The sequence below is a fragment of the Phyllobates terribilis genome, unplaced genomic scaffold (genome assembly GCF_046119375.1).
Source record: "Phyllobates terribilis strain yellow unplaced genomic scaffold, ASM4611937v1 Scaffold_12__6_contigs__length_324123572, whole genome shotgun sequence".
NCBI lineage: Eukaryota > Metazoa > Chordata > Amphibia > Anura > Dendrobatidae > Phyllobates > Phyllobates terribilis.
Genome location: NW_027362772.1, coordinates 228,771,785 through 228,915,963, shown reverse-complemented (window position 1 = coordinate 228,915,963; position 144,179 = coordinate 228,771,785). Strand labels below are relative to the sequence as shown.

Here is a 144,179-nt window from a genome sequence, read left to right as displayed (position 1 = left end):
CTGTACGGCATGCATTACTCTAAGGGACTAAGAAATCTAAATGTTCCTGGGAGTGCTGTTGTCAGCACAAAATGACTGTTCCCACCAATCACAGGCGCCGGGTGCACCCTTATAGTGGCAGGTCAGTTTAGTGCAGCCACTCACCTACTTCTTTTCCATCAGTCTCCGTGCTCCTCTGACTCCTCTAAAGCCAGAGCTGTCAATCATGGAAAAGAGGGGCGGAAATAAGAGCAAAACTATTCTGAAAAGGCGGACCCCAGTGAAAAATTATTTTGATGGGGGATGGGCTAAGGATGATACCATTGTATCAGCATCACAATACTGATGACAACTTATGTGTAATAATTTATTTTATTGTCTGCAAAATATCTCAAAATATATGACAACTAAATATTGTCTACTAATAAGAGTATACAAAGTATACAGACACGGGCAGTCAGTGTATAATATAGACAAGTAATATCACTGATGTAATACCTGCAAATATTGCTCAGTACAGTGCATATTATACATAACTTTCTAACATTTGATGCAAATATTGCATAACATATAGGAAAAGGATGGAAAATAGTAATCCATAATACATATCACATAATGCACAATTCATAGAATTTAGAATATTCTGATAATTTATCAGATGAACATAATACAGTATAATATATAGAACATTTACCACTAATAATAGTGAACCACAGGGGGGCGCAATAGGGGGACAATTACTGCAAATATTGCATACTATTGCAAATTATATCACCTCACCCTGCATAATACATATCAGCATTACATAATAATCATGCACAACCATAGAAAATATGTCTCCTAGTTATTTATTGAATATTCAATATACAGAACATTTACCACTAATAATAGTGAACTATAGGGGGCGCTGTACACAGTACATCTATATACTGAATCTAATATACATATTACTATACAGACGTCTGTAGTAGTTACAGAACTGAATGATATATAATATCTACTGTATATATCAGGCCGGAGGTCTCACCTCCATTATTCTGCAATGCTTCGCACTGGAGCTCTGATCTGTACATACAATACTCTCTATAGAGCCAGTACACACTATACATAATCCGATACATTGTATCACTGGGGATATTATTGCAATGTGTCCATATAAGACCAGGACTGTTCTTCATAGAAGAATATAGAAACGAGTCCACACAGGAGATCTGCAGCCGACAGCAGATTATACCATGGACGAGAAAATCACAGAGAAATTACATCAAGTTCAGAAAGAACGTCATCTCCCATCACATGATGAGACATTAGGGACAGAAGACATCACATCTCCAGCTCTCAGGTATACTGGGGGTACACAGCTCCCCGCTCTCAGGTATACTGGGGGTACACAGCTCTCAGGTATACTGGGGGTACACAGCTCTCAGCTCTCAAGTATACTGGGGGTACACAGCTCCCAGCTCTCAGGTACACTGGGGGTACACAGCTCCCAGCTCTCAGGTATACTGCGGGTAGACAGCTCCCCACTCTTGGCCCACATGCCACATAATGGATACAGTCACTACCAGGGTCTCCACAAGTCTTTGCTGCTGTCTGGGGGGCAGTGTTTGCTGGGGGTCTGGTAGACGGAAGATACAGGAGGAGATATGGCCCTGTATACCGCAGTGTGAGCCTCAGGGAGGTTCTGCAGCAACTGGATCTGGAGCTCGCTCTGTTTGTGCTGGGACAGGAAGGTGATGGAGTCCTGGAGGCAGGTGGAGAAGCCTTCTCTCTGGACCCAGCTGGAGGCTGTGACATCTAGAAGAGGAAAGACAAACATGTCAGTGACCGCGTCCATCACCGGCTGCAATCTGCTCTCACTAAGGTCACGTTCACATGAACATATTTTCAGTCTGAGTGCTGTCCATGGAAAAAACTGACCTCACACGGACAACACACGGACCAATGTTATTGAATAGGGCTGATGAGACGACAAATTGCCGCATACATCAGTCTCTTCCATATTTCAGGTGAGAATCGTCTGTTCAAGTCTATGAGTGCAAAAAAAGATCGAATACCATACGGATCATCTGATTTTTATAGATACATTGCAATTATTAACCTAACAATGAACTTATGGAAGGAAGCCATGAGGGGTGTGAGGAGTGGACACCACACTGACCTCTCTCCGCCATGTGCCGCTGCAGGAAGGTGACCGTCATCTCCAGGATATCGGCTTTCTCCGGTTTGGAGGGGAGCTGATGTCTCTGAAACTCCTTCTCCAGTAAGACGCGGAGCTGCTCGATGCTGCTGTTTATCCGATCTCTCCTCATCTTCTCAATCGCCGGCTTCCTCAGCTGCAGGAAAGAAGAACCTCTCATTATTACTCTGCGCCAGTGTCCATGTCTATGGATGAGAACTAAAACCTCTGACTCCTGTGCCTATAAGTTTCTGTATGTAGAGATATGGGGGTGACGCTGTCACTAGTCGGGGGCTCTTACCTTTCTGAGGCCGCTGTCAGCCTGATGGTCCGGGGTCCTCATATTACATGGGGCCATGGTGCAGGTTCGGCCGTCTGTAGACTTGTGCTGTGTGGGGCAGGAGCTGTCTGACTACTAGTGAGCGGCCGTCCCTCTATATACCCCTCTCCCTGCATAATGATGTGTGGAGAGCGGACTTACAAGAGGTTCCCACACTCATCCTCCAATCCCACCGCAGCGGGGACAATTGACGTGTGTCCATCTGCTCCAATACAGGAGATAATAGAGGATGCTGGGGGGAGATGTGAGCTGGAGTGTGGGAAACACCGGCCACAAAATGAGACCTGCACTAATCACATATTGCTCAGGACACGGATGGGATTCAATTGTGCATCTAAGTGACCATCCTCCTGACCGGTCACTGACATGTGCACCCACTGGTGTAGCGTTGGTTGTAAGTGTCTGGGGAAAGGCAAGTCATTTATTCCCCTTAACCCATGAACCATTAGCTTTCCCCGAGTTCCTTCCACCAGTCCAATACTGAATCCCTTATCCTCCAAACACATTTATTGTAATTTGAAGAAAATACTGATATAATACTATATTTTGTGTTTTTACCTCCTAATTTTTTGTTAAAATTTTAAAAATAAGAAGTTACATGTTTATTTTTAAAATATTTTTTATTACATTTTTATATGTGTATTTTATGTATTTCTTTATGCTGTTTTATTGTCTCCTGTTGTCTTAAGTTGATTGATTGCTAATGAATTAAATCTGTGTAGATCTAAGCAGATACATCCCTATATATTGAGACATAGTCAAGGGGCAGCATGTATACGGAGGCATTTATGCATACTTTTTCGAAGTGCCATAGTTTATCAAAGTGCCTCGGCAGTTATACTGTATATGGTAGCTGGACAGGGCAGGAGACAGGTAAGACATGCAAGACAATTAAACAAATTTGCTTCCAGGTCATCTGTTTTGCAAACAGTATTCATAATTTGTATTTGCGCCATTTACGTTCTGGCTGCTACAATCATCCACATTCACCGTTCTCCCACAAATTCTGCACATTTCATCCATATTAACCCCTCACTCCTCTCTTCTCCTATGTACAGCTGTCATGCTCTCTTCACAATGTTATACCACCCAGATCCATTCATTCCCACCATACAACACAGGAAACGCTCTTGACGCGCCCCCTGGGCCGTGGGGTACTCGGTGCCGGGCCTGTCATTGCTAGGGGAGATGTCACAGTGGCAGTGACCCGGTCCGTGACCTAGGGCGGTCAATAAAAGGGGGGATATTTACAGGGGAATTAAAGTTTTTATATACAGTTCGTGACGCCACTTGTGGTATGCGGCTAAAGGCAGCCACCGCTGTGGAGCAGGTCCTCTGGAGCTGGTGTGAATGCAGCAGATTTGGTTCAGCTTCCCACAGGCAGAGCTTAGCTCCAGGGCAGTGTAGATGTTAAAGATGTTGCTGTGTAGTGCAGGGGGTGATGGCGCAGCAATAATTTCACAGAGACAGTGGGGTGCAGTCCTCAGGGTTTACTCACAGTTCTCTCTTTGCTCCTGGTTACAACTGCAAATTATAACTTCCCACGTCGTGCTGTGTTCACCAGGCAGGGGTTCAGCAAACTCCCAGGTGTTTCAAGAGTGCCTGACAGGACCCCGTTCTATATGCCCTTCTCAGCTGTCTTCCTGCGCTGGCCCTCCTTCTTGCCCTGCGCCTCGCCAAACAATGTCCCAAGCCGGTATCCTCGGATCTTTCTGGGCAACCTGGAGTTCCCTGGATCCTATATGGTTACCTTTTGGGCGACTTGAGTGCGGATGTGGTAACTGCACCCTGAAAGTACAGAAGCCTCCGGTTTCCAGTTGAACTTTGTAATTCTCACTGATTAGGGGTCGGTCCCCTCTGCGGCTCGATCCCTTCACCGCCTGGCAGATTCGGGCATACGGGTGGCCTCCAGCACTGCCCGTACCCCTGGGATCCCTTCTTCGTTCCTGGAGCCTTCCTCCTGCTCATCTCTCCTTCCGCCTCTCCTTCTCAGTCTTGGGCCTCTCTGCTAGGCCCTCCTCCCGAGCAGAGCTCCTGCTCCCATTGCTTCTCCTTTCAGACCTCCTTGTCTGACTGACCTGTCTTTTCAAGATGGTTCCCTCTTTTTTATCACTTCTAACAAGTGCTCCCCTGATCTACATCCTCCACCCACACCCACTACATGGTTCCCCCTACTTTGGTCCCCCCCCCACTCCAACCAGGGTCAGGGCTCAGCAGGAAGCGCGACACATCTTGCCCCTCCAGCTGGTCTGGAGGAGTGTAGTGTTGGATGCAGGTGTTAGGGTCCCGGGCAGCACTTTATCCTTACCTGAGAATGAGATACCACATGACTTTACTAACTCTCCCCTTCCACTCTCTGACCATAAGCTTCTTTCATTCTCTGTCAAGAACTGTGACTCTACTTAAGAAACCCCCACTTTCCACACTTATAGAAATATACGCGCCATTAACACCCAGAAATTTATGAAGAAGTTGCAATCATCATTGGCCCCAATCTCCTCCCTCTCATTTCCCGACTCTGCATTGAAGCATTATAACGAAAAATTGCTATGAACCCTGGATGAAGCCGCACCTCCTACACAAAGAACAATTCGGCATAGACGGCGACAACCCTGGCACACACCCCAAACACGTTTTCTCTAGTGGTGCTCCAGGTGCGCTGAACGGCTGTGGAGAAAATCTAATCTGCCCGAAGATTTCCTCCATTATAAATTTATGCTGAAAACATATAACTCTGCCCTTCACCTTTGAAAACAAATCTACTTTAACAGCCTCATCATCTCACTTTCCAATAATCCTAAAAGCCTCATTAACACGTTTCACTCTCTCCTCAATCAAACAGCACAGGCCCCGACCACCGACCTCAGCGCTGACGATCTGGCCAATTATTTCAAGCAAAAAATTGACCATATCCGACAGGAAATTTTCTCCCAATCCCCAAATGTTATGCATGCCCCCCCCCACATTGTATCTTGCTCACTTTCTGACTTCGAACCAGTCACGGAAGATGAAGTGATCAGGCTCCTTGCATCTTCTCGTCCTACCACCTGCACCAGTGACCCTATTCCCTCACATCTCCTTCAGTCCCTTTCTCCAGCTGTCACCACTCAACTAAAATTTTCAACCTCTCCCTCTCATCTGGTATCTTTCCCTCTTCTTTTAAACATGCCAGCATACATCCATTACTTAAAAAACCATCCCTTGACCAGAACTGCATGGCCAACTACAGACCTGTTTCCAATCTTCCCTTTATCTCTAAACTCCTGGAACACCTGGTCTAATCTGCTATCTCTCAGATAACTCTGTTCTTGACCCTTTACAATCTGGTTTCTTCTCTTTACATTCTACTGAAACTGCCCTCACTAAAGTCTCTAATGATCTACTAACAGCTAAATCTAATGGTCACTACTCCCTACTGATTCTCCTGGATCTCTCTGCAGCATTCAACACTGTGGATCATCAGCTCCTCCTCACTATGCTCCGCTCTATTGGTCTCAAGGACACTGTTCTCTCTTGGTTCTCCTCCTACCTCTCTGACCGCTCCTTCTCTATGTCCTTTGCCGGCTCCTCCTCCTCTCTCCTTCCCCTTACCATCGGGGTTCCTCAAGGATCAGTCCTAGGCCCCCTTCTTTTCTCCTTATACACCGCTCCTATTGGACAAATAATCAGCAGATTCGGTTTTTAGTACCATCTCTAAGCTGATGACACCCAATTATACACCTCTGCTCCGGACATCACCCCTGCATTACTACAAAAGACCAGTGATTGTCTTTCTGCTGTGTCTAACATTATGTCCTCCCTCTATCTAAAACTGAATCTGTCAAAAACTTAACTACTCGTATTTCCTCCCTCCACTAACCTACCTGTGCCCGATATTGCCATTTCCGTTTGTGGCTCAACCATTACTCCCCAGCAACAAGCCCGCTGTCTTGGGGTGATTTTTAATTCAGATCTTTCCTTCACTCCTCACATCAAATCACTCACTCGCTCATGCCATCTACACCTCAAAAATATCTCAAGAATCAGGACTTTTCTTACCTTTGACTCGGCAAAAACTCTTACTGTAGCTCTTATTCATTCTCGTCTGGACTACTGCAATGCTCTACTTATCGGTCTCCCTCTTACTAAACTCTCCCCTCTCCAGTCCGTCCTTAACGCAGCAGCCAGGATCAAATTCCTCGCCAAAAGCTACACCGATGCCTCTTCCCTGTGCCAGTCATTGCATTGGTTACCCATCCAATATAGAGCTCAATTTAAACTTATCACGCTTACCCACAAAGCACTCCATGCTTCAGCACCACCCTACATCTCCTCCCTTGTCTCAGTCTACCACTCTACACGTGCCCTCCGTTCTGGCAGTGACTTAAAACTAAAATCCTCCATAATGCGAACTTCCCACTCCCGTCTTCAAGATTTCTCGCGTGCTGCACCAATTCTTTGGAATGCACTACGCAGGACAGTTCGATTAATTCCCAATACCCACAGTTTCAAGCGGACCCTAAAAACCTATTTCTTTAGACTGATGTATCGCCTCAACACACTAACTGTCCCAGTTTTGGCCCATATTAAAATCTTCTTCTATCTCAGGTTCATACCATTTATGCACTTAATAGCCTCGGTCTGGATTGTAATATACTGGCCGGCGACCAGTCCATGTATTATTATTTATCCTATTTAGTATATCAAGGCTGCCTTATACAATATATGTACACTTTACCTTTTGTGTCTCCCCCATTTCCGCATAGCTTGCGAGCAGGGCCCTCACTCCTTTTGATATAAGATATGCTTATTCTGTATTGTCTGTATAAGTCCCTACTAAAATTGTAAAGTGCTGCGGCATATGTTGGCGCTATAAAAATAAAAATGATTATTATTATTAGCAATTTTATCCTTGTTGGCCTATCCCTAAGCCTAACCCAATTCCTAGCCCTAAGACTAACACTAGCCTTAACCCTAAAACAATCCCTAACCCTAGTTATGGTTATAAAAGGTGTAAAAAATATAAAACAACTCATAGTAATGAATGAAGATGGTATTGTGCGGTGCACTTCATACAATGCTGTCTTCATTCATTACATGCTAATCGTGCCAATTCTGTTGCTGCTTATGCGGAGTGCAGCAGTGGAGAGCAGTGTGCTACTTTGTTTTTTATTTGTATTGGAGTTAGCTGCTCCTAGTAAGCACCTGTTCACACCTATTTCTTGTTTTGGATTTTGGATGTCCCGGTCAGTTTTTTCTGTTTCTATGTATAAGCTTTGACTGAGCACTCCTCGTCTAGGCCACAAGTGGTTCTTGCCTTCCCATACACAAGCAGGCTTATGTCTCTTAGAGAGGAGTTCAGACAGGCAAGTTCATGGTATTTTGAGAAAAGCCTTGACGTGGCTACCAGGTACACATGAATTGGTCAATTTATTTATTTCTCATTTATTTCTATTTTCTAGAGCAGTAATGCTATTTAAATTTCATATATTTAATGTTCGCATACTTAGCGTTGCAGTGTGCTACTTTGTTTTTTATTTGTATATGGAGGCAGCTGCTCCTAGTAAGCACCTGTACACACCGATTTCTTGTTTTGGATGTGCCGATCAGTTTTTTCTGTTGGGACAAAAAAAGGACTGAAAATCAAATGCAATGTCTTGCAGGTACGATTGCAGCGGGAACTTGACCTGCGTATATGTTTAGACTTGACCCTTAGATGTAGGTCAGGTGGACATGGCATTGGAGAACCAAGGGAAAGGCAGAAGGAATGTGTGTGTCAGAAGAGAGTGAAAATGGGAACAAGACAAAGATGGGAGCAGGAGAAAGAGAGTGTGATTGTAACAGAAGCAAAAATGGAAACAGATAGATTGTGACAAGGATAAAGGCTATTGGAAAGATCGTAGTAAAGACCACAAACGACCAAGGTACATCTATGTATATTATACTTACTGCTGAGTGTGAAGACCAAGGGTCTTCCTTGGGCGTAACGCTACTCAGACAACACAGGGTGAGGGTAAAACAGCGTGGCAATACTTTATTGAACCGCAAAGAGGGCAATAAACACACAACAGTCCCAGCAAATACCCAATATGGTGCAAAATTACACAGTCTAACCCTTCCTTCTCCACCTGCCTGGGATAGAACAGCTGCGTCTTTGGAGACTTCCAGGGCCGACTACCTTAACCAGTGGCCCCCCATTTCTGGTGGGCCCCCACAGAGAGGAGGTAGTGGCAAGCTTAGGAACCTAACAGTCCATAGAGGTAAAAGGCCAGGAGACCCGATAGTCCCACCTTGGCCTCTCTGAAAGTTTCCATGGGTTGCAGACGACCAGTGGGTCCCTCCTGGCAACCCCAAACAACATATCCATGGGTCCAGGTGACTTCCTCGTCCCACTCTGGTCTACCCAAAATGTATCCCTGCCTCTCTGATGGTCAATAGAGCAGATCCGTATCTTTCCAGTCAGGGCTGTACCCTTAGGCTAGAATCATGTAGAATACAAATCTGTCTCTTTGGGTAATGCCATGCAATCCATCTACTGTCCTGAAGGATGTCTCTAATTCTCCTTGTAAAGTCTTTCTCTAATCTCTGTTTCATGTCTGACTGCTACAGAAGCACATGTTCTTTTTAAGAACAGGTCAAAGGTCATTAGTCACAGGTAAGAGGTAAAGGTGCTGGGCTCAGCTATCATTGTTTGAGCTAATCTATTTACATAGTTGGTATCACAGGGGCTATTGTCAATAAACTTTCAACTGACTTAGTACAATTTGTCATTAGTATAGTAAACATGATTGTTTCTAAACAGATAGAACTCAGCATTCAGGGTTATACAATTAATATGACCTTTTTGATCAGCAAGAGAAATACAAATACATTTATAAGTCAACACAACACAATAGTGTATTTCTCTTGACTTAACAAATCCAATTGTCTGGCTAATTAAGATTATAGACTGTATAGTCACACTGAGTAACAGGAACAGTATGATTTTTAAACTTTATAAGAAGCAGTAAATTGTCTGTAGTTGATTAGCTCATACTGAATATGTTACAATAAGCCTTACAGTCGCATGTAAAAGTTTGGGGTTAAATTGTCGTGCACTCTGTCTTGAGGCGAGGTGCAGATGCAATGGGCTTGTTTGCCCAAACTACACGGTAAAGTTAATTCATCGTACTCTCAAAATTCTGATGATTGAACTAAAATGCAAAGGACATGTTCACAATAAAAGTAATTTTGAACAGGGGTACCCAAACTTTTACATGCTCAAAATTCTGATGATACAAAGTGTAATTTATTTATACAACACAAACCAAGGAAATGTATCAATCCAGAGGTGAGTGGGTGAGTGGTGACAATAGATTGAGACGTTTCAGCCTGAAACTGGCCTTAGTTAATTCAGTCGCTATTCCTGCTGGTTAGTGTGTAGCCTAGAGGTTTAGGTTGTGTTTTCAAGCAATAAGGACCACTGCGGTGGTAGAGGAGGCCTCCCAGAAGAAAGGCGCTGTTAGTGCCGCTATACACAAGTGTCGCCCTAATGTCCACAGCGCACCACAACCAGCTGTAAACTGGCATCTACTTATAAGGCTTACTCAAAGCCAGCGTCACCTGGATTATAAAAAGTCTACCACCGCAGTGGTCCTTATTGCTTGAAACTCAACTTTTGATCAGGCTCATTTGGATGTTTTTGGTTGTCATTAAGATTTAAAAAGAGAAAACACAGTAGTTTGACAATAAATGGCTTCACCCAACCAATAACCATGAGTGGAGAAAAAGTTTTTTTGTTTTCATTCATATTCTCTGAAGCAAGGCCAAGAAAGGAACAATTCTGCCGGGGTATGTAAACTTTTGAGCACATATATATATATATATAAATATATATATATGTAGCACCCTGAGGATTCGGCTGCTACAGGGGTATTACACCTCAAGCCAGAGGTGTGGTATTCCACTCCCGGGTAAGGATGGAGTATGGAACTGAGCTAGTAGGCTGCATGCACTACATACATCAAAATTTCCGGGGGACAGAACAACGGTACTCCCACCAGTATATGTGCAGGTACGACAGCGTCTGTCCCTGGCTGGAGTGGGAGGGGGGTGGAACATCCCAGTAGTGTAGGGGCAGATAGGGGGAGTAGTCTGGGTAAATGTAGGAGCTCATTGGGTGCTGGTCACCTGAGCTCACACATAGAGGGAGTATATAAGGTGGGCACCAGCTTAGGACAGGGTCAGTCAGTCAGTCTGTGAGTCAGCAGTAACTCCAGGAGAGGAGAAGGAAGAGGGACCCAGAGGCGCAGGACGAGAGGGGACCCCAAGAGCCCGTATGAGAACTGATAAGGGTGAAGGGTCGGCAAAAGGGTACCGGATCCCAAGCTGGCGGAGGCAAAAGCAAACCTTAGCCAGGAACCGGAGGTCGTGGGCAAGATTTGCCACGACCCTCACCAAATCCACCAGAATGGCACACCGAGCATAGGGTCAGGGAAGCCAGAGAAGGTTCAACCACCAAGAGACCCGAGGGAGCCGGACACAGGTGGATCCCTGGTGGGAACGGCCAGAGAGAGAGAGAAGAAGGGAGCTCAGGACCATACTCAGGAATTGCCCGGGAGTTGACCGAGTCCCGCACCTGGTGGACGCAGCACGGCTTGGGTGGTCACTGCTGTACAGAGTGACCAGAGCAACACCAGTGAGTAAAAACCCTGAACTGCATTTCATGCCTCTGAGTCTCCTTGCTGCACCTTCACAACCACCATCCTCTACGTCTGACCCCCTGAGGCTATACCCCTCCCGTTGGGGGTTATACTACCACAGCTGCACACACACCACCAGCCTCAGCGGACCATCCTGCAGCGGCGGCCTTTTGACCGCAAATCAACGGGTGGCGTAGTCGACACTAAGAACATCTGCAAGGACTGCCGCACACTGAGTTTGACACCCTGGGCACGGACCGGGTCACAGCCACTCGGAGACTACAACCCCCATCTGATCCGGCTCCGGGTATCCCTAACAACATGGCCCAGGGGGCGCATCAACTTTGGCGTAGTCGGCAGGATCACGTGCCCACAACCAACGGGTACTGGGTGCCTGAAGAAAAGTTCGCATTTACCTCAAAAAGAAGTCTCCCGCCGGTTCCAGAGGGTCCCCGCCATCGGACGCCATCTCGGATCGGTTCCCGCCATTTGCCCGTCATCTGCAGCCTTTTCCCGCCATCTGCAGTGTTTCCCGCCACTGGGAAGCGATTCCCGCCATCAGAAAAGATTTCCCGCCTTGGCAGAGCTGACGCCATTATGGGCGTGCCAAAGGATGGCAAGAGGACACCTCCCATCGTGGGCCAGGACCGAAAATGGCGCCAAAAGTGGAAACCGCCCCCACCAGCAGAGACTGTGATGATTGATATGTCCATCAGCGTGAGGGAACTGCCCCTGGAACTGGCAATCACAAAGTGGCCCCAGGACGACCCCCAATGTGGGCGGTTAAAGAACAAAAGAGTGAAGATGGGAGCAGCTTGGAAGAGTCTAGAGAGAACACACCCGGAGATGGAGGGAGAGTCAGGCAGCACCGACCCAGTGGTCAGGAGCCTGTTGCAGGCCGCCACTCCAGAAGGCCTGCTGGAGATCCTGGCGCAGCTCCCCGGAGATCGGGAGCGTGCACAGACCGCGCTGGAGGGCCTAGCACGAAGGATGGCCCGGGTGCAGCAGGAAACACTGGCGGAGTGGACCCGAGAGATGGCCCGGCAGGCCGGAGCCCGCCAGCGAAGCATGCCACCCGCAGCGAGGAGCAAGTCCACCTCTGAGGACGGCGAAGGATGGACGACGGCCGGAGACGACGCCGCGGAGGGAGCCGAAGAGATGAAGGCAGGTAATGGGGACGACAACATCCCGTGCCCAGAAGCCGTAAACCTGCCCCAGCTCCCCGTCGCAGAGCTCGAAGCCCCACTCACCGTTCCCGTAGCCGCTGCGTCATCGCTCCAAGCTAGGCCTCAAGCGGCCGGAGCCGCGGCCACGCCCCCTGTAACGTCACGCGCCTCAACCCTGAGCGCGGCCAAGCAGGAGGCGCCACCGGCCTGGTCGCAGGGCCGAGTACCCCCGGGCGCCGCCGTCTTCACTGCGCCCTCTACCACCATCATGCCACCGGCCTGGTCGCTGGGCCAAGTAACCCCGGGCGCCGCCGTCTTCACGGTACCCTTCACCTTCAGGGTGCCCCAGGCCTGGTCGAAAGGCCTGGTGAACCCGGGCGCCGTTACCACCACCGCGCCCTCAACGTCCACAGCGCCACACCTGGGTGAAGACACCTGCCCGGATGGGCAGCCCCCTGTGTGGCCACCGGAGTACCACCATCCCCGACTCCGGAAAGAAAGACCCCTGGATGAGCCCCCGATCCCGGCTCCGGTGCCCGCCAAGATCACCCCACTCTCGTTGGAGGAAGCCCAGTTCGAGTGGGACTTTACCGGTGAGGACCTAATGGGATTCACCGAGGAGACCCGGGCGGCCGCAGCTGAGCGTGCGGAGTGCTGCCGGCAGCAGTTAGAGGTCTTCGACAGAGAGAGGAAAGAGAGGCGGGTCCGCGAGGAGCGGCTGCAAGTAAAGAGTGCAGAACAAAAGAGCCGGACCCGAAGGAACCCCCGTGCAGCCCACGGTCCCCGTGCCACCGGGACTGTAATTAAATTCCAGTTGCAGCACGGTTGGGGCTTCATCAGAGACCATCACACCCCCGGCGACGTCTTCGTGACCAGAAGAGATGTCGAGTCCCACCTACCGGAGGGACACAGAGGTCGTGACCTATACCTGAGTGATGAGGTCACCTTCACCCGGCATCAGTGCGCCAAGGGCCCGTATGCCCTGCATGTGCATAGACTGACTGAGGAGGAGCTACGGGGTGAGGAGGATCAAGAGGACCCGGACGGGCCCAAAGATTACCCTCAGCCAAGAGCACACCGCCACTGATGAACTGTAAATAGAATATGTAAATAGTTACCCGTGTGGGTACAAAAACTGCTGCTACCAAAGTGTAGTCCCCGTCGGGACCAGCAAGTGAATACCCGTGTGTCCCTATCCCCTAACAGGCTGAGGACTGTGAACAGCCAGTCCTTTTCCCCACTGGCCGAGGACTGAGAGCGGCCATATTCCCCTTTTGTACATAGTTGCACTTTCTAAGGCGCCCCCTACTGGTTTTGTAAGGAACTGTGTTTTTCCAGAAGAGACTGTGGCACTTACCTGGTCACAATTTGCATCGTGGCCGGAGGAACAAGAAGGTTTATATGAAAAGTTTATGCTGCTGATAATGTTTATATGTTTTATATGTTTATGTTAAAAAAAAAAATTGTATGTTTTTGGATGTTTTTATTCTTTTACAGCCCGAGGACGTGCTGTGATTTACCAGGGGGGAATGTAGCACCCTGAGGATTCGGCTGCTACAGGGGTATTACACCTCAAGCCAGAGGTGTGGTATTCCACTCCCGGGTAAGAATGGAGTATGGAACTGAGCTAGTAGGCTGCATGCACTACATACATCCCATTTCCGGGGGACAGAACAACGGTACTCCCACCAGTATATGTGCAGGTACGACAGCGTCTGTCCCTGGCTGGAGTGGGAGGGGGGTGGAACATCCCAGTAGTGTAGGGGCAGATAGGGGGAGTAGTCTGGGTAAATGTAGGAGCTCATTGGGTGCTGGTCACCTGAGCTCACACATAGAGGGAGTATATAAGGTGGGCACCATCTTAGGACAGGGTCAGTCAGTCAGTCTGTGAGTCAGCAGTAACTCCAGGAGAGGAGAAGGAAGAGGGACCCAGAGGCGCAGGACGAGAGGGGACCCCAAGAGCCCGTATGAGAACTGATAAGGGTGAAGGGTCGGCAAAAGGGTACCGGATCCCAAGCTGGCGGAGGCAAAAGCAAACCTTAGCCAGGAACCGGAGGTCGTGGGCAAGATTTGCCACGACCCTCACCAAATCCACCAGAATGGCACACCGAGCATAGGGTCAGGGAAGCCAGAGAAGGTTCAACCACCAAGAGACCCGAGGGAGCCGGACACAGGTGGATCCCTGGTGGGAACGGCCAGAGAGAGAGAGAAGAAGGGAGCTCAGGACCATACTCAGGAATTGCCCGGGAGTTGACCGAGTCCCGCACCTGGTGGACGCAGCACGGCTTGGGTGGTCACTGCTGTACAGAGTGACCCGAGCAACACCAGTGAGTAAAAACCCTGAACTGCATTTCATGCCTCTGAGTCTCCTTGTTGCACCTTCACAACCACCATCCTCTACGTCTGACCCCCTGAGGCTATACCCCTCCCGTTGGGGGTTATACTACCACAGCTGCACACACACCACCAGCCTCAGCGGACCATCCTGCAGCGGCGGCCTTTTGACCGCAAATCAACGGGTGGCGTAGTCGACACTAAGAACATCTGCAAGGACTGCCGCACACTGAGTTTGACACCCTGGGCACGGACCGGGTCACAGCCACTCGGAGACTACAACCCCCATCTGATCCGGCTCCGGGTATCCCTAACAACATGGCCCAGGGGGCGCGTCATATATATACTGTATATAATTGATTAAAATACAAAGGAATGTGCAGCGCCGGACTGGGGTGTCTGGGGCCCACCAGGGACATTGACTCCAGGGGCCCACCCAGGCCCACCCACCCTTCAGCTATTTGCAAATACCTGTTAGCCGTTATACCCATTATATTGGTGGCTCCTGCACATCACTGTGCGCTCACCAGAAATGCGATGTACAATTACTGTAGTTTGCATTAAAGGGTTTTTATTGGTGAAAACAAGTTATCAGCGATGCACATGTTGGGAAAGTGATCACTTATTTATTGGTGGAATCTGCACTGTCAGAAGATTGTGGCACTTTGAGTATTTGGTGAGATTTTTACCTCTGTATTTATAAGACGAAACCAGGAGTGGAGCAATCAGAAGTAATGTTTTATGCATTTCTCACCCACTCCTGGTTTTGTCTTATAAATACAGAGGTGAAAATCTCACCAAATGCCAACTTGCTTTCTCTGGTGAACCTCTGTAACTGCATCTCTGCTGCTGTGTGATAGTCACAGGGCAGGGAGGGGTTAAACATTCAAATATTTAATATCTATTGGAAATAAAGAGGTTTCCCCTTATTGATATCAGATAAAACAAATGACCAACCACAATCCACTCTACCAAGACCAATATTACTAGATAGAAGGTAGAAATACCACCACACCGTGACCAGATCACATATTACCACCACATAGTGCCCAAATAATGCCACATACAAGGCACAAATACCGCCACACCATGACCAAAGCACATAATATCACCACATAGTGATCAAATGCTACCAGATACAAGGTATAAATACTGACACACCATGAGACCACATATTACCACCACATAGTGACTGAATAATACCACATACAAGGGACAAATATCATCATGTCATGACCAAAGCACATAATGCCACCACATAGAGACAAATAATGCTAAAATAATAAAAATGTAAAAAAGCTCTGTATGTTGGGTCAGTGTACAGGTTATACAATGATCACCAGTGAAATTATACACAGGAGCTCTGCATATAGTGTACAGGTTATACAGTCATCACCAGTGACATTATACACAGAAGCTCTGTATACAGTGTACAGGTTATACAGTGATCACCAGTGACATTATACACAGGAGCTCTGTATATAGTGTACAGGTTATACAGTCATCACCAGTTACATTATACACAGAAGCTCTGTATATAGTGTCAGTGTACAGGTAATGCAATGATCATCATTGATATTATACACAGGAGCTCTGTATATAGTGTCAGTGTGTGTGTATAGGTAATACACATACTCACCAGTGATGTCTCTAGGTGAAGTTCTTTATCTGCAGGCCGATATATCACATCTTCTATGCAGGACTTATCTGTGCAGAAAATAACATAGTTAGCTATAACTGATCACTTCCAGAGCACAATCCACACTTTTCCCAAGATTTCTACACTGCATGAAATGACAAAAAAGCAACATAGTGCCGCACTACACAGTAACAGTGCTCCAATGTCATTCTGTGCCTGCTCATCTGTCAGCAGACATATTTGTCTGATGGCAAAGATGTAGCAGAGCTGAAGACAGAAGACCCATGGATTATGTCGGAGCGAGGATTTTTTTAAATTAAAGATAGAGTCCCTTAGGCTACGTTCCCACGCGGCGTAATAGCCGCATATTCATGCTTTTATGCGGCGCTTTAGAGCGCTCGCGTAAAAGCAGTGCCAAAGAAAGCTGGAAACGCCTTCCAGCAAAAGCTATGGCTTTTGCTGAAAAGCGTTCAGACGCAGCGTTTTGCCACGTATTTTTACGCAGGCGCTTTCACTGCAAAAGCGGCCCCGCAAAAAGAATTGACATGCCAATTCTTGGCATTTTTTTCCGCGCCCTTTCCCGATAGGCTACATGTTAACATGGCCTCGGGAAAAGCACGCTGAGAAAAGCGCAACGTCGGCATGCAGTAGCGATTTTTTGCGCCGCGTATGAACGTAGCCTAAATGTGTTTTGTGTTTTATTTTTAATTAAAAAAAAAATTCTGTTTTTTTTTTCTGTTTACTAGAAATTTATGGTGGCCATGTCTAATTTGGCGTGACACCATGAATTTTGGGCTTAGTACCAGCTGATAATACAAAGCTGGCCTGGTACTAACCCTATTATTACCCATGGTGCCACTCACCACCAGGGCCGCTGGAAGAGCCAGGTAAAGCGCCTGGAAATTTTCAAGGGTGGCTGTGGGCTGCGATTTTCAGCATGGGGGGCCAAGAACACTTGGGCCTTACCATGCTGAGAATCCCAGCCCCCAGCTGCCTTGTTTTATCTGGCTGGCGATCAACATATGGCAGGAGCACACACCTTTTTCTAAAAAAAAATATTTTAAATAAGTTTAAAACAAATATTCGGCTTCTCTGTCTTTTGATCGCCAGCCAAGGTAAAGCCAGGCAGCTGGGGGTGGCAGGCCGTAGCTGTCCGCTTTATCTGCGGTAAGAATCAAAAATTCTGCAGAGCGTACCGTCATGTTTTTAAAAATGATTTCTTTTCACACTTCTATATGTCACAGACCCAACAGCCAATCGCAGATGCTGTCAAAGAGGATGGGCGTCTGTGATTGGCTGTTCGAGTAATCTACAATCAGCCCATACATTCTAGTATGGTACTATGTATGGGCTGCTTTCAGGTTACTCAAGCAGCCAATCACAGACGCCCATTCTCTGTGTCAGCGTCTGTGATTAGCTGTTGGGACTGTCACACATATAGAAGTGTGAAAATAAATAAATAATAAAAAAAAATGACATAGAGCTCCGCAAAATTTTTGATTCTCAGTGCAGATAAAGTGGACAGCTACGGGCGGCCACCTCTAGCTGCCTGGCTTTACCTTGGCTGGCGATCAAAAGTCAGGAAAGCCCAATGTTTTCTTTTTAATTATTTAAAAAAATAATAAAAAATAAAAAAATGCGTGGGCTCCCGCCATATTTTGATTGCCAGCCAGGAAAAACCAGGCAGCTGGGGGCTGGGATTCTCAGCATGGTAAGGCCCAAGCATTCTGGGCCCCCCATGCTGAAAACGGCAGCCCGCAGCCACCCCTGGAATTGGCGCATTCATCGTAGCGCCATTTCCAGGCGCTTTATCCGGCTCTTCCAGCGGCCCTGGTGGGGGTGGCACGCTGGGTAACAATGGGGTTAGTACCAGCTTTGTATTATCAGCTGGTACTAAGCCTGAAATTCATGGCGTCACGCCAAACTAGACATGGACACCATGAATTTCTAGTAAACAGAAAAAAAAACACAACACAGAGAAAAATTTTTTTTTAAGAAAAATAAAACACAAAATACATTTAGGGACTCCATCTTTAATAAAAAAAAAAAAATCTTGAGAGATCAGAGATCATGGGGCCCAGTCAGGGATTGTAAATAGAAATCATGGGGCCCAGTCAGGGGCGGACATAAAGATCATGGGGCCTATCAGGTCAGGGGTGTGCATAGAGATCATGGGGCCCAGTCAGCAGAGTACATAGAGATCATGGGGCCCAGTCAGCGGAGTACATAGAGATCATCGGGCCCAGTCAGCGGAGTACATAAAGATCATGGGGCCCCATCAGCGGCGTACATAGAGATCATGGGGCCCAGTCAGCGGAGTACATAGAGATCATGGGGCCCAGTCAGCAGAGCACATAGAGATCATGGGGCCCCATCAGCGGCGTACATAGAGATCATGGGGCCCAGTCAGCGGAGTACATAGAGATCATGGGGCCCCGTCAGCGGCATACATAGAGATCATGGGGCCCAGTCAGCGGCGTACATAGAGATCATGGGGCCCCATCAGCGGCGTACATAGAGATCATGGGGCCCAGTCAGCGGCGTACATAGAGATCATGGGGCCCAGTCACCCGCGTACATAGAGATCATGGAGCCCCGTCAGAGGCGTACATAGAGATCATGGGGCCCAGTCAGAGGCGTACATAGAGATCATGGGACCCCGTCAGAGGCGTACATAGAGATCATGGGGCCCAGTCAGAGGCGTACATAGAAATCATGTGGCCCAGTCAGGGGCGTATATAGAAATCATGGGGCCCAGTCAGGGGCAGACATAAAGATCATGGGGCCAATCAGGTCAGGGGTGTACATAGAGATCATGGGGCCCAGTCAGGGATTGTACATAGAGATCATGGGGCCCAGTCAGCGGCGTACATAGAGATCATGGGGCCCAGTCAGCGGTGTACATAGAGATCATGGGGCCCAGTCAGCGGCGTACATAGAGATCATGGGGCCCAGTCAGCGGCGTACATAGAGATCATGGGGCCCAGTCACCCACGTACATAGAGATCATAGGGCCCAGTCACCCGCGTACATAGAGATCATGGGGCCCCGTCAGCGGCATACATAGAGATCATGGGGCCCAGTCGGGGATCGTACATAGAGATCATGGGGCCCCATGAGGTGAGGCTCTCACCTCCCCAGTATGGTGCCCTCAGGGAGCTCCCACAGGGCATCACAGGCCTTAGTATGAAGCAATACTAGAAGACTTGAGGTATTGCTTCATACTAAGGCCTGTGATGCCCTGTGGGAGCTCCTGAGAGCACCATACTGGGGAGGTGGGATCCTCACTTGGCAGTAGTAGAAGCAGCATCTCCATAGTGTGGCATTCACATCACACTACATGCTGCACTGTACAGGACTCCTAGCCAGCAGCAGGACAGATGAGGAGGTAACTGCCTGGGACCCTTGGCCCCAGGCTGGTGACTGAGGAGCCCATCTCTTCTGGCAGAAGAGATGGGCTCCTCAGTCACCAGCCCCCCGCTCACCCCTCCTGGGCCCCCACCTTCCATACTCACGTTGAGCTGCTGCAGGCCTGGGGCAGCGCGATGAGCGCCGGCACCCACACAGGAAGGAAGCAGTCCCAGTGACTGTCTGATCTCCTGCGCACGCACCGGCAGTGTCGCGCTGCGCAGAGGACTGAGCGGCACTGTGGCAGCAGGCAAAGCAGGGAGATCGCTCTCCCTGCTTTGCCGCTGCAAAGAGGACCCATCACTAATCATATCGGCAGTGCTGCCGATATGATTAGCGATATTCCAGGACGGGGGGCCCTCTCCTCTCTGTACAGGGCCCAGGGGGGTAGGGGGGCGGGGCTTGAGGGGCATGGCCCTCAAGACCTGGGGCCAACCGGGGGTTCTCCCGATCCTCCGGTGGGCCAGTCCGCCCCTGGGAATGTGTCATCTTTAACTTTAGGCCTTTTAGAGATCATTTCATCTTCAACTTGCTTACAGGGTTTGTCCACTACTATTGAAAATAGCACAATGTATTTTTATGATGAATAGAAGCTTCTTTGTAATTACCTCCTGGTGCTGTTTCTGCCTGTGAGTGGCGCTATCCTTGGTCGCTCACAGGCATCACGAGACCCCCCTCACGTGACAAGTGAGGCATGACTCAGCGCTGGGGTCCCGGCGGTGGCTGCTGGGTTGTGGGCGGCGTTACCCCCTGCGTCACACCCAGCATCCACCACGTGCTTTCCCAATGAATGGGTAGAGGGAGAGCACGTGGTGGATGCTGGGTGTGACGCGCGGGGTAACCCCGCCCACAATCCAGCAGCCACCGGTGGAACGTGGAAGAGGGACCCCCGGCTGCAGCCTGGACTTGTGGTGACGTCAGCGTGTGACGTCCTGCGGCTGCAGGCTGTCGCAGAACTCCTGGGTGTTACACAGACGGATTCTCCCCAGTGGCCTCAATACATGCAGACACCTCCACCCAAGTCCACTAGATGGAGCCCTGTCAGGTATATATATACTGGGGGGTGGAGTTCAGGAAGTCAGTCAGTGGGAAGCAGTGAGTGTGACACGATGCTGCAGCACCAGACAAGCTGAAGTCTGTGTGGCTGAAAGCCAGGGTAGGCCCAAGCTGCAGGCTAGTCTGGCCAGTGAGAACCTAGAGTGGGCTAGAAGGCAAGGAGAAGAGAAGAGCCATGAGGGACAGAGGAACCACAGAGGGTTCGTCCCCTGATGCAAGCCGGGCACCGGGCCCGAGCCTATTGGGATCTCTATGCCCAGCAGGGAATCCGGCATACTGAGGAGGATTTCATATCCCTCAGTCCACCCGTGAATACTGCACATTCAGAGGACTAGGTACCACGAAGGCCCCAGCGTCCAGGGATCGTGGTAACCAGTGGGAAAGCCCTCGCCGCCAAGCAAGACGGGTGAGAGAAACATCAAGGGAGCTAGACCCTGTTCCAGGCAGGTCAGAAGCTCCAGGGAGAGAGACAGGAAGATACAGAAAGGAGGCCTTACATCCGCTCACTGGGGAGCAAGACCAGAAGTGCACACCACCTACAAGTACCCCGGACCGTACCTGACTACCATCTGCAGTAAAGGTACTGAAACTAGCCCCGGTGTGTGTATCTGTTCTTCCTCTGACCCAGCTGGGTCCCCTCTCTCCTGTATCCCTTCACACCATCCCTGCCCCGGGGGCCCGCTCCACCTGTGGGGAGCAGAAACACCTCAGCTGCCATCCCAACACCCCCGGAGGTCTGCAGCAGCGCTGGTAATCATTACCAGGTACCACAGGTGGCGTCACAAACTGTTTATTTATTTTATCCAAGTTCCAATCCCCTTTTCAAGAGTGACCCCGACCACCGCGACATCCCCAAACCAGGTAAAGGCCCGGGTACCGAGTTTCCCCCATATATCCCCCTGGGCGAGTCAAGCGGATGTCAGAGCCAGCCGCAGCCGAGGGGTCACGTGATGCCTGTGAGCAGCCAGTGATAGCTAGCGCCACTCACAGGCAGAAACATCACCAGGAGGTAATTACAAAGAAGCTTCTATTCATCATAGAAATACATTGGGCTATTTGAAATAGTAGTAGACAACCCCTTTAACTGTTCACAATAACAGTAATTTTGACCAGGAGTGTCCAAACTTTTACATGCCACTGTATATGAAAGATACTGGGTCGGTACCCTGAAGCTTGCACCCGTTTGCTATATCAGTTTTGTACAGTGCTGCTTTCTATTGAGGATAGATAGATAGATAGATAGATAGATAGATACAAAAAAATACAAGTATCTCTGAACAGAATAAAGCAAGTGTTAACAGGTACAAGCTGCTATGACTGCATAATATACAAACAAGAGAACATAGCCGCACACTAAGAGCTGATGACGCGCCCCTTGGGCCGTGGGGTACTCGGTAGCCGGGCCTGTCGGTGCTGGGGGGATGTCACAGTGGCGGTGACCCAGTCCGTGACCCAGGGCGGTAAATAAAAGGGGATTATTGAAAGGGGATTATAGTTTTTATATAATGTTCGTGACGCCACCTGTGGTATGTGGCTATATGGAGCCGCCGCTGCGGTGCAGAACCTCTGGAGCTGATGATGACGCAGCAGAGTTGGTTCAGCTCTCCACAGGCAGAGCTTAGCTCCGGGGCAGGAAATGGTGATGTTATAGATGTTGCTGTGCAGTGTAGTGCAGAGGATGGCGCAGATAATGACCAGTCCACAACTTAATGGCGGTTTCCTCTTATCTTTACTTGCGGTGGTTAGGCAGACCGGGGCACGGGTACTAGCTGGTAGTAGAGGACCGGGCGGCCTGGAAGCAAGTTGGGGATCCACCTCACCAGGTGGAGTTGTAGGCCTGCCCTTTGCGCTAATCTCTTTGGCTTTGCTGCTTGTAGCTGTGCTGCGGCCCTCGTCCCTGAGTAAAACGTCTATTCCTCACCCGTATGGCAGGCAGCTCGGGCCTTGCTGATGCGTCGCTCCCACGTGGCGGTGCTGGGCCCTATCGTGCTTCTGAGCCTCCGGGCGTCTGATGGGGCCAGGAGACCTGCCGTCTCCTGCCCTCCGGTTTCTGCTGCTGGGCCTTCAGTGCCCCACAACCTCAGACTCCGGTGTCCAGTTCTTCAGCGCTCCTCTCTGGGGTGAGCTGCCTTACAGCTCCACTGCCCAGGTCTTTCCTCATCGCTGTTCGGTATTCAACTCCTCTCACTAAGTCTAACTAACCCCGCCTCCAGATCCCAGTTGCTAAGGGGAGGAGCTCCCCTTGCTGGTCTGGAGCCAGGAAAGTGTTGCATGCTAGTATATCTGATTAGGGGACCCCTGCTTGCTTCCAGGCATGGCATCACCTCTTGTGAGGGAGGCAATGCCACTGTGGCAACCGGACCCCTGGGGTGCCAAACTAAGATGTATGAAAACATTGACTATATGATGCCATTACTGTTATATAGAATATATTTATAAAATGAAGCTACATCTCACATAAATTGTCCAATTCTCGAGAATCCACCAACTACGACAAGGTGACCTTTCTTTAATGGGACCCTAAACGTAATATTTGTCAATCATGCCTCTCCTGGGCTGAAAACATACAAACTTAAAGTGAATGTAGGATCCAGCAGTAATTAAAACAGCCTATGGCTGATGGGAGCAGTGCGCAGCCCAAGGCTATTTTAAATTAATGCTGGATCCTACTTGCCCTTTCAAATTTGTAGGCTTTTAGCTCGGGAGAGGCATGATTGATAAATATTAGGCCAGGATCCTATCAGAGAAAGGTCGGATTGTCGCAGCTGGTGGCCTCTCATGAATTGGCCAATTTATGTGCCAAATACCTTCATTTTTATTAGCATATTTATATAGCAGTAATGTCGTCCAAATCTCATATATTCAATGTTTGCTTATATCTTAGCTCTTACAGAGGCTGCTGTAGCCTTCGTTTTGTAGATAGATAGATATATAGATTAATAGATAGATGACAGATAGATATGAGACTGATAGATGATAGATATATGGATAGATGATAGATAGATAGATGATAGATAGATGATAGATAGATGATAGATAGATAGATAGATAGATTGATAGATGCAGATAGATAGATAGATAGATAGATAGATGATAGATGCAGATAGATAGATGAAGATAGATAGATAGATGATAGATGCAGATAGATAGATGATAGATGGAGATAGATAGATGGAGATAGATAGATAGATAATAGATAGATAGATGATAGATAATAGATAGATAGATAGATAGATAGATAGATAGATAGATAGATAGATAGATAGATAGATAGATAGATAGATGTACAGCCAAACTCCCATCCGCTCAAGGCGAAATATTGCTCAAGATTTTCACAAAGAAGAATGTCATGGAGACACAGGTAATAATTACAAGAATATGTTCAAAATTCAGTTTTAAAAATAAGAAAGGAATTTAACTATTTCTTTCTCACTAACATAATATCTTTCGGAAATAATTAATCAGGAAACAGAACAGCTAAATGCAAAGTTATTTTATTACTTTTCATAATGAATAATATATTCATACATTTGGTTGCACTCAAGAATGTACAAATTCAGCATTTAATCCAACGCTGATACCACCAACAAAGCCCCATTACAAAGGCTGACATAATAATATGACATAATATAATTATTCACTTATTTCCAGATACTGGAATCCACATACAGTAACAGCATATATATAATATATGACATAACACACACAAGCACATTGCCTTGTGTTTCCCGTCCTCTACGAGGCTCATTATAAGGGATGGCTCTCCTGTTACACACATCCTTCAGGTCATCATTATAGGGGTCTTACACCACTGCACCAGTTATAGCTCAGATCCTAGAACAGTATATATTGTATCCTTTACCAACCAGCATTTTACATTATCTCTAGGTATTGGTGACACAATGATAAAGCAGTGTTCATTATATGAGGATAGCTTTGCAATAAAGGATGTAATACATGAAGATATTGGCACCACATATGAAATTACAGTCATACATGGGTACAAGTCAGACCTCACACTCTTCTCTGGGCACCTTATTACTATGATGTGCGATTTCCAGACTGAATATAGTTGTAATGGGTAACAATACTACTTCAAGTTCATTGATACTTACGGAAATTAGACATCTGGGTCTACTATCTTAAAAGCAGAGACACATCTCTCCCCAGAAGTGAAGGGGTTAATCAACAAAATTATAAATATATCACAGAGAAACAAATATATAGCAATAATCGCTTCCTTTCTCTAGGATTCCCAAATTAAACAGCGGCTTCTTCATGGAAGACTTATGAGAACATCAGGTCAGACCCGGCCCCTGATGAACAATATAACATAGTTATAAGTCATACACTCAGTACTATACAATAGTGACCTATAGCACGTCCACCATGCTGCACAGTGCAATAAGCTCATCTCTACGTCCAATGGACTCTAAAGTGTCCAACAGTCTTGTATGATCCGGAGTCCAAGTTACCAGGGTCTCCACAAGTCTTTGCTGCTGTCTGGGGGGCTGTGTTTGCTGGGGGTCTGGTAGACGGGAGATACAGGAGGAGATACATCTCTGTATACCGCAGTGTGAGCCCCAGGGAGGTTCTGCAGCAGCCGGATCTGGAGCTCGCCCTGTTTGTGCTGGGACAGGAAGGTGATGGAGTCCTGGAGGCAGGTGGAGAAGCCTTCTCTCTGGACCCGGCTGGAAGCTGTGACATCTAGAAGAGGAAAGACAAACATGTCAGTGACCGCGTCCATCACCGGCTGCAATCTGCTCTCACTAAGGTCACGTTCATATGAACATATTTTCGGTCTGAGTGCTGTCCATGGAAAAAGCTGACCTCACACGGACAGCACACGGACGATGTTATGGAATAGAGCAGATCAGACGACAAATTGCCGCATACATCAGTCTCTTCCATATTTCAGGTGAGAATCGTCTGTTCAAGTCTATGAGTGCAAAAAAGATCGAATCCCATACGGACCATCCATACAGCATAATACTTTTATAGATACATTGCAATTATTAAGCTAACAATGAGCTTAGTGTAAGGAAGCCATGAGGGGTGTGAGGAGCGGACACCACACTGACCTCTCTCCGCCATGTGCCGCTGCAGGAAGGTGACCGTCATCTCCAGGATATCGGCTTTCTCCGGTTTGGAGGGGAGCTGATGTCTCTGAAACTCCTTCTCCAGTAAGACGCGGAGCTGCTCGATGCTGCTGTTTATCCGATCTCTCCTCATCTTCTCAATCGCCGGCTTCCTCAGCTGCAGAAAAGAACAACCTCTCATTATTACTCTGCGCCAGTGTCCATGTCGATGGATGAGAACTAAAACCTCTCGTAAAATATCAGTCTCCTGTGCCTATAAGTTTCTGTATGTAGAGATATGGGGGTGACGCTGTCACTAGTCGGGGGCTCTTACCTTTCTGAGGCCGCTGTCAGCCTGATGGTCCGGGGTCCTCATATTACATGGGGCCATGGTGCAGGTTCGGCCGTCTGTAGACTTGTGCTGTGTGGGGCAGGAGCTGTCTGACTACTAGTGAGCGGCCGCCCCTCTATATACCCCTCTCCCTGCATAATGATGTGTGGAGAGCGGACTTACAAGAGGTTCCCACACTCATCCTCCAATCCCACCGCAGCGGGGACAATGGACGTGTGTCCATCTGCTCCAATACAGGAGATAATAGAGGATGCTGGGGGGAGATGTGAGCTGGAGTGTGGGAAACACCGGCCACAAGATGAGACCTGCACTAATCACATATTGCTCAGGACACGGATGAGATTAATTGTGCATCTAAGTGATGATCCTCCAGACCGGTCACTGACATGTCAGCCCCATCAATAGCCATGAAGAAGTATATGTAAATAATGAGAGATTTCCGATAAGTCAGGAAATATTTATAATATTTATACCTAATTCTGTCATAACAAATATTTCAATATACATGAAACAATTCACACAGTGAAATGTTTTCCAAAAGACATGTGGGAGACTACTCAAATGTATGGAGGAAGGTGCTGTGGTCAGATTAGACAAAAATTTAGCTTTTTGGCCACCAAGGTTAACGCTACGCCTGGCGCCAAATCAACACAGCTCATCACCCCAAGAACACCATCCCCACAGTGAATCATGGTGGTGACAGCATCATTCTGTGGGGATGTTTTTTGGCAGCAGGAACAGGAAAAATGGTCCAAGTCAAGGGGAAGATGCATTGTGAGTAGTGTTGAGCGAGCAGTGCTCGGGTGCTCGAAGCTCGGGCTGAGCTCACCGTGATACTCGGGTGCTCGACCCGAGAAACTAGCCCAATGTTAGTCTATGGGAGACCCGAGCATTTTGCGGCGGCACCCCCGGCAGTCTGTAGAAAGCCTAAAAAGTGCCCAAAACGATAGTGACAGTGTTCAAATGACATGGGGACAGCATGGGGATCGCCCCAGGAAGCATTTCTGACCCCCAGGTCACTGCTGTCAACAACGTGGTCAGAGGTATTAAGCCACTTTTACGGACTCACTATAAAACGTTCAAAAGCAAAACTGAAACGGTTTTCCTGTGAAATATGTTAAGGAACTTCCTTTCCAGGGTAAAGACTTGTGTATAAGGTAAAATAAATAACCAAAAGCAAAAATACTCCTCCACACCTTGGGCTATGTTCACAAGTAGCATTTTTTTTGCTTTCAAGCGTGACAAATGCATTCACCGGGAAATGTCATTTTAACATTTTACAACCTTATCTGGCCATGTGCTGTGTGACACATGCATACAGTGCTGAAAAGACATGGGAAAAGCAATAGGTGGAAGACCCCTGGAAGTGTGGCGCCTCTGAGGGTTCAGTCGCCACAGAGGTACTGCACCTCACCCAGAGATGTGGTGTCTCTCTTCTCTCGGGTAAGGAGGGAGTGCTGCACGGAACTCCAAACACCTGCATCCAACACTACACTGCTCCAGGCCGGCTGGAGGGGCAACATGCAGAGCGCAGCTGCTGAGCCCTGACCCTGACTGGAGTGGGGGGAACCCAAAGGTAGGGGGAACCAGTAGTGGGTGTGGGTGGAGGAAGTAGTTAGAGGGAGCACTTTGGTAGGAGTATAAAATAGGGAAGCAATCTTAGGGTGGCAGTCTAGGGAGTGGGAGCAGTTCAGAAGAACAGCTGGGGACAGTTCAGAAGAACAGTCAGGGAGCACAGTCTCATTAGGAGATCTGCTCCACAAGTAGGGCCAAGTCAGGAGGCCCAGGAGGGGAGCAGGGAGTAGGCTCCGTTCTAAGAGGGGATCCCAGGGGGTACGGCGCGTGCAGGACGGCACCCGTACGCCCCGCATCTATCAGAAGACAGAGGGATCGTAGCCGCAATTCTAATCCCTTGAGGGTCAAGCAAGTCTGTGTAACTCCGATGGACGGGAGGGACTTCAGAGTACCCGAACAGGATTGAGAGTGGGCAGCGCAGAGCAGGAGGGAGAAAGACCAGTGTGAAGACGGTCAAAATAGGAACACGAGAAAGTGGGGTTCTGCCAGGTACTCCTAAGTTGCCTGAGGAAGGATTGAACCCCTGCCCGGTGAACGCAGTGCGACGTGGGAGGCCTGCACCTGTACAGTGCACTTGTGGACTGTCTGAAGAATTGTGAGTAAAATCTCGGATGACTGCACTGTACTGCCTCCGTCCATTCTTTCATCAGCGCCATTGTTCCCCCTGCACTACAATGCCCAGCGCAACCACCACTCTCGCACTTCACTGCCCTGAGGCCTGCTCCATCTGTGGGGAGCCGTCCCATCACAAGCTGCCCTAACATCTGCCTCAGAGGACTGTTGCAGCGCTGGTGATCCTCACCAGACACCACAGGTGGCGTCACAAACTCTCTAAAAATATTTCCCTTTTGCACTGACCGCCCTGGGTCATGGACCGGGCCAGCCACCATGATAATCCCCGCCTACCGGCATCCAGAGGCCCGGCTGCCGAGTACCCCAATGCCCTGGGGGCGCGTCAGAAGCATCAGAAGTGATCCTTGCCGCATCAGAAGATGCAGACTTGCAACTATCTCCGTGCAAGTCCTTGTCCCAGGGCAGTGTTCAATTGTACCTCCCCCATTTCTTGCAATGCAAGCGCAAGTATGCAGCCTGCCACCCAGCTACCCCCAGGCTGCAATACCATACTGCTTGCTTGCACTTGAAATTGGGCCTTTTAGGCATGTGGGGGCAGAATCTGGCCACCACGTCATGGCTACGTCGGCGGCCTGGTATCCATACTCAGTCCCCAGCCGCCAGGTGGCTGGGTGTCCACGCTCGGTCCCCAGCCGCCAGGGGGCGGCCGGGTGTCCATAATCGGTCCCCAGTCGCCCCGCGACCGGGTGCCCACACACGGTCCCCAGCCGCCGCTATTTGTCCGGTAACCTTCCCCACACTTTTCTTAGCCTGGCCTGCTTTAGGGTAGCATTGGACAAGCCAACCAGACAACCAGACTCCTCCAGTGGGCTCTGGCTTCTCCATCAGGGGAGTTGAGAGTGCCAAGGTGACGAGCATGATGATGATGATAGAAGTTAGCATCTGCTTTGTTTTCTTGGAATGCAAGCGTAAGTGTGCAGCCTGCCACCCACCCACCTCCTGACTGCAATACAATACTGCTAGCTTGCTTGCACTTGAAATGAGGCTTTTTAGGCTTGTAGAGGCAGACGCCGGCCACCATGTCATGGCTGCGTCGGCGGCCTGGTATCCATACTCAGTCCCCAGCCTCCCGCGGTCGGGTGCCCACACACGGTCCCCAGACGCCTGGGGGCGGCAGGGTGTCCATAAACGGTCCCCAGCCGCCCCTATTTGTCCCGGTGCGCCTTATACACAAGCGCGCATACCAAAACATTACCTGTGCCCTCCCCAGTGCATTTAGTGGGAAGGACAGCCTAACCACAAACACGTGGACAAGTGAATGTGGCCAGGGATGGTCCATCTCACTGACTCCTTCACACTGGGTTAATATTGTAGAAGCCGGGACACAGTTGGACACTGGGATGCAACACGTCCTCCAGACATAGAGGATTGCGGGTCCTGGGTCAATCAGGCTTCAACACAAAGTTCAGAAGGTAGACAGCAGCAGTGGTCGGCCTCCTACACAATGAGTAAATTATTCATGATCCTTCATGAGGCCATCCATCTCCTTAGCTTTCTGTTCCTTAGAATGCAATCGCATGTATGTAGTTGCAGCTAGGCATGAGGTGGTCAGCGTTTTGGCGCATATCCTACCTCCTCCGAGGATTGCTGGATGTTTTCCTGCTACTATCCCAGTTCTATGACTCCCGTTAAAACAAAGCTTCAGGTGATGAATGATGGATGAGGTGGTGGCAAAGGAGAAAGAGCAGGAGGAACAGGGACCATTCACATCAATATCAGGCCAGTCACCCACACATGTCTTGTAGGATATGTTTCTGTACCAAAAGGAGAGGTTCGGCTACACAGTTAAAGGGCATACAGTGAGTGCAATGCCTACCAAAAATTTTGAGGCACTCCAATGCCCCTTGGAAGTGACATGGAGGTCAGAGGGCCTTAACTAAACCGTTTTTTCCATTTATAGCTACTGGGTCTCCTGTACACTGTTGGCATAAGCAGTGAATGGAAGGCTTTCCAAAAATTATGAGGAACTGCAATGCCTCTTGAAACAGACGTGGATTAAAGCATACTAAAAACCTTCTACCCATTATTGGGGAGTGGGTCTCCCTTAGTTTTCGCCTATGCATTGAAAAGCAAAAGCTGACTAAAATTAGGAGGAAATGCAATGTCAGTTGGAAGAGTCATGGAGGTTAGAGGTAATTAAAAACAACATTTCAATGCCACTTGGAAGAGCTGTGGAGTTCAGAGTGGTTTAACAAGACCGTTTTAATGCCCCTTAGAAGAGTGGTGGAGGTCACAGTAGAATAAAAAGACTATATCAATGCCCCTTGGAAGAGTGGTGGAGGTCACAGTAGCTTAACAAGACGGTTTTAATGCCCCTTGGAAGAGCTGTGGAGTTCAGAGTGGCTTAACAAGACGGTTTTAATGCCCCTTGGAAGAGACGTGGAGGTCACAGTAACTTAATAAGACAGTTTTAATGCCCCTTGGAAGAGCTGTGGAGTTCAGACTGGTTTAACAAGACGGTTTTAATGCCCCTTGGAAGGGTGGTGGAGGTCGCAGTGGAATAAAAAGACAATATCAATGCCCCTTGGAAGAGTGGTGGAGGTCGCAGTCGAATTAAAAGACAATATAAATGCCCCTTGGAAGAGTGGTGGAGGTCACAGTAGCTTAACAAGACGGTTTTAATGCCCCTTGGAAGAGCTGTGGAGTTCAGAGTGGTTTACAAGACTGTTTTCATGCCCCTTACAAGAGCCATGCAGTACAGCATATTAAAAACATTATTCCCATTATTGGGGAGTGGGTCTCCCATAGTCTTTGCCTATGCCTTCCAAGCAAAAGCTGCCAAAAATTAGGACGGAGGAACTTCCAATGCCCCTAACAAGAACCATGCAGTACAGCATATTAAAAACATTATTCCCATTATTGGGGAGTGGGTCTCCCATAGTCTTTGCCTATGCCTTCCAAGCAAAAGCTGCCAAAAATTAGGACAGAGGAACTTGCAATGCCCCTAACAAGAGCCATGCAGTACAGCATATTAAAAACATTATTCCCATTATTGGGGAGTGGGTCTCCCATAGTCTTTGCTTATGCCTTCCAAGCAAAAGCTGCCAAAAAGTAGGACGGAGGAACTTGCAATGCCCCTCACAAGAGCCATGCAGTACAGCATATTAAAAACATTATTCCCATTATTGGGGAGTGGGTCTCCCATAGTCTTTGCGTATGCCTTCCAAGCAAAAGCTGCCAAAAATTAGGACAGAGGAACTTGCAATGCTGGCAACACGGACCACGGTCACCCTGGTGGTATAGTGGTGGTGGAGGCTGAGGATAAGGTAAGAACAAAAAACAGTCGAAATGAGGAAGCGTATACCCATGTGTGGGTGTGAAGCGGTGCATGGGAATACACCTCCCAAAATAACACAGTGGATTTGACTTTATGTTACTCTGCTGTCATTTGGTGGTGATGAGAAGTCTGGCCCAATCCAGCCCTTGTTCATTTTGATAAGGGTCAGCTTGTCAGCATTGTCAGTTGACAGGCGAGTGCGCTTATCAGTTATAATTCCCCCAGCGGCACTAAAAACAGGCTCCAATAACACGCTAGCGCCAGGGCAGGCTACGACCTCCAAGGCGTACAGAGCGAGTTCATTCCAAGTGTCCAGCTTGGATACCTAATAATTAAAAGGCACAGAGGAATCACGGAGGACGCTGGTACGGTCGGCAAGGTACTCCCTCACCATCTTTTGAAACTTTCCACTCCTTGTGAGAGTACCCCGCGCCTGAGTGTCCCAGAACATTGACAGTGTTCCCCTGCCTCTGCTGGATTGGAGTTGCGTCTCTCTCGTCTGTACGCCTTGGTTGGGCAACGAACTGTGAACTCTGCCGCTAGCGTGTTCAGATGGGAATTTTTTTAACAGTTCTGCAGCAAGGGCCTTCTGGTACTGCCCTATTTTTGTGGACCTCTCCACCTCAGGAATAAGAGAGTGAAAGTTTTCCTTGCAGCGGGGGTCTAAAAGTGTCACCAACCAGTAATGACTGTCACCCAACATTTTGACAACCCGAGGGTCACAGTTAAGGCAGTGTAACATAAAGTCAGCCATGCGTGCCAGACTGGTAACGGGCAAGACTTCCATGTCCTCACCAAGATGACGACTGACCATGCTCTCCTCCTCCTCCTCCTCCTCCCCCATGTCCTCAGGCCACGCTGAACCGACAGTATGACAGTTGTACACATACTACCGTCTACAGTGCATGATACCAGCTCCTGTTCTTCCTCCTCCTCTCCCTCATTGTCCCCCAATGCACGTTGGGATGAGATGAGGCTGGGCTGTGTGTAATCGCCTGTTACGGCTTCTTGATCCATCTCATCATACTCTGGCTGCAATGCCTCCTCTTTAATTCTCTGCAGAGAGCGTAGCAAAAGACAGACAAGTGGGATGCTGACGCTAATGATGGCGTCATCGCCACTCACCATCTTGGTGGACTCCTCAAAGTTTGTCAGGATGGTACATATGTCAGACATCCAGGTCCACTCCTGAAGTCTTATGTGTGGAGTCTGACCTGAATATCGACGGCCTTGTTGCAGCTGGTACTCCACAACTGCTCTCTTCTGCTCACAAATCCTTTGCAACATGTGGAGGGTAGAGTTCCAACGTGTGGGGACATCACAAACCAGTCGGTGTGCCCGAAGCTGCAAATGCTGCTGCAACACAGCAAGGGCGACGGAAGCTGTAGCCGACTTCCGAAAATGAGCTGACAGGCGGCGTTCTTTGACGAGCCGATCTGGAAACTCGGGGTACGATTTAAGAAGTCGCTGAACCATGAGGTTAAGCACATGAGCCAGGCATGGTACGTGTGTGATCTCGCCTCGCCTCAGAGCCGCCACCAGGTTACGGCCATTGTCACACACGACAATGCCTGGATGTAGGTTCAGCAGTCTCAGCCACAGATCTGCCTGCTCTTTCACAGCTGTCCACAACTCGCAAGCAGTGTGAGGTTTATCACCTAAGCTTATGAGTTTCAGCACAGCCTGTTGCCACTTGGCTGAGGCAGTACTGCAGTGCTTCCAGCTTGTAACTGATGTGGTGATATCTGAGATGGAGGCTGAACATGAGAAGGAGGAGGAGGATGATGCGCAGGAGCTGTACACTGTGGGGGCAACTCTGACTGACATAGGGCCCGCAATCCTCGGTGTGGGGAGGATGTGTTCCGTTCCAAGGTCCGACTGGGTCCCGGCTTCCACTATGTTTACCCAGTGTGCCGTCAGGGAGATGTACCATCCCTGGCCACAAACACTTGTCCATGTGTCCATTGTCAGGTGGACTCTCCCAGTAACTGCGTTGTTGAGGGCACGGCAGATGTTTTGGGACATGTGCTTGTGTAGTCTGGAAGACCTACCGGTTGTACTGGCAATGTCCCTCGTGTTGGTGTTACGGGGAACGGTTGCCCGCCTTCTGTGTGCAGCCACCACACTGCTTCTTCCTGCCTGTTGGGGTACTCTGCCTCCCTCCCTCTGTGTGCTGCTGGCCTCGCTCTGCGTGTCCTCCTGTCACTTTTTGCCAGTTACTAGATCATCCACCACCTCCTCCTCTTCCACTTGCGCACCACGATCCTCCTCCTCACTTCGTGGCAATTGTGTCTCGTCATCGTCCACCTCTTGTGACAAATTGCCAGCGTCGCCTTCCTGTGGCCGTGGCTGTTCAAATATTTGGGCATCGCTACATGGGACCTCCTCTTCCACCACTTCAAGCGGAGCAGGCGAGGGGCACAAATATGGAATTAGCCAGTGAACAGCTCTTCAGAGTGTCCAACTGTGGGATCAGTTGCTGTCTGAAGACACTCGGCATGGTGGGAGGAAGGAGCATCAGGGTGAGGAGGAGTATGCGGTCGAGACTCACGGCTACTAAAACTTGACCATCTATGACATCTAGAAGGGCCCGCAATCTAAGTGACTTTATTGTAAAGAGCCACTATGTCCCCCCCAATAATACTTTTCTGTCCTCTTTTAAACCTGTTTTGGGGTGTTACCCTTGTGGCCACTGCCTTGCTTGCATGAATGTCCTTCGCTGTAAGACCTTTGACTCTGCTGGAGGTGACCGACAGTTTAAGATCTTACATTGGATCACATGTAGCAGTAGCAATGTCATCTACTATGCTACATGTGGTTGTCCCCTTATTTATGTGGGACTCACCTCCAGAGAGCTCAGAGTCAGGGTCCGTGAACATGTTAGGGACATCTGTGCAGCAAGACATGTGACGGACACTTCAGATCTTAAAACGATCCCTCGCCACTTTAAAGATCATCATAATTGTGACCCTCGATCTCTTAAGATTAGAGGTATAGATTTGGTACATTTGGGGACGAGAGGCGGCAATATCAAAAAACTCCTTGCACAATGCGAAGCACGATGGATTGTTGTACTTGACACCATGGCCCCTAATGGTCTTAATGAATCCCTCAGTTTTGCGCCGTTCCTGTAGATATACAGTACAGACCAAAAGTTTGAACACACCTTCTCATTTAAAGATTTTTCTGTATTTTTATGACTATGAAAATTGTACATTCACACTGAAGGCATCAAAACTATAAATTAACACATGTGGAATTTTATACTTAACAAAAAAGTGTGAAACAACTGAAAATATGTCTTATATTCTAGGTTCTTCAAAGTAGCCACCTTTTGCTTTGATGACTGCTTTGCACACTCTTGGCATTCTCTTGATGAGCTTCAAGATGTAGTCACCGGAAATGGTCTTCCAACTATCTTGAAGGAGTTCCCAGAGATGCTTAGCACTTGTTGGCCCTTTTGCCTTCACTCTGCGGTCCAGCTCACCCCAAACATCTCGATTGGGTTCAGTTCTGATGACTGTGGAGGCCAGGTCATCTGGTGTAGCACCCCATCACTCTCCTTCTTGGTCAAATAGCCCTTACACAGCCTGGAGATGTGTTTGGGGTCATTGTCCTGTTGAAAAATAAATGATGGTCCAACTAAACGCAAATCGGATGGAATAGCATGCCGCTGCAAGATGCTGTGGTAGCCATGCTGGTTCAGTATGCCTTCAATTTTGAATAAATCCCCAACAGTGTCACCAGAAAAGCACCCCACACCATCACACCTCCTCCTCCATGCTTCACAGTGGGAACCAGGCATGTAAAGGCCATCCGTTCACCTTTTCTGCGTCGCACAAAGACACAGTGGTTGGAACCAAAGATCTCAAATTTGGACTCATCAGACCAAAGCACAGATTTCCACAGGTCTAATGTCCATTCCTTGTGTTCTTTAGCCCAAACAAGTCTCTTCTGCTTGTTGCCTGTCCTTAGCAGTGGTTTCCTAGCAGCTATTTTACCATGAAGGCCTGCTGCACAAATTCTCCTCTTAACAGTTGTTGAAGAGATGTGTCTGCAGCTAGAACTCTGTGTGGCATTGACCTGGTTTCTAATCTGAGCTGCTGTTAACCTGCGATTTCTGAGGCTGGTGACTCGGATAAACTTATCCTCAGAAGCAGAGGTGACTCTTGGTCTTCCTTTCCTGGGGCGGTCCTCATGTGAGCCAGTTTCTTTGTAGCGCTTGATGGTTTTTGCAACTGCACTTGGGGACACTTTCAAAGTTTGCCCAATTTTTTGCACTGACTGACCTTCATTTCTTAAAGTAATGATGGCCACTCGTTTTTCTTTACTTAGCTGTTTTTTCTTGCCATAATACAAATTCTAACAGTCTATTCAGTAGGACTATCAGCTGTGTATCCACCTGACTTCTGCACAACACAACTGATGGTCCAAACCCCATTTATAAGGCAAGAAATCCCACTTATTAAACCTGACAGGGCACACCTGTGAAGTGAAAACCATTTCGGGTGACTACCTCTTGAAGCCCATCAAGAGAATGCCAAGAGAGTGCAAAGCAGTCATCAAAGCAAAAGGTGGCTACTTTGAAGAACCTAGAATATAAGACATATTTTCAATTGTTTCACACTTTTTTGTTAAGTATATAATTCCAAATGTGTTAATTCATAGTTTTGATGCCTTCAGTGTGAATGTACAATTTTCATAGTCATGAAAATACAGAAAAATCTTTAAATGAGAAGGTGTGTCCAAACTTTTGGTCTGTACTGTACCTCTGTGTTGTCCCCAATCCTTCCTTCTCCCCCCTCTCCCTTCTTCCCCTTATTGGTATTGTATTGTACTGACCATGCATCCTGTTGTTTACAAATTTAAGGGGAAATTATCTTCTCCTCATTACTTGGTGTTATTTACTTATATCCAGTGCTGTCCCCTCTCTTTTTTTTTTTTTCCCCCCATGGTTATGGTTTTCCTTTTCTTTTAATGTTCACTCTTTATTATTCTGTGTGGTTATACATTTTTTATTTTTATTTTTATTTGATGTTTTTGGTGCTTAGTTTTCTATTTGTTTTTGTTGTCCCTCTTGATTTATGTTTTTTATGATTGTCTATATTAATTAATTTATATTTCATCTAGGACTCTTCCCGTTTCCAGTTTCTGGCTTCCAAAAGCAATCTAACATTTACCAATAATGCCTCTTGCAATACGGACCATTCGCTTTGAGGAGATTTATCAATTACTCTACATTATGTCTGTTTCAATTGTGTCTCTCCCCCTTGTCTCTAGCTGTGGTGAAAACATTATTAATTGTTGTTTTGTTTTATTCTTCTGTATTGAATATTTAATGGTATCCATATTATCCCACTATTTGTACCAAGGGTTTTCTGACTATCTAGTCCTTTGCATTATTGGTGAATATGCTCACCATTGGTGGCGCTGTGGAGTGCATGCACCTCCCAGGGTCGCGTCCCCCCACCGCCTCCCGGTGTCTCTATGCCTGTGCACGCACTGCACCAGTCGGCACAGCTGATTGTCTGTGGTGTGTGCAACATACGGGCTTGACTGCCGGGAGTGCGTCTGGGGGGCGTGGCCTGCGTGACGCATATGCCCCGCCTCCAGCTACACCATTGGTCAGTCGTGGGTCATGTGTTCTGTCACGTGACCGGTTGCCGGGGATACATAAAGGTCCTGGAAGGACACTAATACACCTTCCCTTGAGAAAGCAACGCACTGTCAAACCGAAACGCGCGTTGGGAAGTTGTTTTAGCACCCTTTCATCCCACTGGGGGGTCTCCTATCCTTGGGTAAGTGTCCACTACTGGTTTCACTCTTTTCCAGTTCAGCACAATTTTTCAGGAGGGCTATCATTTAGTGTTCCCTCTGATTGGCTTTTGATTAGCTATGGGGTGTTTTAGCAGCATTGTCTGCTCCCCTTCATCTAATGTTACCTCCTAATAGTCTTTCTACTAGGTGGTTAATGTGCTGATAGGTGGCTTTTGTATACTTGTCAACTTTATTACCTTCCACTTTACTCCTTGGAGTGGTTATCCGTTTGGGGTGTCTGCTTCTGTCCTGTACACATTGTAGATGTTTTATTGACTCTGTGAAAATTTTTACAATTTATATATTTATTTAATAAAGAATTTTCGTACTTGCATTTGAAAGCTCTTGTTGTCTCCTGTTATTATATGTATCTTGGAGCTATGCTGCTGTCCCGGCACGTTCTTACCTATTGGTATTGACGTGCCTTCAGCAACCATGAATTTGGGTTTTGTGTTTCTAAAACTTGACCGTGTGGAAGACAGACCGGAGGTGGTGGTGCCCAGGTAACTGGAAGTATTATCTGCTATCCAATTAATAACCTGTTCACACTGATCAGTTCGCAATACTGGTGTTGTAGTGTGCTTCCCTAGTAATTCGGTCAAGAAGTGGGAGCGAGAAGATGTGGCTGTTGGTTGTGGCACATTTTCACCTTGGCCACGGCCCCGTCCTCTGCACGCACCATCACCAGAACGTCCAGTTCCACGTCCCTTGCCACGCGCCTTGCCCATTGTAAATGAAGTAAAATAGCTTACATGCGCACTATCAATGGAAAAAGGGTAATAAAAAAGAGATTAGAACCGTGGAAGAGGAAAACCACAGTTCTATTTCTCTGGCCTACACCAGAATCTTTTAAACAGATATATTTGTATCTGAACAGTCAGCGAGACTCTATTACGGTTTTTTTTTTTACGGAAAAAAGGCCAAAGCAGGATAATACAGAGATTTGAACCGTGGAACTGCAAAACCACAGTTATAGTTATGTGGCCTACACCAGAATCTTTTAAACAGATATATTGGTGTCCGAACAGTCACAGACACACTCAATTTTTTTTTGGGGGGGGGGAATACCAAAAGGTTAATAAGACGCGTATTTGTACAGTCTGACTGAGGAAAAAAAAAATGCAGGATTTAGATGAAAAAAAAAAGGATTTTTCCTGGCCCCTGAGACCTGGGGATAAGTCTAGCAATTTGACCAGCAGAAGAACACAGGACTGTAATGCAGCGTTTGTTGGTATAACCACTGCGTCTCCTATACAGCCTGCCTGCCTGATACCTGGGATGGATATTAGTCCTGAGAAAGACTATTTGTTTGATTTGGCAGGCTTTAGAGGCCCTACACTAACTATTTCGCACTATATATCTCTCCCTAACTCAGCAGCACTGACCCTACACTGTCTGATCCGAAGCGACTGTGTCCAAGATGGCGGCGCCCGGTTTTAAATACTCGAGGTGACGCTGTGCGGCCAGCCAATCACTGTAATGCTCACAAACAACATGGCTTCGGCATTACAGTGACTGGCTGGCAATCCCTGCATGTTCATTGGCTCTGTAAAGAGCGCCAAACATGCAGGGCGGAGACCTGAGCTCCCGCCCGAGTAACCCGGAAATGCTCGGTGCTCGCCTAACATCCCGAGTAGCGAGATGCTCGGGCGAGTACCGAGCAGTGTCGATCATGCTCGCTCAACACTAATGGTGTGAAATACAGGGATATTCTTCAGCAAGACCTTTTCAGTCTGTCAGTGATTTGAGACTGGGCTGGAGGTTCACCTTCCAACAAGACAATGACCCAAAGCATACTGGTAAAGCAACACTTGAGTGGTTTAAGGGGAAACGAGTAAATGTTCTTGAATGGCCTAGTCAAAGCCCAGACCTTAGTCCAAGTGAGAATCTGTGGTCAGACTTGAAGATCGCTGTTCACCAGAGGAAACCATCTAACTTGAAGGAACTGGAGCAGTTTTGTCTTGAGGAATTGGCAAAAATCCCAGTGGCAAGATGTGGAAATCTCAGAGAGACTTCTCCAAAGCAACTTGCAGATGTAATTACTGCAAAAAGAGGCTGTACAAAGTACGGCCTTTCCAAAATTGTCTGAAAATCGTCTGTATGGTAGGTCTTAGTGGAATACAAAATTCTATGTCACCACCTTAAACTCCACTAGTATCAGTACATAAGTGCATGTGGTTCTATTTTATACAGGAAAGGTCTCACCCAATTCTTTAAAATGTTGTCCGGCAGACAATATTCATAGTAGAGGAAGGGCACGGTAACACCGTCTATTAACCATCCTTATTGAGACCACATCATTTCATCCAAAACGTTTCCTCCTTTACTTGGATTCGTCAGGGGTGTAATGACTGTGTACTAATCAGTTCTTCAGAGATCCATCTTACAAAAACTTTGGGCAGTACTAAAATTGGACAGTGATATCGGGATCTTAAACACTCCTAATCCCCAGATTATTGACAAAAAAGGATGTCTCTGAAAGATCAGTTAGTACACAGACATTACAACACATGGCTGTCTACATGGTTGTCAGAAGGTGTAACAGGATGGTATAGATGCAGTGGCCAAAACCTTCCAAAGTACACCAACATGGAAACAGCAGAGAATTAGATCATTCATCAATTGTTGGAGAGAGGGTGTGATTTATAAGGCCATGTGCAAATGTGGTCTTGAGTATGTGGGCAAGACGAGGAGAGAGTTCAGGAGAAGGATAGGAGAACATCTTGGCGATATCAGTAAGAAAAGGGATACCCCATTAGTTAGACATGTCAACCAGGAACATTCAGGACAAATATCAACTATAAAATTTATGGGGATTGGAAGAGTTGGAAAACCCCCAAGGGCGGTGGCTGGGATAGAACCATTTTGCAATGCGAAGCAAGGTGGATCTATCTCCTTAAAACAGTATCACCATTGGGTTTTAATGAACAATTGACATAGCAGCTTTACATAATTAGGGTTTAACAGGGTTAATTACTGAGGGTGAGGCGGCGATGAGTGGGGTGCCGTTTGCGCAGATTATTAGGGCGTCAACCCCAGCAGAAAGGTAGGGCTAGTATATTAGTTATGAATGTTTTCAGTGCATCTTAGGTGTCACCAATTCCCCCTTTATATACTCCTGTTATGGACCTTTTCTGATAATTGTGATGTGCAATTGATTGCATCAATCTTCCAAGAACTAACAGATCAACCATATTCATTTCCATTTGACCACAACTCATATTTTAATCGTTTTTTGTTTATCAATTTTTTTCTATTTCTCCTTTTTTCAAAATATACTTGTATAAAACTCATTTTGTGTTGTATCATTAGATACATTTATCTAGGGGGGTGAATCTTTTTATGTTCACCAACGATATGGGGGGATAATCGGAATGCTATAATATAAATATAGTGAAGAGAGACAATCCCTTAAAGACACAAGTCCAATGTCACAATTAGTTCAACATACTTACCCGTGAATAGGCTGCTGATGAGGGAGTGGAACTGTGGATGAGCCTGCGTTCCACGGGATGTGAAGGATGCTCAGGAAGTGATGTATGCGGGTCACCGCGACTAGTATGAGCGGTCCAAGCGTCACATATGACGCGCCAGGGTACCCACGCTTATTTCAATAAACCGGTGGTAAAGAGAAGTGAGAGGCAGGAGGCTCTATGTAACCGCGATAAGCGGCGGAGCTTGTGAATCCAAGTAAAGGAGGAAATGCATAGAGAGATTATGTGGTCTTAATAAGGATGGTTAATAGACGGTGTTACCGTGTATTCCACTAAGGCCTATCATACAGACAATTTTTAGACAATTTTAGAAAGGCCGTCCCAGTGAGCGAGCCTCCAATACATGCAATTAGTGGCAGGAATATCCCATAATTATTTGTGTGTTTAGTCAGTTTGCTCCAAGTGTCTTCAATGTTGTAAGGTCTTTTATATGTTCAACATTTATAACATAAGATTAAATGTTAAGTTTTAGGTCCCATTTTTTGCTATACCCTTGTACTCATTTTTTGGGGATATCTTTTTCCTTTCTTTTGAAAGAACCAAGTTGTGCTAATTTTCTGTTTTATGGAAAACGCTAAAAAAATGTCTATCTATCTGTCTATATCTATCTATTATCTATCTATCATCTATTTATTTATCCATCTATCATCTATCTCATATTTATCTATCTATCATCTATCTATCATCTATCTCATATTTATCTATCATCTATCTATCTCATATGTATCTATCAACTATCTATCAACTATCTATCATCTATCTAATATTTATCTATCTATCATCTATCTTTTATCTATCTATCTGTCTTCTATCTGTCATCTATCTATCATCTATCTCATATTTATCTATCATCTATCTATCTCATATGTATCTATCAACTATCTATCAACTATCTATCATCTATCTAATATTTATCTATCTATCATCTATCTTTTATCTATCTATCTGTCTTCTATCTGTCATCTTTCTATCATCTATCTCATATTTATCTATCATCTATTTATCTCATATTTATCTATCTATTATCTATCTTTCATCTATCTGTCATCTATCTCATATTTATCTATCTATCTCATATTTATCTATCTATCATCTATCTTTTATCCATCTATCTGTCATCTATCTGTCATCTATCTCATATTTATCTATCATCTATCTATCTCATATTTATCTATCATCTATCTTTTATCTACCTATTATCTATCTATCTGTCAGCTATCTGTCATCTATCTATTATCTATCTGTCATCTATCTCATATTTATCTATCTATCTCATATTTATCTATCATCTATCTATCTCATATTTATCTATCATCTATCTATCTATCTTTTATCTACCTATTATCTATCTATCTGTCAGCTATCTGTCATCTATCTATTATCTATCTGTCATCTATCTCATATTTATCTATCTATCTCATATTTATCTATCATCTATCTATATATCATCTATCTTTTATCTATCTATTATCTATCTATCTGTCATCTATCTATCATCTATCTCATATTTATCTATCATCTATCTTTTATCTACGAGGGTCAGTCAATAAGTAATACCTCCTATTTTTTTTCTCCTTTTAATTGGCAAGAAATTCAAATGCAATTACATAGGTTGAAAACCACAACATTAACGATTAATTTGTCACTTTTCAATATACAGTACAGACCAAAAGTTTGGACACACCTTCTCATTTAAAGATTTTTCTGTATTTTCATAACTATGAAAATTGTACATTCACACTGAAGGCATCAAAACTATGAATTAACACATGTGGAATTATATACTTACCAAAAAAGTGTGAAACAACTGAAAATATGTCTTATATTCTAGGTTCTTCAAAGTAGCCACCTTTTGCTTTGATGACTGCTTTGCACACTCTTGGCATTCTCTTGATGATCTTCAAGAGGTAGTCACCGGAAATGGCTTTCACTTCACAGGTGTGCCCTGTCAGGTTTAATAAGTGAGATTTCTTGCCTTATAAATGGGGTTGGGACCATCAGTTGTGTTGTGTAGAAGTCTGGTGGATTCACAGCTGATAGTTCTACTGAATAGACTGTTAGAATTTGTATTATGGCAAGAAAAAAGCAGCTAAGTAAAGAAAAACGAGTGGCCATCATTACTTTAAGAAATGAAGGTCAGTCAGTACTAAAAATTGGGAAAACTTTGAAAATGTCCCCAAGTGTAGTTGCAAAAACCATCAAGCGCTACAAAGAAACTGGCTCACATGAGGACCGCCCCAGGAAAGGAAGACCAAGAGTCACCTCTGCTTCTGAGGATAAGTTTATCCGAGTCACCAGCCTCAGAAATCGCAGGTTAACAGCAGCTCAGATTAGAGACCAGGTCAATGCCACCCAAAGTTCTAGCAGCAGACACATCTCTTCAACAACTGTTAAGAGGAGACTTTGTGCAGCAGGCCTTCATGGTAAAATAGATGCTAGGAAACCACTGCTAAGGACAGGCAACAAGCAGAAGGGACTTGTTTGGGCTAAAGAACACAAGGAATGGACATTAGACCAGTGGAAATCCGTGCTTTGGTCTGATGAGTCCAAGTTTGAGATCTTTGGTTCCAACCACCATGTCTTTGTGCGAAGCAGAAAAGGTGAACGGATGGACTCTACATGCCTGGTTCCCACCGTGAAGCATGGAGGAGGAGGAGTGATGGTGTGGGGGTGCTTTGCTGGTGACACTGTTGGGGATTTATTCAAAATTGAAGGCATACTGAACCAGCATGGCTACCACAGCATCTTGCATCGGCATGCTATTCCATCCGGTTTGCGTTTAGTTGGACCATCATTTATTTTTCAACCGGACAATGACCCCAAACACACCTCTAGGCTGTGTAAAGGCTATTTGACCAAAAACGAGAGTGATGGGGTGCTACGCCAGATGACCTGGCCTCCACAGTCACCAGACCTGAACCCAATCGAGATGGTTTGGGGTGAGCTGGACCGCAGAGTGAAGGCAAAAGGGCCAACAAGTGCTAAGCATCTCTGGGAACTCCTTCAAGATTGTTGGAAGACCATTTCCGGTGACTAACTCTTGAAGATCATCAAGAGAATGCCAAGAGCGTGCAAAGCAGTCATAAAAGCAAATAGTGGCTACTTTGAAGAACCTAGAATATAAGACATATTTTCAGTTGTTTCACACTTTTTTGTTAAGTATATAATTCCACATGTGTTAATTCATAGTTTTGATGCCTCAGTGTGAATGTACAATTTTCATAGTCATGAAAATACAGAAAAATCTTTAAATGAGAAGGTGTGTCCAAACTTTTGGTCTGTACTGTAATCTCCATCCATTTCCACAGTCTTGGTCCACCGTTTAACAAGGGCATGTATTCCAGCATGGTAAAAAGCATTCTTGGGACCCACAGTGCACAAACTTTTCTGTATCCCAGTTGTCCAATAATTTTCATCACACTGCCTTTACTGAGGCAGATAATGCCACACAATTCATCTGCAGTCACCCGGCGGTCACCACGAATGATGTCATCGACTCGCTGAATGTTACTTGTAGTCACTGCGGTTACTGGCCTGCCACTCCGCATTTTGTCAGCCAACGGTGATGGCCCTTCAGCTATGTTACAGCGACGAACCCATCGTCTAACAGTACTGACATCCACTGTTGCATCACCGTACACATTTTTCAGTCTCTCATGAATTCGAATGGGCGTTTAACCTTCTGCATGCAAGAATTCAATCACAGAACGTTGTCTAATACGCACATCGATGTCAGCCATTTTGAAAACGGATACAGTCCTGCCACCTGTTGGTGCAGGAAGTTGCAATTGCTGTGGATTGTAGAAGAAGGTTTGAGGAATTGTGCCAAATTCGAATATTTAACATAACTACCTTATTTAAGGAGAGAAAAATAGGAGGCATTACTTATTGACTGACCCTCGTATCTATCATCTATCTATCATCTATTTCATATTTATCTATCTATCATCTATCTATCTCATATTTATCTATCAACTATCATCTATCTTTTATCTATCTATCTGTCATCTATCTGTCATCTATCATCTATCTCATATTTATCTATCATCTATCTCATATTTATCTATCACCTATCTATCTATCTATCTATCTGTCATCTATCATCTATCTGTCATCTATCTCATATTTACCTATCTATCTCATATTTATCTATCTATCATCTATCTATCATCTATCTTTTATCTATCATCTATCTATCTGTCATCTATCTCATATTTATCTATCTATCTCATATTTATCTATCATCTATCTATCATCTATCTTTTATCTATCTATCATTTATCTATCTATCATCTATCTATCTGTCTGTCATCTATCTCATATTTATCTACCTATCATCTATCTTTTATCTATCTATTATCTATCTATCAGTCATCTATCAGTCATCTATCTGTCATCTATCTGTCATATATCTCATATTTATCTATCTATCATCTATCTTTTATCTATCTATCTATCATTTATCTATCATCTATCTATCATCTATCTATCTGTCATCTATCTGTCATCTATCTCATATTTATCTACCTATCATCTTTCTATCTATCTTTTATCTATCTATCAGTCATCTATCTGTCATATATCTCATATTTATCTATCTATCATCTATCTTTTATCTATCTATCTGTCATCTATCTATCATTTATCTGTCATCTATCTCATATTTATCTATCATCTATCTATCTATCATCTATATGTCATCTATCTCATATGTCTATCATCTATCTATAATCTATCTTTTATCTATCTATTATCTATCTGTCATCTATCTATCATCTATCTGTCATCTATCTCATATTTATCTATCTATCTATCCATCATCTATCTGTCATCTATCTATCTATCATCTATATATGTCATCTATCTATCTATCTATCTATCTATCATCTACAGTGGGTACGGAAAGTACTCAGACCTCTTTAAATTTTTCACTCTTTGTTTAATTGCAGCCATTTGGTAAATTCTAAAAAGTTCATTTTTTTCTCATTAAAGTACACTCTGCACCCCATCTTTACTGATAAAAAAAACAGAAATGTAGACATTTTTGCAAATTTATTAAAAAAGAAAAACTGAAATATCACATGGTCATAAGTATTCAGACCCTTTGCTCAGACACTCATATTTAAGTTACATGCTGTTTGTTTCCTTGTGATTCTCCTTGAGCTGGTTCTACTCTTTCATTGGAGTCCAGCTGTGTTTAATTAAACTGATAGGTCTTGATTTGGAAAGGCACAAACCTGTCTATATAAGACCTCACAGATCACAGTGCATGTCAGACCAAATGAGAATCATGAGCTCAAAGGAACTGCCCAAGGAGCTCAGAGACAGAATTGTGGCAAGGCACAGATCTGGCCAAGGTTACAAAAGAATTTCTGCATTACTCAAGGTTCCTAAGAGCACAGTGGCCTCCATAATCCTTAAATGGAAGAAGTTTGGGACCACCAGAAGTCTTCCTAGACCTGGCGGTCCAGCCAAACTGAGCAATCGTGGGATAAGAGCCTTGGTAAGGGAGGTAAAGAAGATCCCCAAGTTCACTGTGGCTGAGCTCCAGAGATGCAGTAGGGAGATGGGAGAAAGTTCCACAAAGTCAACTATCACTGCAGCCCTCCACCAGTCGGGCCTTTATGGCAGAGTGGCCCGACGGAAGCCTCTCCTCAGTGCAAGACATATGAAAGCCCACATAGAGTTTGCTCAAAAACACATGAAGGACTCCCAGACTATGAGAAATAAGATTCTCTGGTCTGATGAGACAAAGATAGAATTTTTTGGTGATAATTCTAAGTGGTATGTGTGGAGAAAACCAGGCACTGCTCATCACCTGCCCAATACAATCCCAACAGTGGTGGTGGCAGCATCATGCTATGGGGGTGTTTTTCAGCTGCAGGGACAGGACAACTGGTTGCAATTGAAGGAAACATGAATGTAGCCAAGTACAGAGATATCTTGGATGAAAACCTCTTCCAGAGTGCTCTGGACCTCAGACTTGGCCAAAGATTTACCTTCCAACAAGACAATGACCCTAATCCAACAGCTAAAATAACAAAGGAGTGGCTTCTGAACAACTCTGTGACCATTCTTGACTGGCCCAGCCAGAGCCCTAACCTAAACCCAATTGAGCATCTCTGGAGAGACCTGAAAACGGCTGTCCACCAACGTACACCATCCAACCTGACGGAACTGGAGAGGATCTGCAAGGAAGAATGGCAGAGGATCCCCAAATCCAGGTGTGAAAAACTTGTTGCATCATTTCCAAGAAGACTCATGGCTGTACTAGCTCGAAAGGGTACTTCTACTCAATACTGAGCAAAGGGTCTGAATACTTACGACCATGTGATATTTCAGTTTTTCTTTTTTAATAAATTTGCAAAAATGTCTACATTTCTGTTTTTTTTTAGTCAAGATGGGGTGCAGAGTGTACATTAATGAGAAAAAAAATGAACTTTTTAGAATTTACCAAATGGCTGCAATGAAACAAAGAGTGAAAAATTTAAAGGGGTCTGAATACTTTCCGTACCCATTGTATATGTCATCTATCTACCTCTCTATCTATATCTCTCTATCTATATCTCTATCTATCTATCTATCTATCTATCTATCTATCTATCATCTATCTATCCATCTCTGTCAACTATCTATGTACAGTATCTATTTACTACAAAAACCTGACGAGCTCCTCCAAAAGAGAAGAAAGAAATTGTGAACAGGTGCAAGCTTCCATGACTGTATAATATACAGACAAAAGAAGACGGCAACATTCTGTAAGCGCCAAGATGTATGCAAATATTAAGGGGGTTTAGGTTTTTGATGAAAGTCTGCAATCTTTCTATGTGACTGCAGACTTCAGAATTCTCACTCTTCGCCCATTGCACGCTGTCAGGATTCTCCAATGTCAGCACTGGGAGCCGGTGGTCATGTGACTGCAAGTATCCAATTTGTATACTTCCGCTCACATCCCAGCTAGCCTAGTGGGCATGAGACCGCATGTATCCAAATCGCATACTTGTGGTCATGTGAGTGCCCACTCTCGCCACCAGCACCAGAGAATCATAACAGCATGTGATGTGAGCGCTGTGAGAATTCAGAAGCCTGCAGTCACACAGAATGACTGCAGACTTTCATCACAAACCTGGAGAACCCCTTTAAATATTACATTTAGACTGCATTACTGCTATATAGAATATACTTATAAAATGAAGGTACTTATCGCACAAATAAGTTATCAAGAAAGTTCATCTTGTCGTGGCTGGTGGGCACACACAAATTGGTCAATTTATGCACTAAGTACCTTCATTTTATAAGTATATTCTATATAGCAGTAATGCAGTCTAATTTTATGTTTGAATCTACCTATCTATCTATCTATCTCTCTCTCTCTCTCTCTCTCTCTCTCTCTCTCTCTCTCTATCTATCTATCTATCTATCTATACACTGCTCAAAAGAATAAAGGGAACACTCAAATCACACATCCTAGATCAGAATGAATGAAATATTCTCATTGAATACTTTGTTCTGTACAAAGTTGAATGTGCTGACAACAAAATCACACAAAAATCATCAATGGAAATCAAATTTATTAACCAATGGAGGCCTGGATTTGGAGTCACCCCCAAAATTAAAGTGGAAAAACACACTACAGGCTGATGCAACTTTGATGTAATGTCCTTAAAACAAGTCAAAATGAGGCTCAGTATTGTGTGTGGCCTCCATGTGCCTGTATGACCTCCCTACAATGCCTGGGCATGCTCCTGATGAGGTTGCCGATGCTTTCCTGTGGGATCTCCTCCAGGATGGCACATCAATGCGAGCAGTGGTAAGAAGGTTTACTGTGTCTGTCAGCGTAGTGTCCAGAGGCTGGAGGCGCTACCAGGAGACAGGCTAGTACACCAGGAGACGTGGAGGGGGCCGTAGGAGGGCAACAACCCAGAAGCAGGACCGCTACCTCCGCCTTTGTGCAAGGAGGAACAGGAGGAGCACTGCCAGAGCCCTGCAAAATGACCTCCAGCAGACCACAAATGTGCATGTGTCTGCACAAACGGTTAGAAACCGACTCCATGAAGGTGGTATTGAGGGCCCGATATCCACAGATGGGGGTTGTGCTCACCATAGGCGGATTATAATAAGGTCAATCCGGGCTACCGCCCGGGGCCCGGGACTGCCATGGGGCCCGGGGCCTGTGGCCGGATTGACCTCATTATAATGTGTGACAGGAGGGCCCGGGAGTCGGAAGATGGAATCTGCTCTGCTGTGTCCGGCGGCGCTGCGAGGATGACTCACCAGCAACTGATTGTGTAAGTGCAGGAGAGGAGGCTCCGCCCACCTGCTCCGGCCTCCAGCAGAGCACAGAGCCAGCTTACAGCATGGCCACTGCTCTCCCTGCCCCCTACCCGGGACTGAATGTTACCTCTCCGCTCTCCCCCTCCTGCCCTGCAATTACACCAGAGCTCTGCAGTCGGGCCCCAAGAGGAGGGGAGGCTGCCCCACAGAGAAGATGGAAGAACCAGCATCATGTACAGAAAGGGTAAGTCCATGTGCAATGTGTGTGTGCATATACATATATATATATGTGTGTGTGTATGTATCTATATCTATGTATTTGTGGACCATCAGAGGGGCTCACTCGCTGTCGTGGCCCGGGCTGCTTCCTCTGTGCAGGACCGCTGGCTTGTCAGGTGAAGTGCCGGCAATCAAGCAGCGCCAGAGGTCCTACACAGATGCTGTAGAAGCAGCCCAGGCCCCAACGGCGAGTGGGCCCCTCTGATGGTCCAGGGTCATGTCTGTGACATGCCGGTAGCCCTGCACTGAGACATGCCTGAGGAGCTGCTGGACAGGACAGTTTTATGTGTTTATAAGATATGTACGTATGCATGTGTCTGTGCGCATATCTGCATATCGTGCATCACAGCTAGAAGACATGGCCCTGTGCGCGGCAGTGTCTGCTAGCGTGACGTCATGCAGTGTGCCCTGCACTACTTCTTACCACCATAGAGGAGCTGGACGACTGGAGCCGAGCAGTGGGACGGTGAGTGATGTGTCAGTGTGTGCAGATATCATTGTGTGATATGTCTGTTTATATGTATTTTTGTGTTTCAAATGTGTTTATGGCTAAGTGCCCACGATGCAGAAATGCTGCATATTTTTCCGCTTCTCCCTGGCAGGAAAAACAAATGCGGATTTTACATGCTTTTTTCCCGCCAGGTAGAAGCGTTTGTCAAGCGTTTTTGCATGCATTTCCGCATGCAGGTTATCAAGCGCTTTTCCAAGCGATTTTAGCATCACTTGGAGAAGTCCTTGACAACTTGTTCACACTATATGAATCCATGCCGCCGGCATATATAGTGTGACCAAGTAATAGTTAAAAAAAAGAATAAGAATGGTAAAAAATAAAGATTATACTTGCCTTCCGATGGCCCGCGGTCTCCTCAGCGATACGTCCGGTGTGTTGGGCGGCTCACGGTGGTGTGAAAGGACCTTTCATGACGTCATTTAGTCATGTGACAGGTCACGCGACAGCCGGTCAGCTGTCGTGTGACCTGTCACATGACTAAATGACGTCATGGCAGGTCCTTTCACACCACCGCGACGCATACAACAGACCGGACGTATCGCTGAGGAGACCGCGGGCCATCGGAAGGTGAGTATAATCTTTAGAATTTAAAATAAAAAAAATTTTTTTTACATGTACTATGGTACCCGAGTCTGGATGAGAGTCTCCTCTTCTCCAGACCCGGGTACCATCCGCACATTGAATCGCTTAATATCCGCATGTGCACATGTAGTCATGCGGATATTAAGCGATTCAATGCAAGCCAATGGCGGCAATTACGCTGCGTGTCCGCAAAATTAATGGACATGCTGCGTTTTTTTCCGCAATGATAATCCGCATTGGAAATTTCCGCAGCATATGCACAGCACATGCAGATTATCATTGGGGACCATGGGGCACGTATTACCAAGCGTTTTTCAGCGTTTTCGCTGTGGAAATTCCGTGGCAAAAACGCTTGTAAAACGCACAGTGGGCACACAGCCTATGCGTGTATGTATTTGTCTTTGTATATGTCTGTATATATTTGTTTGTGTGTGTGCGGCCTCCTGCTGTATCTGGGGGGGTGGTTCCGTGCGGCCTCCTGCTGTATCTGGGGGGGTGGTTCCGTGCGTCCTCCGGCTGTATCTGGGGGGGGGCACCGTGCGTCCTCCGGCTGTATCTGGGGGGGGGGGGCACCGTGCATCCTCCGGCTGTATCTGGGGGGGGGCGCCGTGCGTCCTCCAGCTGTATCAGGGGGGGGCGCCGTGCGTCCTCCGGCTGTACCAGGGGGGGGGCGCCGTGCGTCCTCTGGCTGTATCTGGGGGGGGCGCCGTGCGGCCTCTGGCTGTATCTGGGGGGGTGCCTCTGGCTGTATCTGAAGGGGGGGCGCTGTGTGGCCTATGGCTGTATCTGAGGGGGGGCGTCATGCGGCCTCTGGCTGTATCTGGGGGTGGGGGGCGCCGTGCGGCCTCTGGCTGTATCTGGGGGTGGGGGGCGCCGTGCGGCCCCTGGCTGTATCTGGGGGAGGCGCCGTGCGGCCTCTGGCTGTATCTGGGGGGGGGGGCGTCGTGCGGCCTCTGGCTGTATCTGGGGGGGGCGTCGTGCGGCCTCTGGCTGTATCTGGGGGGGGCGCCGTGCGGCCACTGGCTGTATCTGAGGGGGGCACCGTGCGGCCTCTGGCTGTATCTGAGGGGGGCGCCGTGCGGCCTCTGGCTGTATCTGGGGTGGGGGGCGCCATGCGGCCTCTGGCTGTATCTGGGGTGGGGGGCGCCGTGCGGCCTCTGGCTGTATCTGGGGTGGGGGACGCGGTGCGGCCTCTGGCTGTATCTGGGGTGGGGGGCGCCGTGCGGCCTCTGGCTGTATCTGGGGTGGGGGACGCGGTGCGGCCTCTGGCTGTATCTGGGGTGGGGGGCGCCGTGCGGCCTCTGGCTGTATCTGGGGTGGGGGGCGCCGTGCGGCCTCTGGCTGTATCTGGGGTGGGGGGCGCCGTGCGGCCTCCTGCTGTATCTGGGGGAGGGCGCCGTGCGGCCTCCCGCTGTATCTGGGGGAGGGCGCCGTGCGGCCTCCCGCTGTATCTGGGGGAGGGCGCCGTGCGGCCTCCCGCTGTATCTGGGGGAGGGCGCCGTGCGGCCTCCCGCTGTATCTGGGGGAGGGCGCCGTGCGGCCTCCCGCTGTATCTGGGGGAGGGCGCCGTGCGGCCTCCCGCTGTATCTGGGGGAGGGCGCCGTGCGGCCTCCCGCTGTATCTGGGGGAGGGCGCCGCGCGGCCTCCCGCTGTATCTGGGGGAGGGCGCCGCGCGGCCTCCCGCTGTATCTGGGGGAGGGCGCCGCGCGGCCTCCCGCTGTATCTGGGGGAGGGCGCCGCGCGGCCTCCCGCTGTATCTGGGGGAGGGCGCCGCGCGGCCTCCCGCTGTATCTGGGGGAGGGCGCCGCGCGGCCTCCCGCTGTATCTGGGGGAGGGCGCCGCGCGGCCTCCCGCTGTATCTGGGGGAGGGCGCCGCGCGGCCTCCCGCTGTATCTGGGGGAGGGCGCCGCGCGGCCTCCCGCTGTATCTGGGGGAGGGCGCCGCGCGGCCTCCCGCTGTATCTGGGGGAGGGCCCCGCGCGCCCTCCCGCTGTATCTGGGGGAGGGCCCCGCGCGGCCTCCCGCTGTATCTGGGGGAGGGCGCCGCGCGGCCTCCCGCTGTATCTGGGGGAGGGCGCCGCGCGGCCTCCTGCTGTGTATAGGAGGATTATGTGAAAGCTCATATTATACAGTATGAGACCCTACATACATAGGGGGATGTCAGCATACTTAATTGTGCTCAATATTAAGTCATACAATTAATATAAAAAATTAATAATTAATATATTAATATTGTGCAGAATTAATTTCACATGAACTATCACATGATCTATCAAAGGGGGATCATGTGACAAGTCATGTGATACATCAGGTGTGTGTGTGTGTGTGTGTGGGGGGGGGCCCTTGCCGTCTAAACTGCCCGGGGCCCTTGCTACTCTTAATCCACCCCTGGTGCTCACAGCCCAACACCGTGCAGGAAGCTTGGCATTTGCCACAAAACACCAGGATTGTCAAAGTCGCCACTGGCGCCCTGTGCTCTTCACAGATGAAAGCAGGTTCACACTGAGCACATGTGACAGACATGACAGAGTCTGAAGACGCCGTGGAGAGCGATCTGGTGCCTGCAACATCCTTCAGCATGACCGGTTTGGCAGTGGGTCAGTAATGGTGTGGGGTGGCATTTTCTTTGGAGGGCCGTACAGCCCTCCATGTGCTCGCCAGAGGTAGCCTGACTGCCATTAGGTACCGAGATGAGATCCTCAGACCCCTTGTGAGACCATATGCTGGTGCGGTTGGCCCTGGGTTTCTCCTAATGCAGGACAATGCCAGACCTCATGTGGCTGGAGTGTGTCAGCAGTTCCTGCAAGATGAAGGCATTGAAGCTATGGACTGGCCCGCCCGTTCCCCAGACCTGAATCCGATTGAGCACATCTGGGACATCATGTCTCGCTCCATCCACCAACGTCACGTTGCACCACAGACAGTCCAGGAGTTGGCGGATGCTTTAGTCCAGGTCTGGGAGGAGATCCCACAGGAGACCATGCTCAACCTCATCAGGAGCATGCTCAGGCGTTGTAGGGAGGTCATACAGGCTTGTGGAGGCCACACACAATACTGAGCCTCATTTTGACTTGTTTTAAGGACATTACATCAAAGTTGGATCAGCCTGTAGTGTGTTTTTCCACTTTAATTTTGGGGGTGACTCCAAATCCAGGCCTCCATTGGTTAATAAATTTGATTTCCATTGATGATTTTTGTGTGATTTTGTTGTCAGCACATTCAACTTTGTACAGAACAAAGTATTCAATGAGAATATTTCATTCATTCAGATCTAGGATGTGTTATTTGAGTGTTCCCTTTATTTTTTTGAGCAGTGTATATATATCTGTCTGTTTATCTTTCTATCTATTTATCTATCTGTGTACAGAAAAATAGTAGCAGCAACGACACAGGCTAAGGGTGCAAAACTAAGTCTGACCTCAACCAGATCTATAATCGATAATATCCAAAAAACTGCAGCACTCCTCCAGCCCACCATTAAGTGAAGGTCAAGCTTTTTTTTCACTTATTGAAGGAGTGCTGCTGTGTTTTGTATATTATCTATCTATCGCATATCTATCTATCTATCTATCTATCTATCTATCTATCTATCTATCTATCTATCTATCTATCTATCTATCTATCTATCTATCTATCCCATATCTATCTATCCCATATCTATCTATCTATCCATCCCATATCTATCTATCTATCTATCTATCTATCTATCTATCCCATATCTATCTATCTATCCATCCCATATCTATCTATCTATCTATCTATCCCATATCTATCTATCTATCTATCCCATATCTATCTATCTATCCATCCCATATCTATCTATCTATCTATCTATCTATCTATCTATCTATCTATCCCATATCTATCTATCTATCTATCTATCTATCTATCCCATATCTATCTATCCCATATCTATCAAACAATCCCATATCTATCCCATATCTATCTATCTATCTATCTATCTATCTATCTATCTATCTATCTATCTATCTATCCCATATCTATCTATCCCATATCTATCTATCCCATATCTATCTATCTATCTATCCCATATCTATCTATCTATCCCATATCTATCTATCCCATATCTATCTATCCCATATCTATCTATCCCATATCTATCAAACAATCCCATATCTATCCCATATCTATCTATCTATCTATCTATCTATCTATCTATCTATCTATCCCATATCTATCTATCCCATATCTATCTATCCCATATCTATCTATCCCATATCTATCTATCTATTATCTATCTATCTATTATCTATCTATCTATTATCTATCTATCTATTATCTATCTATCTATCTATCCCATATCTATCTATCCCATATCTATCTATCCCATATCTATCTATCCCATATCTATCTATCTATTATCTATCTATCTATCTATTATCTATCTATCTATTATCTATCTATTATCTATCTATTATCTATCTATCTATTATCTATCTATCTATTATCTATGTATCTATCTATCATCTATCTATCTATTATCTATCTATTATCTATCTATCATCTATCTATCTATCTATCTTTTATCTATCTATCTATCTATTATCTTTCTATCTATCCCATATCTATCTATCTATCTACACTATCTATCTACACTATCTATCTACACTATCTATCTACACTATCTATCTACACTATCTATCTACACTATCTATCTACACTATCTATCTACACTATCTATCTACACTATCTATCTACACTATCTATCTACACTATCTACACTATCTACACTATCTATCTATCTATCTATCTATCTATCCTTCTATCCTTCAAGAAAGTAACAGAATGACACCAAAACCTTCCTCTGTTTATATACCAGCCAGTAAGTAGTAAATCGCTCATTAGATGTCGTCTGTACCGGATGTCTTAGCAGCATCAGGTCTGGGGGCAGAATAGGTGTCAATGTCACAGTTATGTGTCACAAATTCTACATCAAAAAGGCACAAGTCGGGATCCCTGGGGAAAAAAGGAATTGAAGCAGACAATGCAATGTAATTTGACATGTACCTGTATGACACTGGCCATAAACATGACCATGGACTGGGTTACATTTGGTATATCTGTAAGAAGCGGAGCAAAAGTTACAAAAGTTACAGCCCTGGACCCAAGATGCTCCCACATAGAGAAAACGCAACACTACAAAGGACTTGTGAATGCTGTGGGGCAAATGTTTCATTAGGGACCAAGACAGTAAAATAAAGCAACTTTATTTACAGGTGCTTCTCACTAAATTAGAATATCATCAAAAAGTTAATTTATTTCAGTTCTTCAATACAAAAAGTGAGACTCATAAATTATATAGAGTCATTACACACAGAGTGATCTATTTCAAGTGTTTATGTCTGTTAATGTTGATGATTATGGCTTACAGCCAATGAAAACACAAAAAAGTCATTATCATAGTAAATTAAAATATTTTAACAAAAAACACCTGTAAAGGTTTGCTACGCATTTAAAAAGGTCCCTTAGTCTGTTTCAGTAGGCTTCACAATCATAGGGAAGACTGCTGACTTGACAGATGTCCAGAAGGCAGTCATTGACACTGTGTCCCTCTGTATAGTGATGTGTGGAGCAGGGTGCTGTGTCCCTCTGTATAATGATGTGTGGAGCAGGGTGCTGTGTTCCTCTGTATAATGATGTGTGGAGCAGGGTGCTGTGTTCCTCTGTATAATGATGTGTGGAGCAGGGTGCTGTGTCCCTCTGTATAGTGATGTGTGGAGCAGGGTGCTGTGTCCCTCTGTATAGTGATGTGTGGAACAGGGTGCTGTGTCCCTCTGTATAGTGATGTGTGGAACATGGTGCTGTGTCCCTCTGTATAGTGATGTGTGGAGCAGGGTGCTGTGTCCCTCTGTATAGTGATGTGTGGAACAGGGTGCTGTGTCCCTCTGTATAGTGATGTGTGGAGCAGGGTGCTGTGTCCCTCTGTATAGTGATGTGTGGAGCAGGGTGCTGTCTCCCTCTGTATAATGATGTGTGGAGCAGGTTGCTGTGTCCCTCTGTATAGTGATGTGTGGAGCAGGATGCTGTGTCCCAAGGAGCTCAGAGACAGAATTGTAGCAAGGCACAGATCTGGCCATGGTTACAAAAGAATTTCTGCATTACTCAAGGTCCCTAAGAGCACAGTGGCCTCCATAATCCTTAAATGGAAGAAGTTTGGGACCACCAGAAGTCTTCCTAGACCTGGCGGTCCAGCTAAACTGAGCAATCGTGGGATAAGAGCCTTGGTAAGAGAGGTAAAGAAGATCCCTAAGTTCACTGAGGCTGAGCTCCAGAGATGCAGTAGGGAGATGGGAGAAAGTTCCACAAAGTCTACTATCACTGCAGCCCTCCACCAGTCGGGCCTTTATGGCAGAGTGGCCCGACGGAAGCCTCTCCTCAGTGCAAGACATATGAAAGCCCGCATAGAGTTTGCTCAAAAACACATGAAGGACTCCCAGACTATAAGAAATAAGATTCTCTGGTCTGATGAGACGAAGATAGAATTTTTTGGTGATAATTCTAAGCGGTATGTGTGGAGAAAACCAGGCACTGCTCATCACCTGTCCAATACAATCCCAACAGTGAAACATGGTGGTGGCAGCATCATGCTATCGGGGTGTTTTTCAGATACAGGGACAGGATGACTGGTTGCAATTGAAGTAAACATGAATGTAGCCAAGTACAGAGATATCTTGGTTGAAAACCTCTTCCAGAGTGCTCTGGACCTCAGACTTGGCCAAAGATTTACCTTCCAACAAGACAATGACCCTAATCCAACAGCTACAGTGGTGACCAAAAGTATTGTCACCCCTGCAGTTCAGTCAGATAATACTCAGTTTCTTCCTGAAAATGATTGCAATCACAAATTCTTTGGTCTTATTATCTTCATTTAATTTGCTTACAAGGAAAAAACACAAAAGAGAATGAAGCAAAAATCAAATCATTGATCATTTCACACAAAACTCCAAAAATGGGCCAGACAAAAGTATTGGCACCCTCAGCCTAATACTTGGTTGCACAACCTTTAGCCAAAATAACTGCGAACAACTGCTTCCGGTAACCATCAATGAGTTTCTTACAATGCTCTGCTGGAATTGTAGACCATTCTTCTTTGGCAAACTGCTCCAGGTCCCTGATATTTGAAGGGTGCCTTCTCCAAACTGCCATTTTCAGATCTCTCCACAGGTGTTCTATGGGATTCAGGTCTGGACTCATTGCTGGCCACCTTAGAAGTCTCCAGTGCTTTCTTTCAAACCATTTTATAGTGCTTTTGGAAGTGTGTTTTGGGTCATTGTCCTGCTGGAAGACCCATGACCTCTGAGGGAGACCCAGCTTTCTCACACTGGGCCCTACATTATGCTGCAAAATTTGTTGGTAGTATTCAGACTTCATAATGCCATGCACACGGTCAAGCAGTCCAGTGCCAGAGGCAGCAAAGCAACCCCAAAACATCAGGGAACCTCCGCCATGTTTGACTGTAGGGACCGTGTTCTTTTCTTTGAAAGCCTCTTTTTTTTTCCTGTACACTCTATGTTGATGCTTTTTGCCAAAAAGCTCTACTTTTGTCTCATCTGACCAGAGAACATTCTTCCAAAACGTTTTAGGCTTTCTCAGGTAAGTTTTGGCAAACTCCATCCTGGCTTTTTTATGTCTCGGGGTAAGAAGTTGGGTCTTCCTGGGTATCCTACCATACAGTCCCTTTTCATTCAGACGCCGACGGATAGTACGGGTTGACACTGTTGTACCCTCGGACTGCAGGGCAGTTTGAACTTGTTTGGATGTTGGTCGAGGTTCTTTATCCACCATCCGCACAATCTTGCGTTGAAATCTCTCGTCAATTTTTCTTTTCCGTCCACATCTAGGGAGGTTAGCCACAGTGCCATGAGCTTTAAACTTCTTGATGACTCTGCGCACGGAAGACACAGGAACATTCAGGTCTTTGGAGATGGACTTGTAGCCTTGAGATGGCTCATTCTTCCTCACAATTTGGTTTCTCAAGTCCTCAGACAGTTCTTTGGTCTTCTTTCTTTTCTCCATGCTCAATGTGGTACACACAAGGACAGAGGCCAGAGGTTGAGTCAACTTTAATCCATGTTAACTGGCTGCAAGTGTGATTTAGTTATTACCAACACCTGTTAGGTGCCACAGGTAATTACACGAATTAGAGAAGCATCACATGATTTTTCAAACAGTGCCAATACTTTTGTCCACCCCCTTTTTTAGGTTTGGTGTGGAATTATATCCAATTTGGCTTTAGGACAATTATTTTTGTGTTGTTTCATTGAAGACAAATTAAATGAAGATAGTAAGACCAAAGAATTTGTGATTGCAATCATTTTCAGGAAGAAACTGAGTATTATCTGACAGAATTGCAGGGGTGCCAATACTTTTGGCCACCACTGTAAAATAACAAAGGAGTGGCTTCAAAACAACTCTGTGACCATTCTTGACTGGCCCAGCCAGAGCCCTGACCTAAACACAATTGAGCATCTCTGGAGAGACCTGAAAATGGCTGTCCACCAACGTTCACCATCCAACCTGACGGAACTGGAGAGGATCTGCAAGGAAGAATGGCAGAGGATCCCCAAATCCAGGTGTGAAAAACTTGTTGCATCATTTCCAAGAAGACTCATGGCTGTACTAGCTCGAAAGGGTGCTTCTACTCAATACTGAGCAAAGGGTCTGAATACTTACGACCATGTGATATTTCAGTTTTTCTTTTTTAATAAATTTGCAAAAATGTCTACATTTCTGTTTTTTTTAGTCAAGATGGGGTGCAGAGTGTACATTAATGAGAAAAAAAATGAACTTTTTAGAATTTACAAAATGCTGACTTGACAGATGTCCAGAAGGCAGTCATTGACACTGTGTCCCTCTGTATAGTGATGTGTGGAGCAGGGTGCTATGTCCCTCTGTATAATGATGTGTGGAGCAGGGTGCTGTGTCCCTCTGTATAGTGATGTGTGGAGCAGGGTGCTGTATCCCTCTGTAGAGTGATGTGTGGAGCAGGGTGCTGTGTCCCTCTGTATAGTGATGGGTGGAGTAGGGTGCTGTGTCCTTCTGAAGAATGATGTGTGGAGCAGGGTGCTGTGTCCCTCTGTATAGTGATGTGTGGAGCAGGGTGCCGTGTTCCACTGTATAGTGATCTGCGGAGCAGGGTGCTGTGTCCCTCTGTATAGTGATGTGTGGAGCGGGGTGCTGTGTTCCTCTGTATAATGATGTGTGGAGCAGGGTGCTGTGTCCCTCTGTATAGTGATGTGTGGAGCAGGGTGCTGAGTCCCTCTGTATAGTGATGTGTGGAGCAGGATGCTGTGTCCCTCTGTATAGTGATGTGTGGAGCAGGATGCTGTGTCCCTCTGTATAGTGATGTGTGGAGCATGGTGCTGGGTCCCTCTGTATAGTGATGTGTGGAGCAGGGTTCTGTGTCCCTCTGTATAGTGATGTGTGGAGCAGGGTGCTGTGTCCCTCTGTATAGTGATGTGTGGAGCAGGGTGTTGTGTCCCTCTGTATAGTGATGTGTGGAGCAGGGTGCTGTGTCCCTCTGTATAGTGATGTGTGGAGCAGGGTGCTGTGTCCCTCTGTATAGTGATGTGTGGAGCAGGGTGCTGTGTCCCTCTGTATAGTGATGTGTGGAGCAGGGTGCTGTGTCCCTCTGTATAGTGATGTGTGGAGCAGGGTGCTGTGTCCCTCTGTATAGTGATATGTGTGAGTCGCCCAGGGGAATGGGGATGACTCGGTACCCGGGCCTTTAGCCTGGCCTTTAGGGATGTCGCGGTGGTCGGCTCCCGGGCCCGTACCCTGGGGTCTCTCCTTAAATAAAAAGGTGGATAATTTGTTAAGTTTATAAAAGAGTTCGTGACGCCACCTGTGGCTTCTGGTGAGGATCACCAGCGCTGCGCAGTCCACTGAGGCCGATGATAAGGCAGCTTGATGGTATAGCTCCCCACAGGTGGAGCTAGGCCTCAGAGCAGTGTAGGGAAATGCATGCAGGACAGGCGAGACCCAGTCAGGTCAGAGCAAGAACAGGGACAGACTCGATAGTCACTTCAGTACCTTTTACTGATGGAAATTCAGGCACGTCCCGGAGCACTGTAGGGTGCTTGTCAGGAACCTCCCCAATGAGCGGGTTTTAGGGCCTCCTGTTAGTAAGTTTCTGACTAGGCCTAACTTTGTCTCTGTCCTGCGCTGGCTGACCTTGTGGTAGGGCCTTTCCTTGGAGTACACGCTCCTCAGCTTGCGGGGCCTATGTGTCTCCTGGCTCTGTTACGTATCAGCTCTTTAGCGATCCTGGGACTTGTAGTTCCCCAGGGATTCCGGTTATGCCTTACTGGGTCATAGAGATCCTGGTAAACTTCGGACCCGGTGTCCAGTAACTGCTTCGGGGTGAGCTAGTTAAGCTCCTCTGCCCTCTATGTACTAACTCTCCACTTGCCTTCGGCCGGCTCGGGCCCACACTAGGCTACTCACACTAACGGCAGCTTGCCGCACTTCACCGATCTTATGGCGCCTGCACACCTAAAGCTCACTTCTCTGAGCTACTCTGAGTCTAGACTCTGCTCCACTGCAGACTGACCTCTCTCAGGATTCTTGACTGCAGGAACTCTCTCAACAGGTTTGGCTCTCCTGTCGACTCCAGTCTAGACTAACTGCTGCCTGGCTCCACCTTCCCTATTTATCTATCCCTAACGGGCTCCCTCTGGTTGCCTGAGGTGGAAGGTGAAGATGTGTGAATGGTTATGGGGGCCTCTTGTGGAGGAATCCATCAATACACCCTTCTAGGATCTGTGATACCAAGCGCAGCTGGGCGTCACATGTGGAGCAGGGTGCTGTGTCCCTCTGTATAATGATGTGTGGAGTAGGGTGCTGTGTCCCTCTGTATAGTGATGTGTGGAGCAGGGTGCTGTGTCCCTCTGTATAGTGATGTGTGGAGCAGGGTGCTGTGTCCCTCTGTATAGTGATGTGTGGAGCAGGGTGCTGTGTCCCTCTGTATAGTGATGTGTGGAGCAGAGTGCTGTGTCCCTCTGTATAATGATGTGTGGAGCAGGGTGCTCTGTCCCTCTGTATAATGATGTGTGGAGCAGGTGCTGTGTCCCTCTGTATAGTGATGTGTGGAGCAGGGTGCTGTGTCCCTCTGTATAATGATGTGTGGAGCAGGGTGCTGTGTCCCTCTGTATAATGATGTGTGGAGCACGGTGCTGTGTCCCTCTGTATAGTGATGTGTGGAGCAGGGTGCTGTGTCCCTCTGTATAATGATGTGTGGAGCAGGGTGCTGTGTCCCTCTGTAGAGTGATGTGTGGAGCAGGGTGCTGTGTCCCTCTGTATAGTGATGTGTGTGACTCGCCCAGGGGAATGGGGATGACTCAGTATCCGGGCCTTTAGCCTGGCCTTTAGGGATGTCTCGGTGGTCGGCTCCCGAGCCCGTACCCAGGGGTCTCTCCTTAAAAAAAAGGTGGATAATTTGTTAAGTTTATAAAAGAGTTTGTGATGCCACCTGTGGCTTCTGGTGAGGATCCTCAGAGCTGCGCAGTCCACTGAGGCCGATGATAAGGCAGCTTGATGGTATAGCTCCCCACAGGGGAGCTAGGCCTCAGGGCAGTGTAGGGACATGCATGCAGGACAGGCGAGACCCAGCCAGGTCAGAGCAAGAACAGCTACAGACACGATAGTCACTTCAGTACCTTTTACAGATGGAAATTCAAGCACGTCCCGGAGCACTGTAGGGTGAAGGGTGCATGTCAGGATCCTCCCCAATGAGCGGGTTTTAGGGCCTCCTGTTACTTGCCTCTGCGTAGTAAGTTTCTGACTAGGCCTAACTTTGTCTCTGTCCTGCGCTGGCTGACCTTGTGGTAGGGCCTTTCCTTGGAGTACACGCTCCTCAGCTTGCGGGGCCTATGTGTCTCCTGGCTCTGTTACGTATCAGCTCTTTAGCGATCCTGGGACTTGTAGTTCCCCAGGGATTCCGTTTATGCCTTACTGGGTCATAGAGGTCCCGGTAAACTTCGGACCCGGTGTCCGGTAACTGCTTCGGGGTGAGCTAGTTAAGATCCTCTGCCTCCTATGTACTAACTCTCCACTTGCCTTCGGCCGGCTCGGGCCCTCACTAGGCTACTCACACTAACGGCAGCTTGCCGCGCTTCACCGATCTTATGGCGCCGGCACACCTAAAGCTCACTTCTCTGAGCTACTCTGAGTCTAGACTCTGCTCCACTGCAGACTGACCTCTCTCAGGCTTCTTGACTGCAGGAACTCTCTCAACAGGTTTGGCTCTCTGTCGACTCCAGTCTAGACTAACTGCTACCTGGCTCCACCTTCCCTATTTATCTATCCCTGACGGGCTCCCTCTGGTGGCCTGAGGTGGAAGGTGGAGATGTGTGAATGGTTATGGGGGCCTCTTGTGGAGGAATCCATCAATACACCCTTCTAGGATCTGTGATACCAAGCGCAGCTGGGCGTCACATGTGGAGCAGGGTGCTGTGTCCCTCTGTATAATGATGTGTGGAGCAGGGTGCTGTGTCCCTCTGTATAATGATGTGTGGAGCAGGGTGCTGTGTCCCTCTGTATAGTAATGTGTGGAGCACGGTGCTGTGTCCCTCTGTATAGTGATGTGTGGAGCATGGTGCTGTGTCCCTCTGTATAGTGATCTGTGGAGCAGGGTTCTGTGTCCCTCTGTATAATGATGTGTGGAGCAGGGTGCTGTGTCCCTCTGTATAATGATGTGTGGAGCATGGTGCTGTGTCCCTCTGTATAGTGATGTGTGGAGCAGGGTGCTGTGTCCCTCTGTATAGTGATGTGTGGAGCAGGGTGCGGTGTCCCTCTGTATAGTGATGTGTGGAGCAGGGTGCTGTGTCCCTCTGTATAGTGATATGTGGAGCAGGATGCTGTGTCCCTCTGTATAGTGATGTGTGGAGCAGGGTGCTGTGTCCCTCTGTATAGTGATGTGTGGAGCAGGGTGCTGTTTCTCTCTGTATAGTGATGTGTGGAGCAGGGTGCTGTGTCCCTCTGTATAGTGATGTGTGGAGCAGGGTGCTGTGTCCCTCTGTATAGTGGTGTGTGGAGCAGGGCGCTGTGTCCCTCTGTATAGTGATGTGTGGAGCAGGGTGCTGTGTTCCTCTGTATAGTGATGTGTGGAGCAGGGCGCTGTGTCCCTCTGTATAGTGATGTCTGGAGCAGGGTGCTGTGTCCCTCTGTATAGTGATGTGTGGAGCAGGGTGCTGTATCCCTCTGTATAGTGATGTAGGAAGCAGGGTGCTGTGTCCCTCTGTATAGTGATGTGTGGAGCAGGGTGTGTGTCCCTCTGTATAGTGATGTGTGGTGCAGGGTTCTGTGTCCCTCTGTATAGTGATGTGTAGAGCATTGTGCTGTGTCCCTCTGTATAGTGATGTGTGGAGCGGGGTGCTGTGTCCCTCTGTATAGTGATGTGTGGAGCAGGGTGCTGTTTCTCTCTGTATAGTGATGTGTGGTGCAGGGCCCTGTGTACCTCTGTATAGTGATGTGTGGAGCAGGGTGCTGTGTCCCTCTGTATAGTGATGTGTGGAGCAGGGTGCTGTGTCCCTCTGTATAGTGATGTGTGGAGCAGGGCGCTGTGTCCCTCTGTATAGTGATGTGTGGAGCAGGGTGCTGTGTTCCTCTGTATAGTGATGTGTGGAGCAGGGCGCTGTGTCCCTCTGTATAGTGATGTCTGGAGCAGGGTGCTGTGTCCCTCTGTATAGTGATGTGTGGAGCAGGGTGCTGTATCCCTCTGTATAGTGATGTAGGAAGCAGGGTGCTGTGTCCCTCTGTATAGTGATGTGTGGAGCAGGGTGTGTGACCCTCTGTATAGTGATGTGTGGTGCAGGGTTCTGTGTCTCTCTGTATAGTGATGTGTAGAGCATTGTGCTGTGTCCCTCTGTATAGTGATGTGTGGAGCGAGGTGCTGTGTCCCTCTGTATAGTGATGTGTGGAGCAGGGTGCTGTGTCCCTCTGTATAGTGATGTGTGGTGCAGGGCCCTGTGTCCCTCTGTATAGTGATGTCTGGAGCAGGGTGCTGTGTCCCTCTGTATAGTGATGTGTGGTGCAGGGCGCTGTGTCCCTCTGTATAGTGATGTGTGGAGCAGGGTGCTGTATCCCTCTGTATAGTGATGTAGGAAGCAGGGTGCTGTGTCACTCTGTATATTGATGTGTGGAGCAGGGTGCTGTGTCCCTCTGTATAGTGATGTGTGGAGCGCTGTGCTGTGTCCCTTTGTATAGTGATGTGTGGAGCAGGGTGCTGTGTTCCTCTGTATAGTGATGTGTGGAGCAGGGCGCTGTGTCCCTCTGTATAGTGATGTGTGGAGCAGGGTGCTGTATCCCTCTGTATAGTGATGTAGGAAGCAGGGTGCTGTGTCCCTCTGTATAGTGATGTGTGGAGCAGGGTGTGTGTCCCTCTGTATAGTGATGTGTGGTGCAGGGTTCTGTGTCCCTCTGTATAGTGATGTGTAGAGCATTGTGCTGTGTCCCTCTGTATAGTGATGTGTGGAGCGGGGTGCTGTGTCCCTCTGTATAGTGATGTGTGGAGCAGGGTGCTGTGTTCCTCTGTATAGTGATGTGTGGAGCAGGGCGCTGTGTCCCTCTGTATAGTGATGTCTGGAGCAGGGTGCTGTGTCCCTCTGTATAGTGATGTGTGGAGCAGGGTGCTGTATCCCTCTGTATAGTGATGTAGGAAGCAGGGTGCTGTGTCCCTCTGTATAGTGATGTGTGGAGCAGGGTGTGTGTCCCTCTGTATAGTGATGTGTGGTGCAGGGTTCTGTGTCCCTCTGTATAGTGATGTGTGGTGCAGGGCCCTGTGTACCTCTGTATAGTGATGTGTGGAGCAGGGTGCTGTGTCCCTCTGTATAGTGATGTGTGGAGCAGGGTGCTGTGTCCCTCTGTATAGTGATGTGTGGAGAAAGGCGCTGTGTCCCTCTGTATAGTGATGTGTGGAGCAGGGTGCTGTGTTCCTCTGTATAGTGATGTGTGGAGCAGGGCGCTGTGTCCCTCTGTATCGTGATGTCTGGAGCAGGGTGCTGTGTCCCTCTGTATAGTGATGTGTGGAGCAGGGTGCTGTATCCCTCTGTATAGTGATGTAGGAAGCAGGGTGCTGTGTCCCTCTGTATAGTGATGTGTGGAGCAGGGTGCTGTGTCCCTCTGTATAGTGATGTGTGGAGCAGGGTGTGTGTCCCTCTGTATAGCGATGTGTGGTGCAGGGCCCTGTGTCTCTCTGTATAGTGATGTGTAGAGCATTGTGCTGTGTCCCTCTGTATAGTGATGTGTGGAGCAGGGTGCTGTGTCCCTCTGTATAGTGATGTGTGGAGAAGGGCGCTGTGTCCCTCTGTATAGTGATGTGTGGAGCAGGGTGCTGTGTTCCTCTGTATAGTGATGTGTGGAGCAGGGCGCTGTGTCCCTCTGTATAGTGATGTCTGGAGCAGGGTGCTGTGTCCCTCTGTATAGTGATATGTGGAGCAGGGTGCTGTGTCCCTCTGTATAATGATGTGTTGAGCACGGTGCTGTGTCCCTCTGTATAGTGATGTGTGGAGCAGGGTGCTGTATCCCTCTGTATAGTGATGTAGGAAGCAGGGTGCTGTGTCCCTCTGTATAGTGATGTGTGGTGCAGGGTGCTGTGTCCCTCTGTATAATGATGTGTGGAGCACGGTGCTGTGTCCCTCTGTATAGTGATGTGTGGAGCAGGGTGCTGTATCCCTCTGTATAGTGATGTAGGAAGCAGGGTGCTGTGTCCCTCTGTATAGTGATGTGTGGAGCAGGGTGCTGTGTCCCTCTGTATAGTGATGTGTGGAGCAGGGTGTGTGTCCCTCTGTATAGCGATGTGTGGTGCAGGGCCCTGTGTCTCTCTGTATAGTGATGTGTAGAGCATTGTGCTGTGTCCCTCTGTATAGTGATGTGTGGAGCGGGGTGCTGTGTCCCTCTGTATAGTGATGTGTGGTGCAGGGCCCTGTGTCCCTCTGTATAGTGATGTCTGGAGCAGGGTGCTGTGTCCCTCTGTATAGTGATGTGTGGTGCAGGGTTCTATGTCTCTCTGTATAGTGATGTGTAGAGCATTGTGCTTTGTCCTTCTGTATAGTGATGTGTGGAGCGGGGTGCTGTGTCCCTCTGTATAGTGATGTGTGGAGCAGGGTGCTGTGTCCCTCTGTATAGCGATGTGTGGTGCAGGGCCCTGTGTCCCTCTGTATAGTGATGTCTGGAGCAGGGTGCTGTGTCCCTCTGTATAGTGATGTGTGGAGCAGGGTGCTGTGTCCCTCTGTATAGTGATATGTGGAGCAGGGTGCTGTGTCCCTCTGTATATTGATGTGTGGAGCAGGGTGCTGTGTCCCTCTGTATAGTGATGTGTGGAGCGCTGTGCTGTGTCCCTTTGTATAGTGATGTGTGGAGCAGGGTGCTGTGTCCCTCTGTATAGTGATGTGTGGAGCGCTGTGCTGTGTCCCTTTGTATAGTGATGTGTGGATCAGGGTGCTGTGTCCCTCTGTATAGTGATGTGTGGAGCAGGATGCTGTGTCCCTCTGTATAGTGATGTGTGGAGCGGGGTGCTGTGTCCCTCTGTATAGTGATGTGTGGAGCAGGGTGCTGTGTCCCTCTGTATAGTGATGTGTGGAGCGGGGTGCTGTGTCCCTCTGTATAGTGATGTGTGGAGCAGGGTGCTGTGTCCCTCTGTATATTGATGTGTGGAGCAGGGTGCTGTGTCCCTCTGTATAGTGATGTGTGGAGCACTGTGCTGTGTCCCTTTGTATAGTGATGTGTGGAGCAGGGTGCTGTGTCCCTCTGTATAGTGATGTGTGGAGCGCTGTGCTGTGTCCCTTTGTATAGTGATGTGTGGATCAGGGTGCTGTGTGCCTCTGTATAGTGATGTGTGGAGCAGGATGCTGTGTCCCTCTGTATAGTGATGTGTGGAGCGGGGTGCTGTGTCCCTCTGTATAGTGATGTGTGGAGCGGGGTGCTGTGTCCCTCTGTATAGTGATGTGTGGAGCAGGGTGCTGTGTCCCTCTGCATAGTGATGTGTGGAGCAGGGTGCTGTGTCCCTTTGTATAGTGATGTGTGGAGCAGGGTGCTGTGTCCCTCTGTATAGTGATGTGTGGAGCGCTGTGCTGTGTCCCTTTGTATAGTGATGTGTGGATCAGGGTGCTGTGTCCCTCTGTATAGTGATGTGTGGAGCAGGGTGCTGTGTCCCTCTGTATAGTGATGTGTGGAGCAGGATGCTGTGTCCCTCTGTATAGTGATGTGTGGAGCATGGTGCTGGGTCCCTCTGTATAGTGATGTGTGGAGCATGGTGCTGGGTCCCTCTGTATAGTGATGTGTGGAGCAGGGTGCTGTGTCCCTCTGTATAGTGATGGTGGAGCAGGGTGCTGTGTCCCTCTGTATAGTGATGTGTGGAGCAGGGTGCTGTGTCCCTCTGTATAGTGATGTGTGGAGCAGGGTTCTCTGTCCCTCTGTATAGTGATGTGTAAAGCAGAGTGCTGTGTCCCTCTGTATAGTGATGTGTAAAGCAGGGTGCTGTGTCCCGCTGTATAGTGATGTGTGGAGCACGGTGCTGTGTCCCTCTGTATAGTGATGTGTGGAGCAGGGTGCTGTGTCCCTCTGTATAGTGATATGTGGAGCAGGGTGCTGTGTCCCTCTGTATAGTGATGTGTGGAGCGCTGTGCTGTGTCCCTTTGTATAGTGATGTGTGGAGCACGGTGCTGTGTCCCTCTGTATAGTGATGTGTGGAGCAGGGTGCTGTGTCCCTCTGTATATTGATGTGTGGAGCAGGGTGCTGTGTCCCTCTGTATAGTGATGTGTGGAGCGCTGTGCTGTGTCCCTTTGTATAGTGATGTGTGGAGCAGGGTGCTGTGTCCCTCTGTATAGTGATGTGTGGAGCGCTGTGCTGTGTCCCTTTGTATAGTGATGTGTGGATCAGGGTGCTGTGTCCCTCTGTATAGTGATGTGTGGAGCAGGATGCTGTGTCCCTCTGTATAGTGATGTGTGGAGCGGGGTGCTGTGTCCCTCTGTATAGTGATCTGTGGAGCAGGGTGCTGTGTCCCTCTGTATAGTGATGTGTGGAGCGGGGTGCTGTGTCCCTCTGTATAGTGATGTGTGGAGCAGGGTGCTTTGTCCCTCTGTATATTGATGTGTGGAGCAGGGTGCTGTGTCCCTCTGTATAGTGATGTGTGGAGCGCTGTGCTGTGTCCCTTTGTATAGTGATGTGTGGAGCAGGGTGCTGTGTCCCTCTGTATAGTGATGTGTGGAGCGCTGTGCTGTGTCCCTTTGTATAGTGATGTGTGGATCAGGGTGCTGTGTGCCTCTGTATAGTGATGTGTGGAGCAGGATGCTGTGTCCCTCTGTATAGTGATGTGTGGAGCGGGGTGCTGTGTCCCTCTGTATAGTGATGTGTGGAGCGGGGTGCTGTGTCCCTCTGTATAGTGATGTGTGGAGCAGGGTGCTGTGTCCCTCTGTATAGTGATGTGTGGAGCAGGGTGCTGTGTCCCTTTGTATAGTGATGTGTGGAGCAGGGTGCTGTGTCCCTCTGTATAGTAATGTGTGGAGCGCTGTGCTGTGTCCCTTTGTATAGTGATGTGTGGATCAGGGTGCTGTGTCCCTCTGTATAGTGATGTGTGGAGCAGGGTGCTGTGTCCCTCTGTATAGTGATGTGTGGAGCAGGATGCTGTGTCCCTCTGTATAGTGATGTGTGGAGCATGGTGCTGGGTCCCTCTGTATAGTGATGTGTGGAGCATGGTGCTGGGTCCCTCTGTATAGTGATGTGTGGAGCAGGGTGCTGTGTCCCTCTGTATAGTGATGGTGGAGCAGGGTGCTGTGTCCCTCTGTATAGTGATGTGTGGAGCAGGGTGCTGTGTCCCTCTGTATAGTGATGTGTGGAGCAGGGTTCTCTGTCCCTCTGTATAGTGATGTGTAAAGCAGAGTGCTGTGTCCCTCTGTATAGTGATGTGTAAAGCAGGGTGCTGTGTCCCCCTGTATAGTGATGTGTGGAGCACGGTGCTGTGTCCCGCTGTATAGTGATGTGTCGAGCAGGGCGCTGTGTCCCTCTGTATAATAATGTATGGAGCAGGGCGCTGTGTCATTCTGTATAGTGATGTTTGGAGCAGGGTGCTGTGTCCCTCTGTATAGTGATGTGTGGAGCAGGGTGCTCTGTCCCTCTGTATAGTGATGTGTGGAGTAGGGTGCTGTTTCCCTCTGTATAGTGATGTGGGGAGCAGGGTGCTGTGTCCCTCAGTATAGTGATGTGTGGAGCAGGGTGCTTTGTCCCTCTGTATAGTGATGTGTGGAGTAGGGTGCTGTGTCCCTCTGTATAGTGATGTGTGGAGCAGGGTGCTGTGTCCCTCTGTATAGTGACGTGTGGAACAGGGTGCTGTGTCCCTCTGTATAGAGATGTGTGGAGCAGGGTGCTGTGTCCCTCTGTATAGTGATGTGTGGAGCAGGGTGCTGTGTTCCTCTGTATAGTGATGTGTGGAGCAGCGTGCTGTGTCCCTCTGTATAGTGATGTGTGGAGCAGGGTGCTGTGTCCCTCTGTATAGTGGTGTGTGAAGCAGGGTGCTGTGTCCCTCTGTATAGTGATGTGTGCAGCAGGGTGCTGTGTCCCTCTGTATAGTGATGTGTGGAGCAGGGTGCTGTGTTCCTCTGTATAGTGATGTGTGGAGCAGGATGCTGTGTCCCTTTGTATAGTGATGTGTGGTGCAGGGTGCTGTGTCCCTCTGTATAATGATGTGTGGAGCAGGGTGCTGTGTCCCTCTGTATAGTGATGTGTGGAGCAGGGTGCTGTGTCCCTCTGTATAATGATGTGTGGAGCAGGGTGCTGTGTCCCTCTGTATAGTGATGTGTGGAGCAGGGTGCTGTGTCCCTCTGTATAATGATGTGTGGAGCAGGGTGCTGTGTCCCTCTGTATAGTGATGTGTGGAGCAGGGCGCTGTGTCCCTCTGTATAATAATGTATGGAGCAGGGCGCTGTGTCCATCTGTATAGTGATGTGTGGAGCAGGGTGCTGTGTCCCTCTGTATAGTGATGTGTGGAGCAGGGTGCTGTGTCCCTCTGTATAGTGATGTGTGGAGCACGGTGCTGTGTCCCTCTGTATAGTGATGTGTGGAGCAGGGTGCTGTGTCCCTCTGTATAGTGATGTGTGGAGCACGGTGCTGTGTCCCTCTGTATAGTGATGTGTGGAGCAGGGTGCTGTGTCCCTCTGTATAGTGATGTGTGGAGCACGGTGCTGTGTCCCTCTGTATAGTGATGTGTGGAGCAGGGTGCTGTGTCCCTCTGTATAATGATGTGTGGAGCAGGGCGCTGTGTCCATCTGTATAGTGATGTGTGGAGCAGGGTGCTGTGTCCCTCTGTATAGTGATGTGTGTGAGTCGCCCAGGGGAATGGGGATGACTCGGTACCCGGGCCTTTAGCCTGGCCTTTAGGGATGTCGCGGTGGTCGGCTCCCGGGCCCGTACCCTGGGGTCTCTCCTTAAATAAAAAGGTGGATAATTTGTTAAGTTTATAAAAGAGTTCGTGACGCCACCTGTGGCTTCTGGTAAGGATCACCAGCGCTGCGCAGTCCACTGAGGCCGATGATAAGGCAGCTTGATGGTATAGCTCCCCACAGGTGGAGCTAGGCCTCAGAGCAGTGTAGGGAAATGCATGCAGGACAGGCGAGACCCAGTCAGGTCAGAGCAAGAACAGGGACAGACTCGATAGTCACTTCAGTACCTTTTACTGATGGAAATTCAGGCACGTCCCGGAGCACTGTAGGGTGCTTGTCAGGAACCTCCCCAATGAGCGGGTTTTAGGGCCTCCTGTTACTTGCCTTTGCGTAGTAAGTTTCTGACTAGGCCTAACTTTGTCTCTGTCCTGCGCTGGCTGACCTTGTGGTAGGGCCTTTCCTTGGAGTACACGCTCCTCAGCTTGCGGGGCCTATGTGTCTCCTGGCTCTGTTACGTATCAGCTCTTTAGCGATCCTGGGACTTGTAGTTCCCCAGGGATTCCGGTTATGCCTTACTGGGTCATAGAGATCCCGGTAAACTTCGGACCCGGTGTCCAGTAACTGCTTCGGGGTGAGCTAGTTAAGCTCCTCTGCCCCCTATGTACTAACTCTCCACTTGCCTTCGGCCGGCTCGGGCCCACACTAGGCTACTCACACTAATGGCAGCTTGCCGCGCTTCACCGATCTTATGGCGCCGGCACACCTAAAGCTCACTTCTCTGAGCTACTCTGAGTCTAGACTCTGCTCCACTGCAGACTGACCTCTCTCAGGCTTCTTGACTGCAGGAACTCTCTCAACAGGTTTGGCTCTCCTGTCGACTCCAGTCTAGACTAACTGCTGCATGGCTCCACCTTCCCTATTTATCTATCCCTAACGGGCTCCCTCTGGTGGCCTGAGGTGGAAGGTGAAGATGTGTGAATGGTTATGGGGGCCTCTTGTGGAGGAATCCATCAATACACCCTTCTAGGATCTGTGATACCAAGCGCAGCTGGGCGTCACATGTGGAGCAGGGTGCTGTGTCCCTCTGTATAATGATGTGTGGAGTAGGGTGCTGTGTCCCTCTGTATAGTGATGTGTGGAGCAGGGTGCTGTGTCCCTCTGTATAGTGATATGTGGAGCAGGGTGCTGTGTCCCTCTGTATAGTGATGTGTGGAGCAGGGTGCTGTGTCCCTCTGTATAGTGATGTGTGGAACAGGGTGCTGTGTCCCTCTGTATAGTGATGTGTGGAGCAGGGTGCTGTGTCCCTCTGTATAGTGATGTGTGGAGCAGGGTGCTCTGTCCCTCTGTATAATGATGTGTGGAGCAGGTGCTGTGTCCCTCTGTATAGTGATGTGTGGAGCAGGGTGCTGTGTCCCTCTGTATAATGATGTGTGGAGCACGGTGCTGTGTCCCTCTGTATAATGATGTGTGGAGCACGGTGCTGTGTCCCTCTGTATAATGATGTGTGGAGCAGGGTGCTGTGCCCCTCTGTATAGTGATGTGTGGAGCAGGGTGCTGTGTCCCTCTGTATAGTGATGTGTGGAGCAGGGTGCTGTGTCCCTCTGTATAGTGATGTGTGTAGCGGGGTGCTGTGTCCCTCTGTATAGTGATGTGTGGAGCAGGGTGCTGTGTCCCTCTGTATAATGATGTGTGGAGCAGGGTGCTGTGTCCCTCTGTAGAGTGATGTGTGGAGCAGGGTGCTGTGTCCCTCTGTATAGTGATGTGTGTGACTCGCCCAGGGGAATGGGGATGACTCGGTACCCGGGCCTTTAGCCTGGCCTTTAGGGATGTCGCGGTGGTCGGCTCCCGAGCCCGTACCCTGGGGTCTCTCCTTAAAAAAAAGGTGGATAATTTGTTAAGTTTATAAAAGAGTTTGTGATGCCACCTGTGGCTTCTGGTGAGGATCATCAGAGCTGCGCAGTCCACTGAGGCCAATGATAAGGCAGCTTGATGGTATAGCTCCCCACAGGGGAGCTAGGCCTCAGGGCAGTGTAGGGACATGCATGCAGGACAGGCGAGACCCAGCCAGGTCAGAGCAAGAACAGGGACAGACACGATAGTCACTTCAGTACCTTTTACAGATGGAAATTCAGGCACGTCCCGGAGCACTGTAGGGTGAAGGGTGCATGTCAGGATCCTCCCCAATGAGCGGGTTTTAGGGCCTCCTGTTACTTGCCTCTGCGTAGTAAGTTTCTGACTAGGCCTAACTTTGTCTCTGTCCTGCGCTGGCTGACCTTGTGGTAGGGCCTTTCCTTGGAGTACACGCTCCTCAGCTTGCGGGGCCTATGTGTCTCCTGGCTCTGTTACTTATCAGCTCTTTAGCGATCCTGGGACTTGTAGTTCCCCAGGGATTCCGTTTATGCCTTACTGGGTCATAGAGGTCCCGGTAAACTTCGGACCCGGTGTCCGGTAACTGCTTCGGGGTGAGCTAGTTAAGATCCTCTGCCTCCTATGTACTAACTCTCCACTTGCCTTCGGCCGGCTCGGGCCCTCACTAGGCTACTCACACTAACGGCAGCTTGCCGCGCTTCACCGATCTTATGGCGCCGGCACACCTAAAGCTCACTTCTCTGAGCTACTCTGAGTCTAGACTCTGCTCCACTGCAGACTGACCTCTCTCAGGCTTCTTGACTGCAGGAACTCTCTCAACAGGTTTGGCTGTCTGTCGACTCCAGTCTAGACTAACTGCTGCCTGGCTCCACCTTCCCTATTTATCTATCCCTAACGGGCTCCCTCTGGTGGCCTGAGGTGGAAGGTGGAGATGTGTGAATGGTTATGGGGGCCTCTTGTGGAGGAATCCATCAATACATCCTTCTAGGATCTGTGATACCAAGCGCAGCTGGGTGTCACATGTGGAGCAGGGTGCTGTGTCCCTCTGTATAATGATGTGTGGAGCAGGGTGCTGTGTCCCTCTGTATAATGATGTGTGGAGCAGGGTGCTGTGTCCCTCTGTATAGTGATGTGTGGAGCAGGGTGCTGTGTCCCTCTGTATAGTGATGTGTGGAGCAGAGTGCTGTGTCCCTCTGTATAGTGATGTGTGGAGCGCTGTGCTGTGTCCCTTTGTATAGTGATGTGTGGAGCAGGGTGCTGTGTCCCTCTGTATAATGATGTGTGGAGCAGGGTGCTGTGTCCCTCTGTATAATGATGTGTGGAGCAGGGTGCTGTGTCCCTCTGTATAGTGATGTGTGGAGCAGGGTGCTGTGTCCCTCTGTATAGTGATGTGTGGAGCAGGGTGCTGTGTCCCTCTGTATAGTGATGTGTGGAGCGCTGTGCTGTGTCCCTTTGTATAGTGATGTGTGGAGCAGGGTGCTGTGTCCCTCTGTATAATGATGTGTGGAGCAGGGTGCTGTGTCCCTCTGTATAGTGATGTGTGGAGCAGGGTGCTGTGTCCCTCTGTATAGTGATGTGTGGAGCAGGGTGCTGTGTCCCTCTGTATAGTGATGTGTGGAGCGCTGTGCTGTGTCCCTTTGTATAGTGATGTGTGGAGCGCTGTGCTGTGTCCCTCTGTATAGTGATGTGTGGAGCAGGGTGCTGTATCCCTCTGTATAGTGATGTGTGGAGCAGGGTGCTGTGTCCCTCTGTATAGTGATGTGTGGAGCGCTGTGCTGTGTCCCTTTGTATAGTGATGTGTGGAGCAGGGTGCTGTGTCCCTCTGTATAGTGATGTGTGGAGCAGGGTGCTGTGTCCCTCTGTATAGTGATGTGTGGAGCAGGGTGCTGTGTCCCTCTGTATAGTGATGTGTGGAGCAGGGTGCTGTGCAGGGTTCTCACACTCTGCATCTAATCAGACACATTGCAGGGGGCACAATAGATTAGTCCTTTCTCAGACTGTGACCCTGTCAGGGAACATCTGGTGCTGTTGATAACACTGATCCTGACAGCACTAATCAGGCTAGAAATGTTGTAGATTATGTTAATGCATTTGTACATTTATTTTATGTATTTTATTTCTTTTGATGCACAGCAAAAATATATTCTGGTGCCTGAAAAATCTTCATCAAAACCTTTATGTTAAACAAGACAAAAGTGTTCTAGGAGTGATGTCATTATTTCTGATTAGTCAATAAATGTATGACTCTTAGAATAGTTTTGTCTTTTTTTTACATTAAGGTTTTTATACAGATTTTATTCATTTGTAGTTTTCCTATATTTCCTTGTTAAATACATTATAATATCTAGTTATTCTGTATTCTGCACCTCAAATATGGATTCATTGTTATAAATATTGTAATTTTCCTATTTGTGAGCAATGCTCGTTGTTTTTTGCTTTTTAAACTTTTGACATTGTTGGAATCTACAGAGCTTTGTAGCTGTCAAGCATCCACTTATTTATTACTTTGATATAAAAAGCATGCAAGACAGTCAGATCAAATATGTTCTTTAATTGAAGAACATATCTATCAGCACGCTTATATCTATGACTATCTTTAAAAAACAAATCAGGAATCTGATTATGTCTGCTGGGAAACAACTCTCCATTGCTTTGTTGCAGTCCTTGTTACAAATGCTATTAAACATGTTGTCCAGGACTGAAAAGGATACAAATGTGGCGCTGCTTTGAGAAAAAAGCAGCCATGTATTCACATCCTAGATAACCCCTCTAGGCTATTTTCCCATGATGAGCTTTCGTCAATTTTTAATTTTATAGGGTACAGCTCTTTGGCTAGGTTACCGGCCACCTCTGCAGTGTATTACAGATGACTGGTTTTCTAGACTAAGGAACATGTACTTTTAAGCTCCTACTAATCTGAAGCTGGACAGATTGCTGAATCTGGCCAATTTCAGTGTCCTGTGCTCCTCCAATGCTGCAGTGGCAAAGCTACCTCTACTTGCAAGATGGGAGAGTGCATAGTTTGGGCAACATAAGTGATGAAGTCACAGGTCCAAACTGTAAGGCTATGTTCACACGTTGCATTTTTCAGCATTTTTTTTTTATGCGTTTTGTATGCAAATTTTCAGCTGCGTTTTACAGTACCAGCAAAGTCTGAGATTTCAGAAATCTCATGCACACACATTGGTTTTTGTGTCATCAGTACTTTGTGCTTTGCATGTTTTTTTGTACAACAGAGCATGTCACTTCTTTCAACATTTTTCATCCATTAAAAGTAATGGGTGGTGAAAAAACGCTGCAATAAACGCAGGTATCAGGTGTTGCAGTGTTTTTTGTGTCAAAACTTGATGAAATAGAATCAGATGTTTATTTTCTGCACTAAACTTTATCAGAATGCACAAGAGACAAATGTAGTATCGCAAAAACACCGCAAAAACACAAGAAAAAACAAGGAAAATCTGCTTTTTTCTGCAGCTTCTTTTCTGTCAAGAGAGCAGGTTTTGCTGCAGGAAAAATAATGCTGAAAAAACGCCTAGTATGAACATAGCCTTAGTGTTCTCCTTCAGAAAGATTGGACAATCCCTTTAATGTTTGTATTATATAAGGTTCTGCAACTTTGTAATATATTAGATGATCAAATATCTCACTATGTTCAAAATATCTGAATACAGGTTATTATATATGGATGTTCTACTGATGCCACGTACAGAAGTGGAGGAAAATATCATTTTTAGCAATCCCATAAACTTTATATTTAATCCATCTTGCTTGTAAAAACAGCGATTCTGATAACACCAGGTTTCATTTATAAAAAAGTGCTTCTAACAAAAAGTGGAGAAACCAATCAGAACGTCTGTTCTTTATTAGACCTGTCTGTAGACATTACATGGATCCCAGGAATCTTGACATGATGTCTATGTTGACATTGAGATGGTTCCTAACTTCTGCCAGGAAGCCAAAATTTCTGATATCAGTTTAAGAAAAACTTTTTCTGAAGTACACAGATTCCTTTCAGCATCTTCTCCCTGAATGTGAGCTATCTGTTCCCACCCAATATCTGTGAAAAGTCTTTTATGACCTGTAATTAGGAGTCCTGACAATTGAGGCCAGCCTCGCCCCCTTGTGAAAGTGTGTGTCTATTATCCCAAGCAAACTATGTGACAAATGTTACCTCCATATGAAAGGAAGGAGACAAAACCATTAGCTCTCAGACTGGTTAGGTTGGAGAATCTGAGCTCCTGGACAGTGACTGGTCCCACTGATAAGATCAGTCTTCAGGGGACAACTATCTTCTCTGTCTTCCCTATATCATTTCTATAAAAGTGGAATAATATTCCCAGGATATACTATAAAGTCTAACAGGAACCACCTCAGGGACCGGCACCCATTCCAAGGACAGTGTCCCATCTTGAGCCGCTGGTAATAGACTGAAAGGACAGAGACCCTCATGCACTGTCTGTCACCTCTCTGTTCATGACAGGGCACATTTTTAGAGATATGGTGCATCTATCAGCCATTTACGGCATATCATAAATGTCCAGTATGGGAGGCTGACCATACACCTGAGGTCACTGTATGCCCCACTGTCCCAGATGGTCAGTGACACGTCCTGCTTTTAATTATATCTGAGTCTTTGGGATGCGTACACAGTTTAATATAGTGGTGGAGCCGAGAGCCAACTGCTCCATTTTCCACCATTCTCTTGTGCCATCTGAGACTCAGTGCAGAAGGTACAATAATGCCCCTACATGCGCTGGGAACATATACAGCACAGAGTGGAATGGAGGGGCACCATACTGATGGGAAGGGGGCATTGTGGGGCATTATACTATATGTATGGCAGGTGATGTGGAGCAATCATACTGTAGCGGGGATGCTGAGGGCATTAGACTGTGTGTAGAGGAGGACTGTGGGTGCATCATACTTTGTGGATGGCATCATTATGGGAAGCGGGATGGCAGGCACCATAGTGTTTGTGGGAGGCACTGTGGGTGCATTATTCTGTGTCTGTAGGATGGCAACATGGGGAAATCATTGTGTGTGTGTGTGTGGGGGGGGGGGGGTATCCTACTTTGTGGAGGCCATGAAACTGTGTGGGGATATCAAGAGGCTTCATTAGGGGGCACTATATTTTTATAGTGGCAGAAAAAGGACTAGGCAAGGTTACGACTATTTCACATGCTTGTGCACCAGCCTCTTGTATTAGAGGTGAGGACAGTCATAGCCATTCATTTGTGTCTGTCATTTACAATCTACCATCCTTATCTGTTCTGCATAAGTGAAGGTTCCTTGCCACACGGAGAGCAGAGTCGCCATCTTGGTTTGTATTTTTTTTTCCCGGACTATTCATCTGAAAATCACAGACAGCCAACATTTTATACTAACAATGTAAAGTGCTGAGGAATAAGTTTGGCGCTATAAAAATGAAAAATTATTATTAATATTATTATACTGACACATTGGAAAACCATAATGAAACCTAAAAATGCTAAGTAATAAATGTTTACTTACAGCTTTGAAAACTGATACAGACACGTAAGCAGCGGTCACTGAACTGTAAAAATGACCATTACAGAAAACCTACAGAGCTTCTTACGGACAGTGGAAAAAAGGGCATTATTTTTATGGACGTCTCGAACGCAACTCTGGCTGTGAACACCCAGCACTGCAAACATGGGTGACTCCATGGAAAACTGGGTGAGTTGACGTCTGCCATCGGTGGAGTATACAACGCCTCCATTGCTCCCAAGCCCTCAAACACTCTCCAATCTCCAGACTATATTTCATATGCATGGAAAGAAGTTGCAGAAATTGTTTCTATTTGTACTTTATATATAACTGTATATAACAGAGTAATCAATGCATGTAATTGTCTGAAGTGCCTCTCCCCAGGCTGCACTAATTGTGTAGAAGCCGCCCCCCTGTAGTCCCAGGCTTTCCCACACACAGCAGCCATTAGATAGAGGACACAGACAATAGGAGTGTGTCACATATAGCTGTGGAGGACACATCACTAACATCTGGGGTGGTAATATAATAGAGGGACTCACTGAGCAGCAGGGAGATAACTGTGGGAACAGCTCTGCCTTGGAAGATAATCTCTGTCTAAATTGAATGTTTTGCCTGACATCTGCTGCATGTGAATGAGGCTTAATACTCTGCTGACCAGGTCTACGGTGACATTAGCCTTAACTCATCATATGATCCTACCGCTGGACAAGATCATTCTATTATACTATTATATTTCATAATTATTTATTACATTTATTTATTACATTCATTATAATATAAATATTCTATTAAATTATTATACTTATATTATTTTATTATACTATTCTATTATATCATTCTATTATACTCTATTCTATTAAACTGTACATGGCCATAATGCAGTTATATATTACTCTACACATAGAGCACTACAACCCCCAACATGCATCGACCACTGGACATGACCATTTTATAATTCTATTAAACTCTGTATATAAATCGCTACACCCCCCTACACGACCTGACAACGGGACATGACCATAATGCAGTTATACAGTATATTACTTTACACATAGAACACTACAACCCCCAACATGCATCGACCACTGGACATGATCATTTTATAATTCTATTATACTCTGTACATAAAACACTACACCCCCCCAACATGACCTGACCACTGGACACGACCATAATGAAATTATATTATACTCTGTAAATAAAACACTACAACCCCCAACATGACCTGACAACTGTAAAATGACCATATTACAATTCTGTTATACTTTATACAACAAACCCCCAACCACTGGACTTGATCATTGCACAATTATATATTACTCTACTGTAATGCAGCGGCTTGCGGCATTACTGTAATGGTCCAGAGTGTGTTCTGGCTGACCATGTACCTCTCCCTCAGGTGACTGATCACATGACTGTGACATCAGCACAGGCCTGTGCACACAGGACTGATCACATGACTGTGACAGCAGCACAGGTCCTGTATGCACTGAAGGATATATAAATCCTAGTGCTTTTGAAACAGTGTGTGAAAGGCGTGAGGCCTGTTCCCCGTGTGTGGGACACCATTAGAGTGTGAGGCCTGGTGAAGCCTGAAAGGCAGAGGCTGGATCCCCCTGTGTTTAGGATGCCAGTAGCCTTGGAGGGCGAAAGGCCTGGTCCCTGTGTGGTACTCCACTAGCCTGGAAGGTAGAGGCTGGATCTTCCCTGTGTTTTGAGATACCAGTAGCCTTTGAAGGTATGAGGCCCGGAGGCCCCATCTGGGAAACCGTGAAGCCACAGCGGTGGCAGAACCGAGCTGAGAGAAGCAGCTAAAACCCGGCCAATGTAAAAACGCGGCTTGATGTGGACATTTATATTGTTACCTTGCTGAAGGCTGTAACTGGAGCCGAGTAGACATATTTGTCACTGGAAAGGCTCGTGGACATTATGTGCGTAATATGTCGGCGAGCCACTGAGATGGACTCGGTTCTGAGCGGTTTATGATAAATAATAAACTGCTGGATTGTGAAATACCGGAAAGACATTGCATGTGTGCTTTAATTGACCCGGTGAAGCGAGTGCCCCTCAGCATGATGACTAGCTCTGCCTTACATGTGGTTGGAGAATGCGGGCAACTGCAGCCCGATTGCTAGGGGCAACTGCAGCCTGGTTGCTAGGGGTAACGGCACAGGACGACGAGTGTGGATACAAGCATCTTGCTGTGGCTCGGCGGGGTCACGAAGATTAAAGCATCTTGCTGTAACTCGGCGGGATCACGAAGATTAAAGCATCTGGCTGTAACTTGGCGGGGTTACGAAAATTGTCCTCGCACTCAAACCTGGTTTGCTGTGGCTTGGCGGGGTCACGAAGATTAATGCATCTGGCTGTAACTCGGCGGGGTTACGAAAATTGTCCTTGCACTCAAACCTGGTTTGCGGTGGCTCGGCGGGGCCACAAAAATTTTCCGGGGAGAGCGGTGTGAAGTGTCTAGTGTGAATAGTGTACTGCAATGGCCATGAATGGTGCAGCATCTCCAGACGGAATGGAGAAGGAGTTAGATGACCTGCTGGAGCAGATAAAGATGGCTGTGAAGGGAGCAGCAAATGAGACTGAAGCTAATGAGCGATTAAAGTGCCTGTTAAAATCGCAGCAGCAGGCATTTGAGAAACAACAGCAGATATTTGAGAAACGACAACAGGTCGTGGTGCAGGAAGGGCAGGAGCTGTTGGCCCTTTACAGAAAGGCTGCAGCGGACCATTCTGTGAGTTCTCCTGGGGTGCCAGTATTGTCCCAGAGTGCCCGGGGAGGTGGTAAGAAATGTTGTGAACTTGGTCCTAAGACTATTGCTGATTTTTTTTGTAAAAATCCCCCTACAGGTGTGGGTGTCCAAAAGGGGGTGGTGTCTCAAAAGGGGGCGGAGTTTAAAAAGAGCGTGGAGTATAGAAAACCAAAATTGGTTACTGGTTGTGAGTTGGTACGGCCTAAAAATGACAATTGGACCATTGATAACGGGGTAGCTCCAGTAGAAGGGGTTGACGTCAAAGTGGGAGGTGACTTGTTAGTCCACAACACCATGGGGAGTGGCACAGACCCCACAACTGATGGTGACGCTATGAAAATAGAAAGAGAGTTCAGTCAGGAGGGGCTAGACAAGGGGAGAAAGTCCCCCTCTCGTCGTCGACTGCGCAAGGGCCACAAAAAAGTTGCTCCTGTAGATTTTGCTGAAAGGGCAAATAAAGAAAATGCAAGGCTGTGTGCCTTTATTCCGAGTTTGGATCCTCTTTTAGAAGAAGAGGAGGTGACGGTGCCAGTAGCAACCTCCGATACAGTACTGAGACAGAAGGATCAGGATCCGACAGCCCTGAAAGAGGAGGCGGACAGTCATGACCAAGAGCTGGAGCCTATCAGGCAGCAGTATCAGAGTGACGTGCAGCAACGAAGGGAAAACCTGGAGAACGTGTCCTCCGACCAGCTGATCCTGGAGTCTGAACGGCAGAAAATAAACCAGGTTGTAAGGAACTTGCAGCGAGAACTGGAAGAAAGCAGCGAGGAAATCAACAAATGGAAAGAAAGGTTCCAGAGAAATAAAGAGGAGGTTTCTCAATTGGAGCTTGACAAAGCGGAGTGTGAAGATGAGTTGTGCGAGGTGAAAGATCGCTTCTCCCTGGTACGGTTAGAGCTGAGGCAGGTGAAGCAAAAGCTGGATGAGGGTCTACACCAGAGGGATAGGGAGCTGTCTGCCCTAAAAGAGGCGCTGCAGGATGAAGTTTCTGGACGTGATCAAAACCTAGAATGACTGCGCGAACAGTTCAACCAGGAGCTGTGTGAATCCAAGAAGGAGTGTGGTGAACTCAGTAAGGAACTGCAACAAATTAAGAGAGACTATGAGGATCTCCTCAAGGTTAAGGAAAAACTAGAGGAGGATAAGGCTGATGCAGAGCACATGCGCCAAGTGGTTGAGACCACTCCGCAGGACACTCGTGATGAAAATGATGATCTCCGCAGAAAGACCCTAGGTCTGGAAGCTCAAGTGAAGAAGCTGCAGACGTTCTGTGATAATCTCCAGAGGGCAGAGATGTGCCTTAAGGAAAGAATCAGCAAGATGGAAGCTGAGCGGAAAAAGATGGAGGAGTCTATCGGAGAAGCCACAGACCAGGGCCAGGAGTTGGCCACTGGAGATGGGAGGTATGAAGCAAATACCTCCTCGAATAATGCGAGCTCGGATGATTCGGTGGATGTAAGAGTCGAGATCAAGGAGCTCAAGGAGACCCTACAAGCATATTTGAAGCAAGAGAAGCTTGAGAGGCTGGCTGTTGAGAGCCGAGTGGGCGCATTGGAGACAGAGAGGTCTGAGAGAACTCTACTGTTAAAGGAGCAGTTGAAGCAGGAAGAGCTTCAGAAATGGGCTGCTGAGAGGCGAGTAGCTGAGCTAGAGGAAGAAGTTTTTGAGCTCAAAGGTCGTCTGGCAAAGTATCACTCAGTGAACGAGGCCTCCTTGGAGAAGGAAAAGGGCAAACAAGTTGCACTTACTCCTTTATACCATGAGAAGGTGGACCTGAGGAGAGCTAAGAGTGTGTTAACAGAAGATAAGTATGAAATGGAAGTGGTCAAGACGAAAATTCCTGAATTTGTAGCTGTGAGTCAGCTCAGGGGAAGCATACAGGGTGAAGAAGCTGAAAGTCAGTTGTCCCTGAAACCTGAGCCAGTTGATCGTCTGGAAACCACTGGTGAGACAGAAACGTCTCGGTACAAGTGCCTCATAGATGTACCCGAGGATTTGAGAGAAGAATGCACCAGTGAGTCCGTGCATGAAGAGTTAAAGAAGGCCGTGGGAGCCTGTAAGGTGTACTCGACCCCAGAAGCTAAACAGCTGTTGGTCCTGTCCACAACCGAAGTCACAGCGAAGAGGGTGGCTATCCTAAGTGACGTGCACTGGCGATGTATTCGCACAAAGCGGTTTGTCCGGTTGAAGACGGAACAAGCCATTAGACAACTGGAGCTTATGAGAAAAGCTCACAGTCTGCGGGAAGCAGTCATCCGGGTGCCTCATGCTCTGGTAAGAAAGCTCATTGGGAGAAATGGCCGAGCCATGCAGATGATGGTAAAGAAGTCTGGTGTGATGAAAGTAAGCAGTCCACGTGATCGACAGGACTGGATACCAGATGAAGACGGCATGGTGTCATTCTCCGCTGTAGGAGCGGAAGAAAGTCTTGCATATATACGCATGCTGATGGAGTACCGAGTGACCCACCTGCGAGAGGTAGAACAGTTGAATCTCGCTAGACTGCGAGTGGAAAGACAGAATCGCCTGAGCAGCAGAAGATGGCAGCCGTCTAGAAATTGTGAGACCAGACAGAGAAAGGGCCCTTCAAATAATAGAACGGCTACAGTAGAAGTTAGAGACTTTCCAAGATGTCCTGAGGATAGTGGGCGTGGGTTTAGAGGTAGTGAGACCTCCAGTAACTCAGGTCTGAGTGGCCCATACAAACAACCCAATAGAGTACGAGACAGTACGGAGTCGAACAGGACCTTAGATACAAGGGCATGTGAGTCACACTGCTGTATTGACCGCTGGGAGCGGGGGAGGTCTGACAAGGTTACGACTGACCGCTGGGAGCGGGGGAGGTCTGACAAGGTTACGACCTGGAAATGTGACTTGACGAAGTCAGTGACAATGACGGATGGTAGGTCCCTAAGGAATGGGCTAATGTCGATGACTAATGTTCCAGGGGCTGAGCAGCGCAATTGTCGAGTACATGGTCTCTGTGTGAACTGTGGGTTATAATGTGATTGTGTAGATTGTGTTCAACCCCACAAGTTTGAACAGAGGGGGGGGGGGATATGTAATGCAGTGGCTTGCAGCATTACTGTAATGGTCCAGGATGTGTTCTGGCTGACCATGTACCTCTCCCGCAGGTGACTGATCACATGACTGTGACATCAGCACAGGTCCTGTGCACACAGAAGGACTGATCACATGACTGTGACATTAGCACAGGTCCTGTATGCACTGAAGGATATATAAATCCTGGTGCTTTTGAAACAGTGTGTGAAAGGCGTGAGGCCTGTTCCCCGTGTGTGGGACACCATTAGAGTGTGAGGCCTAGTGAAGCCTGAAAGGCAGAGGCTGGATCCCCCTGTGTTTAGGATGCCAGTAGCCTTGGAGGGCGAAAGGCCTGGTCCCTGTGTGGGACTCCACTAGCCTGGAAGGCAGAGGCTGGATCTTCCCTGTGTTTTTAGATACCAGTAGCCTTTGAAGGTATGAGGCCCGGAGACCCATCTGGGAAGCCGTGAAGCCACAGCTGTGGCAGAACCAAGCTGAGAGAAGCAGCTAAAACCCGGTCAAGGTAAAAACGCTGCTTGATGTGGACATTTATATTGTTACCTTGCTGAAGGCTGTAACTGGAGCCGAGTGGACATATCTGTCACTGGAAAGGCTCGTGGATATTATGTGTGTAATATGTCGGCGAGCCACTGAGATGGACACGGTTATGAGCGGTTTATTATAAATAATAAACTGCTGGATTGTGAAATACCGGAAAGACATTGCATGTGTGCTTTAATTGACCTAGTGAAGCGAGTGCCCCTCAGCATGATGACTAGCTCTGCCTTACACTACACATAAAACACTACAACCCTCAATATGCCCATTTTACAATCCTGTTATACACTATATAGACAGCACTACAATTCCCAACATGAGGTTAATTATTTAATAATACCATAATACAATTCCATTATACTCTATGCACAGCACACTACAACTCCCAGCAGAACCCGATCACTGGACATAACTATTATACAATTCTATTATACACTATACATAGAATACTACAACTCCTAATATCGACTATTAAAAAAGACCATGATATTTTTCTATTACACTATATACATAGAACACTATAACTCCCAGCATGACCTGCTACTAGAAATGACAGTAATAAGTATTTCCCTTTTTTCCCCCCTAAAAACTACATGGGGGGCACTGTGAGTATGGTGACCGTGCACACATGGCAGACCCCGGCCATACTCCGGTGTGCAGCTCTGTCTGTGCCAGGGTCTCTTCACACAAAGCAAAGCTGCCAACAATCCCCAGAACACAGATGAGACTGGGAGTCCTATTAGCATGGAGGTGTGAAAGTGTGCCCTCCACCTCCACCCATCAAAGCCAGGGAAGAATGTTTTCTTATGTCTTCAGGAGGTGAAGATGTGACATGTGGGCTTCATGGCCTGTGTACTGACAAACCAGGAATCTCAAGGAAGAACCAAAAAGAAGCAGAAAAGATCTCTCACTCCAAATAAATCTACTATTTAGTCGATGTATTAAGTCCACGTCTGCGTCAGAAGCTATATTATTATTATTTATTATTATAGCACCGTTTATTCCATGGCACTTTACATGTGAAAAAGGGGTATACAGAGCAAAAACAATTACAATAATCATGAACAATACAAGTCAGCGACTGGTACAGGAGGAGCGAGGACCCTGCCCACGAGGACTCACAGTCTACAAGGGATGGGTGAGGATACAGTAGGTGGGGGTAGAGCTAGTCATGCAGCGGTATGGTAGAGCGAGGGTTACTGCAGGTTGTAGGCTTGCACGGGAGAAATCTTGTAAGCGATTGTGGGAAGAGAAGAGAAGAGGGGAGTAGAGAAGGAGATCTTGAGAGGATCGGAGGTTGCTTGCAGCTAAGTACCGGGAGACTAGGTCACAGATGTTTGGAGGAGACCGGTTGTGGATGGCTTTGTATGCCAAGGTTAGGGTTTTGAACTGGAGTCTCTGGGTAATGGGGAGCCAGTGAAGGGATTGACAGAGGGGGGAGGCTGAGGAATAGCGGGGGGACAGGTGGATTAGTCGAGCAGCAGAGTTTAGGATAGATTGGAGGGGCGCAAGAGTGTTGGAAAGGAGGCCACAGAGCAGGAGGTTGCAGTAGTTGAGGCGGGAGATGATGAAGGCATGCACTAGTGTTTTTGCAGAGTCTTTGCTGAGGAATGCCCGGATCCGGGAGATATTTTTGAGTTGGATTTGGCAGGAAGTGGAAAGGCCTTGGATATGTGATTTGAAGGAGAGATCAGAATCCAGGGTTACCCCGAGGCAGCGAGCTTGTGGGACTGGGGGAAGTGAGCAGCCATTAACTTTGATGGATAGGTATATATCTATATTGCAGATCTCGTCATTTTGCACCAATATCTTCCCATGAAAAAGGTAGATTCTGTGACAGAAGCCAAACAACTCCATCATAAGACCACTGGTCCATCAGGTGCTGCTGGCGTCTGTCGTACGATCCGGCACTGCATCGCGTTTGCCATAATAATCAGAAACCATAACGCAAAGGTTAATAGATGCCTGAAAACCTAGGCTGGGAAACAGACTAAGGAAGATAAGAGGCAGAGATGACCTCAGGCCATTGACGTAGCTTAATGTTTGTGGGCACCAGCCTAAAATCTGCAACAGTAAAATCTGCAACTATAATGGGTCACTGGTAGTACTGTACTTCTTTTGGTCCCCTATGCTAAAGGGCTTGGGTGTAAGTGCAACCAACGAACCCAGTATAGTTGCGCCCCTGCCTCAGACCACACAGAGAATAATGGGATAGATTTGTGAAAACTGTCCAAAAGTCACAGCAATCACAGATGAGCTTTCATTATAAAAATATAACTTATTTGGGATCTCCTTGTGCGTAACTGTCAGAACTAATAATTATTGTAATATTTATCCCGTACGGTAAATATTAAGGTGGGGAAAAAATTGAAATGGTTGAATCACAGTTTTGGTCCCTTCTCCTACCAAAGAATTAAATAAATAAAAATATTATATTAAAATAAATAAAAAAGAGACCAAAAAGAGATCAGAAAATCTAATCATGACAAGTCCTGTCCATATGCCGTAATAAGTCATAGACATCATTAAAGTGGTCCTGGAATAAGTCATCAATATGAGATTGGTGGTGGTCAGACACAAGGCATTCCCACTGATCAGTTTGGTTGGTGACAACTACCGTGTACTGCAGTTTATTTCCCATTTATTTCCATAGACAGCCATTTCTCTATATTGTCCCTAATAATGCCATATATTCCCTACAGGGGCAATGTCTGGCTGGCCAAGGCCTCCCCCAACTAGATAAGCTACTTAAGGCTGGGGCTAGATACCGATTTTGGCCATGACACAGGTCTTCACATAACCGCATTGGGACCCTATGTGCACACATTGAGTATTTGCAGCAGATTTTTCCGAGTCTTTGCAGGAAAGAAGCTGCATAAAATATCCATGTTTTTTATGCGTTTTTGCTTGTGTTTTTGATGCAATTTTACTTGTGTTTCTTTCCCGTTCATTTGAATAAAAAAAAAAATCTCATTCACTTTGTCAGTACTGTAAAGTGCAGCGTTTTTTACCCCTGAAAAACACTTGGAAAAAATGCAGCAAAAACACAGCGTACGTCCTTAGGGTACAGCGACAAGGTAGTTGCAAAAAAAAATTTGGTTCTATCTCTTTGTGAGTTGCTTGTCTCAGTTACTGTACCCGCTGGGTAACAATACGACCCTATTCACCTGCGCTATGCTGTGATGTACACTAGCACCTGCACAGTGGGATCTTTGGCCATGCGACCTGTGTTGCAGTCAAAGTCGCCATGTTGCCCCTGCCATGAATCTCTTATGTGAAAGTAGTTGTCTCTGATTAAAAAAATATCAGTTAAAGGGATATTCCCATCTTCAAGAACCTACCCCAATATGTAGCAGGTGTAATAATTATAATAATAATATTAGCAAATATCTCCAATTAGAAATGTAGTATAGTTCTTCAGATTCGTTATGTCTCTTTCCTCATGTGCAGGCATTGCAAGACCTTAGGTATCCACTGTTACAACCACTAACAACTAGCTAACTGTCACTACATCAGTGGTCATAACCATGGATACCTAAAGTCCTGCAATGCCCTGCACATGAGGGAAGAGACATAGCAAAGCAGAAGAACTATACTACATTTCTAATTGTAGGTATTTGCTAATATTACTATTATTACACTTACTACATATTGGGATAGGATCTTGGAGATGGAAATATCTCTTTAAATAAATTAATTAGCGGCAAGAAAACTCAATGTCCCCTAATAAACGTCCACTTTGGATTGCCACCCAGCTTTCCCCGGCTCCTGAAAGGCAGATATGCCTGTATATGCACTGACAGCCGCAATGCTGTCACATTGCTACAGATTTGGCACCCAGAACTATTAGCCTTGTAGAGTAAGGTGTTACAGCAGTCACTATAATGTCATTTATTACCAGGATTGTAATATTGATGGCCTCTCCTTAGGCCAGATTTCATCTATAGTGGGTCTGAGTCCTGGCACCCTCACTGACCAGGTAAGTATTGGGGCCACAGCTCCCTAGTGAGCGTTACATCCCCTTCACTAAGGGCAGGCCACCAATAATTAACCCCTTTAGCAGAATGAAATGTTTTGTTTTACTTATAACACTGTTGTGTATGGTTTGTCCAAGATGAAAACATGACTGGTTTCTTCCAAATAGAGTGCCCTCCTATCTACAGGTTGTGTGTGGTATTGCAGCCCAGCTCCATTGAAGTGAATGGAGATGAGCTGCAATGTCACATAAAACCTGCAGACAGGTGTGACGCTGTTTTTAGACAGAAGAGAACATATTTTTTCTAATCCTGGACAACTGCATTAACACTACTACCCCTTATGTATTAATATTCATTTATTGATGAAAACTTTTCTTTTATAATAATGATTTATTTTATTGAGTACTGGCAGGGATGTAATAAATGCAAACTTCTGCATATAACACAATGCGACATCACATACTTATTGAATTACATTGATTGGACATGTGAATGGAAACATTTCACAGAAATTACAGAAGTTTTTATCAAACCATAAAAACAACTTTTTCCAACACAATAACCCCCCAAACCATTACAGACCAAGACATTGGTCGACCTAAGGAATGCACATTATAAGTGTTAACCCCACAATAGCATCTTCACAGAAGAAAAGGAACACATTATTAGAGTCCATCAGGACATAACCCTAATCGTGGATGCATCATGACCTGAGTGCAAAATATGGCAGGACTTTTCATTGATAGGACAATTTAGGAGGAGTGCACTATGTGGCTCCACAGAAATAGGCATATGTGAAAATACATAAAAATGACACAACTCATAATCAGTTAACATTTTGTCCCTGATGTAGGAACTTCAATATAACTTCCCTAAGAGAAGGAAAAACAGGACTTTCTATGAGAAAGGCTTGGATTCTAAGGGTCACCCCCTAACTAGCAGAGTGGACGTCTCATCGTCATCATCATCATCATTGCTGCACAAAGGTTCAGTTACTAAGGATTGTCCGGGTTCCAATAGACCATAAAAGCAGAAGCTGACTATCTTAGACCAGTCCATGATATGGTTAATGCCGCGGTTATTTTTCACCATGGTCTCCACATAGATTTGTTCTTGCACCCAGTGAGTGGAGTTGGTTCCTTAGAAGTCATCATGGTAGACAGCTCATAGGATACAGTGTATCCACTGCAGAATCTGACGGAGTCATCCTGTTGGTTCTGGACTGGTAAGAAGGTGGTGGAGTTCAGGACACAGGTGGAGAGACCTTCTCTCTGGGCCCGGCTGGAGGCTGTGTCATCTAGAAGAGGAAAGACAAACTTGTCAGTGTAAGTGTCCATCACCGGCTGCAATTTGCTCTCTATAAGGGATTGTGCACACAACCGAATTTCTCAGATGAGTGCTCTCCGTAGTTTTCAAGGATAGCACTTGTACCTATGATATACTAAGGGGTTGTGCACATGTCTGATTGTTTTGTCCCTGGACCAAACGGTCCGAGGAAGAAAATCGAATTTGGGAATGCAAGACTATGTATCCGTGAAAAACATCGGACCACACTCGGGTGACATCAAAACCTGATCAGAATAATCAGACCATTTCACAATCGGATGTGGAGAAAACAGTTGTGTGACCCAACCTTGAGAAGCCCATGAGGGGTGTTAGGAGTGGACACCACACTGACCTCTCTCCGCCATGTGCCGCTGCAGGAAGGTGACCGTCATCTCCAGGATATCGGCTTTCTCCGGTTTGGAGGGGAGCTGATGTCTCTGAAACTCCTTCTCCAGTAAGACGCGGAGCTGCTCGATGCTGCTGTTTATCCGATCTCTCCTCATCTTCTCAATCACCGGCTTCCTCAGCTGCAGGAAAGAAGAACCTCTCATTATTACTCTGCGCCAGTGTCCATGTCTATGGATGAGAACTAAAACCTCTCGTAAAACATCAGGCTCCTGTGCCTATAAGTTTCTGTATGTAGAGATATGTGGGTGACGCTGTCACTAGTCGGGGGCTCTTACCTTTCTGAGGCCGCTGTCAGCCTGATGGTCCGGGGTCCTCATATTACATGGGGCCATGGTGCAGGTCCGGCAGTCTGTAGACTTGTGCTGTGTGGGTCAGGAGCTGTCTGACTACTAGTGAGCGGCCGCCCCTCTATATACCCCTCTCCCTGCATAATGATGTGTGGAGAGCGGACTTACAAGAGGTTCCCACACTCATCCTCCAATCCCACCGCAGCGGGGACAATGGACGTGTGTCACAGTAAACTGTGATAGAGCAGGATAGCATCTGGAGCGGGTATTGTGCAGACAGACATGAAAGTGTGGGAAAGGAACACACCATAAAAAAGGTTTTAGTACATCTGCTGCTTTGCACTACGCACCCACAATGAAGCACGAGGAGCATCTTTTAGATTTAATTTATTTGAAAAATCGTTAGGAAGCATTTAAAAATAATGACACAAATTACAACGTGATTGCAAAATGATAGGAGTGAATATTTTATTATTTATATTATATTCTAGTGTTTACATATTGCCAGTCCAAGCTCAGGGCTAAAAAAGTGTTTCTTTATTCGCCTGCATATCACAATGTTTCTGCCCTGTGTTCTTGGGCTTTTTTAAAGAATGTAAAATACCCAATCACATAGGGCCAAAACAATGGATCCACAGATCTCCTGCAGACACTCATTATTGTACCGCTCTCCAGCCCTTTGGAGAATAATCTGCCTTCTGTTACAGCCAAATATTTCACATTTTGACTCATCAGTCCAGAGCACTTTCTACCATTTTTCTTCACCCCAGTTCCTATGTTTTTGCTTATACTTGAGTCACTTGGCCTTGTTTCCATGTGGAAGGTATGGCTTTCTGGCAGCAATTCATTCATGAAGAAAAACTTCTGGGCAAACTTCTCTGAACAGTAGATGAGTGTAGCTGGGTCCCACTGGTTGCTACCAGTTCTGAACTTATGGCATTGCTGGACATCTTCTGATTTTGAATGGAAGTAAGCAGGATGTGTCTTTGATCTATTAAACTAAGGCCACGTGCACACGTTAAGTATTTGGTGAGTTTTTACATCTGTATTTGTGAGTCAAAACCAGGAGTGGGTGAGAAATACAGAAGTAGTGACGTGTTTCTAATAGGCTGTGTGCCCTCTATGCATTTTTTAAGCGTTTCCGCAGCGGCAGTTGTGACGCCGTCCCTGAGCGCTGGGGTTACTCGGAGCCGGGTCGGTGTAGGTGTTGCGGGGGATGCAGTCGTGGCCTGGACCCGTTCTGTGTCCAGGGCTGTCACATGAAAAATAATGGGCTTTAGGATGAGTGGTTGATCGACTATACCACTTGCGGTTTCTGGTGAAGGCCACCAGCGCTGCAACAGTCCTCTGAGGCTGGTGTTCTGGCAGCACAGTTGGTACTACTCCCCACAGGCGGAGTAGGCCTCAGGGCAGTGTCTGGAGGGACTATGTGGAAGGATGGTGGGTGCAGTGCCGCGCGGGAATAAACAAGCGGAGGCGGTGAATGAAGTCATCCGGGTCTTTACTCACTTTAGATGAACTTTCAGCCGCAAAGCTTCTCTCTGCTACACACGGCATACTGCGGCCACCGGGAAGGGGGTTCAGCACTTCCCAGGTAGATCAGGAGCACCTGTCGAGACCCCGCTGGTGTGTGTTCCTCTCCTTGGTAAGTTCTCCCACTAAGTCTTCTCCTGACTGTGTGTGGAGTGAACGTGGTGTAAGGCCGGGTCCCACTGGATAAACGCAGTGTGAGAGATACAGGTGGCGACTCCGCTCCGTCCGTATCCCCCTGGGATCCACTAAGCCTCCAGGCTTTTCTGACTGAGACTTGAAGTGACAAAGTCAGATATCGGGGGCCAGTCACCCCTCTTGCAGCAGGAATCCCTCTGGCTAGGCCAGAGTAAAGAATACAGGTGGCGACTCCGCTCCGTCCGTATCCCCCTGGGATCCTTTTGCCTGTGGAGCCTATCTCCTCTGCTCCCCTCCAAGGCCTTCTTAGAACAGGACCCTGACCAGGTAGAGACAGCGGTTAACTCTAACCCGCTCCTTGTCTCAAGGCCAGAGTACGAGGACCACGAACCTTCCGCCAGCTACAGCCTCTTGCTGGACCCTGACAGAAGACCCTCAATCAAAGACCTTGAACTTAAGATGGCAGTAGATTAAATATGAATCAATAAGTGCTTCCTAAAAGTGTGTCCTCCACCCTCACCCACTACATGGTTCCTCCCATCCCCTCTATCCCGGGCCGGGGCAGCACCCTGGTGCATTTAGGCCCCCTTCAGGACAGGAGTGGTGTAGTGTTGAGTAGTGAAATGGGGTCCTGAGAGATGCCCCATCCTTACCTGGAAGAGGAGATACCACACCTCAATCTGAGGTGCATTACCCCTGTGGCGACTGAACCCTCAGGGGTGCCACACAATTCCGCTGCAGAAACGCTTAAAAAACGCTTGGTAGAAGGTCTTCCATGTTCCCTAATGATAATCTGCATGTGCTGTGCACATGCTGCGGAAATTTCCGCTGCGGATTATCATTTCGGAAAAATCCGCAGCACTACCAATTATTTTGCGGAATCGCTGCGTTTTCGCCACCATTGACTTGCATTGGACCACATGGATTTCGCATCACTGCATCTGTACATGCGGATTACATGCGTTTCAATGTGCGGATGGTACCTGGGTTTGGAGAAAAGGAGACTCTCCTCCGGACCCGGGTACCATAGAACCTGTAAAAAATAGAATAAAATAAAAAATAAATATTATACTTACCTTCTGATGGCCCCCGGTGTCCTTGTCTCGGCTTGCCGGCAGCTCGCGGTAGACTAAAGGACCTGCGGTGACGTCATTTAGTCATGTGACGGGTCACGCGACCGCTGACGTCGGCCGGTCCTTTAGTCTACCGTGATCTGCCAGCAAGCCGAGACAAGGACACCGGGGGCCATCAGAAGGTAAGCATATATTTATTTTTTACCATTCTTTCGGTCACACTATATAAATCCATGCCGGTTGCATGGATTTATATTGTGTGACCAAGTTGTCAAGCACTTTCCAAGTGATGATAAAATTGCTTGGAAAGCGCTTGACAACCCGCATGCGGAAATGCATGTGAAGAACGCTTCACATCCGCATGTCCCTGGCAGGAAAAACGCATGTACAATCCGCATGCGTTTTTTTCTGCCAGGGAGATGCAGAAACGCTCAGGAAAAAATCCGGAGCATTTCTGCATCGTGGGCACATAGCCTTATACTTTTCCTCTGTTTGTTCCTCTCCTGGTTTTGGCTTACAAATACTGATGTAGAAAAACCTCAGCAAATACTCAATGTATGGCCTAAGTTTTTTTGGCAGACCACTGCGTCTATGGTCCTCAACATTGTCCATTCGTTCAGAACATCTTGAAACCCCAGTCTGATTTAAAATCTTTGCCAAGGAGAGAACTTGCTGATGCACTATAACTACCATGTTTCTTGTCAAGGTGCTCAGTCTTTCTATGGTGTATGATCTGAGGCATGAAAGTGTCTTCCACAACATCACTGTTTTCCTGTTCCTCTCCTAGTTTAAAGCCTCCTACACATCTGTTTCTGTTTCAGTTAATGGCTGTGTTTCAGTCCACATATGAAAATGATAATCATTATCAACTGTTCGGTATAATTGGTTACTCATATATCCGACTATAATTCCACAAAACCCTTGATTTTCGGTAAGTATACCTAGAAGAATTGATACTGTTTTGAAGGCAAATGGCGGTCACACCAAATATTGATTTGATTTAGATTACTCTCTTGTTCTTTCATTTTGTGTTCATTCTTATGTTGCAGCATTTTTCTACACCAGCTTAAAACTTTTCACAGTACTGAAGAAAATTAATATAAGATGTAGATATATTTAATGAATATCTTGAAAACGGCTCAGTGGAGGAGTTGGAGCATTACCTTGTAACATTGGGTTAAAATAAATCCCCTTTTATTGAATCATCTAAACTGCTGATACTCTGCTATTGTTAAAATAGTTGCTGTGGAATATGTTGGCGCTATAGAAATAAATTATTATTAAAATAGTGAATGGCAGAAATGAATAGTGGGGCCAATGAGTCGTTCTTACTTTTGAGAATAAAAATGTAAAATGTAATTGTTCTGCATAGACCCTACTGCTCAAGGTAAAGTTTTACAGTAGATCAACAATTGATTAAACACTCACTGCAGATATCTAGGTATTGAACTTGCAAGCACCAAGTTTCCCCTCCAGTTTAGGTCCCTGTCCTTTGATGATCTGAGTGTGAATGGACCCCATCAAAGCAGCACACTTTCACACCTTAGTACTTTTTGATCACAGCTTGGACATTAGTCCTAATTGCTCTACAGGCAATTGTCCATGAGACTGGAAGTGTGCCTGGCAAGCAGGTGTGAGATATCACAACCGCCTGGGAGAAGAGGGAAACCAGAACTCCCATTGTATAGCTATATACTACTGTCCTTCTGTAGTTGTCTGTGTAATGTGGGTGTCATCACACCCACAAGGGAGGTTTCCCTTTAGCACGTGTATGGTACTTCTCATAGGCTTGTGCCGAGCACACTTTCACTCTCCATACTGATATGTCTTGATAAACAGGAGATACTTGCCTGGAAACCTAAATCAACGTCTAACCCTAGAGCAAAAGAGGGGACCTCTGATCTGTGGGCTATTTATGGACCATGATATTATTTGGTCGAGCCCAGCCCTTGGGCAGATTCCTTATGGGCCATAGGCCCCAACTTTTCGTCCTCTGGCCCTTTAATTTTTCTGTAGAGTGTGTAGGACTCACTACTAAACACTACGGTGGTGCACGCAAAGCTGGCGACACTTTCAGTGGTAGCAGGTTCTTTGTGGGGGGATATAACACTCTGCGCTCTGACCTGCTCCTGCCTATATGATGTATGCAGAAGTCTCAGTGTATTTATTTATTTAAAATTGTGCATTATGATATACTATTTCACTGCAAAGGGCAAATAATTGTTCTTGCACAGGGGCCCTTTTCTGTCTGTATCTATCCGTCCTTTTATTTGATGTATATTCAGCAATCTCACTGTCTCCTATATGATGTATACATTAGCTTCAGTGTCTTCTATGTGACGTATTTACAGCAGTCTTAGTGTATCCTATGTGATGTATATACACCAGTCTCGGTGTCTTCTTTGTGATGTACAGTATATAGTTGAGTCTCAGTGTCTACTATGCAATGTATATACAACAGTTTCAGTGAATCCTACATGATGTATACAACAGTCTTAGTGTATCCTATGTGATGTACTGTACATACATCAATCTTAGTGTATCCTATGTGATGTATACAGCAATGTCAGTGTCTCCTACGTTATGTATATACAGCAGTATTAGTCTTCATTGACTCCTATGTGATGTATAGAGCAGTCTCAGTGTATTCTATGTGATGTACAGTGTATACAGCAGTTTGTGTCTCCTATGTGATGTATATAAACCAGTGTCAGTGTATATGTGATGTATATAATACAGCAGTCTCAGTGTTACCTATGTGATGTATACAGCAGTCTCAGTCTCTCTTATGTGGTGTATATGCAGCAGCCTCAGTGTGTTTTATGTGATGTATGTAGAAGTCTCAGTGTATCCTATGTGATGTACAGTATATACAGCAGTTTGTGTCTCCTATATGATGTATATAAAGCAGTGTCAGTGCATATGTGATGTATATAATACAGCAGTCTCAGTGTTTCCTATGTGATGTATACAGCAGTCTCAGTGTCTCTTATGTGGTGTATATGCAGCAGCCTCAGTGTGTTTTATGTGATGCATGTAGAAGTCTCAATGTATCCTATGTGATGTACAGTATATACAGCAGTTTGTGTCTCCTATGTCATGTATATAAAGCAGTGTCAGTGTATATGTGATGTATATATAATACAGCAGTCTCAGTGTTTCCTATGTGATGTATACAGCAGTCTCAGTCTCTCTTATGTGGTGTATATGCAGCAGCCTCAGTGTGTTTTATGTGATGTATGTAGAAGTCTCAGTGTATTCTATGTGATGTACAGTATATACAGCAGTTTGTGTCTCCTATGTGATGTATATAAAGCAGTGTCAGTGTATATGTGATGTATATATAATACCGCAGTCTCAGTGTTTCCTATGTGATGTATACAGCAGTCTCAGTGTCTCTTATGTGGTGTATATGCAGCAGCCTCAGTGTGTTTTATGTGATGTATGTAGAAGTCTCAGTGTATCCTATATGATGTATACAGCAGTCCTCGCACTGCTTGATTCTATAAACATTACATGAGCAGTGATGAATTTCCCACTTTGAGGAGACATGCAGTGAAATATGCGTCTGTGTTCCGTACAAATTACAGCTGTAATCAGTTGTTTTAAAAATGTATTGTTGCAAAGAGTCGACTGTGCTCCAGACCGATGCAAATGTCATCATTGAACCGATTGTTACATTATTAACTATTGAAGGTTGTTTAACAACCTGTCTGGCAGGCAGACGATATTTAATATGTGCGCAGAACGATCTGTAATAGATTGTTCAGTGCGCATAGGCTGCCATTGTTCTCAGTAGCACAGGTTCTATTTACACAGGATGATGTGCTGCCGAGTCTGATGATCTACTATCTAATGTGTATGGCAACTCAAATGAGAACTTGTGGCCCTTCTGCTTTTGGGAAACTATAACGCTTGCCGCGTGCCATAACTATTTGGAGGGCACAGGTTGAGAATCATTGTCTTAGATGAGCAGTGTGAATTCCCATGACTTGCGCCATTATTTATCTATGGTCCATGGTCAGTCTATCATTGGAGGTTAGACGCAATCATGTAAAATAATCAAATGGGATAAGGTCTCTTGAGGTTGGAGACTGAGGCCACCAAGCAGCCATGATGCCAATACCAAGGCAGTAAATGGCCCCTGTACAGTTGAACATAACCATACTTGAAGTCTTTTAATTCATATCCACTTGTCCTCTCCAGTTTATATCTAGGTAGTTCTGTCCCTTGTTCTTTGAGGAGTTGAGTGTGAATGGATCTCTCCTCCTGTACCAGTCACTGACTCGTTTTTGTTCAAATTATTGTACTTGTTGTCTGCTATGTATACCCCTTTTAAACATGTAAAGCGCCATGGAATTAATGGCGTTATAATAATAAATAATAATAATAATTGGAGCAGCACACTTTCACACCTTAGCTCCTTCATATCACAGCCTGGCTCTAAAAACAGAGGACATTAGTCCTAATTGTGGGCACTTGTCCATGAGACTGGAAGTGTGCCTGGTAGAAAGGTGTGAAATATCACAACAGCTTGGGAGAAGAGGAAGCACAAAGGCTTCCAGTGTATCTATCCCTACAATATATCAGGAACTGAAGCTCCATTATAACCCAAGGGGCTGAGAGGAACATTGTCTCACTGGTAGCAGAGGATTACTGCCCATAGCTATAATGTGAGGAGAGCACAGCTACAAGAAAGGCTTCCTTTTAGCGCATGTATGGTACTTTTCACACACCAGTGCCAGGCACACTTTCACATCCAGTTATATGATGATCTTAGAGCCAGACAGCTGCACTAGCATTGGCTTAAGAGCTTATTCAGACATCAATGATTTGATGAAATCCCACCAAGGATAACACCTTTATTTACACACATTTTTTTTCCCCGGAAAAAGAAGCGCCAAATTTTCCTAAGCAAAGTCGCTTCAGGAAAACGCTGGTGGTCTTTTTCCTAAAGTGGCATCACTGACAGCTTTGCCACCGTTCTTTGTGGCGCCTCCACAGCCGGGGTCTTTTCTCTGTAATGTTCCATTATAGCAGAGAACAATGTGCATGCTACTTCTTTTAACTACTTCAGGGTTTGATAAGAAGAAGCAAAAGATGGAACATGTACACAGCAATGTTGTTTTTGTATTACTGTGCACTACGTTCATTTTTCATGAGCTTTTTCAGGTGGGTTTCAGGCTGAATGGACCTGAAAAAGCCGTCGTGTGCACATACTTTCAAGGAGTTTGGGTGGGTTTCCTCCGGGTTCTCCGGTTTCCTCCCAATATTCAAAGACATACTGATAGGGAATGTAGATTGTGTGCCCCAATGGGGACAGTAATGATAAACTCTGTAAAGTGCTGTAGAAAATGATGGTGCTATGTAAGTAAAATAAATAAGAAATCATTATTTTGCGGACACACCTTCCTCATAAAAAACATGGGCATGTGAACAGCTCCATAGATTATATTGGGTACTTATTCTATCTGTGAAAAACACGGACAGGACATGTACATGAAAAATAGACATCTGAATGAGGCCTAAAGGGTTTGATTCCCACCTTTTTATTTAAAATCCATAACTTTTTTTAGATCATAGAAACACTCTCTTTCCTACTACCTCAAAGGTGCTCATGAAAATCTCCTTATTACTATTGGCCTGTGTTATGTGCAACCCAGAGATCTCCAAAGTTTGAGATAAGTTTGCCATTTTTACTGATACTGTGAAAGTTTGTACCATTTCTAAAAAAAACATGGTAAGGAAACACTGAAAATGTTTATCCATATGATTCTCCTCCATACAATTAACTGTATAGATGGATTCTGTACAGCTGCTTGGGAGAAGAGGAAGTCCAGAGATCTCATTGTATCTACCACTACAATGTAACAGAAACTCTATTTTAAGGGACAAAGAGTAACATTGCTTCACTGATGGAGAAGTATACTGTAACTGTCCATAAGTGTAATGGGGGTGTCAACTACAAGTTACAGGGTTATTCCCCAAAAAACAGAGAATAGGGGATAACTTGCTGAGTGCTAGGGTCCGATCACTGTGACCCCTAATGGTCCAAAGATCGGTCTTCAGAAGCTAGAAAATAGAGACCTGCCCTAAATGGAGCAGAGTTGTGCTTGCTTGGCTTCCGCTTCATTCATTGTCTATGGGACTGCTGAGTGCAGTTATTCGCTATTTCCGGTCGGTCTTTACATCATGAATGCAGCTTGGTCTGCACATTCGCACCTCTGCTCCATCAGGATGGTGCTGCAGAGCCTTGTTCTCATTGTTCCAAAGCCACAATCTCACGATCGCTGGGGGATTCAGCAGGCAGACCCCTAGTGATCCCATGGATAGGGGATACATTTTTTATTATTTAAGGGGGATAACCCATTAAGCTTTCTTTAGCACATATATGGTAGTTTTCACACCCTTCCGCCAGGCACACTTTCACACCGAGCTCCATTATAGTCTCGGAGCTGACGTCAGACCCCGGGACTAAAGTATGATATATACACATTATAGACTTCAGTGGCTTATAGTTGTTGTTTCCAAATTTATACTAAGGGGTAACCACTGATTTTTTTTTTCTTGATTTATCACTTTTTACAAATTTCAACTTTTTGAAATCTACTGCAAATATGAGAGCTCCTGTCATTTCGAGCGGATCTCTGGTTTGTAAACTCTGGTTAATAGTGTGAGAAATTGAAAAAGTAAAAACTCACTGTGTAGGTGGATTATGTATGACAAAAATAAATTGCTAAATGGTGCCATGTTCGATGACATGCCATATGGTAAAGACATTCTTCCTCCATAATATGATGCCTCCTTTCTCATGATGACCGCCTAGTGGCAGTGGCGACCACTGCTGGAGCAGTAATGGATTACACTGCGCCAACAGAAACACAACACTGCCACATTATAGGGTCCTTATTAAGGCTACGAGACCCTGCACTCCCCCAGCTCTACTTAGATGATCATAGAACTCTATGCTGAAATTGACCTTACTTTGCAGGATAGCTTTGACATAATAATGTTTCAACTGCCTCAGTATTACAGAAACTGCAGCAGATTTTGGAGGAATTTCAGATTTTTCTCAAAGTTCCCTGTGGTGTTTCTCATAACATTGAGTGTGACAGCAGTGATGGACATTCACAGTGTGCAGAACTTGGAAGTGTGGAGGACACAGAGGTGAGAAGAGGCACACTTGGTTTCATTCAATAGTATAGTGCCCCCAGCTGTTTCACATGGCATGACAGGCAACCAAATATATAGTGATCTAAAAGATTAAAGTGTGAAGCCGGGTATCGTTGGGTCTATATTAGTAAAGGTAAGTTTTCACCTTGGATGATGTGTCTTCTCTTCAATGGTTTAATAAGCTAACTTAATTTATTTTCTGAAATGATTATGCCATTTATTGGACAATTATTCTGTAATTTTAATAAAAACCCTTTTCCTACTAATTGTTGCATTTCATATAGCCCTTGGCAATGGCTTTTCTTTTTATTTGAAAGCTAAAGAACCAAGAGTTGGAATTCCTTCTATATTTCAAGAAGGTCCTCAGACATGACATTAAAGGGGTTATCCAGAACTATATTTATTTTTTACTATAGGCCTGAGATCTATAGGCCTGTTGTGCCCGGCGCTGATCTCTGCCAGCATAGTGCGGTCACAGACCTCTCCTGACTGTGACTCGGTGACTTCCACTAACGTCACGCGGAGCAGCGGATTCTCTTCCGCACTGCTCTGTTGATGTGTGATGGGGCGTCACTGCTTATTGACAGCTGGCTCCCTGCTACCTAGCTGTGGGGAGCCAGCTGTCAGTCAGCATGACTTTGGCAGTCTGACTGCTCTGTTAACATGGAAAAGCTGAATCGCCAGCAGGAGCTAAATTGCTGGATAGAGCAAGCAGGTAGTTAGCAACTTTAATTAATTAATTTTTTGGCTTATAGTAACAAAAAAAAATATTTATTCCTGGACGATTAAACGAAAGACATAAAAGAGCAATGACTATGACCAGATGACCCTCATAAACACTTAGGCCTTATTTACATGTCAGTGATTTTTCATCTAAAAACAGCCCGAGCATCATCAGTGTTTTTCATCCAATTTTCATCAGTGTTTGGTTTTCACCATCTGTGTTTCATTAGTGATTTTCACTGGTGAATAAATACTAAAATAAATGACAAATCTTCATCTATTAATCACAGACCGCACACAGATTACATCCTGATGCCGTCTGTGTGCTGTGAGTGATTTTCACGGACCCATACTCTTGTATGGGTGATTTTGACCCATATCGCGCAGAAAAAACGGACGTGCCTCCATGACATATTTATGGACACTCGGTCCACAAAAAAAACACGCACTTGTGATCAGCCTCATAAATCATAATGGATATGTGTTCTATCCATGAAAACCACGGCTAGAACACGGCGTACGTGAAAAATGTACGTCTGCATGAGGCCTTCGTGTGCTCTGTAGATGCTACTTATGTAGTTCAGCAGATCGAAATTTTGTTACATGAACTAAATTCCACTGTCTAGTAAAGGCTAAAGTCAGCAGAACCTGCCGATATCGGTGGGATCAGCTGGCAGTCTGCTGTGTATGGGGTCCCCCGACTCCCCCCAAGAGATAATGTCAGCGGAGAGAAGGATTCAGCACTTTGGATTTCCAATGGCCGATCCTTTTGTTGTCTGGGAGGTAATCTGCCACCAGAGGAGTTCTCCTCTCATAGAGAACAGAGGAGCCGAGCGCTCCTGTGTATGGGGGAGTCGGGGGACATAGTTGTTGGCCTGTGCATGGGGAACATCCACACCCTATGGCTCATACTCACACTACAGCTTGATATAATGAACTAGTGACCTCTAGAGGTAAATGCTGGTATTACAATAGCATGGAGCTTTTAAAGGGAATCTGTCACCCCCCAAAACGCTCACTAAACAATTTATACAGGTATTTATGGGACTTAGCCCCAATAAAAATCATACCTGTATTATAGCTTCTAGTGGTTTGGATGGCATACAAATAATACAAATAAACAATTTATTTTGCATGCAGATGAGGGGCTTCGGTGAACACGTAGTGTGGCCAAAGGGCTCAGTGCTACGTTAGGCTCCGTTACTCCCCCCTCAACTAGCACTGCTTGAACTCTGCTGCTGCACTCACATAGTTTTATTTCCGGCTCCTGTCTGCAGAGCAGTATACTTGCTTGTGTACTGGCACCCAACATATAACAGTGCCCAGGATGTAGATTGAGGGGGTGTAATGGTGCTCTGAGCCCTTTGGCCACACCAAGAGTGCACTGACACCCCCTCATTTTCAGGACTCATCCAGATGACCGTATTATCGGTCCGTGTGCAATCCGAAAAACATCAGATTGCACTTGGACCAATGTTAGTCTATGGGGCCGTGCACATGTCAATTTTTTCCTCAGACAGCGCCTGTCAGGGGAAAAAAATCTCAGCATGTCTGACTTTGATCTGATGTTCAGATCGCATTCAGCCATGCAAATTAATGAATGTGTGGAAAACATCGGACTGCACTCGGATGACATCTGAGTGCAGTCTGATTTCCACGTACTGACAGAATGGAGAAATTTTTTTCTCCATCTTCTCCTCATTTGAGAGAATCGGATCACACTGTGATCACTTTCTGATCAGTGTGATTAGCGTAATTGACCCGATTATCTCAAATGAGAGAATATATGCTCGTGTGACCCTAGCCTCATGCAAATAAACCATGATCTTATGCCAACTAAACCACTAGAAGCTTCACTCCGGGTCTGATCTGAATAGAGGCTACATTCCCTACGTACTTGTATGTTTGGTTTAATAAGGGTTTTTGGGGGTGACAGACTCGCTTTAATGAATACTTTGTTAAAAGGCTATAAAGAAATGGTATAAAGAATCCATAGTAATGACGCAATTTTCTAGTAAAGATTCTTTTTCAATATTGGTGTATGGTGTAGCATCTGATAAAGTGATGGATGGACCCCTTTAAACTCAGTTTAGGGGACCAACAGGATTGACAATGTAATCTAGCAAATTAGTGCAGTGCCGAGATATCGCTGGTCACTAGAGAATTGCCAGGCTGCATTTTTCTTAGAAGATCCCCACATACCTTGCACCATTTCTAATTCTGGATTATTTTTATGTAGCAGAAGGGCCATTAAACCATGTCAAACAGCAAGGGGGTCAGCCTGCTACCTCTGCCCCCCTATATCGGCAGCCACCAACTAAAGTGATTCTAGCAACGACAATAGTGATAACAATTCCACATTATAACTTGTTCAGATTTACATGATACATGTAGATGAAGCCCTGCATTCATTTGTAATATCAATGCTGCATGATAAATTGGCCATTAGGTGGCGTCAGTACAGCACTAATGCTTAATATGGGAGGGGACTCCTTACCTTAAATCCGATTTTTTTTGCAAATACTAGTTTGTTTTTTTCAAAATACTAAATTTTTAGAGCTCCCATGTCTGTCTGGGAAAATCCTGCCTACAAGTAAGACCAATAGATAAGAACGTGGTTTACAAAGGTTTGTAAGATGTGACACCCATATGTCAAGGACTGATAGGTGAGGGGGGAGGAGGAGTAGGGTGGGGTTTGGTTTAGGTCTTTTTCCCATCAAAGACCAGAAGAACATCAAAGACCTTTTGTAAGATTTCTGGGGGAAGTTCATTCCATAAAACAAGACAAATTTTGATATTGTGATGCTAAGTGACATAAGTAGTCCCAAAGGCAAAATCCTCTTAATAGGCAAAAGTAGGAATCAAATCTGCCAAAAAAATGCAAAGTTACAAGAATATGATGGGGCAACTGAACTTTATTATATGTCCTGAAACTTCTCCATGTTCAAAAATATTATTTTTGTATATATATATATATATATATATATGTATATATATATCCACACATTATATATATATATATATATATATATATATATATATACATTATATATATATATATATATATATATGTATATAAAAATATATTTATATATATACATATATGTATAAATATATACAAATGTGTATATGTGTAAATATAAATATATATATGTTTATATATATATATATATATATAATATAATATAATATAACGCATGTAGGTTTGCTAACACTTCCTTAAAAATGACAGCATACATTTTCTGTACTTTCATTTTTTTTCCTCGCCTTCTTCCAACAGACATAACTTTTCTATTTTTCTGTCGACATGACCATATGAAGAGCTGTTTTTTGTGGGATGATTTGTGACTGACAGCATTATTTTTACTTTACAATGACTTGAACGACAGGGGAAAAAATTACATGTGTGATGAAATAGTGAAAAAAAAAAAAATTCTGCCACTGTTTTTTGGGTTTTGTTTTTACAGAATTCAATTTGCAGTAAAAATGACCCAACGGCATAATTCTCCAAGTCAGTACAATTATGGTGATACCAAACTTGTAAAGAATTTATATTAAAATTAATGTGATGGAAAAAAAATCTGCAATTTGCAAAAAATAGAAAAAAAAAATGTATTTGTGTTGCCATTTTCTGAGCCCTGTAATTTTGATATATTTCTGGCGATGGAGCTGTGAGAGAACTTGTTTTTTTGCTGATGGGCAGCTGATGATTTTATTGCATGATTTTGGGGAACACACTATGTTTTGATTGCTTTTTATTACATATTTGGGAGAGAAGTGCGGCGACTAAAACAACAGCGGCAGTGGCGTGGTTTGATGGACTTTTATGGATGTGACGATATTTATTCATTTATTATACTCACTTACTAGCGCCATTAATTCCACTGTACTTTACAGACATCATCATCACTGTCCCCATTGGGGCTCACAATCTAGATTCCCTATCAGTATGTCTTTGGAGTGTGGGAGGAAACCGGAGAACCCGGAGGAAACCCACGCAAACACGGGGAGAAATCCAAACTCCTTGCACAATATAAAAATAAATAAATATATATTTTTTTATATCACCATGTCCATAAAAGTCCGGTCTATCAAGTCATGAAATTAACCAGCTGTATGGCAAAAAAATAGAAATGCCAGAATTATAGCTGCACAACTCTCTACCAAATCTGTAATAAAAAGCAATCAAAACATATATATACTTATTCTTTTATTTAATTATTTTAAAGAGGAAAAAGAGGGGAGAGTTGTAGTTTTATCATTTTTATTTATTTATTTGAAATTAATTTACTTTATCTTTTAGTCCCTTTAAGTGAAAATAATGGTCTCATATGAAGCCCTGCCTGTGGCTGAGCTTACTAGGAGTACTGAGATAGCAGGAATGGGGGTCTTCTGTAGGCCCTCGGCTTCTATGGCAGCCCCTTACACCACGCAATTGCATTTAGGGGAGGGCGACATGAGCACCATAAACAGTGCTCCTCCAAGACTTACATCTTAAATGCCATGGTCAGATATGAACAGCTGTATTTAATCAAAGACTGGATTTTTATATTTAAACTGAGCCCCTCCTCTAATTGCTGCCACTGTACTGATTCTAAAAGTACATTTTTTTTCTGCGCCCCTCTCTTCAAAAAATAAATGCCCCCCAGTAACAAAGAAGCAAATTTTCCCTTCATCCAACTGGACACATAGCACAGACCTTCTCTGTTGGGTCTTACCTTTTCTCCTCTATGACACATTTGCTCTGGTCACTTCAAACTATATAACACAGCATTTGCCAAGTGTTGAGCTGGCTCAACCAACATATGCTGCATAATTACTCCCTTTTTTTTCTGGATTATCTATATTTGTTTATAACGGAGTTCTTTGCCCCCACTGCCGCAGCGCTCAGCTGGTTTAAAAAAAAAAAACTTTTAATTTTTGTGTTTATGCAATCGTGAACTTGTCCCATATCCCACGGATAGGGGATGACTTCCAAACTTGAGAATACCCCTTTTAATTGTAAAATATTTTTTTAATCATATTAGATTTTTTTTCATTATTATTATTATTATTTAGGAAAACTATTTGCTTAAGAAAAACAATAACTGTTCTGGTTATACACCAACAAGAATGAACAGAACGTAGTTATACATTCATTGTGCCTCGACCAGAGAGACATGTGCCATATAACTTGAAGCACAATAGTACTTAATGTCTGGCTACATGAATTGCCGGCACACAAGGCGTATCTTTATGACCCGTCATGTGCCAGGAGGATAATATGAACTTTTAATGAGCTAAAAAAAAAAAGTCAATGTTGTGATAACAACAGCTGCCAGAGGAAGAACCACAGAGATCAATTGCAGCAAGTCCTAGTGTTACCAGACGCTCCCACACTTCTCTTCCTATTATTTTATGGCTTGCTCCAGATGCTGGGCCTCCTCACACACTTCTATTGTCTGGGCCTCAGTGCCCATAGGCTTCAGACTGTGGGAACCTCCACAGAGGAAAAACTTCACACTCCTTTATGCAAATACAAGGGTATAAAGGGAGGCAATGGCCATTCCCACATGAACACTCAGTATCTGACCCAGCAGAGTAAGGACCTTTCCTGGGAACTCTCCATGGCTCCTAATAATAGAATGGAAGACATGGGCAAAGACGTGCGCAAGGTAAGAGCCTGCACTAGGCGCCACTGCAATAATGGAGAAGCCAAACTTGCAAAGATGTTTTTTTTTTTTAATTAAAGTGATCAAAAAAATCTTAAAATATTTGTCTTGCCAAGTCAATATGACTTCTTATTGATAGACTTTTTTTTCTTACATCTTTACCTAATTTTTTTACATTTGGAATTTTTATTTTTTTGGGGAAATTGCTAAATTGTACTTATTTTTTTTTTTTGGGGGGGGAGTTTATTCTATTTTAGGGAATTTGTCACTTATGACTTTTTTTTATTGTCATTTAAAAAATTTGGGGTGATTTTTTTTTTTTTTTTTTTTTTTGATTTGTAGCGTATAATTTTTTTAAAATTGTATTAACTTATTTTAAGGATTTGTTTCGTGCCAGATATCAGTTTGAGAATCGGCATTGATGCAACAGAAAATGTATTTTAAGTAGATGTCTGCCCCTTTAGGGCATGTTTGGTTTATAGAAGTGGGGTGTAGGTGCATCTCCCAATGTTAGATCAATGGGATTTCCCAGGGCTGAAAGTATGCAAGAACTTACTCAATGGTTACCAGCAAAATATCTTCTGATTAAGATGGCTCCCTGTTCATCTCTAGGGATCCTACACTCTGGATAGGGATTACATAGCAGATACCGATAAATATAGGAACAGGAGTCTGATGTTTGTTGGTCCCTCGGGTCTCATTCATAGACATGGATATTGGCACCGTGTAATAAGACTTGGGTCACACCACCGTATTTTCTCTCATCTGAGAGAATTGGGCCAATTATGCTAATCACACTCTCATCACAGTGTGATCCGATTTTCTCAGATGAGAAGATGAAAAAAAAATGTCTCCCATCTTCCCCATTCTGTCAGTCCGTGAAAATCAGACTGCACTCAAATGTGTGGTCCAATTTTTTTATTTTTTTATTTTTTTCCCACAGACTCATTGACTTGCATGGCCATGTGCAATCCTAGTATCAGATGCAAATTGGGCATGCAGTGATTTTTTTTTTTTTCCTCTGACAGACTGTCCAAGGAAAAAATCGGACATGTGCACGGCCCCATAGCATAACATTGGTCCAAGTGCGATGTTTTGTCGGATTGAACTTGGACCGAAAATATGGTCGTCTGCTCGAGCCCTAATAATCAGAGATTCTTCTTTCCTGCAGCTGAGGAAGCCGGCGATTGAGAAGATGAGGAGAGATCGGATAAACAGCAGCATCGAGCAGCTCCGCGTCTTACTGGAGAAGGAGTTTCAGAGACATCAGCTCCCCTCCAAACCGGAGAAAGCCGATATCCTGGAGATGACGGTCACCTTCTTGAGACAACAGCTCCACCGTGCAACCAGAGGTGACTGACCTTATCCTCAGCTCTCTAGTTATTCAATACCCCAAGTTGTCTGCTATACAAAAAGGAGAGCAAGGCCTGGTCGATAGGTTCCCATATTCATGACATAGAGGAGACAAATTATTCCTGAACCTACGAAAAAAATCTTTTTTTTTCTTCACAAAGTTGTAATTTGACATTCTAAGAAGGTGTATTCAGTCACATTAGGCAATTATGTGGGGTTGCTGTAACTTGTAGTTACTTGGTACACACTGTTAGGGCTCGTGCACATGACAGCATTCGTCTAGAAAAATCGTCTAGATCTGTGTTTTTCACGGATAGAACTTGTACCCATGGTATTCCATAGAGCTGTGCACATGTCTGATTTCTTCCTTGGATTGAGAAGTCCAAGGCAAAAATAAAAGACATGTCTGATTTTGATGCGAGTGTCATGTCAAAACTGGCAATGTAAATCTATGGGTCCATGGAAAACATTGGAGCACACTTGGATGGCATCCGAGTGAAGTCCGATTTTCACTGATTGACAGAATGAAGAAGGTGGAGAAACTTTTTTTTTTTTTTCTCTCCGCCTCCAAAAAAAAATGGATCAGAAAAATTGTATTGTTTTTCTTGTCGTGTGATCCTACCCTTATTATAAGTGATAGCCAGGGGTGTAACTATATTAGGTGCCTGCTGGTCCCTAATGCCCTCTCTATGGTAAAATAACTATGGGGCATGGTGGGGCTGGTATAAGTTTGGATTATTTAAATAGGCATTGGATAGCATTTTATATATCCTATATACCTAGGATATTATTTCATTATTGCATTGCTTAAAGTCAGTCAGACTAATAAATTGTATTTTCGTTCCATCATAGTAATGGCGCCATACAAGCATTCCTTCCCCCTGTCTATGAGGGATATAGTATTTGCACCTCATGGAAAGCACCTAGCTACACAGAGGGGCATCTGGATGGATCCACAGAGACGCAGGTCTGCAAATGAAAGCAAATGCCACCCCCTGAGAAATATCAACCAAGGCAATGTGAAGCAGGGTGCCCAGGAATGCAGCTCCGCTGATCTATGGAGGCCCTGGTGATAACCTGGTACACACATGGACTCTCATGTAAGATCAATCCTGGGGCCTGGTCCTCAAAGATAGAGATTTTATATATTTATGACTTGTCCTATATTGTTCATACATTCCTGTGATACAATATTGTTGTACATGAAGATTGATATAGAGATGGAGTCTTAAAATGATTAGATACACCAGGTAAAGCATTCTTGGTAACAGTGATCTGCAAGCTGAGGGTCCCCAGTGTTTGGAGAAGACAACCTCTAAAGATCCAAAGCTGAAATGTTATCTAACGTGGGAGAACAGGCTCAAAGACACCCACCTATGCGACCTAGATAACTAAAAGTGGAGAACCCGTTTTGGGAAGTCTCCTTGTACAATATTAGGATATTGATATATATTCCTATTGTTAGTGTAAAGACACCGGATCTGGCTCCGTGTCCTCGGCCCAGGAAGGCCTCCTTGTTTCCCCATAAACAATCAGTTTACAATTTGTTGTGTGTTTGATAAACAAAATAAGTTTCATGTAGTCTGATGGGAGTTTTCCCTTCCGTGAAGGACGGCGTCTCATGTCTTGTACGCTGTGGTCATTGGCATAAGCAAAGCTTGGCAATTGTGCTGGGATGAAAAGTTCTTTTCTGTGAAAAGTTATGTTTTTGGGATTTGCTGATTTTGCACCTTTGTGATGAAAACATATGCAGTAATAAATAAATATGCTTTGTAAAACTGATTTATATGGGATGTCTTTTGTTATTTTCTATTAAGATTGTAGCATTAGATAAGTCCATGTTCACCTCAATCCTAATGGTTTACCTTCACTCATTTTTTATATGTATGCTTTGTTAGTGGAAGCTGTGGCCGGTTCATCCTATCCGACTATATATGTGCATATATTTCATCTGACTACCTCATATCCTTCTACCTTGTTACCTAATAATTGGTATACAGTGATTTTGGTGCCAACTATGTCTGAACGGTTTTATATTAAGTTTATAGTGTTGATTAAGAATATGACTTTCGGTTTTGCCTGATTGGCTATAGTTTCTGAGATATTTAATAATTAATTAATTACAGTGAAATCCTGGCTTCAAAAAGTCACTTTTAAAGCATTGTAAGCCTACAAAGTGAAATACAAAATAATTATATGGGATATTTCATTACCTATTCCACGGTTAGAGTCAAAAGACCAAAAGCTATTGCATTTGTTATCACACACAAGACGCAATGGGGGAAGGCATTTTTTTCATGGATTAATTCTCTCTAAAACTAGAACCAATTCCGCAAAAGTAATGGGATTTTTTTTAATTCAGCACACTCAAAATACCCTAAGGCTAAGTGCCCACGATGCAGAAATGCTGCATATTTTTTCCGCTTCTCGCTGGCAGGAAAAACGCATGCAGATTGTATATGCGTTTTTCCCGCCAGGTAGAAGCGTTTGTCAAGCGTTTTTGCATGCATTTCTGCATGCGGGTTATGAAGCGCTTTTCCAAGTGATTTTAGCATCACTTGGAAAGTGCTTGACAACTTGGTCACTATATAAATCCATGCAACAGGTATGGATTTATATAGTGTGACCAAGTAATAGTTAAAGAAAAAGAATAAGAATGGTAAAAAATAAAGATTACACTTACTTTCTGATGGCCTGCCACATGACTAAATGACGTCATGTCAGGTCCTCACACCACCGCGAGCCGCCCAACACACCGGACGCATCGCTGAGGAGGCCGGGGGCCATCGGAAGGTAAGTATAATCTTTATTTTTTATTTTAAATTCTTTTTTTTTACAGGTACCATGGTACCTGGGTCTGGAGGAGAGTCTCTTCATATCCGCGTGTGCACATGTAGTGATGCAGATATCAAGAGCTTCAATGCAAGTCAATGGCGGCAATTACGCTGCGTGTCCGCAAAATTAATGGACATGCTGCGTATTTTTCCGCAATGATAATCCGCAGCGGAAATTTCCGCATTTAGCACATGCGGATTATCATTGGGGACCATGGGGCACGTATTACCAAGCGTTTTTTAAGCATTTTTGCTGCGGAAATTCCGCGACAAAAATGCTTGAAAAACGCATAGTGGGCACGCAGCCTAAATCCATTCAAAAAACTTTGGCACTTGAATTTTTTTTTTTTTTTTGTAGACCTGTGTTCTAGTATGTATCTATTTCATATCTGATACATCTACATTCCTTTACTACTCCATAATTATATGAAGATTCAAGTATCTATCTATATCTATCCCTCTATCTATCTTGTATCCATACAGCTCAAATATAACCTCTATCCACCCTCACTACTACCTGCATTTGTTCCAGCTCCAGGCTTTGCTTCCCAGTCTAAACTCTGATGTGTTCCACGTCGGGCGTTGCAGATGGCCGGGTGTGATCCCATGTTACAATCTGCCTGGGCCTATATAAGGACTCTGGTATTAAGAGTTTAGTGTTCCTGAGTCCTGTCTGCCTGCAGCTTCCAGTACCTCTGCTACCGGTCTCCCGTGTGCCTCACCTGCCTGATGCACCAACACCTGTGGTCCATGTGCCCACCTGGACATTGGGCTTGGAGGATCCACCTCACCAGGTGAGCCTAACAGCGGATAACAGCGTTGAGGGCTACAGACAACTGGTCCCCAAAATATAAAATGCAAAAACTTGTCACAGTAAATAAAATGATTAATTATTCAATGCCAAAGAACACAATGTTCTGGCAAGTAATACATAGTTATTCTCAAGTTAGATGGAAATGGATAAATCAACAATTCTTAACCATTACTACATGAAAGTGCAGCCTATTTTGCATTTTTAATCTATCTATCTATCGATTTCTCAATCCTATGAATTGGGTATCTATTTATCAAACTAATAGCTATTTAATTCTCTTTATGTCTCTAATTATCTGATATCACTCTATTCATTCCTCCTGTCTACCCATCTACTAATACAATCTAAAAACTTAGGCCGTTCCTGAATAATGCAGTCACTTAGTATCGTAATAACACTGCTACACAAGAGTCCTGAATTATAGGGCAAATGACTTACACTATAAGGCTATGTTCACACATCATGTTTTTTTCTGCATCGATTTTCTGCAGCAAATCCTGATCTCTTGCTAGGAGGTTGTTCAGGATTTTGGTTGTTGTTTCCTTGCTTTTTTTTTGTGGTGCGTTTTTTTTTTTTTTTCACTGTCCTTTTGTCTCTGTTATGCATGTACATAAAGTTTAATGAGAAAAAAAATCTCATTCTGGTTTATGCGCAAAAAAAAGGCTGAAAATTTGACACCTGCGTTTTTGGTGCATTTTTTTTCACCACCCATTACTTCCAATGGGTGAAAGAAGTGACATGCTCTCTTTCAAAAAACCATGCAAGGCACAAAATCCTGAACAAAAAAACATGATGTGTGCATGAGATTTCTGGAATCTCATAGACTTATGCTGGTACTGCAAAACGCAGCTGAAAATTTGCACAAAAAAAAAAACGCTTAAAAAACAATGATGTGTAAACATAGCATAAGGTCTCTGGCATAAGAGTGAACAATAGGGGGCAGTCTAATAAATCCCAAATGTGTACATCTATAGTGAAATCTGAGTGGATCAATTAGAGGAGGATCGAATTTGAGTTGAATTTCCTGAAATCTGCTGTTCCATGCAAACTCAAACAATCTGCGATTCGATTTTCAAGGATTGGCAAAAATAATTACTAATGCCATTTCCCACACACGCAGCATGCTCAGTGAGCCAGTTAATGATGTCAGGCGCACAGTACGGGCTTACCCATAATGCACTGCAGCAATCTGATCACACAGTGTAGCACAGCCAATCGGGGGAGCTATCACAGGTAGTATAAAAGATAGGGGCTGCCATGTAATAAATGTACTGTGTAGGGATAGGAGCGCTCAGTGCACACAGCATAGGGATATAAAAAGGCATATTAGCAGGAAAATCTATGTTCCCTAATCAGTGAAGCTTTTGCACAGTGAATGGTTACCAACCGTATGTCTGACCAGGAGAACTCTTTCCACTCCCTGCACAGGGCAGGTTAGATAGGGCAAAATTGTTGAAAATTATTAAACTAAAATTCTTTGACTTCCACAACTGCAATATTTTTTACCAAAATTATTTAGAAGTTTTTGGCCGTGGAATTAGCATGAAAATCTGTGTTCCCTAACTGACCTTGCACAGTGGACAGTTGCCAACTGCTTGTATTTCCAGTTGACCCTGCAGAGTCACCATTTTTCCTCATGTGGGCAGATCAGAAAAGGCTGAATTAATTAAAACCAAAATTCTTTGAATTCCTTAAGTTAAATTTTCTTTTGAAAAATTATCTTTTTTTCACAGTTTTGAAAAAAAAACTTTTGGAGTGGGGAAATTGGCATAACATTAATTCCCTAAATGGTGAAGCTTTTGCACTGTGGACGGTTGCTGACTGCATGTGTGAACAGGTGACAACTATGTGCTTCCTGCAAGGTCAAGACTTCCCCGAGTATTTTACATCCAATGGCCTGCCACTTCCTAACTCTCCACCAAGCTGCTCCTGCCGCAACCACTGCACAGCCACATACCTTCTGATTGCCCCCTATGTTACATAGTGTTAGAAATTATAGATGGTGCCAGGGCTGCGGCTGCTGGCCTTAAACTGCGAAGCATTGCAAGGCCTGCCCTGTCCTAACTCTCTACCATGCTGCTCCTGCCACTGTGTGACTGGCATGGCGGTGCAGTGATATTTCCTGGCTGTCCCTCCAAGAAACAACTCTCAAAATAGATTTAATGTTTTAAAAGTCTTGGTGACAACAATCCATAACTTCTTCACATTCCAAACAGTACTATTTAGTCTCCAGGAAAAAAGGGGATAATTTTTGGAAGGTTTGATAAAAAGCCTTTGTAATTTCCTAATCATTTTGAGATTAGCAAATTAGATTGAGACCCCAAAAAGGGAAGCATTTTGCACTCCTGGCTGAGAAGCCATAACTTCATGTTCAAACCAGTGCAACTGTTTTGTCTTCAGAGAAAAAATGATAATTTTTTGATTGCTTGAAAAAACCCTTTATAATAACCTAGTTATTTTGTGATTAACCCTGCCATGACATATGACGTATATTTACAAAGAATAATCCCTTACCCAGGCCCAGATCCCAAAAAATAAAAACGTTACAGGTCTCAGAAAATGGCGACATTTAGAGATTTCTGAATTTTTTTTCACCACTTAAATAAAAAATAAACTACACATGTTGGGTAAATATGTACTCATTCTGACCTGGAGAATCATATTGCCAGCTCAGTTTTGCCATATAGTGAACATGGTAATTTAAAAAAATTGTCATATTGCACTTTTTTTTTTAAATTTCACATCACTTGGAATTTTATTTCCGTGTTTTCCAGTATACTATGTTGCAAAATCAATGGTGCCATTCAAAAGTACAACTTGTCCTGCAAAAAAACAAGCCATCATAACAGCAATATTGAAGGAAAGTTATGGCTCTTGGAAGAAGGGGAGGAAAAATCAAAAATGAAAAAAAAGATAATTTTTTCGTTTCTATATTAGAGGCCATTACTACTTCACATTCAAAACAGTACAGTGCATAAGCTTTGTCTCCATAATTAAAGGGATAATTTTTGGAAAAGCTATTACTTCTTTATTTAGCAAAGTGCACAGCTCTTTATACTCTCCAAACAGGAATAATTGTTGCACCCACCCATGTGACAATGCCACAACTTCTTCCATTTGCACCGCCTGTATATTAACAACAGCAATGCATGCACCTGCTCTAATTTTTAGACCATTTATACAATTTAAGTAACCTAAAAAGTTTGATACTGCAGCGGGTTGTTAAACACACTGTTGGGTACCTCTGGTTACAATCTGTTCTTCCCTAGCCAGGTAGGTTGAAGTCATTTGCACATTTAAAAGGCTGTATTTGCATTACAGAGCTCAAAACATGTTCAATTGACTCGAAGGAGAATTTACAATGTTATATATATACATTTTCCAGAAAATTTTAGGCTTTCTATTTGTGATTAGCGCAAATTTATTTGCAGCAGATAAAATTTTGGGGAGAAATTCAGCAAAGAATTTTCAAAGATCTGATCAACTTTATCTATTGTGTGTTTGGCTGTATGTGTTCTGTTCTGCTGTAATACATTTATAGGTAACTTCTCCTTGTTTATGCAGTTGTACTGAAACAAATGAGTCGATGTGTCTGCAAACCAAATGCATCCTTGTATTGTGTGAATGTGGATTGCATGTTTTGTCTAGTACATTTTCTTTGTATATTTAGTTTCTTTGGTTTTGTCTCTTTATACATTAAGTATAACTCTATTATGATTACAACCTCTTCAAAGGGAAAGAATTCAGTAATAAATAAGTCCAATCCAAGAAATGTTAATTATACAGATACATTTATTTTACACTTTCTTGTAGATGTAAGTTGGAAAAGAAACTTCTATACATCAGTGCAAAACGTATACCACGGTCTACTCCATGATGCCACATGGATCTACTGTATACCTGTTTCTGAAAATATCTATCCAGAGACGTATCTAGGTTTTCCGGCACCCGGGGCAAGAATTCAGTTTGATTTCCACCTCCTATGCAGCGCTGAAGCGGTTTGACTAGTCGTCATGTGACTGTTCATATGCGATTTGCACACTTAGTTGTGTGGAGACTAGCTGCTCTTCCTAATTCTTTCAATTTTCGGTTAAAAACTATACCCCTGCTTCACTGAGAAACAGGAAGAGAAGCTTGTTGTCTCATCACCGTAAATACAAAAATCGCATATGAGTGGCCATGTGGTGACTGCTGGAAACAGCAAGCAGAGCCAAATCCTGACAGTGAGTATATTACATGGTTAAGATTGGGCATGCTAAAGTGCTTAATGTTATAATTAAAGGGGTTGTAAAGTTTTGTGATGAAAGTCACTCTAGGGGACTACAGACTTCTGAATTCTCACAGCGTGCACACTGCATGCTCTCAGGATTCTATGGTGCTGGCGGTAAGATCATGTGCCCCATCGCACTTTTCACCCCCCCATACTGGCTCCTCAAATTATTCCCCTCAATAGTCTCCTTACACATTCCCTCCCCATACTGTCTCCTCACACATTTTCGCCCTCCCTCCTCATACTGCCTCATCACACATTCTCCATCACTCATCGTACTGTCCCCTTACAAATTTACCCCATCGTCGCTATCCATACTGTCTCCTCACAAATCCTACCCACTCCCCATACTGTTTCTGCAGTCAATCCCCTCCCGCTTCTCATAATGGTCCTCACACATTCCCCATTCCCTCCCTTTCCACCCCTCTTCATACTGTTTCCGCACCTATTACCCCCTCTCTTCATACTGTCTCACAACCCTGTTCCCCTTAATAGTCTCCTCAACATTTCCCCCTACCTCCATATACAGTCTCCTCATACATTTTCCCCCTCCCTCCTCATACTGTCTCCTCACACAATTCCTGCCTCATCGCTCTCCATATTGACTCCTCATACATCCCCCCCCACCCCCTCATCAAACTGTTTTCTGACACATTTCACACTTCCCACACTGTTTCCTAAAATTCATCCTTTACCACCCCCATTACAATAAATCTTCGGTTTCATCTCCATTGGAGCACTTACCATACTAACGTTCACTGCGCCTATGCGGCACCAGAGAGTGGTGTTAGCAGCGTAATCAAATGACCTGACCATGCTGCTGACATTGCACTGACACAGATATTTTGGTTATCAGGGCTTCAATTGTACATCTTGAAATAAACAAGTACAAGTGATTGCTAGGAGGTGGCTCAGAGAAAGTATAAAAAGCCAGCTATCAGCTAGACAGCCTTCTCAGAATGGCCACATCCCACTATGGGGGCGGCAAAATGCAGTAGCCTGGGAGACACTTTGGACGCCGCATCAGTCGACCCAACGGCACCCTCCTGCCGGCTACGTCCGGGGTAAATGCCCTACTTGCCCCCCTATATACGTCTATCTATATGGCTTTTTATTTAGCTATGACTATAATAAAGTCTTATATCTGACACATTCACACTCCTTTATCACTTCAAAACTATAGTCCAGAAATCTAAGTGTCTTTAATCGGGTGATGCAGGTAAAGTATATGAGAGCCTTTAATCTTTCATGATAGTAGGGTAAAACATTTTAAGAATGGCAATTATTTGGGATTTTCTGCTTTCACAATTCATTAATAATGTTCAAACTAAACAATCAGTGTAATATACAATAGTCACAGCAGGGGGAAAAATGATAAGTAATGTGTATTGAAAATAGAATGGGGAAATAATAATAATCTTTTTATTTATATAGCGACAACATATTCCACAGCATTTTACAATACAGACAGACAGTATGGGCACTGTCCCCATTGGGGCTCACAATCTACATGCCCTATCAGTATGTCTTTGGAGTGTGGGAGGAAACCCACGCAAACATGGGGAGAACATACAAACACCTTGCAGATTTTGTCCTTGGTGGGATTTGAACCCAGGACCCCAGCACTGCAAGGCTGCACTGCTAACCACTGAGCCACTTTGCTGCCCTAAAACTGGAGCTAAGAAAAATTGTGCATTCGACGGGTTCGTCCAATGCCCATATTATGAGATCCAAAAATATTGCACATAAACAGCAGTTTTGCACTTAAAAAATATTTTACTTTAAATGATGACATACAGTCATGGCTGAAAGTGTTGGCACCCTTGAAATTGTCCCAGAAAATGAAGTATTTCTCCTAGAACATTACTGAAATTACACGTCTCTTGTTATACACATGTTTATTTCCTTTGTGTTTATTGGAACAACACAAAAAAAAAAAAACTGAGAAAAAAGGCAAATTGGACATAATTTCACACACAACCCCAAAAATGGGCCAGAGAAAATTGTTGTCATCCTCAACATAGTATTTGATTGCACACCCTTTGGAATAAATAACTGCAATCAATCACTTCCTATAACCATCAACAAGATTTTTACATCTCTCAAATGGAATTTTGGACCACTACGAGCTATCACTCCATCAGTGGTCGTAACCATGGATACCTAAGGTCCTGCAATGCCCTGCACATGAGGTAAGAGACATAGCGAATCAGAGAAACTATACTACATTTCTAATTGCAGGTATTTGCTGAAATTATTATTATTACACCTACTACATATTGGGACAGGATATTGGAGATGGGAATACCCCTTTATCCATCATCCATACCTCCAATTAGTGAAACATATGACAAAACTTTCACACTAAAGTTAGTGAGTGCTACCGCTGCCTCTGTGAATGCCACACTTCATGGATACTAAGAAAGTTATGTCACGGTAAGACCAAAGGTGTAACGATTGCGGTCATAGGGTAGGGTGTGCGACCATGACTGGGCCTGTGCTGGAGGCGGGCCTGCCGACGTCAAGTCCTACTTCAGCTAAATGTGCGTCCCTTCGCTGCAATACATGCTGCCGGCCAATCAGAGTCCAGTAGCTGGCGTCGGTATGACAAGCATTGTTGTCACATGGCTGTGATGTCACCATAGCAGGCATGCTCATGTCAGCTGCCAACCTCTGCGCCGGCTACAGAAGAGGACCGCTGCACGTCATGGGATCGCAGGAAGGGGAGAAGAATGTTTTTTGTTTTATATGCAGATGCAAAACAGGGAACATATATATCAGAAAGGGGGACATATATACCAGGATTATTACTATTATTATTATTTATTTTTAGAGCACTATTAATTCCATGGTGCTGTACTTGAGAAATGGGGGACATGTATACCAGGATGAGGCAACATATATACCAGGAAGGTGCCCAAGATGGGGGACATGTATACTGGGATGGGGGACATATTTACTAGGAATAGCCCAGCTTCATAGGTTCTCTCACATAAATAGGTATTTATCTATCTGTTTCCCTGTCTGTCCATCCGTCCATCCATCTATGTCCTTCTTTCTATCCATCTATTTTTCTATTTATCAGTTAAACAGATTTTCATCTATTTCAGTCATTTGTCAAATGATTACATATGTTTTGTCCTTTTCTACCTTTTCTATAGTTTTAATTATATTTTATCTATTAGAGAAAATTTGCAGAGAACAAAGTATAAATAAAAAAAAAGTACCGTATATGTTTTTCTCTAAACATTGATATGCATCATACATAATAATAAGGTTTTTATTAGCGATGTCACTACATTACTAGACTCTGTAATCTTCGCCCTCTCCTGGTTTGGCTTACAAATACTAATGTAAAATACAGACCAAATACTGAAGGTGTGAACTTGGCTTAAAGGGCACAATACACACAATACAGGAGGTGTTTCAGCACAATGCACACTATAGAGGGAACAATACAACACAATACAGAGAGGATGGGGCAATTCAAAATAATGCACACAATACAGGGAACAATGTAACACAGTACATACAACAGGGGGAAGGTAACTATTACAAAACCCTTGCACCTACAGACATTATTGATAGTAAATTTGTATAAGATCTATGAACAGTTATAAAATATTCTGGTTATATTTATAGAGGGGTCTGTAGATGGCCTATTCTCAGAGTTTGATAATGGGGTCACTTTATTGGGGGGAGCATATTGGACACATTTGATGATTTTGAGCCATTTATTGTGCCACATTACAGATTTCCAAGTGCTGTAAATCTCTGAGCAAATTAATGATCCAGTTTTTCTCACTGATGGACAAGAGGAAAAAATGTAGCTCTTAAAACAACATATCAGTGACTTAAAAAGTCCTACAACCTACATTGACTATTTACATGTAGTCATCTCTCCTTGAAAACTGGTTCCAGGTCCCCATTTTTCTTCCCATTGCTGGCTGTTCTATATCCTGAATCTTTAACAGTATCGCTGTTATGACATGAATGACCAGCATAATGCAAGTCAATTATTATACTATTTTAGCTATAAAGGTAAACAAATATATTGGTTGGAATATGGGCAATTAGTAGTGAATAAAAAAAAATCAAACAAATAATATGAAAACACCCATGCTCCAGTGCTTGCATTGAAAAAGTATAAAAATATTATATTTAATTATGTATTATTTACATTATATGTTGTAGACAATAAAATTTGAGTGGTTTATTTTCTATCCAAGTTGTAAAGCCCAAAGTATATTAATTGTTTACTATTTTTTATACAAATAATTGTTACTATCTTCCCATACAAATGGAAGTTGTAAAGCACTTCAACCTACTCGGATCGATGACAACTCAAGATGCAGCGATGACACCGGAAGTCAATAGGAGAATAGATGAGGGCAAATCAACAATGAAGTCAGCGACAAGGTCTTCAAATTGAGGAACATTTCACTGGCAACAAAGACATGACTTGTACACAGTTTGGTCTTTTCTGTAGTAACATATGGATGCAAAAGCTGGATGAAATAGAAACAAGACAGAAGAAGAATTGATGCCTTCAAAATGTGGTGCTGAAGAAGGATGTTACCAATACCATGGATGGCAAGAAGAACAAACAAATCAATCTTGGAACAAATCAAGCCAGACAAGTCACTAGAAGCAAGGATCACCAAGCTACGACTTGCCTACTATGGACACATCATATGAAGAGAGCAATCACTGGAGAAGGACATCATGGTTGGAAGAATAGAAGGAATAAGGCGAAGAGGAAGACCAGCAACCCGATGACTTGATACTATCAAGATAACGGTGGAGAAGACCCTAGTGGACCTATCTAGGCTTGCACAAGAGCGATATTTCTACAGAGCGTTCATCCATCTAGTCATCATGGCTATAGATTGAGCCAAAGGCCATTAAAAAAAAAATCCCATACTTCTATAAGCCTGCAACAGAAGGCATGCATTCTGGATGCACCTGCTGTTTTACTTTAACATCTCTAAACTATTAATAATTTGGAAGTGTCCATAAAATATTACCCCATGGGAAGCTCTGCCATTTTCTTTAAGCTCCATCATCTCTCTTTGAAAACTAACTCTAGGTCCCTATTATTTTTCACATTGCTGGCTGATCCATGTACTGGACCATTACCTATATGACTCTTATGACATGACTGACTGATGTAAAGTAAGTCAATTACTGCACCATTTTAGCTATAAAAATTTGAGAATAATATATATAATATTGGTTAGAATATCTATCTAATAGAGTCTGCCTATGAAAAATGTATATAAAGTACATACACATTTTGTTCAATCTGTACACATTGATATGTATTATACATAATAATTAGTTGACCGAGCATGCTCGACACTGCTCGGTACTCGCCCGAGCATCTCGCTACTCGGGATGTTCGGCGAGCACCGAGCATTTCCGGGTTACTCGGGAGGGAGCTCGGGTCTCCGCCCTGCGCGTTTGACGCTCTTTACACAGCCAATGAACATGCAGGGATTGCCAGTCACTGTAATGCCGCAGCCATGTTGTTTGTGGGCATTACAGTGATTGGCTGGCCGCACAGCGTCACCTCGAGTATTTAAAACCGGGCGCCGCCATCTTGGACACAGTCACTCCGGATCAGACAGTGTAGGGTCAGTGCTTCAGAGCTAGGGAGAGATTTATACTGCGAAATAGTTAGTGTAGGGTCTCTAAAGCCTGCCAAATCAAACAAACAGTCCTTCTTAGGACTAATATCCATCCCAGATATCAGGCAGGCAGGCAGGCTGTATAGGAGACGCAGTGGTTATACCAACAAACACTGCATTACAGTCCTGTGTGCTCCCGCTGGTCAAATTGCTAGACTTAAACCCCGGTCTCAGGGGCCAGGAAAAATCCTTTTTTTTTTTCATCTAAATCCTGTATTTTTTTTTTCCCTCAGTCAGACTGTACAAATACGCGTCTTATTAACCTTTTGGTATCCCCCCCCCCCCCCAAAAAAAATAAATAAAAAATGAGTGTCTCCGTGACCGTTCAGACACAAATATATCTGTTTAAAATATTCTGGTGTAGGCCATATAACTAGAAGCTCAGTATTATCCAGCTTTCGGCCTTTTTTCCGTTAAAAAAAACAGTAATAGTGTCTCCCTGACTGTTCAGACACAAATATATCTGTTTAAAAGATTCTGGTGTAGGCCAGAGAAATAGAACTGTGGTTTTCCGCTTCCACGGTTCTAATCTCCTTTTTATTACCCTTTTTCCATTGAAAGTGCGAGTGTAAGCTATTTTACTTCATTTACAATGGGCAAGGCGCGTGGCAAGGGACGTGGAGCTGGACGTTCTGGTGATGGTGCGTGTAGAGGACGGGGCCGTGGACAAGGTGAAAAATGTGCCACAACCAACAGCCACATCTTCTCGCTCCCACTTCTTGACCGAATTACTAGGGAAGCACACTACAACACCAGTATTGCGAACTGATCAGTGTGAACAGGTTATTAATTGGATAGCAGATAATACTTCCAGTCACCTGGGCACCACCACCTCCGGTCTGTCTTCCACACGGTCAAGTTTTAGTAGCCGTGAGTCTCGACCGCATACTCCTCCTCACCCTGATGCTCCTTCCTCCCACCATGCCGAGTGTCGTCAGACAGCAACTGATCCCACACTTGGACACTCTGAAGAGCTGTTCACTGGTCCATTTCCATATTTGTGCCCCTCGCCTGCTCCGCTTGAAGTGGTGGAAGAGGAGATCCCATGTAGCGATGCCCAAATATTTGAACAGCCACGGCCACAGGAAGTCGACGCTGGCAATTTGTTACAAGAGGTGGACGATGACGAGACACAATTGCCGCGAAGTGAGGAGGAGGATCGTGGTGCGCAAGTGGAAGAGGAGGAGGTGGTGGATGATCTAGTAACTGACCCAAAGTGGCAGGAGGACACGCAGAGCGAGGCCAGCAGCACACAAGGAGAGGGAGGCAGAGTACCCCAACAGGCAGGAAGAAGCAGTGTGGTGGCCGCACACAGAAGGCGGGCAACCGTTCCCCGTAACACCAACACGAGGGACGTTGCCAGTACAACCGGTAGGTCTTCCAGAGTCTGGAATTTTTTTAAAGATTCTACTGAAAACCCCAAAAAGGCCATTTGTAACACCTGCCATGCCAGCATCAGCAGGGGTGACAAAAGTACCAGTCTGACCACTACCAGCATGATCAGGCACATGTCAGAAAAGCACCCGACTTTGTGAGGCGAACCCCAGGGTCCACGACCAGTGTCAGCGGGTGTCACTACTGCTTCTTCCGCTGTTGTGCGTGTAAGAGAACCCCCTGTTGTGCATGCAAGGCAATCCCCTGTCCATACTGCATGCAAAGATGCCCCCTGCTCTCAGTCTTCACTTGTTATGGCAGTTTCTCAAGAAACAGCATCAATGTCTACGTCCACGTCCCACCGCAGCGTTCAATTGACCATATCCCAGAGCTTTGAACGAAAGCGCAAATTCGCAGCCAACGCCCCACAGGCCACAGTCCTAAATTCGCACATTTCAAGACTGCTTGCGTTGGAAATGCTGCCTTTTAGGCTGGTTGAAGACGGAATCCTTCCGCAACCTTATGGCGGTGGCCGTCCCTCGGTACTCGGTCCCCAGCCGACACTATTTTGCCCGGTGTGCCATCCCCGCACTACACAAGCACGTGTCCCTAAACATCTGCCGTGCCCTCAACAACGCAGTTACTGTGAGAGTTCACCTGACAACGGACACGTGGACAAGTGCTTGTGGCAGGGACGGTACATCTCCCTGACGGCACACTGGGTAAACATAGTGGAAGTCGGGACCCAGTCGGACCTTGGGACGGAACACATCCTCCCCACACCGAGGATTGCGGGCCCTATGTCAGTCAGAGTTGCCCCCACAGTGTACAGCTCCTGCGCATCATCCTCCTCCTCCTCCTCCTCATGTTCAGCCTCCATCTCAGATATCACCACATCAGTTACAAGCTGGAAGCACTGCAGTACTGCATCAGCCAAGCAACAACAGGCTGTGCTGAAACTCATAAGCTTAGGTGATAAACCTCACACTGCTTGTGAGTTGTGGACAGCTGTGAAAGAGCAGGCAGATCTGTGGCTGAGACCGCTGAACCTGCATCCAGGCATGGTCGTGTGCGACAATGGCCGTAACCTGGTGGCGGATCTGAGGCGAGATCACACACGTACCATGCCTGGCTCATGTGCTTAACCTCGTGGTTCAGCAGTTTCTTAAGGGTATGTGCCCACGTAGCGTTTTACAAGCGTATTTGATGCGGAATTTCCGCAGCGGAAACGCTTGTAAAACGCTTGGTAATCCGCACCCCATGGTCCCCAATGAGAATCTGCAAGTTCTATGCCCATGCTGCGGATTTTTCTGCAGCGTTTTTGATGCGCTCAAAAATCCGCAGCATGTCAATTAATTTTGCACATGCGGAATTGCCTTTCCAATGTAATAAAAAACGCAAGGCAATTCCGCATGTCGAAAACGCGCGATAAACGCTTGCGAAATTCCGCATGCATTTTTCCGGGAAAGGACATGCGGAAATGAAGCAGAAATTTTCTGCTTCGTTTCCGCAACGTGGGCACATAGCCTTAATCGTACCCCGAGTTGCCAGATCTGCTCGTCAAAGTACGCCGCTTGTCAGCTCCTTTTCGGAAGTTGGAACTCTACCCTCCACATGTTGCAAAGGATTTGTGAGCAGAAGAGAGCAGTTGTGGAGTACCAGCTGCAACAAAGCCGTCAATATTCAGGTCAGACTCCACACATGAGGAGTGGACCTGGATGTCTGGCATATGCACCATCTTGACAAACTTTGAGGTGTCCACCAAGATGGTGAGTGGCGATGACGCCATCATTAGCGTCAGCATCCCACTTGTCTGTCTTTTGCAACGCTCTCTGCAGAGAATTAAAGAGGAGGCATTGCAGCCAGAGTATGATGAGATGGATCAAGAAGCCATAATGGGCGATTACACACAGCCCAGCCTCATCTCATCCCAACGTGCATTGGGGGACAATGAGGGAGAGGAGGAGGAGGAAAAACAGGAGCTGGTATCATGCGCTGTAGACGGTAGTACCTGTACAACTGGTCTCATGATCATGAATAATTTACTCGTTGTGTAGGAGGCCGACCACTGTTGCTGTCTACCTTCTGAACTTTGTGTTGAAGCATGATTGACCCAGGACCCGCAATCCTCTATGTCTGGAGGACGTGTTGCATCCAAGTGTCCCGGCTTCCACAATATTAACCCAGTGTGAAGGCGTCGGTGAGATGGACCATCCCTGGCCACATTCACTTGTCCACGTGTTTGTGGTTAGGCTGTCCTTCAAATAGCGGTGGCTGGGGACCGTTTATGGACACCGGGCCACCCCCTGGCGGCTGGGGACCAAGCGTGGACACCCGGCTGCCGGGCGGCTGGGGACTGAGTATGGATACCAGGCCGCCGACGCAGCCATGACGTGATGACCGGCATCTGCCTCCACAAGCCTAAAAGGCCTCATTTCAAGTGCAAGCTAGCAGTATGGTATTGCAGCCTGGGGGTGGGTGGGTGGCAGGCTGCACACTTACGCTTGCATTCCAAGAAAACAAAGCAGATGCTAACTTTCATCATCATCATGCTCCTCACCTTGGCACTCTCAACTCCCCTGATGGAGAAGCCAGGGCCCACCGGAGGAGTCTGGTTGTCTGGTGGGCTCGGCCAATGCTGCCCTAAAGCAGGCCAGGCTAAGAAAAGTGTGGGGAAGGTTACTGGGACAAATAGGGGTGGCTGGGGACCGAGTATGGACACCCAGCCGCCCCCTGGCGGCTGGGGACCGAGCGTGGACACCCGGCTGCCGGGCGGCTGGGGACTGAGTATGGATACCAGGCCGCCGACGCAGCCATGACGTGGTGGCTGGCGTCTGCCTCCACAAGCCTAAAAGGCCTCATTTCAAGTGCAAGCTAGCAGTATGTTATTGCAGCCTGGGGGTGGGTGGGTGGCAGGCTGCATACTTGCGCTTGCATTGCAAGGAATGGGGGAGGTACAATTGAACACTGCCCTGGGACAAGGACTTGCACAGGGATAGTTGCAAGTCTGCATCTTCTGTTTCGGCAAGGATCACTTGTGATGGGCACACTTTTAGGCAGTGACCTGGGTGTCAGAGATGCTTCCAGGGGTCTTCCCTATGCTGTTCCCATGTCTTTTCAGCACTGTATGCAAGTGTCACACAGAACATGGCCAGATAAGGTTGCAAAATGTTAAAATGACATTTCCGGATGAATGCATTTGTCACGGTTGAAAGCAATACAAAAGTGCAAAAACGCATAAAAAATGCTACTTGTGAACATAGCCCAAGGTGTGAAGGAGTATTTTTGTTTTGGGTTATTTATTTTACCTTATACACAAGTCTTTACCCTGGAAAGGATGTTCCTTAACATATTTCACAGGAAAACAGTTTCAGTTTAGTTTTTGTATGTTTTATTGTGAGCCCATAAAAGTGGCTTAATACCTCTGACCACGTTGTTGACAGCATTGACCTGGGGGTCAGAAATGCTTCCTGGGGCGATCCCCATGCTGTCTCCATGTCATTTGAGCACTGTCATTATCGTTTTGGGCACTTTTTAGGCTTTCTACAGACTGCCGGGGGTGCCGCCGCAAAAATGCTCAGGTCTCCCATAGACTAACATTGGGCTCGTTGCTCGGGTCGAGCACCCGAGTATCAAGGTGAGCTCGTCCCGAGCTTCGAGCATTTTAGTGCCCGCTCAACACTAATAATAATGAGTCTTTTAAAACTTTTGCTACAAATTTTGACTTTATCTATGGATGAGATAAAAGTGCAGTTTTGTACTTTCTATCAAGTCTTTCTTCTCTATATAACATTTTGGTCTCATGATTAAGCCTGGACTTTCATATGGTAAATATTCAGCATCAGATGTGCAGAGCAGAGTTTGTACCTATATAGACACCCACACAAATGTCCATCACAGAGCGACTCACAAAACACAGAGGTAATACACATCCTCATAGTATTGAGGGACACTTCACACAGAGAAATGTCATATAAATACAGGCTAGAGATCTGCAATCCACTGAGACAGGCAATATACACTTAGACATCTGCACCAGACACACAATACAGGGGGCAGAACGACACAATGCACATAATACAGGGGCTATACAACACAATGCACACTGCAGGTGGAATAGTGACTATTACAAAATCCCTGCACAGTGGGACTTGTTTTCCTGGACTGTTCAGCCTATTATTCTCCATTATACCAGCCAGGTTAAAAAAAAACTTGCATCCGCTGATGCTACAGGGTATACAATGAATCCAGCTTTCTCAATGATGATTAGAAGAGACTCTCATAGAAGTGTAGCCAACAATCAACTGAAACTAGCACAAGGTCCCTATTATTCTTCACAGTAGTGACTGGTCTATATGCTGGACCCTTATCAGTATGACTCTTATTAAAGGGAACCTGTCACCAGGTTTTCCCCATATAAATTACGGCCAGCATCTTTGAGCCCTCTTCTACAGCACTGTAGTAAGCTGAATATACCAGTGGTGTGAAAAAAGTGTTTGCCCCCCTTCCTGATTTCTTATTCTTTTGCATGTTTGTCACACTTTAAATGTTTCAGATCACAAAACAAATTTAAATATTAGACAAAGATAACACAAGTAAACACAAAATGCAGTTTGCCTGTGTGTGGCTAGGGAAATTGAACTCAGCTTCCCAAAAAATGTGATACCCCCAGTTAATTTATGTTTTAAGGGGGAGAGATATCACATTTTCACACAGGGCCCTGTAGGTTTGGATTTCTATTTCCCTTAATAATAAAGACCTTCATTTAAAAACTGCATTTTGCGTTTCTTTGTGTTATCTTTGTCTAATATTTAAATTTGTTTTGTGATCTGAAACATTTAAGTGTGACAAACATGCAAAAGAATAAGAACTCAGGAAGGGGGCAAACACTTTTTCACACCACTGTACCATATTTCTCCAATCCGCTCTGCAAGGCACAACAAAGACCTTGTATTATACTCATAGAGGGTGTCGTCTGGTCCGATGGGCATCTCTGGTCTTGATCCGACATCTCCTCTCTTCTTACGATCTTCTTCCGATCGCAGTCCTCCTGCCCTACTTCAAGTGGATGATGCGTCCTACATCATCCACACAGTGTTCCCTATCGCGGTCCTGCGCAAGCGCACTTCTCTCTGCCTTCTGAGGGCAGAGCAAAGCACTGTAGTGCACATGCGCCAGCTTTACCTATGGGTCATAGGCATTCTTTGGCTTTTCTACGTGCATACACACTTCAGTACTTTGCACTGTCTTTGGCAGGATAGAGTCAAGTGTGCCTGCACAGAAGGGCGATGGGGGAAACCTGGTGATATGTTCCCTTTAAATGGCTGATTGGTGTCATAAAAGTCAATAATACCCATAAATATTATCAAATAATACATTTATATTGGTTGTAGTCATGATAAATCACCCAGAGGAAAAACTGAAAGGTCTTGGGCCCCCATGCAAAATCTGTAACAGGGTTTTCCCCTCAGACATTTTGCCATTTTTTAATGGCAGTGACTTATGTAAAGACTGGCAATATCTACAATCTACCTTATATGTATATAAAGGCTATTCTTAATCCATATGATCCACTTCATCCCTGAGGAAGCCACACGGGCAGTGGCGTTACACATGGGGTCTTCTCTCAATTTATTTCTGCCTTGTACACGTATCTTGTTCTCTTTCTCATGTTAAGAAAGTGCTGGATCCTAACAGGGTAGGCAGAAGCCCACATGGCTGGGTTCGGCCGGGAAGGAGAATGACATGGGTATAGGTGGGTTTAAAGTAGGAGGAGGGGCAGAGAAAGGAGGGATTGGGAGTGGGGGTATTTAAGGAAAAAATTTTAGGGGAGATACTGGAGTTGAATAGAGTCAACCTCCTCACTGTATTTGGGGTGTGTATAAGGGTATAGTTAGAGTAATATAGGTATGTAAAGCTATAGTGCGAAAGCGAAAGAGTATTTAAAAAAAAAAAAATTATATACAGTACTGCTCATGGTTATTGGCACCCATGAAGTTTAGGTACATAATGTGAAATATCTCCTGAAAAAAATGAATCAAGTGAAACAGTTTTTTTATATAGAGCACTAGTGTCAAATACAAAAGAGCAAATGATAAACAATAATTTAAAACAAAAAATAATGGGAGGGAAAGATAGGTTTTTCTAACGTTTGCTGTGTCACTGGTATTGGCACCCTTTACATTAATTTAGTATGGAAACACATTTTGACTCGCCTGTGGTAAATCACAAAAGAGTCACCTGTGATTAATTGTCAATGCCCATGTGACATGAATTAGCCAATGAATAATGACTTCAGTGCTTTAAAAAGCCACATGGTAGGTCCTGTTCCTTTGTCACAATGGTGAAGACAAAGGAGCTGTCTGAGGACATCAGAACTGCTATTAGCAAACACAAGACTTCCAAAGGGTATAAGACCATCTCCATAGACCTTGGTATCCCAGCTTCAACAGTGTGCAATGTTATTAAGAAGTTTGCCAAGCATGAAACCGTCAAGAACCTCCCTGGACGTGGGGGAAAGAGGAAAATTGACAAAAGATGTCTTCAAAGGTTGGTGTGAATGGTGGAAAAAACACCACCATCCCAAGACCTGCAGGCCAACCTGGAACAGTCTGAGGTCATGGTTTCAAGAAGTACCATATGCCGCACACTAAGTCAAGCAGAGCTTTATGGGCAAAGGCCAAGGAAGAAACCATTGCTGAAGAAAATACATAAAAAGGAACAGCTGATCTTTGCCAAAGAGTACCTTGACAAACAACAATCCTTCTGGGAAAATGTTCTGTGGACAAATGAAACAAAAATTAACTATTTCAATTGGTTTTTATACCATGTGTGTTTTTTGTCTTGATATCCAGAAATAAATAGTGACTATTTTTAGGTGATCCCTTTGCATTGGCATATTTCTTTTTCTCTCTTTTTATATTTTCTGGTTTTGCCTAGGTGGAGCCCTGTTTATGGGGTGGTGCTCTTTTGATTCGTCATACTGTACTACACTATACACACAGCAGGTGGAATAGTGACTATTACAAAATCCCTGCACAGTGGGACGTGTTTACCTGTTTTCCTGCATGGATTAGGCTATTATTCACAATTATACCAGGTTAAAAATAATTGCATCCCCTGATGCTACAGGTATGCAAGGGATCCAGCTCTCTCAATGATGATTAGAAGAGACTCATAGAAGTGTAGCCAACAATCAACTGAAACTAGCACAAGGTCCCTATTATTCTTCACATTGCTGATTAGTCTTTATGCTGGACCCTTATCAGTATGACTCTTATTAAATGGCTGATTGACGTCATACAAGTCAATAATACCTGTAAATAAATATTATCAAATAATACATTTTATTTGAAATAATTTGGAATAATATTGGAAGGAAAAACTTAAAGCTCTTGGACCCCAATGCAAAATCAGTAACAGGGTCCTCCCCTCAAACATTGTGCCATTTTTAATGCCAGTGACTTTTTATGTAAAGACTGTCACTAAGGCCAAGATATAACTTCTTTCTCTGTACGTCCTACAGCTATTCACCAGCAGTCATGGTGATACTTGTATAATGACAGATCTTATATTTACTATAAACACATCCCATGGTGAAAGGATTTTGTAACATTTGCAATTCTGTAATGTTGTGTGTATTGTGCTGTAATGTCCCCTGTATTGTGTGGATTGTGTTGCACAGCCCCTGTATTATGTGCATTGTGATGTACTGCTCATGTATTGTGTCCATTGTGATGTACAGCCCCTGTATTGTGTGGCTCTGGTGCAGATGTCTTAATGTATATTGGCTGTCTGAGTGGATTGCAGCGCTCCAGCCTGTAATCATATGATATACTGTATCTCTCAGTGGGGGGGTGTCCTCCATTACTATGATGATGTGTATTACCTGTATGTGGTGTGAGTTGATCTGTGATGGATATTTTTGTTTATGTTTCTATGGACCCATCATTGTTTTGCACATCTGATGCTGAATACTTTGCACTTGAAAAACCTAAAGAGGCCAACATGTTACATGGACCAAAAAGAAGACTATTGTTAGAAAGCAAAAGTTGCACTCATTCAAAGAAAGTCCATATTTGTAGTGAGACTTGTCATAAAGATTCTTTATTGAGTACAAATAGTGTTCAAGATAATAGCAGTCCAATATGACTAACCAGATTAATCACTGTTTTTGGTATAAATTATATTACCACATGTCAAACAATTTACCAGTTGGTGCAGTAGATTCTAAGAAACCTCCAGACTCCGCATTCATGATCTGCAGGTTTTTGAGTCTTTGTATTTGAATAATTAATTGAAAGGGGATGTGTTCAAAATAATAGCAGTGTGAAGTTCAATTAATGAGGTCAATCATTCTGTGAAGAAACAAGTGTGAATCAGGAGGCCCTTATTTAAAGGTGAAGTCAACACATGTTGTACAAGCATTTCTCCTTGAAAGTCTGAAAAGTATGGATCGTTTGAGACCTTGTTCAGAAGAAAAAGTATTCATACCTCGTGAACTTTTTCATAATTTCTCATGTTAGACCCACAAACATAAATGTATTTTTTGGGGATTTTATATGATATACCAACACTAAGTAGCAAGTACTTGTGGAGTGTAAAGGAAATGATACATGGTTTTCTAATTATTAAAAGTTATAAATCTGAAAGTTGTGACATGTTTTTGTATTCAGCCCCACCTGAGTCAATACTTTGTAGGACCACCTTTTGCTGCGATTACTGCTGCAAATTTTTGGGGGTCTGTCTCTACCAGCTTTGCACATCTAAAGGCTGAGATATTTGCCCCTTCTTCTTTGCTCTCGCTCTCGCTCAGTGAGATTGGATGGAGGCGTCTGTGAACCGTAATTTCCAAGTCTTGCCACATATTCTCAATGGGATTTAGGTCTGGACTGAGACTCTGCCATTCACACATATGCTTTAACCTAAACCATCCATTGTAGCTCAGGCAGGATGTTTAGGGTAGTTGTCCTGCTGGAAGGTGATTCTACACCCCAGTCTCAAGTCTTTTGCAGCCTCTAACAGGTTTTCCTCCAGGATCTTGCTAGATAGATAACATAGATAGATTGATGACTACACCTATAGGGTTATCTTTTCCCTGAAGTCAATGAGGTTTATGTGATCTTGTGAGTGATGACAAGTTAATGGGATGTTAGAAGAGGAGCAGTTGTTTCATCTGTGCTGTTCATCATTCAGGAAACTCGGTCCAATGAGCATCAGTTGTAATGGCGACACAATTTAGCGGGGAACACCACCAAAAGTAACCATACTATTGACACAGTTGTTGTTATGGTGAATAAGTTACCTCTCAAGTGATCAGTTACTTCGTATATTTACTATAAACATGTCCCACTGTGCAAAGATTTAGTAATATTCACCATTATCCCTGCTGTGTGCATTGTGTTGTATAGCCCCTGTATTGTGTGCATTGTGTTGTACTGCCCCCTGTATTATGTGGCTCTGGTGCAGTGTGTGACTGTATATTGCCTGTCTCAGTGGATTGCAGATTTCCAGCCTGCATTCATATGACATTTGACTCTGTGGGAAGTGTCCCTCATTACTATGATGTACATTTGTGTGTGTGTTTTATATGGATACATCGGTGTTGTGCACATCTGATGCTGAATACTTAGCATATGAATGTAAGGCTTAATTAAGAGACCATGTTATATGGAAAAGAAAGGAAAGAAAGAGAGAGCGAATGGAAGAAATGATAGATATATCAGTAATATGAGTAATTGAAAGATCCCATATACTTTACCTGCAGGAGTAAAGACATTTAGATTTTCTAGATTCTGCCTATAGTTATATAGTGGTAAGGGAGTGTGGATGTATCAGATATCAGATCTGCAATATACAAATATGAGATATACAGTATGTGATTACAGCACTCGTGACCGCTGCAGCCAGTCTTTCTTTGAAAGAAAAAAAAAGAGAGTGAGAAAGACTATTGATAGAAAGCAAAAGCTGCGCTTTCACCTTATTCATAGATAAAGTCCATATTTGTAGTGACATCGCTAATAAAAACCCATTGCTATTATGATGTGTAAATATTTAAATTAAAAAAACATAAATATATATATATATATATATTACACATGAGGGTGTATCCACAAATGTTGGCATATTAAAGCTTCTGTTGACCGCATTCTTATGAGCGCTTTCCATACGGTGTCGCTGCTGTGCAGGTTTGAATATGTCAGTTCATTTGTGAGAAACAATGGCTGCCCCACGTGTGATTTGTACTAATGAAGAGCAGCATGCAGTCATTTGCTGTTTTTTTTGTGGTCTGAGGGTGTGTCTTGTGCCGATATTTATCTAAGACTTGTTGCACAGTGAGGATAAAGTGTTTGTTGTGGAGTGTGTATGAATGGATAGAGAAGTTCAAGGTCACACAAGGGTTAGCCACGAAGGAGTCAGACGCCCGTCCACGTCTACGATTGATGACAACATTGAGCATGCACATGGATTAATTCTCTCGGATCGACGAGTGATAGTAGATTATGTCCCCTGAAAGCAGTCCTACGAGGATGAAGACTCACGTCTGATATAGAGGTGAAGACAATGGTGCACAGCTCAGCTTAAAATATGTTTTCATGAACAAATATGAAAGTTTACTAATAGATGGACAAAGTGAACTGAAAAGCAGAGAGATTGTGTAGAAGAGTTATGTATTTGTCCTTTCTGAATTTTTGACTCACCCATGTGTGTGTTATACATATATAATATAATATATATATATATATACAGTCATATGAAAAAGTTTGGGCACCCCTATTAATCTTAAGCTTAATGTTTTATAAAAATTGGTGTTTTTGCAACAGCTATTTCAGTTTGATATATGTAATAACTGTTGGATACAGTAATGTTTCTGCCTTGAAATGAGGTTTATTGTACTAACAGAAAATGTGCAATCTGCATTCAAACAAAATTTGACAGGTGCATAAGTATGGGCACCTCACCAGAAAAGTGACATTAATATTTAGTAGATCCTCCTTTTGCAAAAATAACAGCCTCTAGTCGCTTCCTGTAGCTTTTAATGAGTTCCTGGATCCTGGATGAAGGTATTTTTGACCATTCCTCTTTACAAAACAATTCCAGTTCAGTTAAGTTTGATGGTCGCCGAGCATGGACAGCCTCTTCAAATGATCCCACAGATGTTCAATGATATTCAGGTCTGGGGACTGGGATGGCCATTCCAGAACATTGTAATTGTTCCTCTGCATGAATGCCTGAGTAGATTTGGAGCGGTGTTTTGGATCATTGTCTTGCTGAAAGATCCATCCACTGCGTAACTTCAACTTTATCACTGATTCTTGAACACTATTGCCAAGAATCTGCTGATACTGAGTGGAATCCATGCGTCCCTCAACTTTAACAAGATTCCCAGTGCCGGCATTGACCACACAGCCCCAAAGCATGATGGAACCTCCACCAAATTTTACTGTGGGTAGCAAGTGTTTTTCTTGGAATGCTGTGTTTTTTTGCCACCATGCATAACGCCTTTTTGTATGACCAAACAACTCAATCTTGGTTTCATCAGTCCACAGGACCTTCTTGCAAAAAGAAATAGGCTTCTTCCAATGTGCTTTTGCATACCTCAGCCGACTCTGTTTGTGCGTACTTGCAGAAACGGCTTCTTTCGCATCACTCTCCCATACAGCTTCTCCTTGTGCAAAGTGCGTTGTATAGTTGACCGATGCACAGTGACACCATCTGCAGCAAGTTGATGCTGCAGCTCTCTGCAGGTGGTCTGAGGATTGTCCTTGACTGATCTCACCATTCTTCTTCTCTGCCTTTCTGATGTTTTTCTTGTCCTGACACTTCTGGCCTTAACAAGAACTGTCCCTATGTTCTTCCATTTCCTTACTATGTTCCTCACAGTGGAAACTGACAGGTTAAATCTCTGAGACAGCTTTTTGTATCCTTCCCCTGAACAACTATGTTGAATAATCTTTGTTTTCAGATCATTTGACAGTTGTTTTGAGGAGCCCATGATGCCACTCTTCAGAGGAGATTCAAACAGGAGAACAACTTGCAAGTGGCCACTTTAAGTAGCTTTTCTCATGATTGCATACACCTGGCTATAAAGTTCAAAGCTCAATGAGGTTACAAAACCAAAAAAAGTGCTTTAGTAAGTCAGTAAAAAGTAGGCAGGAGTATTTAAAACAAGAAAATGATAAGGGTGCCCATACATATGCACCGGTCAAATTTTGTTTGAATGCAGATTGCACATTTTCTGTTAGCACAATAAACCTCATTTCAAGGCAGAAACATTACTGTGTCCAACAGTTATTACATATATCAAACTGAAATAGCTGTTGCAAAAACACAAATTTTTATAAAACATTAAGCTTAAGATTAATAGGGGTGCCCAAACTTTTTCATATGACTGTATATATATATATGTGTACACTGCTCAAAAAAATAAAGGGAAAACTCACATAACACATCCTAGATCTGAATGAATGAAATATTCTCATTGAATACTTTGTTCTGTACAAAGTTGAATGTGCTGACAACAAAATCACACAAAAATCATCAATGGAAATCAAATTTATTAACCAATGGAGGCCTCTATTTGGAGTCGCCCCCAAAATTAAAGTGGAAAAACACACTACAGGCTGATCCAACTTTGATGTAATGTCCTTAAAACAAGTCACAATGAGGCTCAGTATTGTGTGTGGCCTCCACGTGCCTGTATGACCTCCCTGCAACGCCTGGGCATGCTCCTGATGAGGTTGCGGATGGTCTCCTGTGGGATCTCCTCCCAGACCTGGACTAAAGCATCCGCCAACTCCTGGACAGTCTGTGGTGCAACGTGACGTTGGTGGATGGAGCGAGACATGATGTCCCAGATGTGCTCAATCGGATTCAGGTCTGGGAAACGGGCGGGCCAGTCCATAGCTTCAATGCCTTCATCTTGCAGGAACTGCTGACACACTCCAGCCACATGAGGTCTGGCATTGTCCTGCATTAGGAGGAACCCAGGGCCAACCGCACCAGCATATGGTCTCACAAGGGGTCTGAGGATCTCATCTCGGTACCTAATGGCAGTCAGGCGAGTACATGGAGGGCTGTGCGGCCCTCCAAAGAAATTCCACCCCACACCATTACTGACCCACTGCCAAACCGGTCATGCTGAAGGATGTTGCAGGCAGCAGATCGCTCTCCATGGCGTCTCCAGACTCTGTCATGTCTGTCACATGCGCTCAGTGTGAACCTGCTTTCAACTGTGAAGAGCACAGGGCGCCAGTGGTGACTTTGCCTATCCTGATGTTCTGTGGCATTTCATTGGAGGGCCGCACAGCCCTCCATGTGCTCGGCAGAGGTAGCCTGACTACCATTAGGTACCGAGATAAGATCCTCAGACCCCTTGTGAGCCCATATGCTGGTGCGGTTGGACCTGGGTTCCTCCCAATGCAGGACAATGCCAGACCTCATGTGGCTGGAGTGTGTCAGCAGTTCCTGCAAGATGAAGGCATTGAAGCTATGGACTGGCCCGCCCGTTCCCCAGACCTGAATCCGATTGAGCACATCTGGGACATCATGTCTCGCTCCATCCACCAACTTCACGTTGCACCACAGACTGTCCAGGAGTTGGCGGATGCTTTAGTCCAGGTCTGGGAGGAGATCCCACAGGAGACCATCCGCAACCTCATCAGGAGCATGCCCAGGCGTTGAAGGGAGGTCATACAGGCACGTGGAGGCCACACACAATAGTGAGCCTCATTTTGACTTGTTTTAAGGACATTACATCAAAGTTGGATCAGCCTGTAGTGTGTTTTTCCACTTTAGTTTTGGGGGTGACTCCAAATCCAGGCCTTCATTGGTTAATAAATTTGATTTCCATTGATGATTTTTGTGTGATTTTTGTTGTCAGCACATTCAACTTTGTACAGAACAAAGTATTCAATGAGAATATTTCATTCATTCAGATCTAGGATGTGTTATTTGAGTGTTCCCTTTATTTTTTTGAGCAGTGGTGATGTGACGCTCACAGCCCTGCCCTGGGAAGATGGGGTACTCGGAGCCGGGTCAGATGTTGAGGGGGATGCAGTCGTGGCCTGGACCCGTTCCGTACCCAGGGCCGTCACATTAAAAAGGATGTAAGGGCTTTCAGGGTTGAGTGGTATTTGTCGACTACGCCACCTGTGGTATCTGGTGAGGGGCCACCAGCGCCGCTAGCAGTCCGCTGAGGCCCGGTGTCATGGCGGCTAAAGTTCTCGCTGCACCCCACAGGCGGAGCAGGGCCTCAGGGCAGGCAAGGCAGGATGAAGGGGGGTAGTAGTAGTAGTCGCGTGGGGAGTGCAGGCACCGCGTCGCGTGGTATGGCGCGTAATGAACAGTCCGGAGGCCATAGGGGTGAACTTCCAAGGCTTTACTCACTCAGATGTATTAGCGGGAAGGCGACTCCCTGCTCCTTGCGGAGTCCTGCGGCCACCAGGGACGGGGGTCCAACTACCTCCGAGGAAGTCCAGTGTTCGGTAGCGACCCTACACCAGTGTGTTCCTGCACTACAGACTTGACCCTTTCCCGTCTGTGCGTGTGTGGATAGGCCGGGTCTCCCTCTGAGCTCCTCTCGGGTGGCAATTCCTCTCCATCCGAAGCCCGGCGGGATCCTGAGGGCCTAACCGGGCTTTCCCGTTCTGGATGTAGAGTACGAGGTCGGGTGTCGGGGGTCGGTACCCCTCTTGCAGCCGGAATCCCTCTGAATAGATCAGGTAGGCGAGGACAGGTGGCGTGCTCCGCTCCGTCTGCATCCTCCCCGGGACCCATTTGGTAGGGAGCCACACTCTAAAGCTCCCGGGCCTTCTTGATCTTGGTCCTTGGCCGGGTTGAGACATTCCTCGTCTGCAACCTACCTCTCGTCCCATAGATCGGGGTATGAGGGTTGTGTCCCATGCCGGTGCAGGCCCACACAGGATCTGCGCTCCCGGAGGGAAGTCACTTCACACACAGTTCATGACAGCACAGTACGACCACTTAGAAGAACAGGTCCACACAGGACCAAAAGGGCCAGCGCAGAACTCTGCACAAGAAGGACCCACCAGAAAAAGACCAAGATCAAAGATGGCATTCTATTAAATATGAAATTAGAAGTGTAACTAACTAGTTGTTCCTCCACCCACACCCACTAACTGGTTCCTACCACTTTGTGTTCCCCAGTTTCCCTGTAACCAGGGGAGCAGCACCTAGTGCATACTAGCTCCCTCTGGTGGAGAAATGTGGTGTTGGATACAAAAGGCTAGATCACTACCATCAGGCTGCGTGCCCACGTTGCGTATTACAAGCGTATATGCTGCGGAATTTCCGCAGCGTAAACGCTTGTAAAACGCATGTATATCCGCACCCCATGGTCCCCAATGGCATTCCGCAATGTCAATGCCCATGCTGCGGATATGTATGTATGTATGTGAATGTGTGTGTGCTATATGTAAATACAGTATGTCTTATAAACATATACCCAGCATACTTTCCCTAACATATAATAAAGATAAAAAAGACAATTGAGACCTCTAAATTAATAAATAAAAATAAGATTACATATTAGATAGGTGAATAAATACCTTATAGTCATGAGTAGTGTTGAGCATTCCGATACTGTAATATCGGGTATCGGCCGATATTCGCGGTATCGGAATTCCGATACTTAATTCCGATACTTTTACAATATCGGATACCGGAATCGGAAGTTCCCATAATGCCTGCGCTCTGCAGTGTCTGTGAAGGATGACAAGTTGGATGGCAGCGCGATCCAGCCTGTCATCAGAATGCCATCCCAGCGGGGGAGAATTCTCCTGATTGTTTAAAAGCCGGCGGGCGGTATAAAGCCGCCGGCTTTTAAACAATCACACAGCCCCATACTGCTTCCCCGCAGCCTCCCACCCCGATCCTCCGCTCCCCTCGCCACCTCCCATCCCGATCGTAAGTTAGGACCGGGCGGGGAGCGCAGCTCCAAGGAGCGGGGAGTGAAGGACCCGGGCGGGGAAGCCGGCAGTGAAAAGACTTCACCGCCGACTTTCCCGTTCTGTGCTGCGCTTTCCCGCCGGTTATTTCAAATGAACAGCTGAGGTATCAGCTGATGCCGATCAGCTCTTCATTTGAATTAGCCGCGGTGCCCTCAGAGGGTTCATGTGAGTTCATGCTTGACTGCATGAACTCACATGAACTTTCCCACGGCCGCACAGGTCAGCCTCACCTCCCAGACCGGTCATGATTAGTGTGTGTGCGGGGTGTGTGTGCGGGGTGTGTGCGCGATGTTTGTGCGGGTGTGCGCGGTGTCTGTGCGATGTGTGCGGGTGTGTGCGGTGTCTGTGCGATGTGTGTGCGGTGTGTGTGCGGGTGTGTGCGTGCAGGCAGACATAGGCCGATGTGACACTACTACTCCCATCGGCCTATGTCTGTCCCCCGTCCACTCCTGCCAGCAGGATCAGCTCGATGGGAGCAGTAGTTCCCATCAGACTGATCCTGCTATTTAAATTGCCCTACTGTGTCCCCAATAAATGTTAAATACATGTCATTGGTGGCCAGTGGTTACCTAAAAGAAATTAGTTCATACATTACCTGTCCCCGCCGATCACCACCTAAAATAAAGTAAAAAATAAAAAACGACACCTATACTCACCTAGACACCTAATTCCCCGAAGCCATCGATCTCCTGTAATAAAATATAAAATAATAAACCACAACCTTATCCTTACCCCTCCGTAGCAGTCCACGAGTGTCCCACGAAGATCTCCAGTTCAGAGCAGCCACATAGAATGTGACCGCTCTGAACCGCTGCCGCCGCTAGAATGACGGGGCCGTAAGGGTTCACCGGAGTTCAGGCAGCGCTGCTCCGGTTAGCTCCTTTACGGCCCTGCTGTATCGTGAGAAATTCCCACGGTACAGCAGTGCCGTAAAGCAGGTCTCCGGAGCTGCGCTGCCTGAATGCACTCCGGTGACCTCAGTCAGTGGCTCCCGCTGCCAGGAGCGGACGTGTTCCCGGCAGCGTGAGCTTACAGCAGCCATGACAGCTGTCACCATCTCCAGATGTGACAGCTGTGCATGGGAGATCAGCGCAGGAACGTGGACAGCTAACTATTATTTTTAGTAAACTAAGAATTAAATAAAATTGTGTGTTTTATTTCAAATAAATTAATTTTTTCTGGGTGTAGTGTGTTTTTTCTTTTTAACACTTTGTAGGTTAGTAATGGGGGTGTCTTATAGACGCCCATCATTACTAACCTGGGCTTCATGGCAGCTGGCGCTGACATGAACCCCACCACTATTACCCCCTGCCACCGCACCAGGGCAGCGTGGAAGAGCGAGGCTAAGTGCCAGAGTTGGCGCATCCTATGGATGCGCCATTTCTGGGGCGGCTGACGACTGGTGTTTCTAGCCTGGGAGGGGGCCAATATTCATGGCACCCTTCCTGGGCTATTAATATCAGCCCCCAGCTGTCTGCCTAGCCTTTGCTAGCTATTAAAATAGGGGGGACCCCACGTCATTTTTTTGGGGGGGGTCCCCCATTTTAATAGCTAGTAAAGGCTAGGTATTCAGCTGGGGGCTGATATTAGTAGCCTGGGAAGCTCCGTGGGTTTTACCCCCTTCCCAGGCTTCAAACATCTGCCCCAGCCGTCTGCTTAACCTCCGCTAGAGACTAAAATTATGGGGGATCCCACGCCATTTTTTTTTAAAATAAATCCATTATTTTAACACTAAATGACATTTGAGGAGTTAATAAAGATGCAGTCCCTAAATTATTATTTATTTTTTAATTAATTTTTCCCAAAACTTTTGACGTGGGCTTCGCCATATTTTTGTATGCCAGCCAGGTACAGCATCCAGCTTCTATGAACGCGCCATTTTCCGGGGCGGCTGCGGACTGCAATTTTCAGCGGGGGGCAGAAAGCTTGGGCCTCCCTGCGCTGCAGATTCCATCCCCCAGCTGCCTAGTTGTACCTGGCTGGACACAAAAATAGGGAGAAGCTCCACGTTTTTTTTTTTTTAATTATTTCATGAAATTCATGGAATAATTAAGAAAAAAAGGGCTTCCCTATATTGTTGTGTCCAACCAGGTACAAATAGGCAGCTGGTGGTTGGGGGCAGCCCGTTCCTGCCTGCTGTACCTGGCTGGACCCAAATATAGTGCAAAGCCCCACGTCAATTTTTTTTTAATTATTTCAGGAAATTCATGAAATAATTAAAAAAAAATTATGTGGGGCTTCGCCCTATATTTGTGTCCAGTCAGGTACAGCAGGCAGGAACGGGCTGCCCCCAACCACCAGCTGCCTATTTGTACCTAGCCGGACACAACAATATAGGGAAGCCCTTTTTTTCTTAATTATTCCATGAATTTCATGAAATAATTAAAAAAAAAAAATGCGTGGGGCTTCGCCCTATTTTTGTGTCCAGCCAGGTACAACAAGGCAGCTGGGGGCTGGAATCCGCAGCGCAGGGAGGCCCAAGCTTTCTGGGCCCCACCCGCTGCAAATTGCAGTCCGCAGCCGCCCCGGAAAATGGCGCGTTCATAGAAGCGCCATCTTCTGGCGCTGTACCCAGCTCATCCAGGGCCCTGGTGCGGTGGCTCACTGGGTAATAAAGGGGTTAAGGCCAGCTTGGCATTATCAGCTGGCCCTAAGCCCGAAATTCATGGGGTCACGCCAATATTAGACATGACCACCATGAATTTCTAGTAAAGTATTTAAAAAAAACACAAACACCCAGAAAAAAGTCCTTTAATTGAAATAAAGACACAATTCTTTATTGTTCTAAATTAAACCATACTTACAGTCACGCCCATTCCAGCTGAAGCCAACGATCTCCTGCAATAAAAGTAAAATAATAAAGCAACCTCATCCTTACCTTTCCATGGTTCCCAGGACAGCTTCAGCTCTGCTACATCGAGATGACAGGCTGGACCGCAGCAGAACGCTGCCATCCAGCCTGTCATCCCGCAGACACTGAGAAGCGCAGGCATGCTTGCGCTCCTCAGTGTCTCGCTGTGACGGCATCCAGATGAGCCGAGGTCATGTCCAATGAACTCAGCTCACCTCATGCACGTCACTGACAGCGTGGGAAAATTCTCCTGCACTCAGCGCTTCAGCGTGAGAATTTTCCCACGCTGTCAGTGACGTGCATGAGGTGCGCTGAGTTCATTGGACATGACCTCACCTCATGCACGTCACTGACAGCGTGGGAAAATTCTCACGCTGAAGCGCTGAGTGCAGGAGAATTCTCCCACGCTGTCAGTGACGTACATGAGGTGAGCCGAGTTCATTGTCGGCTCATCTGGATGCCGTCACAGCCAGACACTGAGGAGTGGAAGTATGTCTGCGCTTCTCAGTGTCTGCGGGATGACAGGCTGGATGGCAGCGTTCTGCTGCGGTCCAGCCTGTCATCTCGATGTAGCAAGGCTGGAGCCGTCGTGGGAGCCATGGAAAGGTAAGGATGAGGTTGCTTTATTTTTTTTTCTTTTATTGCAGGAGATCGTTGGCTTCAGCTGGAATGGGCGTGATGGTAAGTATGGTTTAATTTAGAACAATAAAGAATTGTGTGTTTATTTCAATTAAAGGACTTTTTTCTGGGTGTTTGTGTTTTTTTTAAATACTTTACTAGAAATTCATGGTGGTCATGTCTAATATTGGCGTGACCCCATGAATTTCGGGCTTAGGGCCAGCTGATAATGCCAAGCTGGCCTTAACCCCTTTATTACCCAGTGAGCCACCGCACCAGGGCCCTGGATGAGTTGGGTACAGCGCCAGAAGATGGCGCTTCTATGAACGCGCCATTTTCCGGGGCGGCTGCGGACTGCAATTTGCAGCGGGTGGGGCCCAGAAAGCTTGGGCCTCCCTGCGCTGCAGATTCCAGCCCCCAGCTGCCTAGTTGTACCTGGCTGGACACAAAAATAGGGCGAAGCTCCACGTTTTTTTTTTTTAAATTCATGAAATTCATGGAATAATTAAGAAAAAAAGGGCTTCCCTATATTGTTGTGTCCGGCTAGGTACAAATAGGCAGCTGGTGGTTGGGGGCAGCCCGTTCCTGCCTGCTGTACCTGACTGGATACAAATATAGGGCGAAGCCCCACATCAATTTTTTTTAATTATTTCATGAATTTCCTGAAATGATTTAAAAAAAATTGACGTGGGGCTTCGCACTATATTTGTGTCCAGCCAGGTACAGCAGGCAGGAACGGGCTGCCCCCAACCACCAGCTGCCTATTTGTACCTGGTTGGACACAACAATATAGGGAAGCCCTTTTTTTCTTAATTATTTCATGAATTTCATGAAATAATTAAAAAAAAAAAATACGTGAAGCTTCTCCCTATTTTTGTGTCCAGCCAGGTACAACTAGGCAGCTGGGGGATGGAATCTGCAGCGCAGGGAGGCCCAAGCTTTCTGCCCCCCCCCCCCCCCCCGCTGAAAATTGCAGTCCTCAGCCACCCCGGAAAATGGCGCGTTCATAGAAGCTGGATGCTGTACCTGGCTGGCATATAAAAATATGGCGAAGCCCACGTCAAAAGTTTTGGGAAAAATTAATTAAAAAATAAATAATAATTTAGGGACTGCATCTTTATTAACTCCTCAAATGTCATTTAGTGTTAAAATAAAGGATTTATTTAAAAAAAAATTGACGTGGGGCTTCGCCCTATATTTGTGTCCAGCCAGGTACAGCAGGCAGGAACGGGCTGCCCCCAACCACCAGCTGCCTATTTGTACCTGGCCGGACACAACAATATAGGGAAGCCCTTTTTTAAAAAAATTATTTCATGAAATAATTAAAAAAAAATTGACGTGGGGCTTC

The 144,179-nt window shown here is 45.5% G+C and overlaps 4 protein-coding genes across 6 annotated transcripts; 1 reads left to right on the top strand and 3 right to left on the bottom strand.

Moving 5' to 3' along the window:
* Nucleotides 1–393: 393 nt before the first annotated feature.
* LOC141173227 (transcription factor HES-5-like) lies at nucleotides 394–2,615 on the bottom strand. The gene is made up of 3 exons (XM_073657859.1): nucleotides 2,460–2,615; nucleotides 2,141–2,315; nucleotides 394–1,776 (listed from the first exon to the last, which is right to left on the bottom strand). Exons 1-3 carry the CDS (start codon nucleotides 2,514–2,516, stop codon nucleotides 1,541–1,543), a joined length of 468 nt encoding a protein of 155 aa, XP_073513960.1. The 5' UTR covers nucleotides 2,517–2,615; the 3' UTR covers nucleotides 394–1,540.
* A 21,696-nt stretch (nucleotides 2,616–24,311) lies between these two features.
* LOC141173226 (transcription factor HES-5-like) lies at nucleotides 24,312–26,329 on the bottom strand. The gene is made up of 3 exons (XM_073657858.1): nucleotides 26,174–26,329; nucleotides 25,843–26,017; nucleotides 24,312–25,468 (listed from the first exon to the last, which is right to left on the bottom strand). Exons 1-3 carry the CDS (start codon nucleotides 26,228–26,230, stop codon nucleotides 25,233–25,235), a joined length of 468 nt encoding a protein of 155 aa, XP_073513959.1. The 5' UTR covers nucleotides 26,231–26,329; the 3' UTR covers nucleotides 24,312–25,232.
* A 22,979-nt stretch (nucleotides 26,330–49,308) lies between these two features.
* LOC141173224 (transcription factor HES-1-like) lies at nucleotides 49,309–110,182 on the top strand. 3 transcript variants are annotated; one of them, XM_073657856.1, is made up of 3 exons: nucleotides 49,309–49,505; nucleotides 108,228–108,408; nucleotides 109,262–110,182. In XM_073657856.1, the coding sequence occupies exons 1-3, from the start codon at nucleotides 49,476–49,478 to the stop codon at nucleotides 109,480–109,482; spliced, it is 432 nt and encodes a 143-aa protein (XP_073513957.1). In that variant the 5' UTR covers nucleotides 49,309–49,475; the 3' UTR covers nucleotides 109,483–110,182. The 3 variants fall into 3 exon arrangements, with proteins under 3 accessions (XP_073513957.1, XP_073513958.1, XP_073513956.1); XM_073657857.1 differs by lacking the exon at nucleotides 49,309–49,505 and adding an exon at nucleotides 78,417–78,592; XM_073657855.1 differs by lacking the exon at nucleotides 49,309–49,505 and adding an exon at nucleotides 106,746–107,059 and having other exon boundaries at nucleotides 109,262–110,180.
* On the bottom strand, nucleotides 89,159–90,896 carry LOC141173223 (transcription factor HES-5-like). The gene is made up of 3 exons (XM_073657854.1): nucleotides 90,757–90,896; nucleotides 90,426–90,600; nucleotides 89,159–90,044 (listed from the first exon to the last, which is right to left on the bottom strand). The coding sequence occupies exons 1-3, from the start codon at nucleotides 90,811–90,813 to the stop codon at nucleotides 89,833–89,835; spliced, it is 444 nt and encodes a 147-aa protein (XP_073513955.1). The 5' UTR covers nucleotides 90,814–90,896; the 3' UTR covers nucleotides 89,159–89,832.
* Nucleotides 110,183–144,179: the final 33,997 nt, after the last annotated feature.

Bases quoted from the DNA above. Each gene is read 5' to 3' on its own strand.
- LOC141173227 (XM_073657859.1), bottom strand. From the start codon at position 2,516: ATGGCCCCATGTAATATGAGGACCCCGGACCATCAGGCTGACAGCGGC. The intron at 2,316-2,459 runs GTAAGAGCCCCC...TCTTTCCTGCAG, and splicing joins CTGACAGCGGCCTCAGAAAG to CTGAGGAAGCCGGCGATTGA. The intron at 1,777-2,140 runs GTCAGTGTGGTG...TTCCTCTTCTAG, and splicing joins GCGGCACATGGCGGAGAGAG to ATGTCACAGCCTCCAGCTGG.
- LOC141173226 (XM_073657858.1), bottom strand. From the start codon at position 26,230: ATGGCCCCATGTAATATGAGGACCCCGGACCATCAGGCTGACAGCGGC. The intron at 26,018-26,173 runs GTAAGAGCCCCC...TCTTTTCTGCAG, and splicing joins CTGACAGCGGCCTCAGAAAG to CTGAGGAAGCCGGCGATTGA. The intron at 25,469-25,842 runs GTCAGTGTGGTG...TTCCTCTTCTAG, and splicing joins GCGGCACATGGCGGAGAGAG to ATGTCACAGCTTCCAGCCGG.
- LOC141173223 (XM_073657854.1), bottom strand. From the start codon at position 90,813: ATGGCCCCATGTAATATGAGGACCCCGGACCATCAGGCTGACAGCGGC. The intron at 90,601-90,756 runs GTAAGAGCCCCC...TCTTTCCTGCAG, and splicing joins CTGACAGCGGCCTCAGAAAG to CTGAGGAAGCCGGTGATTGA. The intron at 90,045-90,425 runs GTCAGTGTGGTG...TTCCTCTTCTAG, and splicing joins GCGGCACATGGCGGAGAGAG to ATGACACAGCCTCCAGCCGG.
- LOC141173224 (XM_073657855.1), top strand. From the start codon at position 106,817: ATGCTGGGCCTCCTCACACACTTCTATTGTCTGGGCCTCAGTGCCCAT. The intron at 107,060-108,227 runs GTAAGAGCCTGC...TCTTTCCTGCAG, and splicing joins TGGGCAAAGACGTGCGCAAG to CTGAGGAAGCCGGCGATTGA. The intron at 108,409-109,261 runs GTGACTGACCTT...GTTCCATCATAG, and splicing joins GCTCCACCGTGCAACCAGAG to TAATGGCGCCATACAAGCAT.